The 144,179-nt window shown below is 39.9% G+C and overlaps 1 protein-coding gene across 2 annotated transcripts; it reads left to right on the plus strand.

Annotated features, from left to right (window-relative positions):
• The first annotated feature begins 4,504 nt into the window (after positions 1-4,504).
• ATP6V1H (ATPase H+ transporting V1 subunit H) lies at positions 4,505-118,501 on the plus strand. 2 transcript variants are annotated; one of them, XM_062189588.1, is made up of 14 exons: positions 4,506-4,781; positions 5,808-5,955; positions 9,091-9,193; positions 12,601-12,690; positions 20,778-20,891; positions 23,397-23,501; positions 27,105-27,158; positions 45,850-45,947; positions 56,365-56,557; positions 65,831-66,009; positions 68,769-68,894; positions 79,660-79,761; positions 92,041-92,154; positions 118,167-118,501. In XM_062189588.1, the coding sequence occupies exons 2-14, from the start codon at positions 5,843-5,845 to the stop codon at positions 118,225-118,227; spliced, it is 1,452 nt and encodes a 483-aa protein (XP_062045572.1). In that variant the 5' UTR covers positions 4,506-4,781; positions 5,808-5,842; the 3' UTR covers positions 118,228-118,501. The 2 variants fall into 2 exon arrangements, with proteins under 2 accessions (XP_062045573.1, XP_062045572.1); XM_062189589.1 differs by lacking the exon at positions 27,105-27,158 and having other exon boundaries at positions 4,505-4,781.
• Positions 118,502-144,179: the final 25,678 nt, after the last annotated feature.

A 144,179-nucleotide genomic window follows, 5' to 3' on the forward strand; every position in this document is an offset into this window, starting at 1 on the left:
ATGCTGGTATTGCAAGCAGCAGCTTAATGTCACAAGGTGGGCCTCCTCTTGTATACTTCACATCATCTCTGTATTATTCATAATATCTAATACAATATAAATGCTATGTAAATGGTTGTTATACAGTGTTGTTTAGGGAATAATGACAAGAAAAACAAGTCTGTATATGTTCAGTAATATTACTTTATAAAAATATTTTTGAACCATAGCTGTTTGAATCTACAGATGCAGAACTCATGAGTATGAAGGTCTGACTATATACGTGAATGTATATGTATGTATCATATATTTGCTCATGATATTTGTCTCCTAGGACCATGGACATATTTGCTGTGCCTTTCAGAATCATCTTTTGACAAAGGATATGCACGAAATGTTAACCTATTTTTAGCCAGATCCTTGCTGCCATCTGTTAATTTCAATCACTTTGGTAGGTGGCATTATTTTGCTGTTTTCATTCATCAGTTTCAGGAACAAATTATAACAGAATGAAGGACTTTGATTAGTAAACTGAGGGTCAATTAAGAATTAAAAAATATTATTTATTTATTTGAAAGGCAGAGAAACAGGGAGACAGAGGGAGAGCTCCTGTCCACTGGTTCACCCCTCAAATGCCCAGAGCAGCCAGGGCTAGGCCAAGACAAAAGTTAGGAGCCAGAAATATAGGCCAGGTGTCTCACATGGGTGGTTGGAGCCCAGTTACTGGAACCATCATCGCTATCTCAAAGGATCTATATTGGTGGGAAGCTAGAACCAGGAACTGGTATCAAACCCAGCTACTCTTGATATGGGACTCATGCTTCTTAATTGACTTCTTAACTCCTAGACATTCTCTTTTTAACAGCTAAAAGTAATACATGTTGATTAAATGGAATTATACTGATGTATTTAAAGCCAAATGTGAAAATAGACATATCACATCCCATTCCCCAGAATTACTCATTTTAAAAAACACTTTGTGGGGCTGGCACTGTAGCATAGCAGGCAAAGCTGCCACCTGCAGTGCCGGCATCCTACATGGGCACTGGTTTGAGTCCTGGCTGCTCCACTTCCAATCCAGCTCTCTGCTATGGACTAGGGAAGAAGCAGAAGATGGCCCACGCCTTGGGCCCCTATACCCAAATGGAAGACTAGGAAGAAGCTCTTGGCATCTGGCTCCGGATCAGCCCAGCTCTGACCATTGTGGCCATTTAGGGAGTGTACCAGCAGATGGAAGACCTTTCTCTCTCTCTGCCTCTGCCTCTCTCTAACTCTGCCTTTCAAATCAATCAATCAATCTTAAAAACAAAAAGCACTGCATGGGGATGGTATTGTGGTACAGAGAGTTTAAGCCCCTGCCTGCTACGCTAGCATCCCACACAGCCGGATTGGACTCTGGCTGCCCACCTCGTGGGCCAGCTCCCTGCTAACGGCCTGTGAAAGCAGTGGAAGATAGTCCAAGTACTTGGGCCTCTGCACCCAAGGGGAAGGTCTGGAAGAAGTTCCTGGCTCCTGGCTTCAGATCAGCCCAGCTCTAGCTGTTGCAGCCATTTGAGGAATGAACTAGCGGATCGAGGATCTTTATCTTTCTCTCCTTCTTTTCTCTCTGTAACTCTGCCTTTCAAATAAATAAATAAATAAATAAATAAATCTTACTTTGCTGGGGCCAGTGCTGTGGCAAAGTAGGTTAAGCCTCTGCCTGTGGCACTGGCATCCCATAAGTGCACAGGTTTGTGCCCTGGCTGCCTTTCTTCCAATCCAGCTCTCTGCTAATGGTGAGGGAAAGCAGTAGAAGATGACCCAAATGCTTGGGTCCCTGCACCCATGTGGGAGACCTAGAGGAGACCCCTTGCTTATGGATTCAGATTGGCCCAGCCCCTGGTCATTGTGTCCATTTGGGGAGTGAATTAGCAAATGGAAGACCTCTCTCTGTCTTGCCCTCTCTCTGTAACTCTGCCTCTCAAATAAATAATCTTACAAAAAATCACTTAGTTCCACTAAGATGCCATTCTGTAACAGTAGGGTCATGACTCCAGCACAGCCTAAAGTCTGCTTTTCTGTTTAGAGTGACAGTAGAAAACAGAACAGTTTTGTGAACTATAGGTTTGTTGTCAATGAGTTATTTTATTATGCTATCTTTGAAGTTAGTTGCTGCAGTCTTTTTACATTTGTTTTTTTTAAAAAAGATTTATTTATTTGAAAAATAGAGTTACAGAGAGAGGTAGAGACAGAGAGAGGTCTTCCATCCGCTGGTTCAATCCTCAGATGGCCGCAACGGCCGGAGCTGCGATGATACAAAGGCAGAAGCCAGGAGCTTCTTCCAGGTCTCCCATGTGGGTACAGGGGCCCAAGGACTTGGGCCATCTTCTGCTGCTTTCCCAGGCCATAGCAGAGAGCTGGATCGGAAGAGGAGCAGTCGGGACTAGAACCGGCACCCATATGGGATGCTGGCACTTCAGGCTAGGGCCTTAACCTGCTGCACCACAGCACCAGCCCCTACATTTGAATCCTAGTATTAAGCAGTCATTCATTGATTTAGGCTATAGTTACACATATAAATTGACTCTTTTTTAAAAACTAAAAATTTTAAATAAGAACTATGTATCTGCTACTCAGTTTTAAAAAGGTTAGCATTTTTGCCTTACAGCTAGAGTTCTTTTAAAAATGTAATTTTTGAAAAGCAACTGACATAACAAGTAGGGCTCCTTTGTATCTTTATTCAACCAACTACATTATATTGCTATGTATCATCCTGCTGCATTTGTGAGTTAAAATAATGATTCTCTAAAGATGTTCACATCCAACCTCCAAAGCCTACGAACATAACTATATTAACTTATATAGAAAATGGCAACTGCAGATGTGATTACCGTTAAGGGGAGAGAGAGGAAGAGAACTTTGAAGATGGAGAAAGTGGGTTATGAGCAGAGGAACACAGGCAGCCTCTAGAAACTGGAGAAGGCAAACAAATGAGTGCTCCTTGCCAGAAGAAATTTATTCCAACCAAAAAATTGTTAGCCTAGTAAAATTCATGTTGAACTTTTTAAAAAACATTTATGTATTTATTAATTTGAAAGGCAGAGTGATAGAGAGCTCTTCCATTTGCTGCTTCTTTTTCCAGGTGGCTGTAACAGCCAAGTCTAGACCAGGCAGAAGCCAAGAGCCAGGCACGCCATCTGGGTTTTCCATGTTAGTGGCAGGGACCCAAGTAATTGGGCCATCTTCAGCAGCTTTCACAAGCATATCAACAGGAAGCTGGAACAGAAGCTGAACTCTGATATGGGATGCCAGAAGCTTAAGCCGCTGCACCACGTCTGGGCCCCACACTAACACTGAACTTATATAAGATAATAAATTGGGGTGGGTGTTATAGCAAACGGTAAAGCAGCCACCTGCAGTGCAGGCACTGTTTCAAGTCCTGGCTGCTCCACTTCTGATCTAGCTCCTTGCTAATGCACCCTGGGAAAGCAGTGGATGATAGCCCAAGTGCTTGGGCCTCTGCACCCACATGGGAGACCCAGAAGAAGCTCTTGACTCCTGGCTTCAGATCGGCTCAGCTTCAGCCTTTGCAGCCATTTGGTGAGTGAACCAGCGGACGGCAGACTTCTCTCTTGCTCTCTTTCTCTCTGCCTCTGCTTCTGCCTCTCTGCAACTCTTCAAATAAACAAACAAATCTTAAAACAAACAAACAAACAAACAAAAAAAACCAAAAAGGAAATTTATCTTGGTTTATGTCACTGAATTTGTGGTAATTTTTTATAGTTGTAAACATAAACAGTAAAGACACTGATACTGTGTGTTTCTTCATAATCAATGTATAATATTGATTTTAAAACTCGATCTTAATTTGGCACTTTTAGTAGAAATGTATTTGGTACATTTATAAATCTTTCAGTTTTAACAAAAACATGCTGTTGTATGTACATACCTGCCTAATAGCAGTGCAGTTGTATTCATTATTTTAAGAGAGAGGAGCTGAGTCCTTTCCTAAGGAAAACGGGCTGAAGATAGGGTTGTCCGTATAAAATACTGGTTGCCCAACTGAATCTAAAATGTAGATTAACAATGAGTAACTTTTTAGTATTAACTGCAAACATTGCATGGAACATACAGTATTTGTGGAATCTGTAACAGTATGACTCACTTCTCAGCCTCGGTTTATATTTAAAATAAGAATAACAATGCCTCCTTCACTGAGCTGTTAAATCCAGATAAAAACCAATCTATTTACTAAAGCTAACGTTTGAAAAGAATCACAGGGCTAAGGCTTGGGCCTTGCTCGCTGCCTCCAGGCGAAGCGCTGGGTTTGGGGGTCCTCGGTCCTAGGTCCGCGTTCCCGGCCTGCTGAGCCCCTCTCCTCCAGAGCGGGCCGCCCACAGAGCGAGCTACGCGTCCCTCCAGAGCCCACCTCGTGGTCGCTTGGTGTCCGGCTCCTGCCACGGAGCAAGCCCTCCTCAGCGCAACACTCCTCCCTAGGCTGTTTTGGCCCCTCCCGGCTTCCGCAGCGGTCACGTGCTTCTGATCACGTGACAGGCACTCCTGTCATTCTACTGCAGCGGCTCAGACTTCCTTCAGCCGGTGCGGTCCTCAACGTCTCTTTGGGTTGGGATCCCCTTCACTTTTTGGTTTCCGGGTGTCCCGCTGCTGCTCAGGTCTCAAGACCGGAAAGGAGACGCCGCTCGGCTTTGACTCGGTTCCCCAGCCCAGCTGTGGCCCCGCGTCCCGGACCGCCGCACCCTCCCTGCCACCTTTGGGTGCGTTGTGGGGGTCCCGGTGCTTGTTTTGTCTCCGGCACCGCCCAGGTGAGGCTACCCTTGCGGTTTCTCCAGCTTTGCTGGTGCGTGCGGCCTCTCGCTGCTTGTCCACGCCCGTCTTCCTCTGGCCGCGGAGTTCCTTTCCTTCCAGGCCTCAGGTTTGCGCAAACAGGCAGAGCCTTCCCTGCAGGTGGAATGACTGAGGGACACGGCTCCGGTGGTGGGGGATGGGTTTGGAAAGGCCGCTGGGGCCGAGTCTCCTCGGTTGCAGAGTTCCAGCTTGGCCCGGACGAGGCCTGTTCCTGCCCGATCAAGGCCTGGGTCTTGTTTAGGCAGCAGATCCTCAGATCTAGAGATTACGTTCCAAACTGACTAAGGTCGTTGGGAACCCGCAATAGAATTTTGAGTAATGAATTTAGCTTCTTGTGGCCAGACCCTGAATTTGTATTTTGCGAATGAGAGCCTATGTTTTGTGTTGTAATAAAAATCTGTGTCCTTATGAAAGGCCTGTTAATGTAGGATCTTGTCTTCAGTCTTGATTCTCTGTTGGTTGTACCTAAATTGTAACAGACGTTTGTTCAACATTTTTTCCAAAATTGATTTTGAAAATACTGTAAATTTTGATTAATAGGGAAACCATTGCATTCCGAGAAATTACTTTCCCACTTTTTATATTTGAACTTGAAGGAGCAATTTTAGAAAGAGCTTATAATTTTTATTATTTAAAATGTTGATTAGTAAACATTAATATAGTAATTGCACTTATCTGTCAGAAAACAAAAATTGTCTAAATTGTCTAAATTTAAAATAGTTTCCTATCTTGTGTGCCTAGTCTACTTAATCATGATTTCTGATGTCTGTATCTTAAGTGGTCACCTGACAAATCTCATTGCAATACTGATGACAATTTAAAAGAGCTTTCTTAGGAGAGAAAAAACCTCTAGGAAATGCTTTTATGAATTAGTGCATAATTGGCCAAGATTTGGAATATAATGAATGATAGTGCTTTCAGACAGGATAGTTGTGAAGTAATAATGCCTGGTATTCTGTTTTTGCATTGAATCTAAATTGAAGATCTGTTGAAAAACACTCAAGATTATAAAATTTAAATGACCAAAATGGATATCCGAGGTGCTGTGGATGCTGCTGTCCCAACCAATATTATTGCTGCCAAGGCTGCAGAAGTTCGTGCAAACAAAGTGAACTGGCAGTCCTATCTTCAGTGAGTACCAATTTGCTGTGAATCATGGATAATCATGTGCTTTTACATGGTCATGCTTCTATGAGAGAAATACTGGAAAAAGTACTGATAAATGTGGAAGAAACATTTCCTCAGAATAATTCCTTGTGTTAGGGAGAAAAGGTAGTGTGGTGGAAACAGCTTGGGCCTCTAGTGGGGAAGTGGAGCTGCTCATGGTACATTTGATCTCTGTCTGTTAAGAAGTACTTTTTGAATGAGTGGGAAACATGGGTGAAAGTTGATTGGCTGTGGAGGGAGGAGGGGGATAATGAGTAAATTCAGCCAGACTCTTCTAGTGTATCATGATGGGTTAATGTGGGGACCAGTGGTGTTGCAGAGTGGCTCACATGACAAATTAATTGAGTGTTGAATTTGTGAGACTGGGTTTGAATTCTGGTTCTCTAGTAATAGAGTGATTTAAGGCAAATTGCTTACCTTCCTTGAGGTTCAATAAAGTAAATGTGAAATAGGAATAACTATCCTACAGACTTGTTGCAAAAATGAAGCATTTAAAGTATTAGCACAATTGAATATGATCATTAATACATTGACTCCACATTTTGATTCTTCTTCCTGGTATGTAGATTTAGTTTAAAGATAAGGAAATGGAAAGGCTGATTGCCTGGTATGGTTGGTTTAAGTTATGTAGATATATTGGAAAGCTACATTCTACCCCTAAAAAGTGTGCAAGCATTACATGTTAATCCAAAATTGAAAAAAAAAAAAAGGTTTAGTGTGATGGTGTTTCAGTATCCTGTAAAATGAGCATTCATTTGTTTTTGACCATATTTTATCCTGACTTAATTTAATATTTATTTGTTATATTTGTAACAGAATGAGTTACTAAGGAAATTCAGCTCAGATTTGCATGTGTGTTTTGAAAAACAAATTGGGGAATCTGATTTTGATACTTAACTGTTTGTTTTGCTGTAGAAGGGATATGCATTATATGAAAGCAATCCTTTTATTTCTGTTAATTTAGTCACTTATCATTTATCGACTACCTCACAATTCTGAAGCATTTTCCCAGTATTTGGGGCTACAAAAAAAGATAAAGAGTACTGTCCCTAAAGGAACTTATACATTTGCAAGGAAATCAGATTTACAAACAACATTTTAATTCAGTTCAGATAATGAAAGGATGCACAGGATCTGAAGATAGAAGACCAGAAGATCAGGAAGATTTCCTAAAGGGGGTGGTCCCTGAACTGAGATTTGAAGAATGAGTGTGTATTTAGCTGTGTGACTACAAGGAACAGTCTTCTAAGTAGACTAGACAATATGACAAAGGCAGGGAAGCAAAAAGTGGGAGTCACTCATGTTTTAGAGGCAGTTGGTGGGGAAGCAGTGAGAAGGCCAGAGAGGGTCTGATTGTGCCAGGGTCTGATTGGGAAGGTCCTGTGTGTTACTAGAAGTAATTTGGATTTGATACTATCAGTTAGTACTTTTCAAGGTGAATTTTTTTTTTCTTTTTAGAGATTATTTATTTAAGAGGCAGAGTTAGCGAGAGAGAATGGGAGAGACTCTGAGAGATGTCTTCCATCTTCTGGCTCAATCCCCAAATGGCCACAGTGGCCTGAGCTGGGCAGATCTGAAACCAGGAACCAGGAGCTTCTTCCCAGTCTCCTACATGGGTAGAGGGGCCCAAGCACTTGGGCCATCTTCCATTGCTTTCCCAGGCTATCAGCAGGGAGCTGGATTGGAAGTTAGCAGCTGGGACTTGAACCAGAGCCCATACTGGATGCTGACGCTGCAGGTGGAGGCTTAACCTATTAGGCTACAGTGCCGGCTTCTCAAGGTGATTCTTAAGCTGTGGTTTAAAGAGTAATAATAAGGAAGCTTGTCATGTAAAGCAGATGAAAATGCTTACTGAGTTGTGGTCATTCACCATCTTCAGCAGGGCTTCAAGGAGTATGGTTTTAGTCACTGACATTTACAGCTGACAGTCAGATGATCAGATTTGCCTCTTGCATGGATTGTTCTGCTTTCAGTGTAAAGATAGGAAGAGGCTATAGGTTGAGATAGGTAGAATTTGTATGGATTTGAGAACATCTTAGCAGCAGGTAAGAGAACTCTGGGATGACTACTGGATTCCCATGTTAAGAAAATGGATTATCAGGACAAGGAAAGGATGAGTAGAGACTTTCTAATTTTTGTTCATTGCTATCTGTGTAATTGTTTAATTCCCCTGTGAAGTTAAGAGGTCTGAGCTCTGTTCCCTATTTTCTTCAGCTCGAGTGCATTTAGACTAGAGGACACAGCATTTAGACTAGAGGACACGGAGTTTGATGTTTATAAAGCCTGAGTCTGTTTGTAACCTAAATAGAATGATATTGTTGATCATAAAGCAGTGGCTGACTGGCAGAGTGTTCTATTTGGAACACTTTTAGTTACAAGGAGTTTTTCAATTGCTTTCTCTTTGGTTTCTTTTGTCCCATGGGCCTCTGTGCTACATATGTCTTATTTCCTCTTTTTCTTATTTCTGTTCTTTATTCTATTGTCTAGCTCACAATTTCCTATATAAAACTCCTCCACTCTATGTGTCTGTGTGCTGTGTGTGCCTGCTGTTCAGCGTGTTGAGTTGGGACACTAGGGTATGAAATGGACCTCTGTTAAAAGAGCTTACAGATTGTTTGGGTTGGAACTGACACACAAGTCATCACTTCAGCATAACCTGCCAGTCATGTGAATGGGTCAATAATAACAAATATAAAAGGACTGAAGAAAGCAGAAACAAAGGACAAAAAGTGCAGTGGTAATTTCAAAGTTACTTTTCTTGTAAGGCAGGAGCAGGGAGACATTAGAAAAATAACCAGTGAACTTTTGGTTTCATTTTTTGGTAAGGATTTAAGCAATGGAGACATTGACTGCTTTCTCTCCTGATTTCTCAAGGAAGAATATTCTCAATTTAGTTTCTGTTTGGTCATGAGTGACTCTCCTTTGGTTTTTATTTAGTCTGTTGGGGCCAAGTATGGCAGTTTTGTCCAAAACAGTAGCCCCTTCTAACTTTATTTAACACTACCAAGGAGAGAGGAGAAAGGTAGGGAATTCTCTGTTATTTGCTCACTGTGGCTATTCAACTCTTATTGAACAAAATAACTTATTCTTGCTTTCTAGGGGGCAGATGATTTCTGCTGAAGATTGTGAGTTTATCCAAAGATTTGAGATGAAAAGAAGTCCTGAAGAGAAGCAAGAAATGCTTCAAACTGAAGGCAGTCAGGTGATCTCATATGAGCACATCCCCATGTCACTATGAATTCTAGAAAAATCTTAGTTGTTGTATGATATTGCATTGTAGGTCTGGATCATAATTTAACTAAAATCCCTTTGCTGGAAAATATTTAAGTGATTTCCAATTTTCTTTGTTAATTTTGAAAGGAATGTTGTACTGAGTATGTTTAGACTACCTTCTCCACATTTCTGAATACCTTTTTAGAATGGCTTTCCAGAAGCAAAGTGATTGTTTCAAAGCATGTGAAATTTTAAAATTGTTTGACTTTTTTTAAGGAATTTTTTTTCTATTTTAGTTCTTACTACTTAAAGGAACAAAACTATGTACACATATCATTCAATTTTTGCAAAAACAAAGTTCATTTTTGCATTAGTAAATGTGTAAATCATATATGCATTGCAAAATATTTAGAGAAGTATATACTGACATGTTGACACAGGAAGAAATAATGTTGCTTTGCTTTTTTTTTTCTTTAATAGTACTTCCCCATTTTTCTGTAACAAACATGTGTCTCAAAAAAAAGGTAAAACTTCTACTTTAGTTCTTGTTACTTACTACTTTCGAACTTTAGTTCTTATTGTTTTATGGTTCTTTTCATTATAATTCATAAGGTTTTTGGTACTTTTTGATTGATTTAGAAATCCTTTTACATAGAAAAATTATTAACATTTGCCATATTTGTGGCAAACATGGATACTGTTTATCTTTTAATTTTTTTAGACTTTTTCATATACAGTTTAAAATGTTTACGGAGTTACATATGTTGAAGTTTTACTGTTTTTTTTTTTAAAAGACCTATTTATTTATTTTAAAGTCAGAGTTAGAGAGACAAGAGGCAGAGAGAGAGAAGTCTTCCATCCACTGGTTCACTCCCCAGATGGCCACAATGGCCAGAGTTGAGCTGATCCAAAGCCAGGAGCCAGGAGATTCTTCTGGGTCTTCTACATGGTGCAGGGGCCCAAGGACTTGGGCCATATTCTACTGTTTTCCCAGGCTATAGCAGAGAGCTAGATTGGAAGTGGAACAGCTGAGACTCAAACTGGTGCCCATATGGGGTCCCAGAACTGCAGGTGGCAGCTTTACCTGCTATGGCACAGTGCCAGCCCTGAAGTTTTACCTGTTTTTGAGAATGCAGAAAAATGGGGAAGTATTATTAAGGAAAAAAAAAAACCCAGCAATATTTCTTCCTGAAAATACTCTATTCAGAATTTCCTGTGTCAGCACGTCAGTGTATACTTCTCTAGATATTTTGTTACGCATATATAATCTACACATTTAATAATGCAAAAATGAACTTTGTTTTTGCAAAAATGGAGTGATATGTGTACATAGTTTTGTTCCTTTAAGTTATTATATTTCCTATCACCCCATATAAAGATATTTCTGTGGCTTTTAGAAACAATTGTGGCATTTTCCATTTATTGTTTTAGTTTAATGTTTTAGTTATTGCCATTTTTCCCTGTTATAAGCAGTCTTGTATTAAACATTCTTTTTTCTTCACAGTAGATTCTAGAAATATAATTACAGATTCTAGAAATGTAATTATTGATCAATTTGAGCATTGTGAAAGTTTTGACATATGCCATGAACATGCCTGCGTGTTAGCTTGTACCAATTATAAGCCTGCCAGCAATATAGGAGAGTGCCCATGTTCTTGTATGCACTCTGGGTCTAACCAATCATTTTTGTGTTTTTGTCATTTTGATAGGTGAAAAATAGGATCTTAATGTAATAGTAGTGTTGCACTTTTAAGAATGATTTTTTGACCTCTGCTGAATCCATAGTGACTACTTCTATTTATTTTTATGTGTCTACTTTTCAATGGAGGTGTTTATACTATTCTTACTGATTTGTTAGGTTTCCATTATGTGTTACTTATGCATAAGGTTCTGTATATGTGTTATTTCTCTAGCCTGTTGGCTGAGTTTTAAACTTCATTTATGGTACCCTTTGCCATATTGAAGTTTAAATTGTACAATCAGATCTATTCCCTTCTTTCCTTTGTGATGTCTGTTGTTGGTGTCATCCTTTGAAAATGCTTCCTTACCCAAAGTGCATATGCACTGGAAGGAACATCTCGTTCAGTTGTTTATGCAACCAAGGCATAAATGAGTCTGTATCATGTGCACAGTAAGACTGGGAGAATGGTGTTAATAAGTCAAGACAGTTCCCTTAAGAAGTTAAAACCATTCTTTCTTAATTGCAATATCTGGTATTTTACGGGTTGTTGCCAGGAAGTGTCTGCTTTTGTCCATACAAAACAGCAGTATATCTGAAAAGAAGAATTGTGACAGAAATGTCACAGGCAATTTATTTTATTTTATTTTGGCTAAAAGAGGTTAAAGAGTTTCCCCTTTAATATTTTGACTAAAAATACCCAATTATTTATTACTGTTAACTTTTTAAATGATGTTACAGGTATTAATTTTGTAATCTTTTCAGTTCTGTTATTCCTTATGGTAAGTAGATTTTCTGTTCATGGAGGATATGGTTCATAAGTATGGGATAAGCTCTGGAATGAGTATGATTTTGATAAGGTATGATTTCATTGTAACATGACCTTTATTACATTCTGTTTGTTACATTGAGGATTTATTGAGTGAATGAACACTGAATGAAATGTACTTGAATTTATACATCCTTAAGAAAACTGAAAGTTTGTCAAAGTATGACTCAAGACCTATGCGTGAATGGTGCTGCATACATAAAGCCATGTTGAAGGGGGAGCATTGTATTCCATTTTATTTATATGCTGAGTTTAGAACCTGGTTTTTCCTTCCCCTCTTCTCCCCCCTGCATTGGAAAAGCAGAATGAAAAAGAAAGAGGGAGAGAGAGAGGACTTCTATCTGCTGGTTCACTCCCAAATACAAATGCCAGCAACCAAGAATTACATTCCAGTCTCTCACATGGGTGGCAGGGGCCCAAGTACTTGGGCCATCTTCTGCTGCTTTCCTGGGCACATTAGCAGAGAACTTGATCAGAAGCTGAGCAGCTTGGATTTGAACAAGTGCTCTAATGTACTAATGATAGAAAATACATGAAAGGAATTTCAAAAGAGGTCATGGAGAATGTGCATTTTTTTAAAAGATTTATTTATCTACTTGAAAGGCAGAGTTAGAGAGAGGGAGACACAGAGAAAGAGGGAGAGATTTTCCACCCACTGGTTCATTCCTCAAATGGACGTGACCCTGGGACTGGGTCAGCTGGAAGCCAAGAGCCTGGATCTCCATCTACCAGTGGATGGAAGATCTCTTTCTTTCTGTGTCTCTGCCATTAGTATCTAAAACTTAATATATTTATATCAAAATTTATGAAAGCAATGATTTACTAAAGGTACATTAAAATGTTGTGTTTGCAAATGAAAACAATAATTGGAATTAATTTTTTTCTCTAGTGTGCCAAGACATTTATAAATTTGATGACTCACATCTCCAAGGAACAGACAGTGCAGTATATACTGACTATGGTGGATGATATGCTGCAGGTAGGCAAATCTTTCCTTACCATTGGTGATGTCATCTATTGATGTGTTTCACAAAAACAACATTTTTTTTTAAGGCTTTACTTGTAGCATTGGTTCTTTAATAGAGTGTAATAATATATTTTTCTTAATTATGTGAATATAATTTGCTAATAGTACTAAAGGTGGAAATGCTCACACATTAGCATTTTTTGTTGTTTTTCAGGATATCATTTTTTAGGATATCAAGTAATCAAAGTGTACTTTTCCTTGAGATACCCATTTTTTGTTGAACACCAGCAAAGTTTCATGAATCACTTGAGACTTTGGATGCTCTATGTACTTTCATATATGGTTCCTTTTCTTTCAGTCAGTCAACAAACTTTGATAGCTTTATATTTCAGGCTAATACCAGGCTATGGGGGTTTGACACTTTTGTTTCTTTTAAGAACAGTTTTGCTTATTATCTGAAACATTTCCATTTGTGTCAAATTTCTGTTTACTGCCTTACTGCCCATGAATGCAGAGGGGCCTCCTTTATTCATAATTTTGTGTTTTAGACTAGAGTTGAGTCTAGGCTTAGAGGTGTGCAGAGCAGTTCCTATGAGATAACCCCTCCAGCTGGTGAATCTAGTTGCTGTCTGCTTGTCTCAAGGGACTTGAAGAGACCTGCGAGTATATGTGCCCATGGAGTATTATTCTCCTACTTTACAAGAAAAAACATATAGTAATGGATTACTGTGTTCTTAGTGGGGATTCAAAGATTAAGAAGAATGATGTCTGCCTGGGGACCATCACGTTCTTTAACAGGAACGAAGCAATTTTATTTTGTGAGGAAGGAACAACCTAAGCCTGGGCTGATGCAGGCCTGTCTGAGAATGACCTTGCTCTGTCTCAGCACTTTTTCCTTTAAAATAGTAATTAAGAAAAATGAGAGTGTTAAGTTTGGCCTTGGCTGTCTTGATTATTGTATGGGGCTGCACCTTGGAATTCAGGAGCTGTTAGTTGGCATGTAGACAGAAGTTTTATAAAAGTATGCAACCATACTGGTAGACAATTCTTTCTTTTTTCTTTCTGTTTGCTCTTTAAATTTTAACTCCTACATATAAGGGAGAACATGCAATATTTGTCTTCCTGGGTCTGCCTTATTTCACTCAATATGATGTCTTCCAGTTGCATCCATTTTGCTGCAAATACTAGAATTTCATTTTTTTATAGCTGAATAACATTTCATTGTGTATATATACCACATTTTCTTCATTCATTTGGAGATGGACACCTTGGTTGATTCCAATTTTGGCTGTTGTGAATAGTGCTGCTATGAACGTGGTTGTCGTTGGTACATTGTGTTCAAGTATTTTGAGTATATTTCTAGTAATGGGATTGCACTACTGGGAAGCAGTTTTGAGTGGCAGGGGTTGTGCTTCTAAAAGGGTGTGTTTAGAGAGACTAGAGATGTTTCCTTGTATGATTGCATATCCTGCCACATAGGGCGATGTCTTTTGGGAACTGTCATTGATGAAACAATGAGGGATGTGGGGGTCTTGGAGAGGCTTGTCAGTGATATGGGAAAAGGAGTGAGGAATCGGCTTTGCATTTTGAAGTGGGCCCAGGAGGGAAAGAGGAGGAACAGAGAAGGAGTTCATAGGAGGAAAAGTGAGGAATGTCTGTAGGTATGGGGGGAGAAACTGGTCCTGCATAGTTGGAAATGGGGAGTGAGAGAATAGAGGGAGGAGAGAACCTCAGACTACTTGCCATTCTGTTTGAAGATGTTGCATAGGTCCATAAATAAAGGACATTTTGATTAGAAGTGCTGAATTCTGGCCAGCAGTTGTGGTTATCTAATTTGTATTGAGGCCAAATTTGTAAGTAAAGATGTTTCATTTTGCGAACTTGGAGGTCTGTCAGTTCCAGAGGTTTAAGATTTTTTAACATGCAGGCCAATGTAGTTCTTTAGGAATTGAAATACTGGACCCCCGGTGTGAAGCAAAGGACTCCTGCCTGTGGGCCAAGTTGTCACTTGACATAGAGACTGGAGAAATGGAGGCGCAGCAGTGAAATTGGGTGTCCCCTCCATTCACTGTGGGTCAGGCTGAAGCTGGAGCCAGTAGGTAGAGTGTGTACAGCAGTGAACTTAGTCCCCTTGTTCACTGGTGGGTGTGACCAAAGCCAGAGCCTAAAGGATCTGGGTCCCCGGGACCTGAGGACAATATCCTAAGGTGCCTCTTGAATATGTCCTGAAAAAGGAGTCTTACCTTACCTCTCAAGGGGCTGAGGCCAGTGTTTGGATGTGATTTTGGTTGAATGACAAGAAGCCTCTGCTCTGGAGGTCAGCTTACTCGAAAAGGAAGGGAGAGAAGATGAAAATCTGGTCAGCAGATAGTGAATGCCTCAGCAGGAGGGGGCTGGACAGGCTAAAGGTGAGACAAACACTTAGGACCAAAGCAACTCTGGGCTCCTGATCCCAATCAGGTCAGAAATGAAAGTAAAATAGAGGTGCAAGGAAAATAGAGGTGATAGGAAAGAGCAAGTAAGAGGTGGGCAGGGATTAGGGAAGAGAAAAGTTCAGGACCTGATTTCTGGAGCAGTATTGTGTTCTTCTGGAGGTGTCATGTTACCTTGCTTCTTCTTGCTCCCATGTCCCTATGTTGACTTCTGCTCATCTGGGGTATTCATCTCTTCTTTATGGAGAGGTTTTATTGTAAAAGAGTTTATGGTTTAGCTGGCCTGCAGGTATCACTTGGCTTGTTGCTTTGCTTTGGTTCTAGTTGAGCCCAGGAGTGTAGTCTCTGAGTGCTTTCTTTTGTCTTAATCTGTGTCAGCTGTGTCTAAAAGTGACACAGTAGACTAGTTTGCTGCAGATTGTAGGGATAGAATTGTGGCTTTGAGAAAGAGTAAGGGTTTCCTTGGTGTGTATCTTTGGTCCACAGAGAGTTCAGGGTCCCCCTGGTGGATGTACTAGCCAAGGCCTTGTTCTTGGTGCTGAAGGAGACAGGGATGGTAGCCCCTTTGTCCTACTGGCAAGCCTAAGTGATGCTGGGGTTTGTGGCACCAATTGCTGTGGCTCTAGGACTGTGTGATACAGATTGACCCTTGCTAAGGTAAAGCCAGGAGAGTCTAAGTGATGCTGTGGCTTATAATGCCAACAGCCCTAGTGCTAAGACTAGAGGATGTGAACTGAACCCTATTCCAGTCCTATAGGGTGACTTCAAGGTATACAGGAGATTTTACTCTGGAGGATAGATATAAGTCCAGAGAGGTGGAATGCAGGTAGGTTCTTCCCTATGTCCACCAGGTAGATTGCAGTGGCACTGAGAAATTTAGAATGAATTGTTAACAGTCTTGCTGTTGCAGGGTATAGTGGGGTCATTTCCCGGATTTCCCAAGGTGGAACCAGATTCTTTTTCTTAAGGATTGCTTCTGGTGTTAGCCCCCAGAAGCTAAGGTGAACCTCTCTTGCTGATACAGTGTGTGTGAGTGTAGCTCTGGGACTAATGCGCCACAACTCCCACCATTGCAGGATGCAGGGGATCTGTTCTTTGCTCTACATGTTGCCCTGACTCTTGCTATGAAGCTGGTAGAGCAGATGGGTGCTGCGTGACATGACTTTTTGCTGCCGAGTTTTGTGCTTCGTGGGAGTGGAGGAGGGGAAGGAAGCAAGTCGGCCTCCCTGCTGCATGCCAGGCAGTTGCTCAGATCTCTGTCAGCTCTCCAGGCTGAAGTAAAAGTAAGAGAGTGACTGTAGCTAAAACTGTGAGTAGTAGGGTGCACAGCGATTTCTTCCTGCATTGAGGTGGTAAAATGGCGGCTCATAGCCAGTAGCTGGCTGCGGTGCAGGGCTGGCCGAGGCAGTGTCTCTGGCTTCTCTTCTCTTGTCCTACAGAGTCTTTGTTGTTTTCTTTTCACTTCTTTGCTGAAAATTTCTGACAGACACCCGGTAATGTGGTCCTTCTTTTCTTATCCCAGAGCAAATTAAATTAATGTGACTATACCCTATTCAGCCATATTGGATCAGTGGTTATTTTTTATTTTTTTAAATCCTGTTATAGTCATTTGTTTCTGTTTGCATTATACTTTAGTTTTTTTTCTCCTTCATCCTTTTGCATGCTTTATTATTTTTGAGTGTGTAAAACATTAGCATGCTCCCAGAAGTCAAAGTTATGCAGAAATTTATGTTAAGAGAAATATCATGAACACCATTCCATCTCTTGCACCTCATTTCCACCTATTTCTTATCAGTGATCAACAACATTGGTTTCTGCTTTATCTTGTTTTTCTTCTTTTTGTAAAAACAGGCAGATACAGTATTTTTCTTATCTCCCTCCCTTTGTTATGTAAAGATACTATAAGCTCTTGTTATTTTCTTGTTTCCCTTAACAAAATACTTTCTAAATCATTCCATATCAGTTTATAAGATATTCCTTTTAAAAATTACTTTTTAGAAAGCTTTTATTTAGTAAATACAAATTTCATAGGTACAGCTTTTGGAATATAGCAGTTCTTCCCCCCATAGCCACGCTCCCACCCCCAAACCATCCCACCTCCTTAGTCCCTCTCCCATACCATTCTTCATTAAGATTAATTTTTAATTATCTAAAAAATTATTTATGTTCATTTTATTTGAAAGGCAGAGACAGTGTCAGACAGATGCAGAGAGATCTTCTAACCTTTGGTTCACTGCTGAAATGCCTGCAGCAGCCAGGACTGGGTCAGGCCTAGGCAAGAGGCCCAAAACTCTGTGTCACCCATTTAGGTGGCAGGGATCCAAATACTTGAGCTGTCACCTGCTGCTTCCCAGGGTGTGCATTAGCAAGAAGCTGAATAGGAAGTGGAGTTGCCAGGATTTGAACCAGATGCTCTGATGTGGCATGTTGGCACCCAAGTGGCTATTTAACCACTGGGCCAATTGTCTACCCTCCCTTGCCTGTATTTTGTTTGATAGCTACATAGTACTCCATTAGTGGATCCATCATAGTTTTTTTTTTTTTTTTGCCTATGATTAAGTGGCATTGAGATCGGTTCATATATAATGTGTATATATATTTTAAATTTTTATTTATTTGAGGTTAGAGAGAGTCAGAGAAAAATGGACAGATGGACAGAGAGCATCCATCTGTTGGTTTTTTTTTTTTTTTCCCCAAATGCCTGCAGTGGTCAGGGCTAGACTAGGATACAGCAAGGAGCTGAGAATACAATCTGGATCTCCTATCTGGGTGGCAGGATCCCAGTTACTTCAGCCATCACTCTTGCTTTTCAGGGTCAGCATAGGCAGGAAGTTGCAGCCAAGATCTGGGGCTGGGCGTCAAACCCAAGCACTGGGCATCTTAACCACTATGCCAAACACCTGTTCTCAGTATTTTGTCACTGGAAATGATGAAGCAAAGAGTAGCCTTGTGCAAATGTATTTTCATATTGTTGGGCACATACTTCATGATAAATTATTATAAACCAGGTTGATGGGTGAAAGGGAACTACATTATGTAGCTTTGTTAAGATGCTGACCATGTTTCATTCTGCATTCCTATCATGCATGGGTGAGTACATTTCCTTTCAACTATGCCAACCAAGGGAGTTGTCAAGCTGTTATATTTTTGCAGTTGTAGTGGTGTCTGAAGTTGCCCATCTTCAGAGATTCTTAAATATCACAAATACACACATATACACACATGTACTCCATGGGTATTTGCTCATGTTTTTGCCCATTTTATTTTTTCTATCAGACTGTAGGTCTTTTTTTCCCTTGCATTTTTTTTTTTGACAGGCAGAGTGGACAGTGAGAGAGAGAGACAGAGAGAAAGGTCTTCCTTTTTGCCGTTGGTTCACCCTCCAATGGCCGCCGCGGCTGGCGCGCTGTGGCCGGCACACCGCGCTGATCCGATGGCAGGAGCCAGGTGCTTCTCCTGGTCTCCCATGGGGTGCAGGGTCCAAGCACTTGGACCATCCTCCACTGCACTCCCTGGCCACAGCAGAGAGCTGGCCTGGAAGAGGAGCAACCGGGACAGAATCAGTGCCCCGACCGGGACTAGAACCTGGTGTGCCGGCGCCGTAAGGCGGAGGATTAGCCTGTTGAGCCACGGCTCCGGCCCCCTTGCAATTTTTTTTAAAGATTTATTTATTTATTTGAAAGAGTTACACAGAGAGGAAGAGAGAGGGAGAGGGAGAGGGAGAGGGAGAGGGAAAGAAAGAGAGAGAGAGAGAGAGAGAAAATCTTCCATCTGTTGGATCATTCCCCAATTGGCTGCAATGGCCAGAGCTGTGCTGATCAGAAGCCAGGAGCCAGGAGCTTCTTCTGGGTCTCTCACACAGGTGCAGGGACTCAAGGACTTTGACCATCTTCTACTGCTTTGCCAGGGCATAGCAGAGAGCTAGATCAGAAGTAGAGCAGCCAGGACTCGAACCAGCATCCATATGGGATGCTGGCACTGCAGGCAGTGGCCCCACCCACGACGCCACAGCACTGGCCCCTCCTCTTAATTTTTTTTAAAAAAGATTTGTTTTATTTATTTGAAAGAGTTGCAGAGAGAGGTAGAGAGAGCAAGCGAGGTCTTCCATCCGCTGGTTCACTCCCCAGATGGCCACAATGGCTGGAACTGCACCGATCCGAAGGCAGGAGCAAGGAGCTTCTTCCGGGTCTCCCATGTGAGTGCAGGGGCTCAAGGACTTGGGCCATCTTCTGCTGCTATCCCAGACCATAGCAGAGAGCTAGATCGGAAGAGGAGCGGCCAGGACTAGAGCCAGCACCTATATGGGATGCCAGCGCTTCAGGCCAGGGCTTTAACCTGCTGCATCACAGCACTGGCCCCCTTCCTCTCAATTTTTAAGCATTCTTTACATACAAGGATATGTCTGTTAGTACGTAGTACAGTTTGTCCCCGTTTGTCAGTTACATTTTAAAATTTTTAAAAAAGAATTTATTTGAAAGGCATAGTAGAAAATAGGGAGAAAGAGATGTTCCATCTGCTGGTGCAATCTCTAGATTATCATATTAGCCAGTGCTGGACCATCCCAAAACCAGCAGGCAGAACTAGATTTGGATGTCTCAGGGACCTAGCTACTTGAACAATCACCTCTGCCACCCCAGGTGGACATAAGCAGGAAGCTGGAGTTAGAAATGGAGCCTGGCACCTAGACACTCCAATATGGGACACTTGTGTCTTCACTGCTTTGCCAAATACCCATCCTGTGGTCTACCTTTTTTTTTTTTTTTTTTTTTTAAGATTTATTTGAAAAGCAGAATTACAAAGAGATATCTTCCGTCTGCTGGTTCACTTCCCAATTGGCCACAATTGCTAGGGCTGGGGCAAGTCAAATCTAGGAGTCAGGAACTCTATCCACATGGGTGGCAGGGGCCCAAGGATTTGAGCCACCTTATGTTGCTTTCCCATGTGCATAAGTAGGGTACTGATTTGGAAATGGAACAGCCAGCACTAGAACCAGTGTCCATATTGGATTCTGGTGTTGTAGATGGCTAGCCCACTATGCTACAACACTGGCCCTGGTGCTGATTTTTTTAATGGTTAATTTAAACATATGTTCTCTGTCCTCTTGTTATTCTGAGGGCATTGGTTTTGTGTGGTTTTATTTGGCCTTTTTGTTGATCTCTCTTTATGAAGGATCAATGGTGAGATTCAGAGATTCAGATTTAGGTGGCTGACATTATCTTGAGCTACCAATTCTGTATATCTATGTGTGTGTGTGTTTGTGTGTATTTGAGTGAGAGAGGTGAGGGAGGGGGAAGTACAGAGCATGTGTGAGTGCTCCTATCTGGGTTCACTGCCCAAATGGCTGCAATGATCAGGGCTGGGCCAGGCCAAACCTGGAGCCAGGAACTCTATCCATGTTGCCATTGAGGGTGGCAGTGACCCAGCCACTTGATCCACCACTGCTACCTCCTAGGGTCCACATTAGCAGGAAGCTAGATCATGACTGAACCCAGGTGCTCCAATATGGGATGCATGCCTCTCAAATAGCATCTTTATTGCAAGGCCAGATACCAGTGTGGAAGAACACACAGTGATGTGACATAAAATGAAAGATTGAGAAGCAGTACAGACTTGATATGTTTTTTTAGTAAAATTCATTCTGATTAATTATATTTCTTTCTTTTTTAGGAAAATCATCAACGTGTTAGCATTTTCTTTGACTATGCAAAACGTAGCAAGAACACTGCCTGGCCCTACTTTCTGCCAATGTTGAATCGCCAAGATCCCTTTACTGTTCATATGGTAAATTTTGAGTTGGTTACATTCTTAATTTTTTTTAACTGCAGTGTAAGAAGGGAATATATTTTTTAAACATTTGTTTTTTTTCATAAGTTGACAGCTAGAATTGTGATCACATTCTGATTTAAGCAAGAAACAAATCTCTTTTATGAGCAGGTAACTTGCCTGCTCCCAGAGGAGTGGCTGCTGTTATTAGCTTCTCTTTTTAGTGTTCAGTAAAGATGAGTCATTGAGAGATAAGAAGGAGAAGGTTTCCTCAAATGGAGTTAAAATTTTTTAGACTATAATGATGATTTCATTAGCATCAAAATCTGTGGTGAATTTACCATACCAACAGCTCTAGCTTGTCTATAGCAGGATTGACCATGTTACTATGGAAAAATTTTGCTTTGAAACAGTGACTGCATTTTACTTTTATTTTAATTAAATGATTAAAATTACTTTTTAATATTTTAAATACTATGTTTGGCAGCCCTAACACTGAAGAATCTTTTATGGTGTTTGGAGAAGGGATGAGAAAAAGGTTGAGAGAATAAACCTTTGCACAGCCATGCCTTCTAAAATCCCATCATGGAGTAGGCTGTGTGTGTACAGCCAAGAGACCTGAGCATTGTCTCATAGATGCCTTTTTTTTTTTTTTTTTAAGATTTATTTATTTTACCTGAAAGTCAGAGTTACACAGAGAGAGAGGGGTAGAGAGAGAGAGAGAGAGAGGTAGAGAGACGTAGAGAGACGTAGAGAGAGTTCTTCCATCCATTGGTTCACTCCCCAGATGGCCAGAACGATAGGAGCTGCACCGATCCAAAGCCAGGAGCCAGGCACTTCTTCCAGGTCTCCCATGTGGGTGCAGGGGCCCAAGGACTTGGGCCATCTTCTACTGCTTTCCCAGGCCATAGCAGAGAGCTGGATTGGAAGTGAAGCAGCTGGTACTTGAACCAGCGTCCATGTGGGAATCCGGCACTGCAGGCGGCAGCTTTACCTGAGATACCACAGTGCCAGCCGCTCATAGATGCCTTTAAAAGTTTTCAATTCAAGGACCAATGCCAGTGAAGCATTTTTGAGCATGTGTGTTCTCTCCATCTCTCTTTGTCCTTTACTTCCCCTCCACATGTATCTATATTCATTTATATGCCAGTGTATTTGCATTTGTCTACATTATAAAACATTGATAAAAAGAGAAAAAAGAGAACTCATGAAATAAGCAATACATTAAAGGATATTTTAAAAAACTTGCTAGCATATTCTTTCAAAAAGTAGGAGCATGTTTTTATTGTAGAGATAACTCATTTAAAAATCTCCCTAATATTGTAATATAATTGACAAGTTATAGAGCAAGTATACACCAAGGGCACAATTCACCATTAATTGTGTAGCTAAATCCATGTTAACTTCTTGATGATAAAAATTTCTTTTGGCCAATCTTATAAATTTTGAGGGTCAGATTGTCATTGGTATGCTATGTACCAATGAAGAGCTTAAGCTAAGGAGTGGACATACCAGGTTTCATGTTCCTTGGTCTTTTCCTCTGTATTTGTATACCCACTGCTACTGGTAATATTTTTAGTTTCTGGGTTCCAAACAGGAATCTTATGAAGTCAGCTGTATATATACTATATTTGTATATATGCAGTTTGTCTATATACAAACTGTATATATACAGTTTGTCATATACTGTATTTGTAAAGTCACTTATCTGAGCCTGTGAAAACTTCAGCATGTCACCAATCAGTAGTGAGGGAGTGAAGGTGCTCTGGTTATAGCCCCTGTGTGCAGAATTCTACATAAACCAGGGCACTCAAGCAAGTGTGTCTAATCTTACCTTTGGAGCTCAAAATAATACAAGGCTCCCTTAAATGTAGATTCTGGAAATTCAAGGTGATCTCATAGAATTTAGAAATATAATTGTGGTTACCAGAGGCTGGAGAGGGAAGGGTGAAGCGAAGGTCAGGGAAAGGTTGATTAGTGGGTGCTAGGTTATTGCTAGATGAGAATGAGTTCTGAGGTTCTATTACATAGTAGGGTGGCTACAGATAATATACTGCATATTTTGCTATGAAGAAACAAACTAACAGGATTTTTGGATGTTTTCATTTTTAAATAAATGCTACAAGTTTGAATAAATAAATGATATGTTTACTTGATTGGCCATTACATAATGTATACATGTACCAAAACATCACATTATACCCCATTATTATGTACAATTTTTTACATGTCAATTTTTTTAAAAAATAAAAAATATTAAAGTGGGAAAAATATGGGGAATGCTACAAAATTCATAAAATACAACCAATTTTGGTTCACTTTAATGGAAATATTAAAATGTATATTTTGAATGTTTATATTTCAAGCTGTTTTTAAAAATGAATTGTAAACAATGGTTTTGGGCAAGAGGTGAGTGTTAGAAAAATCATGTAGCAAAATGGTTACAATCCTGGACTTGTTAGGAACATGGTGAGATTTTTAGAATCATTATAGTATTCAAATGTTTTTCTCTTTTGTTTTTAGGCAGCAAGAATTATTGCCAAGTTAGCAGCTTGGGGAAAAGAATTGATGGAGGGCAGTGACTTAAATTACTATTTCAATTGGATAAAAACTCAGCTGAGCTCACAGGTAAAAGAAATTCCTTCTAGTATCTTTGAGTGGAATGTAACATCCATGTTCTCTTAAGTTCTTATGGTAAATATGTTACAATTTTTTTTTAAAATAATGCCCTTTGAACTTGGTACATTCACCACACTCCTCTTAAGTACAATAGAATGCTTTGCTTTCTTTGTTTGGCTGCAATTCAAACCTTTCTGTCTTTTCTGCCACTCTGCATTTTCCACTCCTGCTTTTCAGAGGTCCGGGAGTATCTGTCTTCCAGGTGGCTGCCAAGATTCCAGGACTCTAGGTTGAAGAATTTGGTTTTTCTTCAAGATTGATTTACTTATTTGAAAGAGTTACACACACACACACACACTCATGCATGCACACACACATACATACAGATTGATTGATCGTTCATCTGTTGGTTCACTCCCCAAATGGATACAATGGCCCAGGTTGGGTCTCGCCAAAGCCAGGGTCCCAAGTGCTTGAGCCATCTTCAGCTGTTTTTCCAGGAGCATTAGTAGAGAGCTTGATTGGAAGTGGAGCAGCCTGGTGCTTATATGGGATGTCGGTGTTGGAGGCAGCAGCTTAACCTGCTGCACCACAATGCTGGCTGCGTAGGTTGAATAATTGAAATGACCTGCACAACTCCACAAATACCCACATGAGACTTTTGACAAAGGAAGAGAAGTGGTACAGCAGGAGAGAGCATGCAGATGAATTTTGGGGTTGAGAGACTACAGGCATAGCTTCCATTTCTGCCTTAGGGTTGTGAACCACTAAGATTTGTGCAAACTTTTGTTTTGGGAGACTTCTCTGAAAGTTTCTAAATGGAGTTTTTAAGTCCTTTTGGTAACATAACCAGACCAAACTGTCTAACCAGTGATACCAGAAAACAAAGTGCCCTGGGTGCTGCCAGGGGAGTGCAGACTGAAAACAGCACATTATAGATCAGCCTGCATGGTGTCCCTAAGTAAGCCTGGAGCTGCCGAAATGACTCTGTCTCATACAGGGGCTCCTTCTCATGATTTCACAGCTTCACAGTAGGATTGAATAGTGAGACTGAAAATTAAGACATGGCTTCTGCTTATTGGTTGTCTTAGTTGCTGCTGGGCCTCTCTAGCTCACTTTTCCATGGAGGAAAAGAGCTTGCTGGTGTGATAGCCCAGAAAATGACAAGTTTTCTGTTTTTATCTTCATGATTCTTCAGGATGGGGCAAAGACAGGACACTTAGCATGGCTCTGAGGAGGTTTTCTGTTAGGCTTCCAGTAACTAAATGCTGTGTGAGAGGTCTGATGTGATTGATGCTCAGAAAAGAAATGAAATGAGGGTGGGGTGAGCACTATCTGGAGAAGAAAAGACAGAAGAGTGTGTTGAGATTTTGGTGTGGGGTTGGACAATATGAAAGAAGGAGACCAAGAGGAATACTTTTGCTGGTTGTGTTGCCAACAATTAAAAATATGTCTATTTGAAATAGACTCTTAGTAAGTTATAATGTAGATTTCAGGTGACTTTGCTAGTGTTATTTTTACAGGTTTTAATTTGAGGCATGAGAGAGAAATGTCTTGACAGTTGGTTAGATTCACTATTGATCTTACGATTGTCTACCTTTGTGAGAGAGCCTAATTGCCTTTTGTATTTGAATAATTTTTTTAAAGATGTATTTATTTATTTGAAAATCAGAGAGAGAGAGACAGAGAAAGAGACAGAGATCTTCCATCTGCTGGTTCACGCCTAGATGACTGTAACTGCCAAGGCTGGGCCAGGCCAAAGCCAAGAGGTTCATCAGGGTCTCCCACTGGAGTGCAGGGACCCTAGTACTTGGGCCATCCTCCCCTGCTTTCCTAGGCCACTAGCAGTGAGTTGGATCGTAAGTGGAGCAGCTGGGACACAAAGTGGTGCCCATAAGGATGCTGGCATCGCAGTCAGTGGCTTTACCCACTGTGCCACAACACTGGACCCTGGATGGCTATTTCAGTGTCTTGAACAAAAATAAATCTTTTAAATGTCAGTAGTATCAATTTTAGCCTCTTTCTGGACTTAATTTTAAAAGATATTTTTAATAAGAACCACCAATTTCTATATTTTACTTTTTGTGAGGTATTTCAAAAAACAAGTTTTTAAAACATGAAAAATCGGTATCTGAAAATGAGGTTTCAAATTTCAAAATGTTTGTTACTTTGACTTCAGAATGCTTAACTAGGAAACACTGCTCTGCCCCTCTCCCCCATTTTCTACTTTGAAATTCTCTCTCCCTTTATATAAACTTCACCCTGCTTTAATGTTAGCTTTCTGATACTAAGGGCCTCTGGTACCTGAGGTCATGAAATAAAATTGGTGGAGAAGAATCTCTATACTACTGCAGCATGCTGCTGGCTTTGTGGGCCCTTTCACCTTCGACTTCTCGTAGAAGTCACATTCATTTCTTGCCTCACAGATGATTTGCCTTTCCTTGAATGGTTGACTGGTTGTAACCATGGTGGGGGGAGGCATTTCTGTCGTCACTAGTGAAAGATAAAACAGATATCTCTGTGTCTAGAACACTTCTAATTAGAATTGAGCTACTTGATATTAGATAAATGCTCTTTAAGACCTCTTCTTGTCTCTTGAGTGCACTCTTTATCAGTCTTTGTCTTTAACTCATGTTCTGGCCTTTCTGCTCTGTAAGCCCTTCTGCTATTGGGCCCCTCAGCAGGGCACCTCGTGCCTCTGGCTTTGCTCTTCAGAGTCTGGTCATGCTTCAGCCTGCCTGTTACCCACTCTCTTTGGCTGTGGGCAGACACATCATGTGCAGAGCCTTTGATCAGAATTAAATTATAGACTCCTTTATGAAAGTTGTGTAGCTACTTTGTTCAAATGTCATATATCTGGTTTCTCTGGAAGGTCTCTTTTTCTCTATCATGTGTGTTTTCTCCCTTATAAGAAGGACCACAACTTCATGATTCCAATAGAAATAAACGTACAAAAACGTACAAAAACCAAATTAGTTGCAACTTTGGATATTTTTTTCCTCTGACTTTATGTGACATTTGGAAGCCTCCTTTTGGTAGTTTTATGCTTTGTTATGGAGGCTTGTGCCTGACACTTACTGAATCAAACAAAACTTTTCTTTCAGGAGTTCATTATCACTTTTCTCTTGCACTTTTCAACTTCTGACTTTCTGCTTTAAAATTTCTTTGGTCATTTCTATGTACAACCTGAGATTTTGTTTGTTGCTTTAACTTGATAGTACTGCTCTAGATAACCTCATTTGAAATACTATATCATCTCTTCCTGTCGTTAGACACCTATTTTGAAAACCTTTGCCCCAGAATATAGTGCAAATAGTTCAGTTTAAAGCAGTCATCTTGCTGAGTGTCATTCAACAGGTAAATCCTAAGACTTAGAAATTTGCACTAGCCTCACAGAATTTAACTGGAGCTTAATATTCAGTTTGTTAGTAATTTATTAAGAAACTATCTGGAAGACTGTAATGAAATTCAGAGTATTTTATCATCCTCATGCTTTCTTCAAGTAGAATTAGGGAAATAATTATAAAATTCATCCAGCTCCCTTCTGTAAGATGTTAAGTTAGGATAAAATTAAAAACAAAACTAAGTAATAAGTTATTTATTTTGTAATAGAAACTGCGTGGTAGCGGTGTTGCTGTTGAAACAGGAACAGTCTCTTCAAATGATGTAAGTATATTCATTCTTAATTCACTATCTCTTAACATCTTAAAAATACATTATTTTGAGTCACAGACATTTAGAATTCTTAAAAGTGTTTACTAGTTACCAAACACTTAATTTCATGGATTTGTTTTATCACCTCCAATTAGGTTAATTGTGTTGCAAAACTGTATGTAAGTGTTTATGGTCCATAGTGGTCCCAAAAGGGAAAAATCTGTGACAGACATGAGACTTGTTTTTCCCTGTTGCTCTTCTTTTTCCAGATCACTTTATTTCAGACCTGAGAGTCAAAGCAAGAGCCTAAATTCAGATATATAACTGGTGAATAATCATGAAATCACTCTCTTCAAACTTCAGTTGTCTGATAAACAGTCTAATGACCTAATTGACAGGAGAACAGTGCAGCAGTTGCTGGGAACTGAGTTAAATGATGGCACTGAAACTTGCAGCTGCACCATGCTGCTCAGAGCTTTAAGTGAGACTGTGTGAGGGCCAAACTTGTTCCCTACCTTTTTCATGATCTCTCCATACATTTTTGTAGAGCCAGAAGATTAAAGGTTAAAAACCATCCTATCTCCCAATGGTCCATTCTTGACGTAAATTACCTTTCCTACTTGGGAATGAGTTAACTTTGCTGTATCCCAGGAATAGCTTAAGATAGCAATAAGTTTGGACTAGTCAGGTTTGGCATGATGGGAGCCAGTCTAGAGAAAGAGAAAGAAGAGAAATGTAGGTGAGGTGCATATGATTTCATTTGTTGGAAATATCTCGGAAACTGGGAAGTGTCTTTAGAGGGTGTTGTCTCTAACCTGCCTGTAATTGACCTAAGTGAAGCTCTGTAGATACCATTTAATTAATGCCTATATTGATTACTGAGGCTTCTGTAATTACCTGTATGTGTGTCCTAAGACTGTAGCTGGCAGCATAATCCAATTCTGTCTTTAATTTACTCATTTTCACTTTATTTGAAAGAGAGACAGAGGGACAGACAGAAATCCTCCGTCTGCTACTTTACTGCTGAAATGTTCACAACAGCCAGGGCTGAGTAAGGCAAATCTGGGAACTCAATCTTGGTCTTCCACATGGGTGGCAGGGACCCAACTACTTGAGCTATCACCCAGGGTGCACATTAACAGGAAGCTGAATTGGAAATGGAGGAGCTATATCTGACACTCTGATGTGGGATACAGGCATCCCAAGCAGCCTCATAGCTGCTGCACCAAATGCATGCCCTAAGAATCTGTTTTCAGGGCTAACAGCTGGGATTGTCTTGGGGTGTAGGTTGATAGAAATGGAAATGAATCTTCGAAAGTGGAATCAGAGGAAGCTGTTAACTAAAGAAGCCATCTTAGAGCCAGAGTGGGGAGAAGTAGTAGGTAGGGAGTCTAATTATTTGGTCATAGGCGGGGTTTCACTTGGGAATCTTTATCTCATGTGCCTTGAATTATTACCAGTTTGAAATTTTTGAAAAATTGTTCAATTTTTGTATTTTATACATATTGGTGGATTTTTAAAAACAGATACTTTCAGGATTGTCTTACAAACTTGCCTAGGTGGTTGTTACAGTGTTGGTAAGTTATTAGAGCTTAAGATGAGAAGGTATAAGCTCTGCAGATAGTACATTCTGATTTTGCTCTTCTTTCTCCAGTGTACTGACAAAACAAAACTGATAAGCTGGACTGGCAATGCGTTAGTCAAAGTGCTTTATCAGTAGATTCATACACATATGTCCCAAATGGAATTAGTGGGTATAATTGTGAGAATGGAAAAAACGGCTTTTGATTTCTCTCTTCTCTTGAGTACCCTTCAAACCTGAACATTTTCTGACGCTTCCTGAAGACTCTCACTTTTTCAAATGACTGTCACTTGGAAAGAAGGCCTCAATAAGTGGACTGAGAAAGGTGTCACCTCTTCCTTTGATACCTGTGTTTTAAAAGGGGACTCTTAGTCTAGTAGGTACTACTTATTGAGCACCTACTATATACATGGCTCTGTTTTACTTATTTGACATTTACATACCCTTGAAGATCCACTTGCTGTCTTTTTCGTTGGTCATACTATTAGCCACACTTTGTGGCTGAGCCATGGGGCCAAGCAGAAAAGCGTACCAGTGTGCCTAAGTCATATAACAAATGAATGGCAGAACTGCAACGAAATGGGTTCCTCCCTAAGAGAACTACTTTCAAAGCAACTGGACTGGAATTGGGTCTTTAATGCATCTCTCAAATCAGAATGTCCACTCAGATTTTTTAATGTATCCATATCATATCTTAAAATCCCCTCAGGTTTTCAGAATGGAGACAAACACAAACTGCATTCCATAATATTGCCACTTGATGGCAGTATAGAACAAAATTTTGCATTATGAACTGCAAAATGAACACAGTTCAGTCTTTTTAAAATAGTCACAGAAGTATTATCATGATTTATCAGTGGATCATTACAAACATTTTTATTTAAATGACATTACATAAATGGGACTTCCTCAAAATGCATTGTCTTTATCTAGTTGTGAAAATAATAGATAACATCAAATTACAGGTAGTTACCTTAAACAGCCTGTTCAGTTCTTTACTGGCTCTTGAAAGTGAATTATAAATCATCTCTTCTGAGGGAGCAGCCCTGCCTGGGAAGTAGATTGTTGTGCTGATGTCCTGATAAGAGGATGCTGTGATCTCTGACCTTTGGAAAATTTAGAAAGGATCTGGGAATTTTTTTGCTTGTTTCTTTGTTTCCCTTTTTCCTGTGCCCACCTTCATTTATAGGTGTTTGGAGGAGAGCAAGGTGACCTCTTGCTCCTTAATTTGACTGTAACCTGTTCTCTAGCTCCTGTTGTTACAGATCCCAGTCTAGCATTTAGTATTGCGTGATGGACATTGTTTCACAGGTAATAAGTGACTCGATGAAGTTGTATGTTCTCCTTTGATCTTGCCTCTTAATGTTTCTGGAGCAGCTCTGTTCTTTAGACTTGTGATGATAGAAAGGTTCTGTGTATCCACATTATCCTCTATGGTAGCCTCGTATGTCTCTGGAGCACTTGGAAATGTGGCTAGTGAGAGCAAGAAAGTAAATTTTCAATTTTAGTTAAGGATTTTTAAAAGCAGCTTTATTGAAGTAGATTTTACATACCATGAAATTCATCGATTTGCAGGTAGGTGGACCTTAGTGTATCTGTGGAGCTGTGCAACCATTGCCATAGTCTAACTTTGTAACATTTTTAGCACTTCAAAAAAAAAAAAAAAAAAGAAACCAAATCCTGTACACATGAATAGTCTTTCCCATTTCTACTCTCCTCCCAACCCCTGGCAACCACATATCTACTTTCTGTCTTGGGATTTGCCTTTTTCATGTAAACAAAATCATATACAGGGCCTTGTGTGCCTGATTTCTTTTGCTTAACATAATGGTTTTTTTTTTTTTTTTTGAGATTCATCCATGTTTTAGCAAAGCTAAACCTAACAGCATTTTAAATGAGGAGAAAATATTTGTTTTTGACTTTTGACCAGATTCCTTAAAGTTGTTTTCTGTGGCAGTTCTAATGTCCTTGCTAGTAGAGGTGTGTGTGTTTTTTTTTTTTTTTTTGGTCTTGTCACTTTGGCTTTGTTTTTAATTGAATGCTGCACTGATGTGACATTTGGCCATTTTGCAGAAGAGGGGAGTACTCCCTGGGTTTAGTGCTTACTGTTTGTTGATAAATCCATCAAAAGTGCTACCCAGGAACCAGAGTTGTGTTGCATTGGGATAAATACCCTCTTGCAATGCCAGCATCCCATATGGCCACCAGTGATTCTAAGCTGTTCCACTTCCAATCCAGCTCCCTGCTAATTTACCTGGGAAAGCAGCTGAGGATGGCCCAAATGCGTGGGAACCTGCACTTACAAGGGAGACCTGGATGAAGCTCCTGGCTCCTGGCTTTGGCCTGGGCCAACCCCAACCATTGTGGCCATTTAGGGAGTGAACCAGTGGATAGACTATCTCTCTTGCTCTGTGTATCTCTCCCTCTCCTTCTGTAACTTCTTCAATAAAATAAGTCTTAAAAAGAAAGTGATACCTAGCAGCAGAAATCAACTGGCTGTGAGAAACTCACGTAACACAGAAGACCTGTTGCTTAATGGTAGTGTGCTGTAGCTGTGAGTTGTGAAGTGTGTGGGGACTCAGTGTAACTCAGTCAGTTACAGTCGTTCCCCTCTGCTTATTCATGGTTTTACCTTCCATGATTTCATTTACCCATAGTCTACTGAGATCCCAAAACATTACATGGAAAATACCAGAAATAACTCATAAAATTTAAAAATAGATTTAATTATAGCCTATTATTATAATTGTTCTATTTTATGATTTGTTATAGTTGTCCATGATTTGGTGTGCCTAGTTTATAAACTATATAGATATGTATACACACAAGGGAAAAAATAAGACATTTAGTGTTCAGTACTATTCTACAGTTTCTAGAATTCAGTGGCGGTCTTGGAATGTATTCATGGCAGATAAGTATTGGGAAGAATCACCTGTACATGTCTTTTTGTGTGTATTTCAGGAGCATTGTTACTCACCTAAAGCAGTTTTTGATGGTTTTTCATTGTCTTTTTATCACAAAGTTAATATTTTTCATATATTATGAATCTTTAAAATATGTGCATGGGAGAATGTTAAGAGACCGCAGGAAAGATAAGAATCTATGAGTTTGGTTTTTCTGATCAGATTTTGGAAGGATTGCCTGGAGGTATATTTTAGCAACTCAAAATAAAGTTAAATGATTAAGTATTTGAGTATCAGAGTTTCTTTTTACATGCCATTTTCAAATACAGCACCATAAACAATAGTAGTAATACTATATCTTAAGTATGTTCTTGGAAGTTGTACACACAGCAATAATTTATATAGTAAATCATGTTTTCTTAGTTACATTGATAATCCCTGAGCTGGCATTGTGACATAATGGGTAGGGCCACTGCCTGTGATGCCGGCATCCCAGGTGTGCACAGCTTCCAGTCCAAACTGTGCCACTTGTGATCCAGCTATGTGCTAGTGCACCTGGACGAGCAGTGGGGGATGGCTCAGGTGCTTGAGCCCCTTCCACCCATGTCAGAGACCTAGTTGGGGCTCCTGACTCCTGGCTTTGGCCTGGCCCAGCCCTTGCCATTGCAGCCGTTTGGGGAGTGAATCAGCCAATGGAAGACCTTTTTATATGTCTCTCCCTCTCACTCTAACCTGCCTTTCAAACACATGAAATGAATCTTAAAAAACAAAATGAGAAAAAAAAAAAACCACAAAAAATCATTTTACCTATAGTAAGGTCCCAAATAAGATTAAGAGTGTAGTTGAAGATTTATTTATAAACTTGTAAATAGTGAAATATCTCTTTATGAGACTACCTTAATTTAATCTAAGTATTTTATGCTTATTGACTAGAGGGTTTTTATTTTAAAGATTTACTTATTTACTTGAAAGTCAGAGTTACACTGAGAGGCAGAGAGAGAGAGAGAGATACCGAACTTCCATCTGCTGGTTCACTTCCCAATTGGAGGTGCTGATCTGAAGCCAGGAGCCAGGAGCATCTTTCAGGTCTCCCACATGGGTGCAGAGACCTAAGGACTTGGGCCATCTTCTACTGCTTTCCCAGGCCATAGCAGAGAGCTGGATTGGAAGTGGAGCAGCCGGGCCTTGAACCGGCACCCATATGGGATGCCGGCACTGCAGGTGATGGCTTTACCTGCTAAGGCACAACGCCGGCCCCAACTGGAGGGGGTTTTAGTAAGTCAACTTTAACATCATTCTTGCTATGTACATTTTAGTACCTGAATATCAGATAATAATAGTTTACTTTACAATTATTTAATGTTTTATAGTAACTGATTTTGATTTCATAGCAGATTTTCTAAAAGAAATTTTAGGTTGATTGGGTGGAAATTATTTTCCTTTTTTGATGAATCAACAACTTTGAAGGGTTTAAATGATTTGTTCAAGATAATGTGGCAGAACTTCTGATTGCTGGTTCTAGTGTTCTGTCCTTCCCCTCCTCTTCTTTCTCTTGTCTTCCTTTTTTTCGTATTATGTCGTAACCTACATAAAGAAAAATGCACACATGTTAAATGTTCACCAAGATGAATTTATCCCTTATGGTTCATCTTACTTGATCCTTTTTTTTTCATTTCAGCATTTATAAATGTTTCATTATTATGAACTCTAATAGTGTTATCTACAGTATCAATCTGTAAACTCTGTATTAATGGAATCATATACAGTATGAATTCTTAATGTTTCTTGATTTGTTTGCTTGCTATTTTATCTATGATGTTAACTCATTTTATATTCAGTGGTAATTCTTTTTCATTGATGTGTGTTATTCTACTATAAATGAATACAGGTATAATCCATTCTCTTACTGGGTTCTAGTTTTTGGCTATTGTGAATAACACTGCTCTGAACATTCTTGTGCATGTCTTTTGGGGCAGTGGTATACAGTTATGTGTGGAATGCATAATTCTAGAGTGGAATTGCTGGGTAATAGGATATATGTAAGTTTAGTTTTAATAGATATTGGCAGTTATTTTTCTAAACCAATTTATGTTGCTCTTAACAAAGTATGAGAATCCCGTTTGTTCTATGTCCTTATTGACACCTGATTTTGTCCTGTGTTATTTTTTTAAGTAAATGATTCTGTAGTATAAGAAGAATTACACATATACATGTATACAGATTCACTTGTTCTACAGATGAATCTTTTCATAGGCATGAAACCTACTTGATATTTCTGGGACCATTAACAATTTCCTACCATTTTATCTAAAACTAGTTTCTCAAACTTATTTTCACTTAATGTGTTTTACAAAAAAGTTCATGTTTGTGCTCCACTGATAGCAGAGTATTGCAATTTTCACTGTAAAACAGATATTTTTTATGCAGTAGCTTGTTTTCTCAAGTGCTTACAACTCCAAAATGTAGATGTGAAGACCATCTTTGCTTTTTAAATGTATTTTGCACATTCTACCATACAAATATAAAGAAAAATATGAAATAGTGTGAACATTCTTATAACATTAAATTTACTTTGGTACAATATCACTCATGCTTCATGTTTATCTTTTGTTGCATACTTATTTTTTAATTTCTCATTTATGAATTGCTCTATAATTCTTCAGATTATGGCTTTTAAAGATGATATTCACCAGACAGGTGAATCCTGTCAGTTGCTATTTCCCCTATGATATTATCATGTAATATAGTTACAGTTAAGTGTGCTCACAGGTAAAAATAGGGTTTTTCTTTGCCATTGAAGTTTGCTGCATAGAAAGTGCATTTTTTGGCAAGTGCTTAGGATGTGCCAGGATATTGGCACAGTACAAAGAGCACTAGCTCAAACATAGAGCTGACTTCTATTACAACCCCAAGATTATGATAATGCTACATTGTTTATTATTTCTGTGCTATTAATTATTCCAAGTATAGAAATTTTGGTCAAATTTTTAAACTTTTAGACCTTTAAACTGTATGTATTAGAATATTGTTCATTTGGAATTAGTGTAAGATATAGAGTTAATTTGCACTTTTGCTTGTTCATTCAAGAAATAATTATTGAGTGTCTTCTAGTTACAGTGCATCATGCTGAAAGATTAACACTGATCTCAGCAGGCGTGAGTCCTGCTTCAGAGGGTTGTATTCTCTCTGAGAGAACAGCATGAACAAGTAATTGTGGAATGTATTCTTTCAGTAAATATGTGGCATTGTGTATAAGGAAGAAGCATGGAGTCCAAGAGTCCAATTAATGGTCTCATCTAGGGATTCAGATTTGCTTAGGCTATCTATCCTAGGAAGTGTAAGGGATGAAAAGTGTGAGCCTGGGGAGAGGGGCCAATTGTGTTGTGTGGGTGTAAGGGGGCACAGACCCTGCTATGGGTCTGGGTTTTGGGACAGGAGGAAGGTCAACTGTCTCTCCTAGGTGACAGGCAGGTAAGAGTGGCTGGAAAGGTAGATCAGGTTGAGGGTGAGGTAATGGTAGTTGAGTGAACCACTAGCAAGTAGGCTGTTTTTCTCTTACCTGCTGAGAGTGAGAGAAAGCAGCAGGACAGGAGAAGAGTAGTGAATGTGTGCAAGGATTCTGGGAACTGGAAGAAACAGCAGAGACCCAGGTGTTTGTGGCTTTGCATGGTTTTATGAGTTTTCTCCAGAGCTATTGAATTTTCCCTGTGTAGCATTAGAGATGGTGACTGGTTGGATTGATCCAAAGTTGATTATTTTCTTTGAAAAAAAATTGAATAATTTTTACAAGAGTAGTGAGAGAATTTAAGTGATGACAAATGATGCATTCTATTTTGTTCAATTGAAAGCAAGAATTCAGTCATTTAGCAGTGCTGTTGTCACTCTGTACTTTGAAAAGCATATCTGGAATGATGTGGGAACTGCCTTGTAGTGTTCGACAGGACAGGGTACTGCCTGGCCTGGGACCAGCACCTTTTATATGCTTGTTTATAATGTGAATGCTCAAGCCATAAATAACGAAAAATCTGTATTTGTAGTGTGTTATGTATTTCCATATAATATGGTGAATGGACACAAGAAAGAAGGAGAAAGAACAAATTTTGTGTTGAGAAGGAATTGATGCTAAGTGGAAGATGAGGGAATGCCCAGGTTGCCTTTATCAAATTCATTCAGTCTAGAAACTTTGCTTAGGTTATCTCTCTAGATAAGAAAGTTGAAATTCATCTCCTTCAGTCAAGGTTGCTACCTGCTGATGTAATTGGAAAAATAAATTTTTTCCCATTATGAAATATTATTTTAAAACTCAAAATATTCTTTTTTGTTGTTAATTTCTGTTAATGTTTTGAGTTGTCAGGAAAATTATGTTCCTGGATATATTGTATAAACTGTGTTCACTACTTTCTAGGTGGAACATAAGATAATCTTTTCTTTATCTTTTATTTTTATTTTTTATTTTTGACAGGCAGAGTTAGACAGTGAGAGAGAGAGAGAGAGAGAGACAGAAAGAAAGGTCTTCCTTCCGTTGGTTCACCCCCCAAATGGCCAGTATGGGCAGGACACTGCGCTGATCCAAAGCCAGGAGCCAGGTGCCTCCTCCTGGTCTCCCATGCGGGTGCAGGGCCCAAGCACTTGGGCCATCCTCCACTGCCCTCCTGGGCCACAGCAGAGAGCTGGACTGGAAGAGGAGCAACTGGGACAGAATCCGGTGCCCCAACCGGGACTAGAACCCAGTGTGCCAGCGCTGCAGGCGGAGGATTAGCCAAGTGAACCGTGGCGCTGGCCAAGATAATCTTTTCTTAATAATGTCTGTCACAACAGGTGCATTTGTATTATTCTGTTTCTATGTTTCAGTGCTTGCAGTTTCTTTGAAGTTTTAAATTTTATATGTTATTTAAATTAGAACACAAGATAGGTGTTATAGTGAATTGAGTTGCTACTTTGTATGCCTGCAACCCATATTAGAGTGCTGGTGTTGAGTTCTGGCTATTCCACTTTCAATTCAACATTTCTGCGAATGCATGCCCTGGAAGATAGTAGGTGATGGCTCACGGACATGGGCCCTGTCACTCATGGGGGAGACCCAGATGGAGTTCCCAGCTTGTGGCTTAACCTGGCTCAGTCCTGGCTGTTGAGGGCATTTGGTGAGTGAACAGTGGATGGAAGATCAATCTCTTTCTCTCTCTGTGCTTTTGAATAGATGATAATAAATAAATTAACATTAACAAAAATTAGAACACAGTTTAGTGGCATCATATATATTAGCTTTCTGATTTTATGTAACATCTGTGATTCTTTTTTCTAAAAAAAATTTCTTTTTTTAACAGCCTGTTCCTTATGAAGTTTAGGGTCTGAAGTTTCCTTTTGTCTCTCTACTTACTAAAGATAGAAAGCTCACTGTAAATATTTAGAAAAGTGGATGCAGACTGGAAACTTCCTAGGTATGATTTCTTATTTATTTATTTTCTTTTTTTTTTTAAAAAAAAGATATTATTTACTTATTTGAGAGGAAGAGTTACAGACAGGGAGAGGGAGAGGGAGAGGGAGAGGGAGAGGGAGAGGGAGAGGGAGAGAGAGAGAGAGAGAGAGAGAGAGAGAGAGAAAGGTTTTCCATCCGCTGGTTCATTCTCCAAATGGCCACAATGGCCATAGCCGCACTGATCCAAAGCCAGGATCCAGGAGCTTCCTCTGGGTCTCCCACTTGGGTGCAGGGGACCAAGCACTTGGGCCATCTTCTACTGCCCTCTCAGGTCCCAGTAGAGAGCTGGATTGGAAGAGGACCAGCAGAGACTAGAACTGGCGCTCATTAGTGGTGCCAGTGGCACAGGCGGAGGATTAACTCACTGTGCCATAGCACCAGCCCCTGCTTTTTTTCTTTTTTCTTTTCTTTTTTATTAAAAACTTTTATTTAATGAATATAAATTTCCAATGTACAGCTTATGAATTACATTGGCTCCCCCCTCCCATAACTTCCCTCCCACCCACAACCCTCCCCTTTCCCGCTCCCTCTTCCCTTCCATTCACATCAAGATTCATTTTCAATTCTCTTTATATACCGAAGATCAGTTCAGTATATATTAAGTAAAGATTTCAACAGTTTGCCCCCACATAGCAACACAAAGTGAAAAAATACTGTTGGAGTACTAGTTATAGCATTAAATAACAGTGTACAGAATATTAAAAACAGAGATCCTACATGATATTTTTTAAAAATTAATTTTCTTTTTTTTCATTTTCAATTCTCTTTATATACAGAAGATCAATTTAGTATAAAGATTGCAACAGTTTGCACCCACATAGAAACACAAAGTGAAACATACTGTTTGAGTACTAGTTATAGCATTAAATCACAATGTACAGCACATTAAGGACAGAGATCCCGCATGAGGAGCAACTGCACATTGGCTCCTGTTGTTGACCCAACAAATTGACACTCTAGTTTATGGCACCAGTAACCATCCTAGGCTGTCGTCATGAGTTGCCAAGGCTATGGAAGCCTTCCAAGTTTACCGACAATGATCATATTTAGACAAGGTCATAAAAGACAGAGTGAGGATAGTAACCAATGATCCTAAGAGTGGCATTTACCAGGTTTGAACAATTATACAGCATTAAGTGGGGAAGAGGACCATCAGTACACACAGGTTGGGAGTAGAGCCATTGGTGGTAGAGTAGAGGTTATGATTACAAAGGAATGAGGCCCAAGTGCGCTAGACAGGGCCTAGAACAAAGGACAGAGTCATTATTAGAGGAGCTAAGAAAGGTGCTGTCTAAGCTACAAGTAATTTTTCTGATTGAGAGGCAAATAGAACCTGATAGAAGGGGCTTGATAATAATCTGGTGGGCTTTAGGCCTTGTAAGTTAAGAGGCCCAGACCTATCTATCTCTTCACATGGGGTATATCCTAAGGGAGGTGTGAACCTCCTAGGGGAAGGCACTCTGTTGACTTTCATTACTTGGCTGGCCTGGGAGGAGAGCTGGCCAGGTAAAGGCAGGTGGCATCTCTAACAAGAAATTTACAGTTCTGCCTGCAATGTTGCTGACCCTACTTGACCATCCCCTCAGCTGCAGTGGTCACTTTGGAAGTTGGGCTGAGTGAAGGGCTTTTCAGCTTAGAGCCAATAAGATCTGTGGCTCTGACCTGGGCATCCTTCGACTCCAGGGCAGGTCCATTTCCAGTGATCCAACTCTTGGCAGAGCTGCCAGGGCTCTTCACAAGCTGACTTCTGCTGAAGCCCAGGCTTACCACACTGAAAGCCACTGCAGTGGACTGGCCTGTTGGGTCTCCTTGAGGGCAGATCACTGTACAGATCAGCCATTAATAGGCCTGCCACCCATTGCTTCTGATGCCTAGATTTCTTTTCCTCCTGGTTTGTGTTAAAGCAGACCAGAGGATGCAAGTCAAGGGAGTGCCCAAGTCCCATCTCTAATCTTCGGTGGCCTGAACTACAAGTCTATAGTCACAGGCATGTTCTGTAGTAGTTTTTCTAAGGTAGACAATGCCCATGAGGAAAATTATATTCTCACTTTAAAACTTTCTTTCCCTTTGGTCTGAAAGGGAGGTTTTTTCTACTTACTGTATACTTCGCTGATGGACAAGTGAATCTAGCTATGAGATTATTATTTAAGTTCTTATTTTGGCTATGCTATTACAGAAAAATGTTAGCCATCTCTTTTATAAGGTCTAAAGATTAAATTGTGTGTCCTACAGATTCCTTCATAATAGAATTAGTTTCCTACCTTGAAGAGAATAGAGAAATGAAAGAACAAGTTGGGCTTAGAATAGAGAAATGAGGGAGCAAGTCCTAGATCGCTTGCTGACAATAGCAATATTACATGAATACTTAGCAAACCGTTTCAACCATTAGATAACAACTTAAGAAAACATTTACCGGAAGGTCCAATGCCTTCTATAAATTTTAAGAATCATGTATTTGAAAACACCTCTTAAATATCTAACATGGTATAGTTTGTTTAACCAGTAAACTTAAGCACAACCATCTAAAATGTTTTTAGTTTCTTTCTATCAACACGTTTAAAACATATGATACACAGATTCAGGTCACACAAATTAAAATGTATCTTTGATTGATTTTAGCAGCTTAAATTTATGGACAATCTTATCTATAAGCCATTTAAAATAAAACTCTTAATAAAATTTCCCCATGTGGACATACAATATGTACACACATATAACATAGCATAATAGACCAATATAGCAATTTTAATAATAGCTTTTAAAATCTTTAACTCTTTTTGTAGATTGCCAATTGATTTGAGTTGCTTTTTGTTTTTAGTAACCTCAGTTAACCATACTTTCTCTCAGTTGGTACTGTTAATACATTATTGGTTTCATCTGTTTACAGAGCCATCCCAAAGTACTGAATACAATAGTAGTGGCTGGAAAAAGTCCATAGGAACCTATAGGAGGACAGCTAAACACAGAACCAACAACACTTTAGTTTTATGAGCAGCACATCATATATAACTGTGGATGACAAAAGACTTTAAGTTGCCATGTTTAAAATTATAAACTCATCAACCAACAAGAGGCACTTGCTTACTTCACAGTATTTTTGAAAGCACCTGTAGGATTTTACAAGTATTTAACCCTTTAGACCTCTGGGGCTTTCTCATTAAGATAACTATCATGTCTAGTAACACAAAATCATTTAATTCTCAAACATTTGTATTAATAGCATTTTCCATTATAGAAACATAAAGTTTGGTACCACATCACATCTTGACAGTACTTCTAATATAATCCAAATAGCCTGATTGGTTGGTGTCTCTATAAGATGAGAGACATAGGTCCTTCGATTTTTTTCAGTTGGGCCCAAACTGGAAAAACCAAAGTCCAAGATTTACTGGAAATTTTAGAGTCCAGATTGTTTGACACTTTGATTTTTTGAATGCCTGTCAAGAATGCCAAGAAGGCTCAAAATCCAAAATATCTGGTTGAAATAAGATTTCTTAAAATCATGACATAACATAGACCCAATTTGATCATTATTATAAGGTGATTATTCAAATCTTTGAAAATAAGCACATATTTAAATAACCCATAGCTCTTAATAAAAATTCAGCTGTTTTTGAACAATTAGAATTTAACAGACATCAAGAGAACATAATAGATTACTTTAACACATTGCTTTAACAGAGCATCAGAGTTTAATTCTATGTCAAAGAGAAATTGAGCTTCCTGTGATCTTTTTGCTGTGAGGTTTCCTTCCTTTACCTTCTTTCATATTGGTGACCATGTTTCATGTTTCTGTGTTTCTGTGTGTAACACATCTTTAAGCATCTTTTGCAGGGCAGGATGAGTGGCAACAAATTCTTTCAGTTTCTGTTTGCTATGAAAAGTCTTAATTTCACCTTCATTCACAAATGAGAGCTTTGCAGGATATAATATTCTGGGCTGGCTTTTTTTCTCTCTTAGTGCCTGGGCTATGTCTCGCCATTCCCTTCTAGCTTGTATGGTTTCTGATGAGAAGTCTGCTGTGAATCTAATTGGAGATCCTCTAAGAGTAATCTGACGTTTCTCTCTTGCACCTTTTAGAATCTTTTCTTTATGTTTCACTGTGGTGAGTTTGATTACAACGTGTCGTGGTGAGGATCTCTTTTGGTCATGTTTATTAGGGGTTCTGTAAGCTTCCTGTACTAGGATGTCTCTGTCCTTCTCCAAACCTGGGAAATTTTCTGCTAGTATCTCACTGAACATGCCTTCTAATCCTTTCTCCCTCTCCATGCCTTCAGGAACTCCAAGAACCCGAATGTTAGGTTTTTTAATAGTATCCTGTAGATTCCTGACAATATTTTTTAGATTTCTAATTTCTTCTTCTTTTCTTTTGTTTGCCTGTTTCCTTTCCTGTTCTCTATCTTCTAAGTCTGATATTCTCTCTTCTGCTTCGCCCATTCTTTTTTTTTTTTTTTTTTTTTGACAGGCAGAGTGGACAGTGAGAGAGAGAGACAGAGAGAAAGGTCTTCCTTTTGCCGTTGGTTCACCCTCCAATGGCCGCCGCGGTAGCGCGCTGCGGCCGGCGCACCGCGCTGTTCCGATGGCAGGAGCCAGGTGCTTCTCCTGGTCTCCCATGGGGTGCAGGACCCAAGGACCTGGGCCATCCTCCACTGCACTCCCTGGCCACGCAGAGAGCTGGCCTGGAAGAGGGGCAACCGGGACAGGATCGGTGCCCCGACCGGGACTAGAACCCGGTGTGCCGGCGCCGCAAGGCGGAGGATTAGCCTGTTGAGCTACGGCGCCGGCGCCCATTCTGTTTTTAAGGCTCTCTAATGTGTTTGTCATTTGATCTGTTTTATTCTTCATTTCATTGTGGTTTCCTGTCACTATCACAGTTTCTTGTTCTACTAGTTGTTTCATTTCATTTTGATTCCTCCTTAATATTTCATTTTCATGAGAGAGATTTTCTATCTTGTCCATGAAGGATTTCTGTAGTTCAAGAATTTGTTTTTGAGAACTTCTTAATGTTCTTATCAGTTTTTTGAGATCTGCTTCTTGCATTTCTTCAATCTCATCATCTTCATAATCTTGAATTGGGGTGTCTTTTTCATTTGGGGGCGTCATAGTGTCTTCCTTGTTCTTGTTACCTCGGTTTTTGCGTTTGTTGTGTGGCATGTTGGAGATATTTGGTTTCTTCACGGTGGTGTTTTTTCTTGTTACACTATGACTGTATTAAGTGGACTGTCTGCTTTAAGTGGAGCCTTAGAGGCTTGAGATGAGTGTGGACTGAGAGCTGTGTTTGGTTCCTCAGGGTTGAGGGTGTGTCAAAGATGACACTCCCAGGTTAGGCGTGGTAAATCTCTCTCTTTTTTATTTTTATTTTTGATTCAAAAGTGAAGTAATTCCACACAGCTGAACGTAATTGGAGGTAGTTAGCAGGCGAATGATATACCCACAGGAGCCAGAGATCGGAAGCTCTTTCCCAAGGACCACACAGGGAATCTGTGCTGCCCTCAATGTGGGCTCCAATTCTCCTGCAGTCTCCCACTGGGTTGCCAAGTTAGATCCTAATCTCCAGTTATTTCACCCCTCCCCTCAGAGTCAGGTTTTTCTGCTAGGCTCAGGGCCGGTGCAGACCTGAGGTCACCCTGCTTATGACGTATGTCCAAAATGGCGCCTGATCTTTGTCTTGCTCGCCATTGAGGGGTGAGCGGAGAGAGAGAAACTCGTGTCCGTATCGGTCACTTTTTTTTTTTTTTTCCTCTCTCTCTTCTTGTTAGCCTGGTGAACTTTTCCCCACGGAGTTTCAAGCCTCGTTCCCTCTAGTCTCCTCTTTCCGCTTGCCCGCTGGTGTCTCGGGCTATTGAGGTTCGGCTCACCTCGCATTTCAGCGCTGGTGCGTTGAGTCTGCCGCTGGTGTCCCGAACTTGGGCTCCCACGCTCTCCACGCAGGTCCACTGTGAATCACTAGTTCCAGAAGAGTTTCCTCTGCTGTTTCTTCCCCTACTCTTCCTTGACCCTGCAGTATCTTCTCTTTTATTAACCAGTGTCTTGCCAAACTATGAATGTGCTCCCTTCCTATTCCACCATCTTGCCGCTATAAAAATTAATTTTCTATGCCATTTCCAATTTAACACCAGGTTTTTTTTTTTTCATTTCCAATTATCTTTATATACAGAAGATCGATTCTGCATATACTTAGTAAAGATTTCATCAGTTTGCACCCACACAGAAACACAAAGTGTAAAAATACTGTTTCAGGCCGGCGCTGCGGCTCACTAGGCTAATCCTCCGCCTTGCGGCGCTGGCACACCGGGTTCTAGTCCCGGTCAGGGCACCAATCCTGTCCCGGTTGCCCCTCTTCCAGGCCAGCTCTCTGCTGTGGCCAGGGAGTACATTGAAGGATGGCCCAAGTCCTTGGGCCCTGCACCCCATGGGAGACCAGGAAAAGCACCTGGCTCCTGCCTTCGGATCAGCGCGCCGGCCGCAGCGCGCCAACCGCAGCGGCCATTGGAGGGTGAACCAACGGCAAAAGGAAGACCTTTCTCTCTGTCTCTCTCTCTCACTGTCCACTCTGCCTGTCAAAAAAAAAAAATACTGTTTCAGTACTAGTTATAGCATCACTGCACATTAGACAACACATTAAGGACAGATCCCACATGAGATATAAGTACACAGTGACTCCTGTTGCTGACTTAACAATTTGACACTCTTGTTTATGGCATCAGTGATCTCCCTAGGCTCTAGTCATGAGTTGCCAAGGCTATGAAAGCCTTTAGAGTTCGCCAACTTTGATCTTATTCCGATAGGGTCATAGTCAAAGTGGAAGTTCTCTCCTCCCTTCGGACAAAGGTACCTCCATCTTTGATGGCCCCATTCTTCCCACTGGGATCTCACTCGCAGAGATCTTTCATTTAGGTCTTCTTCTTCTTTTTTTTTTTTCTTTTCCATGGTGTCTTGGCTTTCCATGCCTACAATACTCTCATGGGCTCTTCAGCCAGACCTGAATGCCTTAAGGGCTGATTCTGAGGCCAGAGTGTTGTTTAGGACGTCTGCCATTCTATGCGTCTGCTGTGTATCCCGCTTCCCATGTTGGATCGTTCTCTCCCTTTTTGATTCTATCAGTTAGTATTAGCAGACACTAGTCTTGTTTGTGTGATCCCTTTGACTCTTAGACCTATCAGAGTCATCAATTGTGAACTGAAATTGATCACTTGGACTAGTGAGATGGCATTGGTACATGCCACCTTGATGGGATTGTATTGGAATCCCCTAGCACATTTCTAACTCCGCCATTTGGGGCAAGTCCAATTGCCCGCTTTTTTTCTTAAAAGATTAATTTATTATTTATTTGAAAGGCAGAGTTATAGTGAAAGCAGGAGAAAGAGAGAGAGATCTATTTCCATCAGCTGGTTTAATCCCTAAATGACTGTAATGGCTGGGGCTGGGTCAGGTTGAAACCAGGAACTTCTTCCAGGTCTCCCACATGGGTACAGGCCCCCAGCACTAGGGCCGTCCTCTGCTGCTTTCCCAGGTACATTATCAGGGAGCTGTATTGGAAGTGGAGTAGCTGGAATTTGAATCAGCACCCATATGGGATGCTGGCGTCTCAGGTGGCAGCTTACCCCACTGGGCCACAAAGCTGTCCCTGAATCCTGTTTATTTTAATAAATTTCAGATTTAAACCACAAAGCTGTCCCTGAATCCTGTTTATTTTAATAAATTTCAGATTTAAACATGGTTTTTATGAGATGGTGCCATTGAACTTATAGTTTTAAAAATCATAGGCTATCTTTTACAAGTATTTAACTTTTTATATGCCATATAGATTTTTCTTTCTGTTTACTTGAGAGGCAGAGAGCAGGGATGGGGGTGAGGGGGAGGAGAGAGAGAGACAGAGAAAGAAAGAGTTCCTATCTATTGGTTCAGTTTCCAAATGCCCAAAGAGCCAGGCTGGGTCAGGTCAAAGCTGAGAACCAAGAACTCAATTCAGGTCTCCCATATGAATGAGAGAGACCCAAATGCCTGAACCATTATCTGCTGCCTCCCAGGTTGTACATTAGCAGGAAGCTGGAATTGGGATCAGAGCCAGGACTCTGCTAGGGTTTATGGGTGTCCCAACAAGTTATTTAACCAGTTGGCCCAACACTGACTTCCCAGGTCTTTTTTTTTTTTTTTTTTTTTTTAAAGTTCAACCATTTATCGAGTTTTTCTAATATATCTATCTGTGTGCTAAATAGAATCATTTCCCTTCAACCCAATGATGTCCTCCAGGGTGCTTGACATTGTGGTCCTCATGAAGGAAGAAGAAACTGAATATTAGATCCAGTCGGAGATCATACAAATATAGGCCTGTCTCAAAACAGACACTGTCAGGGTTTTTTGTTCTTTAATATTTGTGTTTTTATGTCAAGTGGTATTCTTTCTATATACTGCCTCTATTCAGAGGTACGTGAAATGTTGCAAGGCAGAATGCTTATTTATCAAACTATACCAAAGTTATAACTATCCATGCCTTTCCTAACTATGTGTGTTAAGTAGTCTTGATTTGTGTTGATTTAATTTAGGAGACAAAATCATCTTCATTTTTAAGAGGCGGAGGAAAAAGCAAACATGAAGATCAGCCTTTGAAAAGATAGGGGGTTTTGGATGTTCTCATGCTAACAAATTCTAGTAAAATACCAGACCTTTCATTTAGACATTTGTGTGCGTGACTTTTTAAATGCTTTCCAAGTTTAAAAGTGTGCACTTCTTCTTGCATAGAGTTCTCAATACGTGCAGTGCGTTGCTGGGTGTCTGCAGCTGATGCTCCGGGTCAATGAGTACCGCTTTGCCTGGGTGGAAGCAGATGGGGTAAACTGGTGAGTGCCCTTTACTTTTAATGTAGAATAACATTGAAAAGTATTTCCCCTTGACATTTTCAAAGAAATTAATACATTTAATCATCTCAGTAAAGTACTATTTTTTTCATGTCTGTTTAACAATGGACTGTGCTAACCTTCTTAGAAGTCAGTAACTATCAATCTGAATGTTTCCCTTCCCTTGCTTGGTCTATGCTTTTATAAGAGGTTATAGCTTCCTAAGAACTTACTGCTGGTCAGAACAAATTCCAGGTATTTAGATAAAGAAATTACATAAGTATTTTGTGGTTAATGCAGGCAAAATCCATGAGGAAAGGTTGTACCCAGAAAAGAAGTGAGAATAAATCATTATTTCTTTTTCTTTGTTATCTTTTATTTAATGAATATAAATTTCCAAAGTACAGCTTATGGATCGCAATGGCTTCCCCCCCATAACTTCCCTCCCACCTGCAACCCTCCCCTTTCCCACTCGCTCTCCCCTTCCATTCACATCAAGATTCATTTTCAATTCTCTTTATATACAGAAAATCAGTTTAGTATATATAAACATTTCAACAGATAAACCATTATTTCTAATGCCATATGATTTAGCTCATTCTTTGTGGAGTTTTCATTTGCAGGTATAGAGACTTTGAGGATATGCCTCTGCCTATTCAGGTTTAACAAACTGACCGAAATAAACAACCTAACACTGTCCTCACCTAAATAAATACTGGAAATCCTATTTTACTACCTGAAAGCCAACTTATTTCCTAATGAGAGATATAACTGCTTTTAACCCAAATACCATTTAGTGAGGGCATTATTTTTCTGTTGGCAAATTTGTACAGGAAGCTAGGTTAAGAACGCATTGCTTAGTGAATGAGAATTTAGAACAAGAGTTGATTGAATGATCTCATACTATTGTCGCTAGACTCCGTCAGACTCCTATAGTACTACTCTAGTGTAGGGATATCCCTGTGAAAGGGACCCAAAGATTCTGAATGTCTCAGTGGACCTTTGCATGAACTATTCTGGGGTAGGTTACTTTTGCAAATGGCTGCTATTAGGAATTGGACTTAATTGTCACAAACTATTCAATAGTTATCAACTTAGTAAGGTAGTAATTGTTCTCGTATTTATCTGAAATATTTCAGTCTATTACTGCTTAGTCTTCAATATTCCAGGAGAAATGGGCATCTTAGTTTTCTATCTGGGTCCAGCAGACCCTTTTATATATAGTCATTTCATGAAAAATTAAAAGAATTAGATAATAGACTAATTTTGTAATAAGTAAATTTTGAGGCCAGTATTGTGGCATAGTGGGTAAAGCCAGTGCCTACAATGCCAGCATCTTATATGGGTGCTGGTTCAACTCCTGGCTGCTCTACTTCTGATCCAGCTCTCTGCTAATGGCCTGGGAAAAGCAGCAGAATATGGCCCGAGTGCTTGGGCCCCTGCTATCCATCTGGGAGACCTGGAAGAAGCTCCTGGCTTCACCATTGCAGCCATCAGGGGGTGTGAACCAGTGGATGGAAAAGTCTCCTTCAGTAACTCTGACTTTCAAATATATAAATAAATCTTAAAGTAAATTTTGATGTACACATATCATAAAATGTTAAAGAAAATCATGTCCTTGATCAAAATAGTGCAGCTTCCTTGTTGCAAAGTATTTTCTCACAGTCTCTCATGTTGAATGGCTCACTTGGTGAGAATGCTCTATTTTCTCCCTGTCCTTAGAAATACATTGTTCATTCTTCAGTTCTTGATTTTGAGAGAAGTCATTCATGATATAGTCATCTAAAGGCTCAGAGTTGAAGATTTTACTTTAAAATGGCCATTTTCACCATCATTATAAGAAAAGAGAGTGCTATTTATTACTTTCCTCTTCTGATTAATAACTATGAAATGCCTTCCTTTGTTGGTTGCCATTATGAATGGGCAATAAAAAATTCTGGATTCTTAGCTGTGTTCATACTATGTTAGGAGATTTATTAGAAAGACTCATGGGACTCAGCTGAGAGTGATGCTCATGGCTGAGAGTTATTATAAAGAAATAGGATGCACAGCAGGATTGTAAGGGATAAAGACACAGGCTAAATCTGGAAGAATTCATCTGGAGGCTTCTTTATACCCCCTCCCTCCCGTGAGATGGGTCATACAGATTGCATGTTCCCCCAGCAATTTAAATGTGGCAACATTTGTGTGAGGTTCCTGTCCAGCAAACTCATTAGAGACTCAGCTCCTGGGTATTTCACTGGTGGTTACTCAGGTAGGCACACACTGCCTGTAACATACCAAAATATCAGAGTCCTGAAAAGAAAATAAGTGTTTATAACAGATTTCTGTAGACTGGGAGGCTTATAAGCAGTGGGAATTTATCTCACGGTTCTGGAGGCTGGGACATCCAAGATCAAGGCAGTAGCAGATTTGCTGTCTGTTGAGGGCTTGCTTTCTGGTCCATAGATGGCCATATTTTCACATAATGACAAGTGATAGAAAAACGAGGGGTCTATCTTGGGCCTCTTCATAAGGACACTAATCTCAGTCATGAAGACTGTACCCTTATGATGTGATCACCTCCCAAAGGCTCCACCCTCTCATGCTATCACAATAGAGGTTAGGATTTCATTGTGGGAATTTTGAAGGAACATAAACATCCAAACGATAGCAGTAGGCATTTAGCATAAACCATGTTGTACAAACTGTTCAGGTACAGTGAGCTGCCTTTATCATTTAGGGAACAGTTTGTATCAGTATAGGAAACCACTTACCACTGAAGTTGTCAGAAGCCAATCAAGAGCCAACCTTGCAAGCCTCTCTTTCTTTTTTTTTTTTTAAATTTTATTTAGTTATACAACTTTCATATATTTCACATATACAGATGCTTTTGAAATATTTATTTTATTTATTTGAAGATTATTTGAAAGACTGAGTTAAAGAGAGAGGTAGAGACAGAGAAAGAGGTCTTCCATCTGCTGGTTCACCCCAGATGGCTGCAATGTCCAGAGCTGCGCTGATCTGAAGCCAGGAGCCAGAAGCTTCCTCCAGTTCCTCAATGTGGGTTCAGGGGCCCAAGGACCTGGACCACCTTTCACTGCTTTCCCAGGCCACAACAGAGACCTGGATCAGAAGAAGAGCAGCTGGGACTAGAACCGGTGCCTATATGGGATGCCAGCGCTTCAGGCCAGGGCTTTAACCCACTGTGCCACAGCGCTTGCCCCTCATATACACAGATTTAGGAACATAGTGAGACATCCCCTCCCTCCCGCCCACATTCCAACCCTCCCCACCACGGCCTCATTCCCATTTTTAATTTTTAAAGTGATCTCTTATCAGTATACTTAGTCATCCTAACCCTGCTCTAAAAGGTAAAGAAGTTCAGCAAATAGTGTGAAGAGAAAGGAAACAAAAGATTATTCCTCAGTGGAAGAGACAAAGGCTATAAACAATCATCCATTCTCAAAATGTCTATTTTGCTGCAATATATTACATTTCAGGTATTCTGTTAGTTGCATCAGATCAGGGAAAACATGATATTTGTCTTTTTGGGACTGGCTTATTTCACTAAGTATAATGGTTTCCAGTTGTGAGCATCCTGTTGCAAGACAGAATTTTTTTGTTTTTTTTACAGCTGAGTAATATTTCATAGTGTATATATACCATAATTTCTTTATGCAATCAATTGTGATAGACATCTGGGTTGATTCCATATCTTAGCTATTGTGAATTGTGCTGCAATGAATGCGGGAGTACAGATAACTCTTTCATATACTTATTTCTTTTGGTTTGGGTAAATTCCCAGGAGTGAGATCATACAGCTATCACCGGCCGTGGCTCAATAGGCTAATCCTCTGCCTGTGGCGCTGGCACACCAGGTTCTAGTCCCGGTTGGGGTGCCAGATTCTGTCCCAGTTGCTCCTCTTCCAGTCCAGCTCTCTGCTGCGGCCCGGGAGTACAGTGGAGGATGGCCCAAGTCCTTAGGCCCTGCACCTGCATGGGAGACCAGGAGAAACACCTGGCTCCTGGCTTCAGATCAGTGCGGTGCGCCGGCCGCAGTGCGCCGGCCGCAGCGGCCATTGCGGGGTGAACTAACAGAAAAGGAAGACCTTTCTCCCTGTCTTTCTCTCTCACTGTCCACTCTGCCTGTCAAAAAAAAAAAAAAAGATTTCTGAGATATCTCAGTACTGTCTTCCACAGTGGTTGTACCAGTTTACATTCCCACCAGCAGTGGATCAGGATTCTTCCCCACCCCCATCCTCACCAGCATTTATTGTTTGTTGATTTCTGTATGAAAGCCATTCTAACTGGAGTGAGGTCAAATCTCATTGTGGTTTTGATTTGCATTTCCCTGATGGCTAGTAATCCTGAGCATTTTCACAAGTGTCTGTTGGCCATTTGAGTTTCCTCCTTGAAAAATGCCTGTTTAAGTCCTTCGCCCATTTCTTTACTGGATTATTTGTTTTGTTGTTGTTGAATTTCTAGAGCTGTTTATATGTTCTGGAGATTAATCTTTTATCAGTTGCATAGTTTGAAAATATTTTCTCTCATTCTGTTGCCTCTTCATTTTGCTGAGTGTTTCTTTTGCAGTGCAGAACCTTCTCTGTTTGATGTAATCTCATTTGTCAATTTTGGCTTTGATTGCTTATGCTTCTGGAGTCTTTTCCAAGAAGTCTTTGCCTATGCCAATGTCTTGAAGTGTTTCCTCTTTTCTAATTTGTATCTCTTTCATTTCTTTTTCTTGCCTAATGGCTCTAGCTAAAATTTCCAGGACTATATTAAATAGCAATGGTGAGAGTGGGCATCCTTGTCTAGTTCCGGAGAGGGAATGCTTCCAGCTTTCCTTATTCAATAGGATGCTTGCCATGAGTTTGTCATGTATTGCCTTAGTTGTATTGAGGAATGTTCCTTGCAGACCCATTTTGCTTAAGGCTTTCCTTATTATAGAATGTTGTAATTTATATCAAATGCTTTCTCTGCATCTATTGAGATAATCATATGATTTTTGTTCTTCAGTTTGTTAATGTGGTGTATCACATTGATTGCAAGCCTCTCTAAAGTCTACCGGTGTCAAGATTATGTTAACTCTTTTCTATGCAGTTCCCAGTTATTTTTTCTTAAAAAAGCCTCCTAGCAAGCCGGCATCGTGGCTCACTAGGCTAATCTTCCGCCTGCAGTGCCAGCATCCCGAGTTCTAGTCCTGGCTGGGGTGCTGGATTCTGTCCCAGTTGCTCCTCTTCCAGTCCAGCTCTCTGCTGTGGCCTGGAAGGCAGTAGAAGATGGCCCAAGTTCTTGGGCCCTGCACCCGCATGGGAGACCAGGAGGAAGCACTTGGCTCCTGGCTTTGGATCGGCGAAGTGCGCAGGCTGTAGCAGCCATTTGGGGGGGTGAACCAACAGAAGGAAGACCTTTCTTTATGTCTCTCTCTCTCTCTCTCTCACTTTCTAACTCTGCCAGTCCAAAAAAAAAAAAAAAAAAAAGCCTCCTATTGTATTACCTTTCTAGATGACTCATAAGCATTCCATTTTTGTTATTTTAGTCTTTATTTTCTTTTAATATAATTAGCTATAATGAATGACTAATGATGAAATATTTAGGTTGATGGAATCATATAAAATCACTGAGATTTCAAATATTAGGCTTATGGAAAGGTAATTGCAAGATAAGATGGATTTCATTCTTCTGAGGAAAAATTAGAGTTTGTTTACTTCTTTGGAAGGCCTGTAAGAAAGAATAAATCATAAAATAGCAATCTCTATTAATTGTAATTCAAAAAATAAACTGAAATATCAAAATTTGATTCAGTGAATCCCCATAGAATACTAAGGTTGACCAGCTGGGGCTTTTCCTATTACTAGACTTAGTATTTTGGAGAATGGTCAGAAACACTAACTATTTAGCTTGGGGACCAGAGCAGGGATACATGTCATATTCCGTGTTCAACTTATGTATATTGATGTGTTTATCACCACTAAGGAAATTAACAGTTATCAGATAAATGTTTAGTATTATTGTCCACCTTTTTTCTTTTTTAATCCCTAGTATCTTACATGGTACTTCCACTTATATTCTCCACAAATATTTGCTAAATCACTATATTTATCTTGACATTTCTGTCCTTTATGTGTCCTTAGCATGCTCTTCTTCATATTTTGGTAAATATGACTTTTATTTTGCTCTATTAGAATATTTCTTGTGTTTAATATTTGAGTTTGGTAAATTTACCTTTTCAGTAGTCATTTACAATGTCTATAAGTACTGTTAAATTTTTTTAAGGTTTATTCAAAAGGTGGAGCGACAGAGAAAGTAAGAGAGAGAGGTGGATTAATTTTATATCTTCTGGTTTATTCCCCAAATGGCCACTAGAGCTGGGGTAGGCCTGGCTAAAACTAGAAGTCAGGGACTCCATCTGTGCCTCTTGTGAGGGTGGTAGGGACTCACTACTTGAGCCATTATCTGCTGCTTCCCAAGCTCATTAGTAGGGAGTTGGATGGGAAGCATAATAGCCAGTACTTAAACCAGTATTTTTATATGGGATGCGGGCATGCCAAGTGGCAGCTTAACCCTCTGCATCATAACACTTCCCCGATGTCTATAAATTTTAAACTCCCTTAAACTTCTCTGCAGAGTTCATCACTGTAGACAATCCCCAATCTACGCACCTCCCCAAAAACAAACAAACAAACAAACAAAAAACACCTTACGACTTTTGGTTTCTTCATTTGTATACTGTCTCTGAGCTTCCCTCAACCCCTCTGGCCATTTAAACTTTTTAAGTTTTAACAGATAACTTGGCAGAATTATTAACTAGGTATAAATTTGCTAGCTTACTTGCTTTATTCTGAAAATATAACAAAAAATGACTGTTGCATCAGAGAGGCAGCAAGTGCAGACAGATAACACTACTGAAGAGGTTGGATCATGGAAATTAAAAAAAATTATGTATTTATTTGAAAGGCACAGTTATGGAGAGAGAGGGAGATGGAGAGGGAGAGGGAGAGGGAGAGAGATATAAGTCTTTCTATCTGCTCTTTTGTTCCCCAAATGACTGCAGTAGCTGAGGTAGGGCCAGGCTGAAACCAGGAGCCTAGAATTCCACCTGGGTCTCCCAAATGGGTGGCAGTGGTTTGATCCCTTGGACCGTCTTCTGTTGCTTTCCCAGGCACATTAGCAGAGAGCTGGATCAACCTACTATGTCACAGTGCTGACACCAAGGATCACTGAAATTTGCATGTTTGAAAGGGTGGCTGAATGAAGCTGAAATTTAATTTTATTATTTATTTGAGACACAGATAGAAAGAGTGACAGAGATAGAGGGAACTTCTGTCTGCTTGTTTACTCACAAATGCCCACAATGGCTGGGCCTGGGCCAGGTGGAATTCAGGAGCTGAGAACTCAGTCTGGGTCTCCTAGGTGGGTTGTAGGGACCAAGCTATTTGAGCCACCATGTGCTGTCTCCCAGGGTGTGCACCAGCAGGAAGCTTGAATCCAGAATAGAACTGAGACTGAAACCCAGGTACCCTGATATGAATTGCAGGCTAAAAGGCTAATGATTTGCCAAACACCTGCCCCTGAAGTGAAATTTAGAACTTTGGGGAGGTCTGATGTTGGTGTCTCTTAACTCTGAGGAAGAAGCAAGGAGAGGAAGGGCCCAGTTTGCTGGCTCTGGTATCTCTGAGGGTGTGCGATAAGGCTTGTTCTGCTAGAGCTGGAAAAACTGCAAACTACACTTAGCTGCTGCCACGGGAAAGAACTGCTGCCAGAGTGAATAAGTGTTGCTGGGGTGATGATCACAAGAGCCGGAAGCAGATGGAAGAAAGTTTCTTCTTCCATCCTTGTCGTCAGCCTCTAGTTCCTGCATTTGGTGGAGCCTAATGGGGAGCCAGCTGGTAAAGCAGAATTGTGGCTTCCAGGGTCTAAGCCACAGCATCACAAAGTGTGAAGGCTGAGTTTGATAACTGGATCAATCAGAGAGCTAAGGAAACCAGAACAGAAACTAGGAGTGTTTATAATATAAAAGCATTTGAAATATTGATGTCATTACTAAATAAAAGCAAGCTTTACATAACAACCATAAATAGAGACTCAAAGAAACCATGCATGAGAAAATAAGGAAAATTTAGCAAATTTAGAACTCTATACAAATCACAGAAATGGAGAAACAGAGCAGATTCAAGTCTTCCACTAAGTTAATAGTAGGTTTAGATTGTAAAATTGGATTTAAGTTTACTAAATTTTTATTAACAGAGCAGCTTTAGGTTTACAGAAAAATATACAAGGACAGAGTGTTCCCATATATGTCCTCCTCTTTCTCTCCAACATTGCACATTATTGTATTACAGTTGTCTCAATTGGTGAATCAATCTTGTTGCAATAACTTAGATCCATTTTATATATATATATATATTTATTTATGTGTGTGTGTGTATATATATATATATATATATATATGGTGTGTGTGTGTGTGTGTTTGTGTGTTCACTCTTTCTGTTGGACATCTGTGGATTTTGAGTTCACTTAACCCTTCTGGCCATTTATTATTGGTTTTATTTGATTATATGTGTCCTTCATTGTTTGCATGTAAGCATTCCCTGGGAAATTTCCTTAGCTTTCTTTTCTTATGTTTGTTCTCTCTCCTCTTTTGCTGCCCCATAGCTTTTCCAATTTTCTTTCTTCCTTTCTTCTTTCTTTCTTTTGTCTTTTTTTATTTTTAAAGATTTATTTATTTATTTGAAAGGTAGAGAGTTAGAGAGAGCAGAGACAGAGAGAGAGAGAGGTCTTCTATCTGCTGGTTCACTCCCCAGATGGCTGCAATAGCCAGAGCTGGGCTGATATAAAGTCAGCAGCCAAGAACTTCTTCCAGGTCTCCCACATGGGTGCAGGGGCCCAAGGACTTGAGCCATCTTCTACTGCTTTGCCAGGCCATAGCAGAGAGCTGGATCAGAAGTGGAGCAGCTGGGACTTGAACTGGTGCTCATATGGGATGCCAGCACTGCAGGCAGTGGCTTTACCTGCTACACCATAGCGCCAGCCCCTCTGTTGCCTTTATTAAAAGATTTATTTATTTTATGTGAAAGAGAGAGAGGCAGAGAGAGAGAGAGAGAGAGAGAGAGAGAGATCTTCCATCTGCTGGTTCACTCCACAAATGGCTGCAACAGTCAGTACTGGACCAGGTCAAAGCCAGGAGCCAAGAACTTCATCTGGGTCTCCCATGTGCAGGAACCCAGGGACTTGAGATATCTTCTGTTGCTTCCTCAGGCACATTTGCAGGGAGCTGGATTGGTAGTAGAGTAGCCAGGAATCAAACTGGCACCCCATATGGGATGCTGTTGTCCCAGGCAGTGGCTTAAGCCTCTATGCCACAATACTAGCCCTCCAGTTTTCTTACCAGTAAAATAAGAGATCAGACTAGAAGCCTCCATGCTTTTTCTGATTTCCCCAAAATCAGTGATTGGCTGTGTCAAATTTGGACTCGTCACAGATTTCCTCCAAGCTCATCCTGTTTTCTGTACATTTTATTTTTTATTTTTTAAATATTTATTTATTTATTTGAAAGTCAGAGTTACACAGAGAAGAGAGGCAGAGAGGCAGAGAGAGAGAGAGAGAGAGAGAGAGAGAGAGAGAGAGATCTTCCATCCGATTGTTCATTCCCCAGTTGGCTGCAATGGCCAGAGCTGTGCCAATCCGAAGCTAAAAAATGATCCTTTTGGTTGCCCAGGCTTAAAGTATTGATATATCCATTTTGTCACTGCAGCCTGCTGATTTGGGCTTCCTATTGTCTGTTAGATTAATTTTTTTTTAAGATTTATTTATTTGAAAGGCAGAGTTACAGAGAGACAGAGGTGAAGAGAGAGAGAGAGAGAGAGAGAGAGAGAGAAGTCTCCTAGCTGCTGTTTCATTCCCCAAATGGCTGCTAGGGCTGGAGCTGGGCCGATTTGAAGCCAGGAGCCAGGAGCTTCTTCCGGGTCTCCTAAACGGGTGCAGGGGCTGAAGCACTGGGGCCATCTCCTACTACTTTCCCAGGCCATAACAGAGAGCTGAATCGGAAGAGGAGCAGCCAGGACTGAATTTGGTGCCCATATGGGATGCTGGCACTATAGGGGCAGCTTTACCCACTACACCACAGGGTTGGCCCCCTGTTAGATTCTTGTCCCCATTCCCTCTGCCATGTTCTAAGTTTTTGCCATCTTTCTTCTTGTTGCTTCTTTGTAGCAAGCATTCCTGCTTCCTGAGGTCCTGTGACTTCTGGAGAGAGGAACTGTGCTGGAAATGGCCCTCTGTGAGTAGCAATCTAGCTGCATATTGCTACCAGCAGAAACAGAGGACATAATTCAGAGAAACTTGTTTCATTAATGCAAAAAGCGAGTAATTTCTTCCTTCTTGTGCCATCATATTAAATGTTTTCTAAATGTGTGTGCCTTTTTTTTTTTTTTTTTAGCATAATGGGAGTTTTGAGTAACAAGTGTGGTTTTCAACTCCAGTATCAAATGATTTTTTCAATATGGCTCCTGGCATTCAGTCCTCAAATGTGTGAACACCTGCGGCGCTACAATATCATTCCTGTTCTGTCCGATATCCTTCAAGAATCCGTCAAAGAGAAAGTAACAAGAATCATTCTTGCAGCATTCCGTGTAAGTGGTTTGTATTTGATATGTAAGTGTCTGGCATTTTCCACTGTGCTATATTTTTGAGTTTTTAGCAGGTTGGAAAATGTTGCTTGTTTTCCCTGTTATTATCAAAAAAGTTGCTTGTTTTCCATGTGGTTATGAAACTATAGAGCCATGGTGAACATAGAGTGAAATACCACTAGTTTGTATTTCTGACATGGGACAATGGGACAAGTGGGAGGAGACCATCTAGATGAATGAAGTGTGTTCGTTTAAGGAAATGTCAGAGGGAGAGAGGTTCCTTTTTGCAATAGTGCAAAAAGTGAGACTGTTGAAATTTTTCTCTTCTTGTGCTCCTATTTTAGTTATAGAGTTTTCTGGCTTAGGATAAAATCAACATAGTTGAGAACAGAGTAAATAACATCTATTTGTGGCTACGCAGGATTGTAGTCTGGAAGACAGATTCAAGCAGTCTTGAAAGCGTGCTCCAAGATTTTACATGATGATAGCTGTATTTGAAGCTTAAGATCACAAAGCAGTGGTGGTGGTTACATTATTTGCTTATTAGGAATTGTGCATGGTCGGCCGGTGCCGTGGCTCAATAGGCTAATCCTCCTACTGCGGCACTGGCACACCGGGTTCTAGTCCTGGTCGGGGTGCCAGATTCTGTCCCGGTTGCCCCTCTTCCAGGCCAGCTCTCTGCTGTGGCCCGGGAGTGCAGTGGAGGATGACCCAAGTCCTTGGGCCCTGCACCCCATGGGAGACCAGGAGAAGCACCTGGCTCTTGCCTTCGGATCAGCGCGGTGTGCCACGGCGGCCATTGGAGGGTGAACCAATGGCAAAGGAAGACCTTTCTCCCTGTATCTCTCTCTCTCTCATTGTCCACTCTGCCTATAAAAAAAAAAAAAAAAAAAAAAAGTGCATGGTGCTGTTAAGAATCAAGCTGTCCTATAATTCAGGAGAGGAAGGGGGTTTTACAAATGGTTAACATAAGCTACTGAATTTCAGTTTGGTCTAGTCCAGTGAACAGTATGCACCTGGTTGCACACTCATTTAAAGGTTTAGCTGCAAGTGTGTCTAGCTGAAATCTGGTTTAATAGTGGCTTCCCAACTCATTGTAAGTGCCCCAAACCAATGTTATTCCATTTTTTTTCCTTCCTTGACCAACTGTGTTTTTGATTCTAGATCTATTGATTAGCACTATATTTCTGAGACACTATGCAGGTTTTATTTATTTATTTTATTTTATTTTTTTTTTAGATATTAAATCTATCAGTTATCTAAGTCAGCTTCCTCCCTTGAATAGGTGAGAAAGTTGAGCACCAGAGAGGAGCTGAGGTAGAATATGAAGCCCAGGTTTCTAGGCTGTTGTAACATACAAAGGAAGTACTGCTAATTGGTTACCATGAGACAAAGTATTCACTCTAGCAGTTGTCTTGATGATTTTGTTGTTTGCCTTGGGTGTTAGAGGGCTTCTGAGAAAATGGCTTGGTTGACATGTGTCTCTATTTTTTTTTTTTTAAAGATTTATTTTATTTGAAAGGCCAGCGGTGTTGCAGAGAGGTTTCTTCCATTCTCTGGTCATCCCCAAATGGCTACAATGATCAGGGTTAGGCCAGGCCAAAGCCAGGAGCTGGGAGCTTCTTCCAGCTCTCCTACATGGGTGCAGGAGCTCAAGTACTCGGACTGTCCTCTGCTGCTTTCCCAGGCACATTAGCAGGGAACTAGATTAGAAGTCAAGCGGCTGGAACTCAAATTGGTGCTGGTATGGGATGCAGGTGTCACAGGAGGCAACTTTATCTACTATGCCACAACGTTGGCTCTGACCTAGGTCTCTTAAGAACACTACTCAACAGTGATAATAGTAAACCAATCTAGTGCTTGCTCTCTGCCTTCCACTCTCTCCAAGAGGGCTTTACATTTGTTAACTCATTTAATGCTCACCAAAGTATATGGGTATGATGGGTATTTATGTTGGTCTTCACTTTATAGATAGGGATAGTGAGGCAAAGGGATCACACTGTTGGTAGTTGATAGACATTCAATTATAGGTTATTGTCTTCAGAATCTTCTGTTTTATTAAGATTTATTTATTTATTTGAAAGGCAGAGTTACACAGAGAAATGAAGAGATAGAGACGGAGAATCTTTCTTCTGCACAGTCAGGGCTGGGTCAGGCCAAAGCCAGGAGCCTGGAACTCCATCTGGGTCTCCTACATGGGTGCAGGGGCCCATGCACTTGGCTATCCTACACGGCCTTCCCAGGGAGCTGGATTGGACATGGAGCAGTCAGGACTGGAACTAGTGCGCACGTTAGGATGTTGGCATCACAAGTATTGACTTTAGCCTTCTTTAACACCAGCCCCCAAATTTGTGTTCTTACCTACTGTTTGTTCTTGTGCTTTCTTTAAATAAACAACAAGTCAAAAATAAAAAGTAGTAAAGCTATATTGCAAAAATATTAATAGTTTAGACAACACATTTGCCAAATAGCAACTAACATATTTCAGATATTTCTAAGCAGGTAGAGAGAAATATGTAAATAGATGTATGGTTTATTTGTATGTAAAAATAAAACAGTATTTTATTTTAAATACTGTTCTGCAACTTTTTAAAAACAGCAAAGAATAAATATATTTTCGTTTCTATATAAACAGATCTTTAGTATTCTTTTTAATGGCTATATTTATTCCATTGTGTTGTTGTAAAGTGATTTATTTTACTAGTGTCCTGCTGCTGGTTATGTCAAGTATTTCCATTTTCTGTTACATGTGTTTCCCCACTTTGATGACTATTTCATTTGAATATAGTCAAGAGATGGAATTACTGAGTCAGAGAGATATGCTTTTTTACTCTTTTGATAAGTAATTCCAAATACCTTTTTTCCCCCCAAAGAAACCTTTTATTTAATAAGTACAGAATTCTTAAGTACAACTTTAGGAATATAGTGATTCTTTCCACCATACCCACCCTCCCAACCCTACTCCCACCTCACTACCTCCTCCCTCTGCCATTCCCAGTTCCATTCTCCATTAAGATTCATTTAAATTAACTTTATACACAGGAGAACAATTCTATATTAAGTACAGATTTCAGCAATTTGCGCACACACACTCACACACACACACACCCACACCCACAAACTGAGAACAAGTTTTACAGTTAATTCTCATAATACAACTCATTGAGGATAGAAGTCCTGCATGGAAAGTGAGTGCACAGTGATTCCTGTTGTTAATATAACAAGTAACACTCTTATTTGACATCAGTGATTATCTGAAGCTCTTGACATGAGCTGCCAAGGCTGTGGAAGCATTTTGAATCCACAATCTCTTTTGGTATTTAGATAAGATCATAAGGAAAATGGAAGTTCTGTTCTCCCTTCAGAGAAAAGTACATCCTTCTTTGATGGCCACTTCTTTCCGTAGGGATCTCACTCACAAAAGATCCTTTATGTAGAACATTTTTTTGCCACAATGTCTTGACTTCCCATGCCTGAAATGCTTTCAAGGGCGTTTCAGCCAGACTTTGAAGTCTTATGGGCTGATTCTGAGGTGAGAGTGCTATTTAAAGTGATTGTCATTCTCTGAGTCTGCTGTGTGGACTGCTTCCCATGTTGAACATTCTCTCCTTTTTAATTCTATCTTTTATTATTATTACCAGACACTTGGTCTTATGTATGTGATCCCTTTAACACTTAATCATATCTATATGATCATTTTAACACTTAATATGGTCACTTTAACACTTAAGATGGCATTTTTTAACAGCCAGCTCAATGGGATTTGGGGTCCCATGGCAAGTTTTTAAACTGTACCCTTAGAAGTAAGTCCATAAGAATGTATTCAGAACTATACAGCTTGACAGTTACAAACTTCCTCCTCCCTCTCTTATTCCTACTCTTATTTTTTACTGAGATCTATTTTCAGTTGACTTTATTTTTTTTTTAATTTTTAAAGATTTATTTTATTCTTTATTTGAAAGTCAGAGTTACACAGAGATGGAGAGGCAGAGAGAGAGAGAGAGAGAGAGAGAGACCTTCCATCTGCTGGTTCACTCCCCAATTGGCCGCTGATCCGAAGCCAGGAGCCAGGAGTTTCTTCCAGATTTCCCATGTGGGTGCAGGGGCTCAGGGACTTGGGCCATCTTCCACTGCTTTCCCAGTCCATAGCAGAGAGCTGGATCAGAAGTGGATTAGCTGGACTTGAACCAGCACCTATATGGGATGCCGACACTGCAGGAGGCAGCTTTACCCTCTATGCCACAGCACTGGACCCTTCAGTTGACTTTATACACATATGTTTAACTGTATGTTAAGTAAAGAGTTCATCAATTATTATGAAGAAGAGAAAAAAACAAAACAAAACTGTTCCTCAACAGTCAAGACCAAGGCTGTTCAAGTCATTGCTTTTCAAAGTGCCAATTTCACTTCTATAGATTTCCTTTTAGGTACTCTATAGTTATTGCAGATCATGAACATATGGTATTTGTCCCTTTAGGATTGGCTTATTTCACTAAGTATGATGTTTTCCAGATTCATCTATTTTGTTGCAAAAGACCGATTTCATTTTTGTTTTTTACCGCTATGTAGTATTCTGTAGAGTACATATCCCACAATAATTTCTTTATCCAATCTTCAGTTGTTGGGCATTTAAGTTGATTCTATGTCTTAGCTCTTGTGAACTGAATTGCAGTAAACATGGGGATGCAGATAACTGTTTTTTGCTGATTTAATTTCCCTTCGGTAAATTCCCAGGAGTGGGATAGCTGGGACATATGGTAGATCTATATTCAGATTTCTGAACATCCAAACTGTCTTCTATAGTGGTTTTATCAGTTTACATTCCTACCAATAGTGGATTAGGGTACCTTTTTTCCCACATCCTCGTCAGAATTTGTTGTTTGTTGATTTCTATATGAAAGCCATTCTAACTGGGGTGAGGTGAAACCTCATTGTGGTTTTGATTTGCATTTGCATTTCCCTGACAGCATTTCCTGAACATTTTTTCATGTGTCTGTTAGCCATTTGGATTTCCTCTTTTGAAAAATATCTGTTTAAGTCCTTTGCCCTTTTCTTAACTGGGTTGTTTTGTTGTTTTTGAGTTTCTTGATCTCTTTATATATTCTGGTTATTAATTCTTTATCAGTTGGCATAGTTTGCAGATAATTGCTCTCATTCTATGGATTGGCTCTTCACTTCCCTGAGTGTTTTTTTTGCAGTACTTTATTTGTATATTCTTCTGTTTCTTTCTTTAAAGCTTTGTAATTCTCATCATAGCAATCTTTAACATCCTTGGTTAAATTTATTCCAAGGTATTTGATTTTTTTTATAGCTATTATGAATGGGATTGATTTTAGAATTTCTTTCTCAGCTGTAGCAATGTCTGTGTATACAAAGGCTATTGATTTTAATGTATTGCTTTTGTATCCTGGAACTTTAAAAAACTCTTCTATGAGTTCCAATAGTCTCTTTGTGGAGTCTTTTGAATCCGCTATATATAGAATCATGTCATCTGCAAATAGGGATAGTTTGATTTCCTCCTTCCCAATTTTTATCCCTTTGATACCTTTTTTTTTTTTTTTTTTTCCCAATGGCTCTGACTAAAACTTCCAGGACATATTGAATAGCAATTGTGAGAGTTGACATCCTTGTCTGGTTTCGGATCTCAATGGAATGTTTCCAACTTTTCCCCATTCAATATGATGCTGGCCATGGGTTTGTCATAAATTTCCTTGATTGTGTTGAGGAATGTTCCTTCTATACCCAATTTGCTTAGAGTTTCCATCCTGAAAGGGTATTGTGTTTTATCCAATGCTTTCTCTGCATCTATTGAGATAATCATATGGTTTTTGTTCTGCAGTTTGTTAATGTAATGTATCACATTGATTGATTCGCAAATGTTGAACCATCCCTGCAAACCAGGGCTAAATCCCACTTGGTCCGGGTGAATGATGTTTCTGATATGTTGTTGGATTTGATTGACTAGAATTTTGTTGAGGATTTTTGCATCTATGTTCATCAGGGAGATTGGTCTATAATTCTGTTTCTCTGTTGCATCTTTTCCAGGTTTCTAGAAAAAAATGGACTTCTAATAAGTTATAGTGCAGATTGAGTATTTCTTATCTGAAATGCTTGGGAGTAGAACTGTATCAGATTTCACAGTTTTTCAGATTTGAGGATATTTGGAAAGACTCTACTGATTGATCATCCCTGTTCCAAAAATCAAAGCTCTGAAATGCCTGGCCAGAATGTTTTGGATTTTGGAACATTTTGAACTTTGAATTTTTGGGTCAGTGTAAACTACTTTAAACATCATAAGATAGCCATTATATCTGAGCTTCTGACAAAGTCTTTAGTTTTTTGTCCTCACTAGTTCTTCCTTCTCTCTATTGTTTTTCATTTTGGATCATTACTATGTAAAGTAAATGGGTCATTGGAAATAGGTCTTTCTTCTTTCCTCCTTTCCTTCTGTCTCATGCATTATTCACCTATCTAAGAATGCATTAGAAGTTTATTGAAGACGAAATATATGAAGGTAATGTATTAGTTCTAAGGATGTGCAAAGATGAAAAAGACTCTTTGTCTTGATGGAATAACTAGATGAAGTCACTATGTTTACAATACGCAAGCCCAATAATTCATAAAAGCATAGAGTGGACCCAAAATCTTAGCCATTCTTTTGACCTGATTTGGGAGCTCTCTGGATCTGTGATGTACTTTTCATTGAAATTTGAGAAGTGGGGGCCAGCGCTGTGGCATAATGGGTAAAGCCGCCACCTCCAGTGCCAGCATTCTGTTTGGGCACTCATTCAAGTCCAAGCTGCTCCAGTTCTGATCCAGCTCCTTGCTGGTATGCCTGGCAAAGCAGTAGAAGATGGCCTATGTCCTTAGGCCCCTGCACCTGTGTGGGAGACTTGGATGAAGCTACTGGCTCCTGGCTTTGGATTGACACAGCTCCGGCTGTTGTGACCATTTGGGGAGTGAACCAACAGATGGAAGACCTCTCTCTCTGCTTCTCTCTAACCTTTCCATTCAAATAAATGAATAAATAAAAATAAATAAATAAATTTTTTAAAAAAAGAAATTTGAGAAGTGAAATAGTGTAACTCCTCATTTTCAGAATGGTATGATAGAATGACAATCTGGAGTAGATAGAACTTGGAAGGTGATTAATAACACTTAACTCTTTTCAATACTGCGTAGGGACTTAATGAGGTGACAAATGAAGTGCCTAGAAATAGTTACATACAATATTTGTTTCCCTGCTTTTTCTCTCTACAGCTTGCCTCTTTAGACCTTTTCTCTCCACAACTTGGAGTTGTGCTGAATTGATGTTGAGCCAGACAAAAATCTAGTGCAGTTTTGTTTGATTTAGAAAAGGCAGCATGAATATTTTACAAATATTTAGCAATATTTAAAAATCTTACTTTAAGCTGTATTTATAGTTGCTATATTTTTAAAAACCAAAATGCCTAGAACTTAATAGGATATCTTCTGAGCTTTCATTGTCTGATTTTGGATATCAGTTTATAGACCCAATCCACTGGCAGACATACTAGTTTTTTTATTTTTGTGGCTCTGCTATGCTAAATTGAGTTAATACGGTCACCATGCTAATATGCTGAAGACTGAAAGAAGAATGCTTTAGACATCCATACAACTGAATTAAAATTGAGCTATTATTAAGGCATACTATTTGGTGAACTCTTTAGCGTAGGGTTAAACCTTATGAGTGTAAAGTATACTGAAAATAGATCTTTATAAAAATTAGAGTGGAAATAGGAGAGGAAGGATGAATAGGTTGGAGCATGGGTGGGAAAGAGGGTGGGGTGGGAAGTATCACTGTGTCCTAAATCTGTATATATGAAATACATAAAACTTATATATCTTAAATAAATTTTAAAGGAAATAAATAAACCTGTCATCATTGTGAAATAATGGATTGAAGACAGTAGCTTTGCAAGCTTCCTAAAGTCTTAAGCACAAAAACTTCAGGATATAGGAAAGAAATATGTGACCAGAATGTCTTCAAACAATCTCATCAGTGAAATCCTTTTTTAAGGACTGTAGGAACTTGAGAATGATTTTTTTCCAAAAATCATTTTCCTCACTTGTTCAATGGCCTAAAAAATGGCTTTGAAGTAGTTCTAGAAGCACATTAACTTGGTTTTTGTGTTGCTGCTCTACTTGTTATCTGTAATAGTTTTTAGAAAAGGATTACTAGAAATATTGACATTTATAGATATAAACACTGAGGGGGTAATTTTAGGTTTACACATATTTTATTGACTCTCAACTGTAAACCAAATACTGTGCCAAGCTCTGTGATGCAAAGAAAAATGAGACACACTACTCTAAAGGTACTTAAAATCTGGTGGAAACCATAAAGGGAGGTTGATCTCACTAACTTCCACATGTTAAGCTGAATTTCTTTCTGCATTTTTTAGCATGATTATTAAAGGTATAACTTGCTTATAATAAGACAATAATTTTACAATTGTAATTTTAATTACAATAATTTTAAAATTATAATTTGGCAACAATTAATTTGGAGTTAATAGTTACTAAGTGATGATGATGATGATGATGATGATGATGATGATTATTTTAGCATTTGACAGGTTGTCTTTGCCAGAGTGGTGAAATAACTTTCTTGATTGGAAGGGCCCTAGTTTGTTTGTCCTTGGGTTGAGCATGATCCTTACTCAGAAGTAATGGTTAATTTAATGAACAATTTTAAGTTCATGAGTTCCTTTGCTATTTTTGTAAGTACTCTTGAAAGCCGAAAATTGCAGAAGGCTATGGAATTTTCTGGAAAGTCAGAACACTTTTCTAATAATTGTTCAAGCAGGAGAGTTTTTTACTTTTCCCTGTTCTTTGATTAGCCATTGGGGAGATGACTGAGTGGAAACTAGAGAGATATTTGAAGAAACCTTTTTTCTAAGTACTTTAGGTGGGCAATGAACATGTTCACTGCAGTATGCTCAGGAGCAACATTGCAAGGAGGAAGGATTGCAATGGATTTCATAGTTAATATGTTCAATATTATCAGATTCATGTGGATCAATAATTAAGGATGTTTAGTAAGCCAGTAATTGTATAAGTAATCAGAAATAGGTTTCTGATAAAGGATGGGGCTCAGGAAATAAGTTAGGATTTGAGATAAAGTCATCCACTTAAGGTGATGGTTAAACCTGAGATTAGGCAGAAGAGAGAAAGGTAAAAGAAAATGTAGAAGTCTTAGAACAGCACATGATAAATTATGTAGCTTCTCATTATCTGTTTGTCTTAACCCAGAACTTTTTAGAAAAATCAACTGAAAGAGAAACTCGCCAAGAATATGCTTTGGCAATGATTCAGTGCAAAGTTCTGAAGCAGTTGGAGAACTTGGAACAGCAGAAATATGATGACGAAGATATCAGTGAAGATATCAAATTTCTTCTGGAAAAACTTGGTGAGAGTGTCCAGGATCTTAGGTGTGTTGTTCTTTTTGAATTTGCACATGCTAGATCTGTTGGGCTTTGTTTCACTTGCATAGTTTTTTAAGAAAATCTGAATTTTTTTTTAGATTTTTTAAAAAATTTTATTTAATGAATATAAATTTCCAGTGTACAGCTTATAGATTACAATGGCTTCCCTCTCCCATAACTTCCCTCCCACCCGCAACCCTCCCCTCTCCCGCTCCCTCTCCCCTTCCATTTGCATCAAGATTCCTTTTCAATTCTCTTTATATACAGAATATCAATTTAGTATAAAGATTTCAACAGTTTGCACCCACATAGATACACAAAGTGAAACATACTGTTGGAGTACTAGTTATAGCATTAAATCAAAATGTACAGCACATTAAGGACAGAGATTCCACATGAGGAGCAACTGCACAGTGGCTCCTGTTGTTGACCCAACAAATTGACACTCTAGTTTATGGTGCCAGTAACCACCCTAGGCTGTCGTCATGAGTTGCCAAGGCTATGGAAGCCTTCCAAGTTTGCCGACTCTGATCATATTTAGACAAGGTCATAAAAGACAGAGTGAGGATAGTAAAATCTGAATTTTTACCAACTATTAGAATCAAGTGAGGCATCTTGTGTTAAGACGCCACACTTACATGGCGGTGTTTGGTCAGAGCTGTGTGTGATCTCTTCGTTTTCTGTTTAGAGCCTGAGTGCCTTACTCTCACAGGATGTTGGCCTTAACCTGGAACTCCTTGGGAGTCTTTTTAGGTAGCAATGGGACTTGGTTAGTTTGTCAATGTTTGTTCATATTTAGAAAGTATTTTTTTCTACTTTTGAATGTTCTATTGGCATATTTTATTTTTTATATTAGAAATCATAGAAATGTTATACATAAAATAAAGAGGCCTCTTGCATAGTATGTACTGAAGGGTCTCATTGCACCTGCCATCTTCTCCACTCAATATCCCTCCTCTGGATTTCTTTATTTGCTTCCAGAAGCCTCCTAGTCCCTTTTCTTTCCCCTCTTTCCCCATACCTGGGATTTTATATAGCCTTCTGCATCTTGTTTTGTTTAGTAATATCTTGATGATTTTCCCCATTAACAAGTATATTCTTTGTTTTTAAACTATTGACATATTTTTGAAAGAGAGTTACTCTCTGGAAATAGAACCCTTCCTGTAGGTGGATTGGGTTTGGGAGCCAAAGCTGACTTGGACTTGAATTGTTTGACTATTTTCTCCATATGCATGGGAAAACCATTCTCAATTTTTCTTTTGATTTCATAGTCATCAAAATGCTAATTTTTCATGATTTATTGTGAGGTTCCTACTGCCCAGCAATCCCTTCAGTGCAGTTCTGAGGGACCTTAAAAAAGTTCATAGAAAACACATAAATATGCACTATAAACATAACTATGAAACTTTTCGATACCAAAATAAACTTACCTGTTAATTCCAGTTTTCATGAACTCTTTGAAGTGCCTCCATATATGCTATATAAATGTGTTTACTGGATAATTCAGTGAAGCCATAATGCCAGAGGATTTCATAGAAGTGGGAGCTGCTCTCTAAATCAGTGATTTGTAATAATTTTTACATGGAGGGATGCAATTATTGCATTTTATAATTTCAAATAGGGATAAGTTAATTATGATAGGTCAGCAATAGGCTTCACAATTATAAAATTTATTATTATGTCTATTTTAAGAAATATGGTCAATTCTGTAATCATCAAGGCTTGCTTTTAAAAATAATATTAATGATAGCTTTCTAAATTATTTAATTCATATAGGCCAATTATTACTACTTACTGCTATTTCATCTTGAATTTCATAATTTGAAAAATACTATTTTTGATGTGAAGGTAATAGGATAATGGATGCAGCTGAAAGAAGTGTCTCTGTTTTTCTTTAGGTTTGGATATGAATGTTAAAAATACTGACCTACTTTTTATAATAACTGACCTTACATTAAATTACTACCTTATTCAAGCTGGTCAACTTACCTAGAATATCCCAGTTATGTGGAATTATCAGTCGATGCTGAGATGCTATATTTCTTTTTAAAATTTTTTGCTTGAAAGAAAGTCTAGCATATTCTGATACTATGTTTGCCAACTAGCCTACCTCATTAAAAATGTTCATATTGTAAAGCTTCAAATAACAAACTAACAAATGGTGAATAGTTTCTGAATCAAGGTGATTATAGTTTGTTGTATACAGAAGTTTTGTATTAAATTCATCTATAATGGATTCATTTAATGAATATGTCACCTCTATATTGTTGATAATCATTTTATAAAATGTACTGATACATTTGTGATCTTGCTTTTGTGATATATTATGGTGGTTTATGATATTTATACTTTCTATTTAGCATTTACTATATTATTTTGTGTACAAGGACTATGATTTTACATAATTTGCATTAATATCTCTAGTAGTCTGCAAATTTTAAGTGCATAGTGATAGGAATTCTGGTAGATCATCTTTTTTTTTTACTGATATACATTCATGTGTATATTGAGGTAAGGATTTTTGAAGGCAAGAGCTCATTTCAGTGTTGCCTGCCAAGCATTCAAATTTAACAGGAGTGTTGCATTTTAATACCTTAAGTAAAATTTTACGTGATTTGTTAGATATTTTAAAAGTTGTTTACACTTTGTTTGATGGCACTGTTAATATATAAAGGATGGTTAGTTTTGTAAGTAAGTCATCAGTGAAGATGTTGCATTTTGCTCCAGATTTGTATAAACTTTGAATTCTATGGAAATTTTTATAGCTCATTTGATGAGTACAGTTCGGAACTTAAATCTGGAAGGTTGGAATGGAGTCCTGTGCACAAATCTGAGAAATTTTGGAGAGAGAATGCAGTGAGGTTAAATGAGAAGAATTATGAACTCTTAAAGTAAGTTTTTTATTCCTCTTTTCAAATATTCACTGGCACGTTTTTGTCACTCTTTAAATTTAGTAGTCTAAAAGTTGTGTGGATGTGGTTTTTTCCTCTCCCTTTCTAGTTCTCTCAAAACATCTTACTGTACTGTACTCATTCTTTTTGTGATGATATGAGGTGATACATTGCTTACGTGATGAGATGGAGCGAGGTGAGTGACACAGGCATTGACATTGAGGATTAGGCTACGAGGTGTGTGTTATTTGAATACAAGTGCTGCAGGACCTCCTACAGTTGGTCTGATAACCAGATGGCCCCTAAGTGACTGACAAACAGGTAATGTACAATGTGAATATACAAGACAAAGCAATGGCTCATTACTTGGTGGGATGGTGTGACATATAAGATCTCATTGTGCTACACAGAACAACATGCAACTTAAAACTTTTGAATTGTTTGTTTCTGGAATTTTTCATTTAATATTTTCACACTACAATTGGCTGTGGATAACCAAAACCACAAGAAGGAAAACCATGGGTAAGGAGGGACTATTTTATTTATTGCAATTTTTTATCCCTCTCTGTTGTATGCTGTGTCACTCTTTCATGTTTTGATGAACAGGAGCTCTGTCTATATTTTAATGTTGCTAAAGTTATCTTTCCTTGTATGGCTAGTACTTTTTGTGTGTCCTGGTTCAGAAGTTATGCCTACCTAATGTCATGAAAATATCGTTCTGGGTTATTCTCTAGAAGCTATATTGTTAATCTCTCACATTTAGATCTCCAGTTCATTTGGGATTGATTTGTGGATAAGGGATAAAGTAAGAGTCCAGATTATTTTGTATTCCTTATATGGATATCTAATTGAATCAGCACTGTTTGCTAAAAATAACATCTCCTCTAGTGCTTTGTAGGTTAGGTTTGCCTTTGTCATAATAAGATGGCCAAGTATGTGTAAGTATCTTTCCTTTTTAGTGAGATACAATTCACATATCATACAATTCATCTGCTAGAAGTGTACAGTTCAGTGGTTTTCATATATACACAGATATGTACAGCTGTCAACACTGTCCATTGTAGAGCATTTTCATCACTTCAGAAAGAAACCTTATATTCTGTAGCTGTAAGATCTCTATCCACCCATTTGTCTACCCTTAAGTGACCACAAATCTGTGTTCTGAAGATTTTCCTACTATAGAAATTTTATACAAGTGGAATAATTTAGTATTTGTCCTTTTGTGACTGGCTTCTTTTGCTTACCATAATGTATTGAAGCTTCACCCATGTTTTTATTCCTTTTTATGGTTGAACAATATTTGTTTTGGTCAGTGTTTCATTACTACAATGAAAGTACTGGAGGCAGCCTAACTTTATGAAGAAGAGGTTTATTTGGCCCACAGTTCTAGAGTTTCACAGTTCAGTTCAGTGGACTCTCTTGGTTCAGCTTCTGGTGATGGCAGTTTTTCTTTCTGGCAGAATCCGTGAGGTGCACAGGACATCACGTGGCAAGAAACAGGAGGCATGAGTGTGTACACTGGTCTCTCTTTCTTATAAAGCCACCATTGTTCAATCATGGGGGCTCTACCCTGTTGACGTGATTCTACCTGATCACTTCCCAAAGGTTCTACCTCAAAACAGCATAGTTGCATTAGGTTTTTAGCCTCTTTAGTTCCATTAACATAAATAAGACTTTGGGAACTTAACCCCTAAGTTTGGTGGGACAAACATTCAAACCATAGCAATATTCCATTGTATGGCTAAGAACACATTTTATTTATTCACTTATCAGTTCATGGATGTTTGAGTTATTTCCACCTTTTTTTTTTTAAGATTTATTTATTTACTCTAAAGAGTTAAACAGAGGAGAGGTAGAGGTAGAGAAAGAGGTATGGGTAGGGGTAGGGGTAGAGGTAGAGGTAGAGGTAGAGGTAGAGGTAGAGGTAGGTAGAGGGAGGCCCTCCATCCACTGGCTCACTCCCCAGTTGGCCACAATGGCCAGAGCTGTGCCAATCCAAAGCCAGGAGCCAGGAGCTTCTTCCTGGCCTCTCACGTGGGTGCAGGGGCCCAAGGACCTGGGCCATCTTCCACTGTTTTCCCAGGCCACAGCAGAGAGCAGGATCAGAAATGGAGCAGTTGGGATGCCACAGGAGATGCCGGCACAGCAGGTGGCAGCCCCACCGGCTATGCCACAGCTAAGGCCCCTCTACCTTTTTGTTATTATGAATAATGCTGCCAGTAATACTTGCAATACAAATCGTTGTGTAGAATTGTATTTTTGTTACCTTTGCCTGGTTAGGTACCTGGAAGTATAATTGCAGAGTCATGTAGTAGCTCTGTTTAGCCATTTGATGAACTACCAAAGTGCTTTCCAGCACTTTGTAGTGGTAGAAGCAATATATGAGGGATTTTTCCACCTCTTTGCCAAGACTTGTTAGTATATGACCTTTTGATTCTACAATCTTAGTGGGTTTGCAGCTGTATCTCATTGTAGTTTCTGTTTGTATTTCTTGATGGCAAATGTTCTCAAGCTTCTTTTCATGTGTTTATTGTATACTTGTATATCTTTGGCGAAGTTTGTATTCAGATTCTTTTTTTTTGAAAAAAGTTTATTTATTTATTTGAAAGGCAGAGTTACAGAGAGAGAGAGGGAGGGAGAGAGAGAGACAGATAGAGACAGAGAGACAGAGAGAGGTCCTCCATCTGCTGGTTCACTCCCCAAATGGCCATAGTGGCTGGGCTGTGCCAGCCCGAAACCAGTAGCCAGCAGCTTCTTCTGGGTCTCCCGTGCTGGTGCAGGGCCCCAACGACTTGGACATCCTCTGCTGCTTTCCCAGGCACATTAGCAGGGAGCTGGATCAGAAGTGGAGCAGCTGGGACTCCAACTGGCACTCATATGGAATGCCAGTGCAACCAGCGGCAGCTAACTCTCTACACCACAATGTTGGCCCCACTTACTCATTTTTTTTTTAAAGATTTGTTTATTTGAAAGGCAGGATGTAGGTAATGAAAAGGAGAGAAGAAGAGAAAGAAAAGCAGGAGAAAGGGAGGAAGTGGTGGTAGAGGGAGAGAATCATCCATCTGCTGGTTAACTCCTTAAATGCCTACAGTGGTGAGGCTGGGCCAAGCTGAAGTCAGGAGCCAGGAACTCTGAGTTTTCTATATGGGTAGCAGGAACCCAAGTACTTGGGCCATCATCTGCTGCCTTCCCAGGTATACTGACAGGAAGCTGGATCAAAAGCAGAGAAGCCGGGACTCAAACTAGTACTCAGATATGAGATGAGGGTATCCCAACCAGTGGCTTAACTAATGTGCCACATGCTTGCCCTATCTTTGCTCAGCTTTCAGTTGAGTTGCCATTTTTTTCTTTAGTTGTAAAGGTTCTTTATACAATGCTTCTCAATTTACAATGGGGTTACATCCTGATAAATGTTGTAAGTCAAAAATTCATTTAATTTCCATTCTACTGAACACAATAGCTTAGCAACACAGTATAGTATAGGGGATCAGTGGTTTGCACTCAGTATATCATGGCAGACTGAGAGCTGATTTTGCTGCTGCTGACCATTATCCAAGGATCACACTACATATTGCTAGCCTGGCAAAATAAAATTTGAATCATAGTTTCTGCTGTTTGCCTATCAAACTTTTGTTCCATCATAAAGTTGAAAAATCATAAATCAAACTGTTGTAACCTGAGGATTACATATACTGGATATAAGTCCCTCATTTGAAATGTGACTTGCAAATATTTTTCCCATTTTGTGAGTGTCTTTTCTCTTTCTTGATAGTATCCTTCAAAACATAAATGTTTTAAACTTTTGGTCCGGTTCATTTTGTTTTTTCTTTGGCTCCTCTTGCCAAAAATAAATTGACTCTAGACACATTTATTTGTTTCTTGACTCTCCATTGGTCTGATGTCTGTCCTGATACAGCACCACACTGTTTTGATTACTATTGCTTTATATTAGGTTTCAAAAAGAGAAAGTGTGAGTCCTCTCCCTTTCTTCCCCAATCCCCTCCCCTTCCTTCCTGTTTCTCACTTTATTTAATCAGTCTCCAATTGATGGATATTTAAGATTATTTCCAGATTTTCCTGTTAATTCATTGCAAGAATTACTATATACAAACCTTATTATAACTTTTTTTATCAACTTTAATTTTTAGAACAATTTTAGACCGATAGAAAAGTTGAGCAGAAAGTACTTGTGTAATCATATATTCTCTGGGGCTGGCGCTGTGGCACAGTGGGTTAATGCCCTGGCCTGAAGTGCTGGCATCCCATGTAGGCGCCGGTTCGAGACCCAGCTCTACACTTCCAATCCAGCTCTCTGTGGTGACCTGGGAAAGCAGTGGAAGATGGCCCAAGTCTTTGGGCCTCTGCACCTGTATGGGAGACTGGGAAGAAGTTCCTGGCTTCGGATTGGCGTAGCTCCGGCCATTGTGGTCAACTGGGGAGTGAACCATCAGATGGAAGACCTCTCTCTCTCTCTGCCTCTCCTCTCTCTGTGTAACTCTGACTTTCAAATGAATAAATAAATCATTAAAAAAAATCATATATTCCCTCTATCTCCAGCAGCAGAGTTTCCTTGTTTTTAACATCTTGTATTAGGGTGTGGCACCCTTTTTTACAGTTGATAAACCAATATTGATACTTTTTAAACTGAAGTCCATAATTTACATTAGGGTTCACTTTTTTTATTGTATAGTTTACTCTCTGTGTTTTATGGTTCTATTGGTTTTGACAAGATTATCTTTCCTCCTTAGTTGGAGACAGTTGACTATAGTTGTGTGGTTCTGTCTCTGGGCTGTCTATTCTATTTTATTTGTTCTTTTGCCAAAATCACACTGCCTTGATTATTGTAGTTTTACAGTAAGTTATCAAGCTGGTAGTGCTAGTCCTCTGACTGTTGTTCTTCTTCAGTGTTTTAATGGCCATTCTGAGCTTTTTGGTTTTCCATAACTTGAAATATAAGGAAATAAACTTTAGTTTGTTTGCCAGTATTTGTATAATAAGTTGCTAGAATTTCGATTGGGATTGCATTGAATCTATAGATTGAACAGTGAAGAATTGATAGCTTGAAACTATGGAGTCTTCCTACCTATGAACATGGAATATCTTTCCACTTGGATTTTATTTTATTTCTTTCATTTCTCTCCTATCTTCCTCATAAAGATCTTGTACTTGTTTTATTATATCTATACCTAGGTATTTTGGTGTTTAATCTCAAATTACAATTGTTCATTAAGGTGTATAGGAAATAATTGACTGTTAATTAACCTTGTATTCCACAACTTTGCTGTAATTGCTTATTTATTTTATCCCTTCTCGTTTTGTCTTTAAACTAGCTAGTACCTCCAGTGAATGAATCTATAGTGAGTGGGGATGTGCTTGCTTTGTTTCCAGTCTTAAGGGAAGGATCTTGTTTCTTACTATTCAGTCTGATTTTGGTTGTAGATTTTCTTCCTTATCAAGTTGAAAGAATTCCCTTATATTCCTAATTTGCTGAGATTTTTTTATCATGGATGGATATTGAATTTTGTCAAGTGATTTTTTTTCTACATATATTGGTGTGATCATGTTTTTTTTTATTCTTTAGTCTGTTGATGTGATGGAGTACATTAATTGGTTCTCAAATATTGAACTAGTCTTGCATACTTGGAATCAGTGCTGACTATGGTATGTCATTCTTTTTATATATTGTTGGATTTGATTTGCTATTTTTTGAGGATTTTTTCATGTATGTTTATGATGTCTTTGATTTGGGGATTATGGTAATGTTGGTCTAATAGGATGAGTCAAGAAGTGTTCCCTCTTCTTCTATTTTTTTGAAGAGATTATAGAGAATTGGTGCCATTTGCTTTTTCAGTGTTTGATAGAATTCACCAGTGAGACTATCTGGGACTCTTGCTTTCTCTTTTGGGAGGTTATACATTTTTGATTTAATATCTTTAGTAGATGCAGACCAATTCAGATTATTTGTTGGGTCTCTAGGAATTTTTCTTTCTTCTTCTTCTTCTTTATAGACAGTGAGAGAGAGACAGAGAGAAAGGTCTTCCTTCTGTTGGTTCACTCCCCTTATGGCTGCTACGGCTGGCGCTGCGCCGTCGATGCGAAGCCAGGAGGCGGGTAATTCCTCCCCGTCTCCCATGTGGGTGCAGGGACCCAAGCACTTGGGCCATCCTCTGCTGCCTTCCCGGGCCACAGCAGAGAGCTGGACTGGAAGAGGAGCAACCGGGACTAGTACCCGGCGCCCCAACTGGGACTAGAACCCCGGGTGCCGACGCTGCAGGTAGAGGATTAGCCAAGTAAGCCATGGCACTGGCCCTTTTTATTGAGAGGTAGAGTTACAGACAGTGAGAGGGAGAGACAGAGAGAAAGGTTTTCCGTCTGATGGTTCACTCCCCAAATGGCCGCAACGTCCGGAGCTGCACCATCCGGAGCCAGGAGCCAGGTGCCTCTTCCCAGACTCCCACATGGGTGCAGGGGCCCAAGGACTTGAGCCATATTCTATTGCTTTCCCAGGCCATAGCAGAGAGCTGGATTGGAAGAGGAGCAGCCAGGACTAGAACCAGCACCCATATGGGATGCCAGTGCCACAGGCAGAGGATTAACCTGCTGCGCCACAGCGCTGGCCCTGAATTTTTCTTTCAAAATAGTCCTTGCTTAATCTTTAGGAGTTAATCAATTACCCTTTAAGTATTCCTGACAACTGATGGATCCAATAGCAGTTTTTGCTCCCAGCAAGCTTTGACTCTCTGTATTCACCTCTCTAACTTGTGGGAGAAGTTTTCCCTGGGACCTCAATTTTCTGATTCCTGGATCTATAATGAGTTATTGATTTTTAGTTTGACTAGGGTTTTGCTCGTGGATATGGAATGATGAGTTCTATGCTGTTTACATGTTGAACGGGAAGTCAGTTCTTTTTTATGATAGTTTTGGCTATTGTGGGTCCCATTGCTAGTTCAGGTGAATTTTAGAATCACCTTGTTAATTTCTCCAAAAAACTAGTTGGGAATCTATTGAGGATTTTTTGAAACTTTCAATTTGGGAAATATTGGCATTTTAACAGCGTTTACTATTCATATTTATAAGCAATATGTTTCTCCACTTATTTAGGTTATTTAAAGTTACTTCTAATTTTTTTTCCTTTTGATGCTATTGTAAACTGGAATTTTTTTAAACATTTATTTATTTGAAAGTCACAGTTACATAGAGAAGGAGAGGCAGTGAGAGAGAGAGAGAGAGAGAGGTCTTTCATCTGCTGGTTCACTCCCCAATTGGCTGTAATGGCTAGAGCTGTGCCGATCCAAATCCAGGAGCTCCTTCTGGGTCTCCAGCGTGTGTACAGGGGCCGAAGGACTTGTGCAATTCTCCACTGCTTTCCCAGGCCATAGCAGAGAACTGGGGATTCCAGTGGAGCAGCTGGGACTTGAACTGGTGCCCATATGGGATGCCAGAGCTGCAGGCTGGGGTTTAACTTGCTGCGTTGCAGCATCAGCCCCACCATTTTTGTTTTTAACAACAAAAAAAGAGCTTGGATATTGTTTTTTAAATGTAATGTTTGGAAAAGCTTAATATAATGGAGGGAAGCTTTTAGCAAATGATTACTAAAGCATTATGTATGTCTTCATTATGATACACATAATAAGAGCCTTTTAGAGTCTGTGTTCTGTTTTCTTGCGTTAGCTTTTAATTTTTATTGCTCCTTCAGATTACTTCTTTTACCTTTGTTATTTTTCTGTGTCACTGAAAACACTGATATGTGGTATTTTGTTTTATTTTTATGTGATGATGAGAAATTTGGAATCAATGTTTGTCTTTAATTTTCATTCCAATAAATTATCTGTGTGAAATCATGAAATGATTGATGGAATGGTTAGATGATTGACAGGAAAAGCATAGCAGGGCTGCCTTCAAATTAGTTGATAAAATTGATGCTAATGAATTCTTTATTTGATTTTACTATTTAAAAAAACCAAGTACTTCTGGGTTTTCCTCCCCTCCCCCCCAATCTGTGGAAAACCACACTTACATTAGATTATGACCTATTTTCTGTCCATTCCAAACTTAGCAAGTATATAAGTTTATTTTTCCTTCTATCACTTTGAGCATAATAATATTTAGAAAATAATTTTCTTAAAACAAAAATTTAAATACCAAGAAATCTCGGAAGATAAGAGGCTGTATTGCGATGTTACAGATGCTCATCAAAATAAAGGAGTAGTCCTTGGACAGTTTCCCTTGGCCACTAGCAGCGGCATTTGGAAAAATGTCCATGGACTCTAAAAAGGCAGGACATTTTATAGGTAAAACTGAAGAAGAAAAAAATGTAAGTCACTTATATTGAACCTACACTATCTATAAATAAGAGGGGTAGAACAATAGCCAGTGAACTAAGTCCTGTGATAGAGGATAGTCCATGAAGAAAAGTGGTTGCTGCTTGTTGGCTGGTTAGTTGTGTTGCCTTTTTGTCTTATTTTCTCATGGAGGAAAGGAATGTGAAATAATTTCTTTTTGTCTTGTCTTTATTGGTTTAACCCAAAGCTGTCAGTTTAATATAATCCTCTCTGAACTCTTTCTTCTGTCTTCTACCTTGTAACTTATTTTAGGACATCTCAGAATTCTTACCACCTTGTAGTTTGTAACTCATAATTTTGAACTAAGTATATATTTTTTGAAAAGGGAGATATTCTGAAATAGAAGAAAACATGGAGATGATAGAGGAAAAAGCAAAGGATAAGAGAGCACAAACAGATTTATGAACTTGGGGAAAATATTGTGAAAGAGGCCAACAGTAAATTTATTGAGTGATTAAGTAGGATAATAATGTAAATTTTGTTTAGATTTGAATAGACCTTTTTAAAAAGTATGTTTCCAGCAAATGTCAGAGTTGGAATTCACATTTAGTCCAAATACGAAGCTGCAATATGTTGCTATCTGGACACCATGGGAGAATATGACAAAATTAGGGCTTGTGGTTGATGTGGTGATAGGAATTTGGATTAGAACTGACGAATCTATTGTTGACTTAACAACAGTAGTAAGAGACAACTTGGAGGGAGCTCTCTTTTTTCTTACCACAAGAATCCTTTTCTTTGAACCTGTTCTTTGAACATTTTTATAGATGATTTGAGTATAGAAATAGCATGCTCAGCATATTTACAGATAATAATACTTTCACTGTTGCTGAAGATATTCAGTGGACCAAATGGCCCTACAGGATAACCATAAAAATCATTTCTGTGTTTCATAGATAACATGAGAAATCTGATTGCTTCCAATTCTAAGAATCTTTAAGTCAAAGACAGTGCTTTACAAATGTTTATGGATCCTGTTAAAATGCAGGTTCCCCAGTAGGTCTAGAGTAGGGCCTGTGAGTTAGTATTTCTAGGAAGTGTCCAGATGATACAGTTGCTAGTGTATATGCCATATCTTGAATGACAGGGGTGTCAGCTCTATGGAGACGCTTAAGTCACTGGTTTAAGGCAGGAATTGGCAAATACTTTCTGTTAAGGCCCAGACAGAAAATATTTTAGGGTTTGTGAGTTGTGAGTGTAGCTGTGTTCCATTAAAATTTTATTTAAAAGAAGAGAAAGCAGCCATGTTTGTACTTGAGATGTGGTTTTTCTGACTTATGGTTTGAGGTATTCAGAGCAAATGATATGTTATGCATTTGAGGAATTTTATGTTAGGGTAATTTGATTATGATTTCATAAAATGATTTCTTAATACTAAATTTCAATAAAAATATCAAAGACACTTAATTCTTTGAAATTATTAAGCTGTCTCAGTTGAATTAAATTTAATTTTTAAATAATTTGCAAGCTAACCTTTTGGAAAGAGCATCCATAGTTTGATGTGTTAAAAATATAAATGTGTGAAGAGTTTCTATGAGAGAGAACTCAGAAATAAAACTTAGCTCAAAGTGCATTTCTTCATTTTCCCTAGCAATTTGTTACTCCATTTATGCTCTGCTTGAAGGATGACTTGAGAACATCGGGAATTATCTATGTATTGAATGGTCTCCATTTGCATGCATGAAGGGCAGTCCTTTCCCAGCTCCTTGGGTTCTGAGCAGCATCAGTGTCCACCCCCTTCACTCCCTAGGATCTGTGCACCCCTGGGTATATGGTGGTCCTTGAGGAGGGAGACCAGAACTATGGCAGAGGAAGCCTTCTCTGATGTTAGTCCTTGGCTCCTGTTCTTAGAAGTCCCTTTTGAGTTCCAATAGAAATTTTAGTTGGTATGGTTGCTTTGTAGAGAGTATGAGGGGGACATAGGAGTTAGGATAGTGGTTGTGGGTTGCTGTATTCTAAGAAACATTTGCTGTTGGGGATTTAATTCTGTTTGTGACGTACATTTTATGTGTGCTCAGGGCTCAACCTACCATCTTGATCATAGGATGCCGAAAGGAATTTTCTCCGCTACTAATAGTAGGGCCTGTGGTTTACAGTGATTCATCAAAAAAATATAATTAGCAAAGATCCACTTGTAGTCTTACTGAAATAACTTTAACTGATATTCTAGTTGTCTCTCTTGAGAGAGGGAGTAGGAGTCCTTGATGTTTAGAAAACTGTGCATCATAAACGTTGTGAATCTGAAAGTAATCATGTATGTATAAAGATTTTAAAACTGCTAACTTATACGAAATAGTGAAATCCTTGGCAAAATGTATTTATAGATGACTATTTTTAGGATGATACCTGTGTTATAGCTACACTGTGTAGTAATTCATAGAAAAATCAGAACTTGATCTCTCTTTGTATTAAATTTATTTCAGAATCTTGACAAAACTTCTAGAGGTGTCAGATGACCCCCAAGTCTTAGCTGTGGCTGCTCACGATGTTGGAGAATATGTGCGGCATTATCCACGGGGCAAACGGTAAGACAAAACCATTGTTCTCATTTGGATTTGTTGAAATCTTCAACACAGGCTCCTAGATCATGAACATATCTGAAATAGGGCAGTTTAGTGAAAGAACTAGTGGAGTAAATGAAATAAAAATCACCATAGTAGTGGGTATTATGTCAAACTCAGTTAAAAATTGGATAGTATAAAAACATGACTACACTTGCTTACTATTCTATAGTAGCCATCAGAGATCACATTAAAAATTTTATGTTAGATATTTTCTTTGATTTGTATAATTAATTCACTCATTATTATTTGAGCACTGTTATTTTTTTAACTACCCTTTGTAACCACAGAGCTGAATTAGACATTGTTTTTGACTTTAGTAAGGTTCAAAGTATAAAAGGAAAGCATTTGTAAAGAAAAGTTACAGTAGGTGCATGATAATAGAATTATATATTTCAAAGTATTGAAGCATAGGAAGAGACAGGTAAGGTTTCATAGAGGAGGTGATACTGTCACATCATTTAAATTTTCTTAAATGTTCATACATTACCTACAAAAATGGGTGGATTTATTTTGGAAAATTGGGAAATCAAAGGGTGAGTATTATAAAGGAGAAAACATTAAATGGGGCAAAAAGCCTTTTTTATTTTGTTGGAAAAATAGTAATCTGTAGTGCCTTGGTTTGCATTACTAGTATTTCATTTGCTAATTAGTTCCCTACTGTATAAATTTGGGTTGATAATAATAATGCTTTTTCGTGAGATTGATGTGAGGATTTAATTCAAGTACAACACTTAGTGCTGATATATGCATAGTAAATATTATGTGTTAGCTGTACTTATTACTAATATTAATAGTTTACTTTCATTTGGCTATATGAGAATACTTCAAAAAGCTCATGGAAAGTAGAAGAGTAAGTTTACTTTGGTTGGTGCAAAAGAAATTTATATCCCTGTGTAATTTTTTATAATATGTTTTCCATAAACTTTTAGAAGATCTCTTATGTATAGATTTCAGTGTTTTGTTTGCACCAAAACAACTTATCTTTTAATTTCATTTTTCATAAACATTTTGGAGTATCCTCAAAGATGAAGAAGACATATAACAGTATTTGTCTTTTTTTTTTTTTTTTTTGGACAGGCAGAGTGGACAGTGAGAGAGAGAGAAACAGAGAGAAAGGTCTTCCTTTGCCATTGGTTCACCCTCTAATGGCCGCCGCGATAGCGCGCTGCGGCCGGCGCACCGCGCTGATCCGATGGCAGGAGCCAGGTGCTTCTCCTGGTCTCCCATGGGGTGCAGGGCCCAAGCACTTGGGCCATCCTCCACTGCACTCCCTGGCCACAGCAGAGAGCTGGCCTGGAAGAGGGGCAACCGGGACAGGATGGGTGCCCCGACCGGGACTAGAACCTGGTGTGCCGGCATCACAAGGCGGAGGATTAGCCTAGTGAGCCGTGGCGCCGGCCCAGTATTTGTCTTATTTATCAAGAAATTGTGTCAAAGTGAATAAATCCAAACCTCTTAGAATATCAGAAAAAATTGTAGGCCAAATTTGTAACTGCATACTGTAACATTCCCCAATTACTGTGCTACAGGAGTTCTTTGTCCATACTGTATATAAATATGTAAATATCATGAAACATTGTGTCAGTGACTTAGATGGAGATATATCCCTTTAAGGATGATGCTTTTTCCCCAAGTGCCAATGGAATATGTCATTTTTTGCCTTTATCTTATTTTTTTTTTTTAAGATTTTTATTTATTTATTTGAGAGGTAGAGTTACAGACAGTGAGAGGGAGAGACAGAGAGAAAGGTCTTTCTTCTGTTGGTTCACTCCCCAAATGGCCGCAACGGCCGGAGCTGTGCCCATCCAAAGCCAGGAGCCAGGTGCCTATTCCTGGTCTCCCATGCGGGTGCAGGGGCCCAAGCACTTGGGCCGTGTCCTACTGCTTTTCCAGGCCATAGCAGAGAGCTGGATTGGAAGAGGAGCAGCCGGGACTAGAACCGGTGCTCGTATGGGTTGCCTGCACCACAGGCGGAGGATTAACCTACTGTGCCACGGCGCCAGCCCCTATCTTATTTCTATATTTTATAGCTCAGGCTGCTTTGCATTGTTGCATCTTGGTAACCCTAACTCCAAAATTATGACAGTTTCATCTGAAACAGAATTTGTTGTTACTGCAGAATGTAGCAACATTTGGGTCCCATACTAAGCTGTCAGGATTGACACTATTATATGGAGAACTTGGCTTAGAATAGGTAAGATACAGGTTCAGATAAGCAAAGGCAAGGTTGTAGTTCAGATCCTTTTGGAATGAGGGGACTGTCTTTGACATTTTAGATTGGAATAATATGGAAACAATGGATAATTTTGCAAAATACAGCATGATAACCTCATGGGTGTCCTGCAAGTGGAGCTTTTCTTGAGGATAAATAAGAAAAGAAACAGTAGGCGAGTGACACATGGGACATTATTCAGGATATTTGGTAAATACTTTAGGGAAAGTGGGAACTACTTTAGTGTAGCTAGTGAATCACTCAGTGTTTATCTGGTGTTCATTTTCATTCTGATTCACTAGTGCAAAACTTTGTTACTGGGTCTTGTGTAGAACTTTAATCTGGGTACACCTCAGAAAGCAAGTGGCACAGGTACAAATAGGCATATAAATGTGTGTGTGTGTGTGTGTGTTAAAGAGCTTAGTGCATTACAAGAAGCTTCAAAAACAAATGGAGGGGCAGATGTTTGGTTTAGTGATTAGGATACCTACATCCTAAGTTTAGGTGCCTGGTTTCAGTTACCTCCTCTGGCTCCGAATTCCAGATTCCTGCTAATGAGAACCCTAGGAGGCAGTAGTGATGGCTCGAATAGTTGGGTTCTTGCCACTCACATGGGAGACCTAGATAGAGTTCCTGGCTCCTGGTGTTGCCCTTGGCCCAGCCCCAGTCATTGAAGGTTTTTGGGGGAGTGAAATTGTAGATGTGAGCTCTCTGTCGTTCTGTCCCTCTGCCTCTCAAATAAATTAAGAAAACAAGAGGAATTGAACTGGAGATGAAACACGACATTATCAGTATGATCCTGAAGACAAAGCACAAAGCAAGGGCTACCAAGATGTAGAAGTGGTCCAGTCAAAACAAAAGCAACCTGCTCAAGAGCAGTGGTTTTAACAAGCATTTTTTAAGATGCTTAAGTCATTTTGCTTTTTGACTTTCTGGAAGGCTGAAGAATAATAACATCTGCTTACTATGAGAGTATTTTGCTTTAGCAGAAAAACACCCAGCAAAGCTTTTTCAGGAGTCCTTGTCCATTATACAAGTGAGTTATTGCACATTCCTTGCAATGACCAAGGGCAATTTTGTGAGCTTTGATGAGAAACCAAAGAACGTGCACCTTACACTTATATTTGACTCATCTGACTTCTTTTTGTTTCCTAATGTTTAAAAAAAATTCTTTCAAGGGCACCCATTTTTTTTAAATTAGTAACTTAAAAAAGACTGCATTACCATGATTAAATTTCCAGGACCCTCAATTCCTTACAGATGGACTAAATAGCTGGTATTATGACAGCTTATTTTAAGAAATAAGATTGCTATGCTGTATCTTTTATTCCATTTTCCATGAATCTTTTGAAGTTCCCTCACAGATTTATTACTGCTAAAAAGTAAATCAAGTTAAAATATCACAAAGTTCCAAAATTGTAAAAGTGAAAACCTTATTGAAGAACTTAACATCCCTGCCTTGATTCACTACTGACATCACTAACCAGCTGATGTTTCAAATGTTTCTTCTGGTTTTACCCTGTACACCTGATCTGCCTGATGAGAAGCCTCTTCTGCCTTCATAACATCCAGTTCTACTGCCCCACTCCTTTCTTCCTCCCTTCTGTACCATCTTCCCCTACATGGGATTATCTCTCCCCCGACCATTACCTTCTCTGGCTACCTACTGCTTGCATCATCGCTGCAGTTGGTCCTCAGTGCTCTTGTTTTGGCCCAAAACTCAGGTCATGCTACTTTGTCTTATGTTTCCATTGTGGACAAATATTCATCCTTACTCTGGAACCCCTCACCACTGTGTCTTGGGCATCTTATTTCCTATGTAATGTCCTGCTCCTTTGTTTCTTATTATGTAGCACCTTGAAGACTGTCCTCTTTGAATCTTCTTGAAAAAAGCTACTGTTGATTGTTTTCTTTCTGAGTTAAAGGTTCTTTTGTGGTTAGATTTAATAGGTGGGTGTTCAGTGGATTTATAGATGAACAATTTTGAAATTGCTGGAAAAGAGTAATCGTAGCACTAAATTTTGACAATTACTTAATTATGCTTTAAATTATGGATAACTATTTCATGACAATTATAGAATTGTTGGTGATCATCTACAAAAAAGTGTCTAGACAGATATTTTTGAATTGTGATCGATGTTTATACTCAGGTATTTGATTTTGTTTTTTTTTGCTGTTTCTTTGCTTTCTTGCTACTGAATTAAGAAAATGCTCAGTAACTGGTATCAGCAGGAATGATTGCAAGAATTTGAGCCTCTGCCAGAGAGTTTGGGATGTTCAGGTCCTGTGTGGACCCAGGAGACTTTTCACTAGAGTTTTCTTTACGACCCTATCAGACCTCCATTGATTAACCCATTCTGAATAAGAGTGAGAACACAGGGCTGCTACCTGTTTTGAGGTGTCAGCCTGTTCTTTGGTTGTAGTTAGTAGTATGAAGACAGTTCTTTATATTTGGTTGTGGCTTTTGGATACTGTTTTTCACTATAGACCTTGTTAATTATTTTCCTCATGAATAAAAGAAAAACTTCCTGACTTCAAAAATAAAAACTCTCCATGATATATCCCTTTTCACTACAAGTCAGTTGAATTTGATACTGACATTTGGAACTTAAGTGATTGGTTTAAACTATGACCATCACTGAAATATGCCACTTAAGTCATTTAAAGCAATACAAATGATCTTTCCTAACATTATTGGTAAAAGTGCTGTCTCATGCATCATACACTCATAGAGCCAACAGTGACATTTTTTTTTTTTGACTGGCAGAGTGGACAGTGAGAGAGAGAGAGATACAGGGAGAAAGGTCTTCCTTTACTGTTGGTTCATCCTCCAGTGGCCGCTGCGGCCAGCGCACCACACTGATCCGAAGCCAGGAGCCAGGTGCTTCTCCTGGTCTCCCATGTGGGTGCAGGGCCCAAGGGCTTGGGCCATCCTCTACTGCACTCCCGGGCCACAGCAGAGAGCTGGCCTGGAAGAGGGACAACCGGGACAGAATCCGGTGCCCCGACTGGGACTAGAACCCGGTGTGCTGGCGCCGCAGGCGGAGGATTAGCCTATTGAGCTGCAGCTCCGGCCCAGCAGTGACATTTTTTATAACATGGTAAAAAAATTATGTAATTGAAGAACTTTAATTTCAAGCTGCTACTCAAGACTGACACATTTAATTGGAAAGGAAGAGTTTTATATTCTCTATGCCTTTGTTCCACTAGTATTATGATTATATTTTTGCCCTATTTCAACACTTAATGAGATTAGTAGGCACATTGTGAATTTCCAATTCAGTTGGTTGTATACAGTCTTTATCTACACAGCAATAACTGTTTGCTGCACGTAATTGGTTTCTGTCAGCTCTCAGTGCAACAAACTGCTTCCAGTACAAATAATGCCCCCCTGAGATATCAAGAGTATGATCTTCATATATGCACAGTACATGTGCTGATAGCTAATTGGTACCACATACATCAGTATAGAATCACCCAGTGATTTAAATACACAGATTAAACCAGGCTGTTAGGTTGAAATCCCAACCCTGCCGCCTAGTAATTATGTGACCTTGTGCATGTCATCTAATCTCTATGCAGAAGATATTAGATACCATATTTCCTATCCATCATTTTCCTTCATCACTCAGGTTTGTCTCATAATGCAGGTTTACATTTGATGCATTTGAAGCCCTGTTCATGCTTGATTTACATATTTCTTAAAGTACTTATTTATTTGAGAGAAGCAGATAGACAGATCTGGTTGACTCCGCAAATACTGATAATGACAGGGACTCTGATGGGCTGAAGCTAGGATCTGGAAACTCAGTCCAGGGCTCCCAAATGGATGGCAGGAACTCAGTTACCTGAGTCATCACCACTTTCTCCCATGATCTGGAGTTGAGTGTTAAACCCAGATACAGTATGGGATCATCTTAACTGGTATTTTAACCACTAGGCTATGTGTTTGTTGTTATTTTCATGCCTGCTTTTGTAGTTCAAAGAAATGCTTTTTATCCAATAATATATTTTTGTAAAATCATGTGAAAATGTAACACAACAGTTAATTGCTCCCAAGCTGCAAATTTAATAATTGTCCATAATAAACACAAATAACACAGAAGTAAACAACAAACACATTTAACCAATCAATTGTACTTGCCAATTCAGTCCTTATAAAGCACTTATAACCTTTGTAACATGAGTCTAAGAAGTAAATAAATTCATAATTAATGTTTCCATGCTGTAGAGAACACAGCTGTGCCATTTCTTTTCTTTTCTTCTTTAAAGATTTATTTATTTATTTGAAGGTCAGAGTTACACAGAGAGAGGAGAGGCAGAGAGAGAGAGAGGTCTTACATCCGTTGGTTCACTCTCCAGATGGCTACAATGGCCAGAGCTGTGCCGATCTGAAGCCAGGAGCCTGGAGCTTCTTCCAGGTCTCCCATGTGGGTGCAAGGGCCCAAGGACTTGAGCCATCCTCTACTGTTTTCCCAGACCATAGCAGAGAGCTGGATCAGAAGTGGAGCAGCCAGAACTTGAACTGGAGCCCATATAGGATGCCAGCACTGCAGGCTGCGGCTTTACCTGCTACGCCACAGAGCTGGCCCTGTCATTACTTTTTTTTTAGGAAGCAAACATTGCCTGAGGCCTCAGAGGCTCCACACTTCGAAGACCAGTGCCTGACAGTTCTCTACTGCAGATGTACACCCCCCCTTTGCCTATCTGACTAAATAGCAAGAATCCAGTGTAGTAAATATTGTTCCAACCATTAAAACATTGTGACAATACCAGAGCCATGTTGAACTCTCTTATGGAGATTTTTCAGCCCTCTTTCTGCCATGGCTTGAGTTCAGCAAATCAGGTGTAGTTTCCCCAGACTTCCAGCAGGAGTGAGTGAAGGAGGAAAGCAGGGTGAGCAGTCTTGAGAGGAGGAGTGATAGTATTCTGATGCCTGCGTGCAAGAAGAGTAAACTTCAAGGTCAGGTGGCCAGCCAGAACAGCACCCTTACTGGATAAATCAATTGCCATTCAGCCTGGATAGCTTGGCTTCCTTTTAAAAAAAGTTTATGTTTTATTAATATAAAGAGAACAGATTGCATGTAGTTCATAGGTCTAATTGTAAGAATGTAATGATACTTCTCCCCCTCCCTTCTACATCCCTTCCCCTTTCTTTTTTTAAATTTTTGTGATGACATTTTTAATTTACTTTATAGTCAAAGGCTTTATGCTCCATTAACAACAAAAAAGAAAGAGCACTGTTCTACAGGAATATAGGCAAGGACTTATAAATAATAAATCCTAAATGTCGATTTTACTCATACACATTAAAATTTTTCAGACTCTGTATATTAGTTGCCATAAATCAGAGAAACATCTGATATTTGTCTCTTTGGATCTGACTTATTTCAAGCTGCTGAATCAAGCTGAGTCAGGTTTCTGTTACTTGCATAAAAGTACTGACTGTGACACAAGACTCTCCTTTTTTTTTAAGGCAAACCTTTGATGACACAAATGTCCAATTTCTGTGTGAAAGCACAATATTCTATATATATCTGTCTCCACTACATTGTACTTCTCAAGTTATACAATAATAACCTGATTATGTCTCTTTCCCATACTAGATTGTAAACTTCTGAAAAAAGAACAGCTAAATGTGACCTCTATAGCATTCACTACACAGTGGGACATGAGAGCTACCAAAGAACTCATGCTTGTTCTCTTCAAATATAGGCTTTTATATCCCATTAATGTTTCTCCTTTACACAAACCTAGAACAGCACATACAAATAAAAATCATTTTATCCATAAAACCTAATTAATTTTTTATACATTCATAGTTAAGTAACAATTACTCATTATAGAAAACTTGAAAAATGCAGAAAAGAATAATGAAGGAAAAACACTTTTTTTTTTTTTAGATTTATTTATTTGAAAGTCAGAGTTACACAGAGAGAGGAAAAGTAGAGAGGTCTTCCATCGATGGTTCACTCCCCAATTGGCTGGAATGGCTGGAGCTGCGCCGATCCGAAGCCAGGAGCCAGGGGCTTCTGCGTCTCCCACACGGGTGCAGGGACCCAAGGACTTGGACCATCTTCCACTGCTTTCCGAGGCCATAGCAGAGAGTTGGATTGGAAGTGGAGCAGACGGGACTCAAACTGACACCCATATGGAATGCTGGTGCTTCAGGCCAGGGTGTTAACCCACTGCGCCACAGTTCTGGCCCTGGAAAAACACTTTTAATACTATAAACTCTGAGATGAAAGTTTATAAAAATCAATTTTTCTCTTCTATGTATTTATTTTTTTTCCAGAACTGTGATAACTCTATCTTCTCTCCTACTTTTACTTGTTTATGTGAATATTCCCCACATAATTTTAAAAACATTCTGCGTAAAATTTTTAAAACATAGCTAACTTGGGCAAGTGTTTGTTTAGTGGTTGGGATACCATATTGGAGTGCCTGGGCTTGAGTCCTATCTCTATTCTCCAGCTATCTCCTAGTATGCACCATTGGAGGCTTCAGGCAATGACTCGATTAGTTGGGTTCCTGCACCCATGTGAGAGACCCTGATTGAGTTCCTGAATCCTGATGTTGGCCTGTCCCAATATTGATTGTTGGAGGCATTTAGGAAGTGAACTAACCAGCAGTTGGGAAATCTCTTACTGTTTGTCTCTCCCTTTTTCTCTACCTTTCAAACAAATAAAAATAAATAAATTTTAAAAGCAAGACTGATAAAAACAGAAGATCACACACCATTTACAGTAATACTTTTATTAGCATTTTTTCTATGTGTTGGGCACTGTGCTAAATGCGAAGTGCTTTGTATTTTGTATCTCATGTAATTTTCAAAACAAGTGTACTTACTGCCGTGGACTCTGTAGAAAAGTGTTTCTGACACTTGAAAACTTACTTTTTTATACTATCTTTTCATCGTACTTCCAGCCAAGAAGTTTTGGAGAGCTGTGCTTTTAACAATTGATAGTACGCTGCTTATTTATTAAGCATTCACTTTCCAACTATATGTTGTTGCTCTCCAACCAAGAGAGTCTGGCTGTCTCGCCAACAGTGGATAGTCTCACCCCACCGAAATTCACTGCTATGATACAAGTGAAGAACTGGTTACTTTCATATTATAAAAATGTTTTATATCGTGGATGTTTGAATAAATGGTAAAAAAAGAATCTTTCAGTTGGCAGATTATAAAAAGACTATTTAAAAGACAGGATATTTGTTGATTTAATGTAGAACTAAATTAGAATTCTTCACTTACAAGCTAGTTGCAAAACCTTGCTAACTATACTTCATTTTTTTCCAGAAAAGATTTATTTATACTTATTTGAAAGGCAGAGTTACAGAAAGAGAGAGAGAGAGGAAGAGAGAGGGAGAGAGAGAGAGGAAGAGAGAGAGAGAGAGAGAGAGAGAGGAAGAGAGACAGAAGTCTTCCATCTGTTGGTTCGCTCCCCAAATGGCCACAACAGCCAGGGCTGGCCCATGTGGAAACCAGGAGCCAGGAGCTTCTTCCTGGTCTCTCATGTGGGTGCAAGGGTTCAACTTGGGCCATCTTCTACTGCTTTCATAGGTACATTAGCAGGTAGCTATATCAAAAACAGAGCAGCTGGGGCACAAACCAGTGCCCATGTTAGATGCCAGCATAGCAGATGGCAGCTTAACCTGCTATGCCACAACACTGGCCCCTTGCTAACTGTATTTCAAAACCATTGGAGTCAATAGTGTCTTGAGTTTTAAAGACTTGGAATATTATCATATACCATTAACAAGCTCCACACTGGCAAGAACATTTAAGGAATGCACCAGCTGGTGAAAACAGAGAAATATATTTTTAGAATAAACCATAAGTATCCTAAAAAGCACAGAACTATTTTCATTTGTTCCAAAGGTCTTTTCCCTATTAATGTAGTTTAAAAATTCAGACAAATTTCTCTAAAATATGCTGATAAGGATTCTATTGTTTAATATTCTGTTTATGGTTGTTAGTGCATAATATAATTATATCACATGATATTATGATTACACACATATTGATAAAATAGTTATATTTGTTATGATAATTATGATAAAATAGTTATGATAAAAATAGTTATGTTTACATGAAAGCAAATGTTTTTATATCCATGTAGCAAAATACCGTCTATATTATAAGTTTCATGAGCACAGAAACAATGTGACCTTCAACTTCATTGTGGTGGAAAATTTGAGTCATCATTAGCAAATTCCAAGCTAATGTAGAACAAGATGATGTGTTTGTTCTTGGACTATAAACACTTGTCCTTTACAGGATCTATTTAGTGGCACATCGTTTGAACTTCTGTGCTTGCTTTTGACAGTTTTGCTGTTCAAAATGGCTCTGAAATGTAGTGCCGAAGTATCACAAATGCTCCTAAGCCCAGGAGGCAGTGATGTATGCACCTGTGGAGAAAATGTGTGGGTCAGGCCCATGTCCTTCAGGTGGAAGTTACAGTGCTACTGGCCCCCAGCCTGATGTGCAGAGCAAGCCCAGGAACTAAGAATGCTCTGTGGAGTGAGGCAGGTTCGCTATAGCAGCTGGTGAAAGGCCTTGTTGATCATTGTAAAGATTTTGATCCTTTTGTTAAAAGCAGTGGGAGTCATGGAATTGTTTGAAGCGGGGGAAATGATATTGAGAGTTTTGCGAAAGACCAATTTTTTTTCTAGGGAAAAACCCTCTAGATTAAATGACCTGCTTCATGTAAATAATCCAGTTAATGTGTTAGGTAAGATGACATTTCAAAACATAGTGCCTTGCACATGACAGGCCCTCTGTTAGTATTTGGTTATGCTCATGTTGTGCTCTAAAAAATTATTGAATTTAAGAGAAAAAAAGATACTTAAAACATAAAGTATAAGAAGATATACAGGTGAAAGCCTCCCTTTCATCTCTGACCTCCATCCATGTACTTCTTATCTATTCTAGAAGCTTACTGATCTATGAGGTTGTCTTAAATCATGAAATGCCTTATTGTGTTAAGGTGTCAACCACCTGACAGTACTAGGTGGATAGAGAAATCCACACTGTTGTGTTGGAGTCAAGAAATTAAACAACTCCACTATTGCAAAGGAACAAAGAACCATTTTCTATTCATGAAGCATATAGCCATTTTCACTTCTTTTTGTGTCTGTAGAAAATAGATTTTCTGGGTGCTGGGGTACAATGGTAGGAGGTCAGTGTAGGTTGTTATCTTGTCCTGCTCTTGAAGATACAAATTTTTTCTGTCTCACTGCCAGAGATCACATGGGATATCCCATTGATCCTCTGACCCCTATTCTCTACATCTAAAACCCATGCCTATGACACAGCACAATAACTGGTGACTTAATGTTGGTCTTATATTGTTATGAATGTTAGATTGTATTCAGTTTTGATTTCAAGCAAGTCAGAAATACTGGTAATAAGTCAATACTCAGTTATGTTGAAAACTATAATCTGGAATGCCATAGACTGTGAGGTATCCAAGTAGATGATATTTTCCTGGACTAAAAAATGAAAGTAACAGGGGCCAGTGTTATGGCAAAGTGAGTTCAGCTGATGCTTGTGATACCAGCATCCCAAAGTGAAGTGCTAGTGTTCCACTTCCAGCTGCTGCACTCTGGATCCAGTTCCCTGCTGATGCACAGTAGATGGTGGGCCAAGTGCTTGTGCCCTTGCCAGAGTTCCTCACTCTTGATTGCAGCCTGGCTTAGCCTCAGTTGTAGCTGTTTGGGGAGTGAACAACAGATGAAGATATTTCTCTCTATGTTTCTGTCTTCCCATCATAATTAAATACATCTTAATTATAATAATTGAGAATAATAGTTGGATTTGTCCTTAGGAATTCTAAAGAGAAAATACTTGATTAAATCTATGATTCAGAGTATGATATAATTAAGACATGTGTTGACTTACTTACATATATTGTGACTTTTCTTTTTAAAATCTCTTAGCATTAGGTCCATGAACTTTCTGCTCATGAACAGAATAAGTTTGAAAATAATTGCAGCATCTTCACCGAGTCTCTTGCTTTGTGCAGGGTTATTGAACAGCTTGGTGGGAAGCAGCTGGTGATGAACCACATGCATCACGAAGACCAACAGGTCCGCTACAATGCTCTGCTGGCCGTTCAGAAGCTCATGGTGCACAACTGGTATGTCACAGCTTTTTGTTCACACTTCTGGATTGGTCTTCAGGCTCTTGTTTGGGCCATTTGTAAAGTTGTTATGTAAAATGTGCCCATGAATTGTTTTTAAAGTTGGTAATTTTCATTAGAAACTGAGAAATGTACTTTAGTAATTCAGAGCATAAATGATGTGATAATTTTAGAGAGATGAACTGTGCTAATGGTCTCACAAAATGTACATTTGAAGTATTACTATCAAAAACTACTCCAGAGGTTTCTGAGAGGGCCCTTGTGGTATAAGTGAATACATGTTCTCTGGAGTTAATGTAATATATTTACATTACTGATTCTTCTACAGTTTTGCAAGTTTTAACTGTTAAGCATACAGTTAAACTGAATGGATTTTACCAGCTCGTATAAAAACACTGAAAACTGATCAACTCAGTTTCAACTCTCGCATCTTATTTATTATATCTTTTTGCTTTTGAAGCAACCGAAGTCATGCTTTTCAAGAGTGTTGAGCTTTTCTGTATCCACTTAAAATAAAATAGAGGATAACTGCTCATAGCGGGGAGCCCTTTGTGTACGTGATGGAACCAATGAAGATTCCTTTTGGCATGGCTGTCCTTAGCTGTGTGTTGGCTGTTCAGTACTTTCAGTTGTCTTGTGGAAAGTTCAGATGCTTCTTAATTCTCCACTTCGCAGAAGGATGCTCTGGTTTTGGACTATCCTTGTCAAGGCCCAATAAACAAATATGCACTGCCTCTAACTGATGACAATGCTACTAGTGCTTCCAAAGGAAAGAGTTAATCGTGCACTAGAAGGAGTACATTTGAAGATGCAAGCCAGTGCAGGTTAGGGGAATACCCAGGAGTGCTACTGTGATATCATATGTTAAAGGTTATGATTCTGTCACCTGAATGCTTTTCTCATAAATACTGACTTTTATGCCTTCTTACAGCAGCTACTTTTTGAACATTTGCTTTGTATCATGTTATGTTAAAAGCTGGGCTATAGATTTGATGATGATAAATGAAACTTTTTATAGAGGATGATTAAGAAAAGAACAATTAAGCTGAGATAATAAATAAGGAACCAGCCATATGGTTCAGTTATTGGGCTTAATTAAGCATTTCAGGTAGAGTGAATAAGAGCAGGAAAACCATGGAGTAAGAATGAGCATGGCTTGTTCAAAGCAATGTATGGAGACACATTTAGTTGTGACGTTTGGGGGATTGTTGCCACTTTCACCTGAGGGGTAGACACTGGGGATGTTGCTAAATATTCTGCGTTGCACTGGAAGTCTGCTGCATGAGACAATTCTCTGGCCTTCTGTGTCAGCGCTCAGGCAGAGAAACTCATTCAAAGGAAGATGCATCGGTCAGCTTTGAAAAATATGGATGAGGCGAGTTAGGCAGGGATTTAGTTATGTGGATTCCTGTAGACTCTTGTTTGATTCTTGCTGTTGTACAAAGAGGTGAAAGCTGTTGGAAGGTTTTCAGGCAAGGCAAAGACAAGATTTGTTTATGTTATAAAGAACACTGTAGGCTGGCGCTGTGGCTCACTTGGCTAATCCTCCATCTGTGGCGCCGGCACCCCAGGTTCTAGTCCTGGTTGGGGCGCCGGATTCTATCCTGGTTGCTCCTCTTCCAGTCTAGCTCTCTGCTGTGGCCCGGGAGGGCAGTGGAGGATGGCCCAAGTGCTTGGGTCCCTGCACCTGCATGGGAGACCAAGAGGAAGAACCTGGCTCCTGTCTTCGGATCAGCGCAGCGCTCTAGCCGTAGCAGCCATTTGTGGGGTGAACCAACGGAAGGAAGACCTTTCTCTCTGTCTCTCTCTCTCACTGTCTAACTCTGCTTGTCAAAAAAAGAAGAAAAAAAAACAGAATAGGGTAAATATGAAAACAAGACTGTTTTAATTGATTCTCATGGTGGTCTAGTATAGAGTTGGTTGGTGATTTGGCTAGATGACAAAAACTGAGATGAGAAATAGATAGACTTGAAGAAAATTTCAGAGCTTGTGCTAACCACACTTGATGATCTGAAAGTATTTTTACTTTCTGGATGTCCTTAGTACAAGAGGAATGGAATTAAAGCATAGAGTATGCTAAACTGTTTTTCATCTATTTAGTGGGAGGAAAGAACTTCAAGCCTGTCAGTAAAAGATGGAAATAAAAATTATATTTTAGCAACCCTATTTTCAGCAAAGAGGAAAAATAAAACTGACTTTCACAGAATCTTTAGGTTGAATTTCTCTTGTGTCACTTTACTCCAAAATAGAATTTTCAACATAAATGATTTGTTTCATAATTTGATATTTCTCAGTTTATTTATATATCTTTTGTGGAATTAAAGAATGTTGATATTTAATCGTGTTCAATGCTATTCCAGCCAATAAACACAATATTTGCCAGATGTTTTTCTAAAGATTCTGTGAAATGTTTTCTGAAGATTTTTTCTTTTTGTTGAAATTAGGGTTGCTAAAATGTAATTTTCATTTTTATTAATAAAGTTTTTTTCATTCTGATAGTTCTTTTAAAAAATTGCTCTAGGGTTTAATGTTATTCTTATTTTTTATTTTATGTAGTGTTTGCTATTATGTACTGTTTTTCTTGTTTGTATTTTGTATGAAATAGAATGTTGATTTTTTTCCCTTTCCCAGTGGAGAAAAATTTTTGGTTGAGAATTTTTGTTGTTCAAAGATCACACATGAAAGATGAAAATTTTAAAATTAGATTTTTCCCCTTGAATTTAGGAACTTGCCTCAGTCTCTCAGTACATTTTTCCATGTGTGATTATGTGTGTATCTTTATAAACAGGGTATTTGTTCTTCATTATTGACTAGAAGTTTCCCTTTTCCTTCCTGTCTCTAATTATGTTCCAGAGTATTGAGTATTTTATTATGACATATCTCTTTTGCATTTAATGGAGCAGCTTAGTTGCAGTTTTTTCTACATATTTCCTTATGAAGACTTTTTCCTATGAAGGAAGATTAGAATTCACATATGACCCCTGTACTTCCTTGTGATTTAGTCTTTGGCTCTTTGTGCCAGAGAATGAAAATTGCTCTAGTAGTAGCAATTTAGTTTAATATCAGCTTACTATGAGACCAAATAGAATATCATTTGGGAAAGTAAATTTGCAAAATATTTAAAAGGGGTTTCAATCAATGCTTTTGTGTAAGTATCCTACTTGCTTTTATTAAACTATACTAGTAAAGTCTGTCTTTCTGCTTACCTAAAATATGGACTTTTGGGCCTGAAATATGCTACCATATTCTGAAGATACTGATTGAATCTTATAAAATTCTTTTGGAGTTCACTTTCATGCTACATGAAAATTTGAAAACACATTGATTTTTCTTTTTTTTTGTAATGTTTGTTTTGATTTAGATTAGAATGAGTTATTGTAATGTTCCAAGTGGAATAAACTATTTGAAAGTAATTAAAATACAGTCATGGCTGAAATGAGAGTAGAAGTCTGTGTGGCAGCAGATTCGGCTTCTCCTGACCCCTGGGATGGTCTTTAAGCCTGGTTTGCGGAGGCTGTGCTTTCAGATTTCCAGTACAACTTTGGTGTTTTTACTGTTCTCCCCTAAAGGAGTTTGATATTTTTTGATATTAGGTTACTCTGGAAGTTTCTATTAGACTAAATCATAAATTTGGATACAGTAAAGTTAACCTTTCTTTCTGCAGGGAATTTAAAAATAATGAGTATAATATTAAAATTACATTTTTAAGTTTAAATTAGATACTTAGAGCATGATGGAACTGGCTAGCTATCTACTTTGGTTTTGATTCTGGTTTTAGGAGATAAATATTAGGTTTCTTGATAATATAGAGAAAGATTTGAGTTTATATATGGCATGGAATATAGAGTTATATAACATGTTAAAATAATTCTTTTTCATGATTTTATGATTAATTCAAAACTATTTTCATGAATTATAGGTCTTAGAATAGCCAGTGTTTTTTCCATTTCTACTTGACATCTGTATTGACATTAAAAAATGGATTATAATAACCCTGAGTGGGGGTGGGGAATACAGTGGAGGAGTAGAGTTGCTGGGAGGGGACAGTTGGCACACACTGGGACCCCTCAACTCAGGAGGTCAGGTAGGGTGATCCAACTCACAGGTGTCCCTCCAAATGATGCATGCAGATCTCTGATCTTGTCATACCCATTGTGGCATTCCTGGTGCATCTCTTGTTCTTTTCAGCAGTACTGGATTTTTATACACATAAATTTGACAAGATTTATAAGCAATGACAACTTAACTTACTCTGAAGATCTTTTGTATTTACTCCTAGTTCAAACTTTATAATTTAACATCATAAAATGTCATCATTTTTCTCCTACAGAATGATTTTAAATGTAATCAACCTCTAATTCAGAAGCAGCAATGTGTGCATATGGACAGCTCAGGACTTCAGGAAAGACACACTGAATTTTGTAGGTAGAGGATCTTGTGTAGAACTTCTTGTTTGTGTTTCTAGATTTGTTTTCAACCTTTTCTCAAACAGAATAATGAACTATATGAGTGTTACCCATTCTATATCTTTTATACATAGGTAAATTAATACAACAAAGAAATTCACCAAGCCTCAGATATAGGTAATGCTACTTTGTTCTGTGATGTTTCCATATGCCTACAATATTTTTGTTTGTCTTTAAGGATGTAGCCATGCATAGTGATTAAAATAGTAGCTTACGGGGCTAAGCCTCCGTCTGCAGCACCAGCATCCCATATGGATGCCGGTTCTAGTCCTGGCTGTTCCTCTTCCAATCTTGCCTGGCCTGGGAAAGCAGTAGAAGATAGCCCAAGTCCTTGGGACCCTGGACCCGCGTGGGAGACCCAGAAGAAGCTCCTGGCTCCTGGTTTTGGATTGGCTCAGCTCTTGCCATTGCAGCCATTTGAGGAGTGAACCAGCAGATGAAAGATCTTTCTCTCTGTCTCCCTCTATCTGTAACTCTACCTCTCAAATAAATAAACAAAATCTTAAAGAAAAAAAAAAAAGAGTAACTTATTTGAATTGAAGAAGAAAACCTTTTAACATTAATAATTATGTTACTAAGATATTCCGTATGAATTTAAAAAACTCATATGTCCAGATTTAATATTTTTCCAGAATTAATTTAGAAAATTATAGTCTCTTTCTGGCTACCTGGGATTTTTCACATTATTCTTAAGACATTTTTAATGGGGAACTCTTTCCAAATATCTGTAGCATCCTAGGTTTTGTGTATTTTAAAAATACAAATACAACCAGGTTTAAAACAATGTCACAACCCATTTCAAGGAGAGAGGAATTCTTTTTTTTTTTTTTTTTTTTTGACAGGCAGAGTGGACAGTGAGAGAGAGAGAGACAGAGAGAAAGGTCTTCCTTTTGCCGTTGGTTCACCCTCCAATGGCCGCCGCGGTAGCGCGCTGCGGCCGGCGCACCGCGCTGTTCCGATGGCAGGAGCCAGGTGCTTCTCCTGGTCTCCCATGGGGTGCAGGACCCAAGGACTTGGGCCATCCTCCACTGCACTCCCTAGCCACAGCAGAGAGCTGGCCTGGAAGAGGGGCAACCGGGACAGGTTCGGTGCCCCGACCGGGACTAGAACCCGGTGTGCCGGCGCCGCAAGGCGGAGGATTAGCCTAGTGAGCCGCGGCGCCGGCAGGAGAGAGGAATTCTTTGGAGCCATTTTCTCACCATCAGTTGATGATTCAATTTTCTAGTCTCAAGTTGCTTCTGCTTTGCTAGTTAAGAGATGCTTCTTGGGGCCAGCGCCGTGGCACAGTAGGTTAATCCTCTGCCTGTGGCGCCGGCATTCCATAATGGCACTGGTTCTAGTCCTGGCTGCTCCTCTGCTGTGGCCTGGGGTAGCAGTAGAAGATGGCCCAAATCCTTGGGCCCCTGCACTCTCATGGAAGACTGGGAAGAAGCACCTGGCTCCTGGCTCCAGATCGGCACAGCTACAGCCGTTGCGGCCATTTAGGGAGTGAACCAATGGAAGGAAGACCTTTCTCTCTGTCTCCCCCTCTCACTGTCTGTAACTCTACCTCTCAAGTAAATAAATAAAAATATTTTAAAAAAAATTTAAAAAAAGAGATGCTTCTTGAGACTGTACTTTTTATTTCCCTGGATACTATGTACCCTACACTTAATTACAGTCACTTTAGAAATACCAGTGTAATACAAATTTTAGATTGTTGCAAAGCACCAACCTAAATTACCATTTGGAAGAGATGGATAATAGCCACTTGACAGTAAAGAAAATAAAATACCTGATGGGTAATGGAGTCTGTGTACTTTATCAATAATTATGAAACCAGCTCAGATTTTGCACATGTGCATGTGACTGAGTTGTATGGATCTGTGTATTGAGTTCATGTTTTTGTTTGAATAAGACCAGTCAGTTAGACAAGTAAATATCTGAACTGGGTTTTGAAGGATTAGTAAAGCAGTGACAGAAACATAGGCTGTCCAGTAAGAAGCAACAGAGAAAACAAATGAGTTAACTTGCTTTGCTTTTAAATGTTTTCTCTCTTTTTTTCTTTCTGTGGGTGGGGCAGTTACATTGTGGTCACTGGCCTATTTTATCTGGGCTTTGTGTGTGTGTATGTTTTATTATTTTATTTTTTTTATTTTTTAAAGATTTATTTATTTATTTGAAAGTCAGAATTACACAGAGAAAGAGAAGCAGAGAAAGTTCATTCTGACTCCACTGTTTCACTTCCTATTGGCCACAACAGCCAGGGCTGGGCCAGTCTGAAGCCAGGAGCCAGGAACTTCCTCCAAGTCTTCCCATGCTGGTGCAGGGGCCCAAGGACTCAGGCTATCTTCTACTGCTTTCCCAGGCCATAGTAGAGAGCTGGATGGGAAGCAGAGCAGCTGTAACTTGAACCGGCGCCCACATGTGATGCTGGCACTGTGTGTGACGACTTTACCCGCTACGCCATAGCGCTGGCCCCATGTGTATATTTTAAATAATCAAACAGCAGTAGAATGGCTTGTAGATAATGCTAAAAATGAAAACTGAAGTAAACTTTGTATTTATTCCTTAAGAAGTTTAATTACATTTTTATAATTATTTTCCCAGTTTTCTTTTATGTGTGTCACGCAGTTGTTACATCTTGATGGAGACAACATAAACTCATGTATAATGGAAATGAATTGACAGGTTTTTGTCACTATTAAAAATCTGAGGAATTGCCCAAACAAATGGTTGTTAAGTCTGTTATCTTGATGTAAATATCCTTAAATTGAAGTTTTATGAAATTTACATTTAATAAGAATTATATAGCAATACAATAACTTTTTATATCATAATTTATTATTATTTGCTTATTTTTATTTATATGAGAAGTAGAGAAATACAGTCAGATGGAATGCCCATCTCCTGCTTCACTTCTTAAATGCCTGTAACAGATGAGGCTGGACCACCTCAAAGCCGGGAGCAGGGAACTCAGCCTAAATTTCCTATGTGGTTAGCAGGAACCCAAGTGTCTGAGCCATTACCACTGCCTCCCACGGTGTACAGCAGCAGGGAGCTGGAATCGGGAGTGGAACCAGAATTTGAATCCAGGCACTCTGATATGGAATACAGATGTCTCAAGAGGCATCTTCACTTCTAGCCTACATGTCTTGTTTTCCACAAACTTTTTGAAGTCACCTCATATTTTTTGTCCAATCTAGAACCCCACATTGCATTTTGTTGTTATTGTCTCTTTAGTCTGTTTTAAATATAACAATTTTTTGGTCTTTCTTATCATTGCTACCTTAGAAGACTATGGGGCAGCTACTTTTTAGAATGTCTCTCTGATGCTTCCTTATGACTAGATTGAGGCTGTGCATTTTGTGCAGGAACACCACAAGGGCTATGCGATGTGCTTCTCAGTGTTTCTGTCAGGAAGCTCCTGAGTCAGTTTGTCCAACAAACTGGGGGCAATTGCTACCTGGAAGAAGCTCCTGGCTTCTTGCTTTGGATCAGCCCAGCTCCAGCCATTCCAGCTCCAGCCTTTGTGGGCATTTGGGGAGTGAACCAGCAGATAGAAGATCTCTCTCTGTCTGTACCTCTCTCTCTCTCTCTCTCTCTAACTCTGACTTTCAAATAAAATAAATAAATCTTATTTATAAAATAAACAAAAGCAAACAACATAACTCCTAAGGAATTTAGATTACTTCAGCCGTTTGTTTTCTTTAGTTACTTGTTCAGTTACTGTGAGTGAGATGTAGCACATTGTAAGATTCCTATGTTTATGGCTAGTGTGTTAGATATGTTACAAGAACATTAAACATGATAATTTTGAGACTGTTCTTTTTTTATATCTAATTTTGCTTCGCCTACATAACAGAACTGTGTTGTTGTGCCTGTGCAGGCATGCACACATTTCCTGTTTACAAGATGTCTCTTGCATATTGTGTGTTTAAAGTCAGATATGTACAATTTATTATTTCTTGACAACCTACACTTTTGTCAAAAATTTTTGTACTAAGAAGTGCAAGTTATTAAGAAAATGTGTCCAGATTTATTACATTTTTGCTAAAATTTAAGTGATGTTAAAGTTGACCCTTCAAGATAATCTAAAAAAATGCACTCTTTTCATAGATTGTCAGAAGAAGCTGTACATTTAGCTAAGAAATAATGTAAATGATAACTTCTTAAAGATTTATTTTATTTATTTGAAAGGCAAAGTTACAGAGGGACAGAGGGAGAGACAGAGAGCTTCCATTTGCTGATTCACGCCCCAAATGGCTGCAACTAGGCTGTAGCCAGGAGCTCTGCTGCTTTCCCACCACACTAGCAGGGAGCTGGATCAGAAGTGGAGCAGGTAGGGCTCAAACCTGCTCCTATATGGGGTGCTGGTGCTGCAGGTGGTGGCTTAACCCAGCCTACAAATAATATTTTAGAAAAAAGTTAGCTACTAGAGTTTCTACCAGAGCAAAACAGAATTGTAGTTGGTTCTACTGGTGAAAAGAATATCTTAGTAAATTAAAGTCTAAACATATTTTGCTTGTTCTTATCTTCACCAGGATTGGTTTGTTTGTACGAAACAAAAGCCTACTCCAGTTAGCTTAAATACAGGAAGATCAATTCATTAGCTTAAATATAGGTAGCACACAAGATCTGATGGTGGGTAAAGTCAAGCTGTCTCCTCATACTGAGAACCAGAAAGCTGACAAGAAGCAAGCAGTAATTTTTTTCCATCTCCCTTTCCCTGTGAGCCACATGGTTTCTGACATCTCCAGCCTGTCTGTTTTACCAGGCAGATGGCTCTGCTTTGGAGCTTGTCTTTTCTGTTTTCGCTGTTGATGTCTGTTGCTATTGCCTTATCCACCGTCTCCCCAGCCCTCGCCATTTCTGTCTCCATTGCAGCTGCTTTGCCAACGCTTTATGGAATGATTTAAATGTTTCTTGTTGGTCTCTTCTTTTGTTTCTCCCACACTCTGGCTTTTGTGCAGGAGATCTGACTATATGCAGGTCTTCCCTAGCAATCAGATTCTCCTTTCCTATGCCCAGGGACTGGGTCTGCCCCAGTAGGTTGACTGGCTGGCGTTAAGCACTGCATGCTGCTCCTGGCTGGCTGTTGGTGGAAAGAGATGCCTTTTCACCCCTGTTTCTCCTTTAGGTTTGGGATAATGATTCTGTTGCCAGTAAAAGGAAAAGTGACTAGACTTCCTTGGTGTTAAGAAAATGACTCCTTAGAAAAATAGAATTCCACCTGACTCCTAAGCCCTAAATTAATCATCTTCCCAGATCATTTTAGGAGTGGACAGAATATGAGTTACAGGTATTTTAATCAAGTAAATATGGCTATTATCTTTGCCTTCAGATTTTACAGATTAAGTAAATAGTATTTGCTTCTCTCTCTCTTTTGATTTCTTGGTTTTTTAACTCATGAGAATGATTTCTATCTCATGTAATCACTTTGCTTGTTATGCTCATTTTAGTATAGAATCAAATAAATAAATTAGATAACTTATGTTAAATTAGTATTTTAAAATATTAAAGGACTGAGGCAGGCATTTAGCCTAGCAGTTAAGATGACTGCATCTTACATCAGAGTACCTGGGTATGATGCCTGCCTCCAGCTTCCTGTTAATGCAGACTCTGGGAGGCTGCAGTGATGACTCCTTCCTGATACCTTGGGAGACCTAGATTGAGTTCTCAACTCCTAACTTCAGCCTCAGCCCAGCGCCAGCTGTTGTGGGCATTTGGGAGGTGAACTGGTGGATAGAAGCTTTTTTCTCTCTGTTGTCCTCTTGGTCTTTCGAAGGAAAAAAAGTTATAAAATCTGTGCCTATATTAAATATTCACTTGAGACTTTTTAAAAGTAGTGATTTTTAATCCAGCAATCTTAGAACCTGTTTTTTTCTTGTCCAAGACCCCATACTGTGAAATTTCTGTATTATCATATATTTTTAAGAAAGCACTTCTTTATCATTTTGTAATCTCGTTGGAGTACTATTTTTATGTTTCTCTTATGGTTTGCCTTTTTACATTTTAGAGTTTCAAATATACAGAAGTTGTTTGCTGGTAATAGAATATTTTAATTGTTGGGGGGCTCTTGTTTTTATGCTTTCAAAGAGAAATCATGAAGTCTTTTCAAGTATATATATATTTATTTGAAAGTTAGAATTACAGAGAGAGAGAGAGAGAGAGAGAGAGAGAATTCTTTCATCAGCTGTTTCACTCCTCAGATGGCCACAGTGGTGAACCCAGCCAAAACTAGGAGCTCTATTCAGGTCTCCCACGTGGATGGCAGGGGCCGAGTACTTGGACTATCCTCCACTGCTTTTCCCAGGTCATTAGCAGGGAGCTGGATTGAAAGTAGAGCAGCCAGTGCCCAAATGTGTTGCTGGCATCATGGGTGGCAGCTTTACCTGTTATGATACAACGCTGGCTCTGAGTGTCTTCTTTAAATAGTATTCTGAAGTTCCTCTTGGTAGCATGGTACAGTAGTGTCTATTTAGAGTCTCTTAGCTTTGATTTATTTTAATGCTGCTCACTTGTCTCTATGGAAATTAAAAATTTTTGATGCCTTAAACTTGAATAATTAAAAACATACCTTTTAAAATTATGACTATATTGAAAGGCCAGCACAAAACTCACCAAACACTGGTGTAAGGGAAAAGGTTTATTGCCGGGAGGGGGTGGGGGTGAGGAACCCGACAGGTCGGATGGAGAGAGCAAGAGAGAGGAGAGATGTTGTGTGGGAAAGCAGTCCTTGTTATAGCCTTGCAGAGATGAGGGAGTGGGAGCAGTGAATCTCGTTAGAATGGGTGGAGTTGATGCTTGTGGTTGGGCCATTTGGTCACCTGACTCCTAGTAAGCCAGGCTGGATTCTGGAGAGGCCAAACTTATTGTGCAAGGTGGCGACTGGGTCATAGCCTAAGATGGCATCTGGGGCTGAAGATGGTGCCTTAGATAAGATGGCAGCATTTCACTAACATTCCTCCCTTTTATTTTATATAAAGCAAGTATTATGTGGGATTACATTGGCCCCAAGAGCCCAGGATGGGTGGTGGGACGATGATCTACCTTCTAGAACCACTTCCTGCTGACATGGGGTGATGAGTTACTCTCTGTGGCATGGGGCGATGTCTGAAGCCACAATCTCCTGGGTAAAGAGCCGAGTATACCCCTGTAGCAGTATTTGGTTGACTGCCTGGTTGGTGAAGGCTCGTTCCTTCCATTATCACTCCCTGTATAAGCATTTCAACAAACAAGGTAATATAAAGGCCAGGGTGAGAATAGCAGTCAGTGGTCCTAGGAGTGGCATTAATAAAGTAATTTAAATTTTGTTTTACCTGGCCCAATTGATTAATAGCAACGTTGTTTTCCCAGAAAAATACAAATTTTCCCTTTTTAGCTGTCATAGGATTTAAGGTCCAGCTGTTCTATAGGACCACACCTGTTAGTGAGGTGATTTGGCTTTGGAGACCTCAGATGGCATCAGCTGAGGTCTCAGTGGACCTAGTGACCTCCTCTTGTAACTTTTGGAGTTTTTGGAGTCGGTTTGTGGAGATACCGTTGTGGTCCAAAGCTGTTCCTGAGATCACTACTGAGGAGAGGAAGGCTGTGAAGTTGATCCCAACCAAAACCAGGAGAAAGACCATTCATCTCTTGTGGGTAGAGGGGTTTGTCTGTAGAAAAATTCTGCTACCTTCACAATCACCCTGGGCTCCCGTGGGATGATGGTTGTAGTTGGGTGGTGGAGTCTGGGCTCTTTTAATCCTTGGTTGCCAGTCCTAGAAGGTCAACTCAGGCATGGGTGGATTGGAAGGCCATTGACCTGATAGACAAGAGGACAATCCACACCCAAATGGCCATTCTGGTGACAATTAGGATAAGGACTCAGTGGGTCCCTAGGGTCAGGACATGTTGTGGCCCAGTGGCCCATTTGGCCACATTTAAAGCACAGACCCAGAGGACCCCTGCGGTCAGTGGGGCTACTGGAGGCAGCAGGTTGTTGAAAGGCCTTGGCCAGCATTTGAAATTTGGCCTTTTGAGCTCTCTTCCCACCTCTAGCATTTTTACCTGTGGAGTTAGTAGGCCCCTCTTGAGCCACTTATTTATTTTTATTTATTTATTTATTTATTTTTATGATTATTTAATAAATGTGAATTTACAAAGTGTAACTTTTGTATTGTTGTTGCTTCTCCCCCAACCTCCCTCCCTCCCGCAGCCCTCCCCTCTCCCACTCCCTCTCCCATCCCGCCCTTCATCGAGTTTCATTTTCAATTACCTTCATATACAGAAGATCAACTTAGTATATACTAAGCAAGGATTCAAAAGGCTACACTCACACAACCGCACAAGGTATAGGGTATTGTTCAACTAGTAGTGTTGTTTTTAAGTTTCATAGTAAAACACATTAAGGACAGAGATCCTACATGGGGAGCCTGTACCCAGTGACTCCCTTTGTTGATTTAACAATTGGCACTCTTATTTATGGCATCAGCAATCACCCGAGGCTCTTGCTATGAGCTGTCTAGGCTATGGAAGCTCCTTGAGTTCACCAACTCTGAACTTGTTTAGTCAAGGCCATATCACAGTGGAGGTTCCTTCCTCCCTTCGGAGAAAGGCGCCTTCCTCCTTGATGGCCTGTTCCTTCCACTGGGGTCTTGTTCACCAGGATCTTTCATTTAGATTGTTTTTGCCACCATGTCGTGGCTTTCCATGCCTGTGAGACTCTCATGGGCCTTTTAGCCAGATCCGAATGCCCCAGGGGTTGATTCTGAGGCCAGAGTGCTGTTTTGGGTGTTTGCCATTCTATGAGTCTGCTGTGTGTCCTGCTTCTCCCGCAGGATCATTCTCTCCCTTTTAATTCTATCCTTCATTATTTGCTTACACTGGTCTTGTTTGTAAAATCTCTTCGACACTTACCCTATCTTTTTGATCGGTTATGTACTTATACTTATCACTTTACCAAGTGTGCTGGCATTGGTACATGCCTCCTTGATAAGATTGAGTTGAAATCCCCTGGCACATTTCTAGTTCCACCATTGGAGGTGAGTCCGAGTGAGCCTGTGCCGAGCTATATATCTCCTCCCTCTCTTATTCCCACTCCCATATTTAACAGAGATCACTTTTCTGTTAATTTTTAAAGGCCTAAGAATGATTGTGTATTGATTACAGAGTTCAACCAGTGGTATTAAGTAGAACAAACCGAGCAACAACAACAACAACAGCAACAAAATACTAAAAGGAATAAAATAGTAAGTTGTTCCTCAACAGTCTAGACAAGGGCTGATTATGTCATTGTCTCTGATAGTGTCCATTTCACTTCAATGGGTATCATTTTAGATGCTCGTTTAGTTGCCATCAATCTGGGAGAACATATGATATTTGTCCCTTTTAGACTGGCTTATTTCACTCAGCATGATATTTTCCAGCTTCCTCCGTTTTGTTGTAAATTCCTGGATTTCACTGTTTTTTACTGCTGTATAGTGTTCCATAGAGTACATATCCCATAGTTTCTTTATCCAGTCATCCGTTGATAGACATTTAGGTTGCTTCCATGTCTTAGGTATTGTGAATTGAGCTGCAACAAATATTGAGGTGCAAATGGCTCTTTTTTTCTCCCCTTTAATTCCATTTGGGTAAATTCCAAGGAGTGGGATGGCTGGGTCCTGTGGTAGTGCTATATTCAGGTTTCTGAGGACTCTCCAAACTGTCTTCCATAGTGGCTTTACCAGTTTGCATTCCCACCAACAGTGGATTGGTGTCCCTTTTTCCCCATATCCTCGCCAGCATCTGTTGTTGATTGATTTCTGTATGTAAGCCAGTCTAACCGGGGTGAGGTGAAACCTCATTGTGGTTTTGATCTGCATTTCCCTGATGGCTAGGGATCCTGAGCATTTTTTCATGTGTTTGTTGGCCATTTGGATTTCCCCTTTTGAAAAATGTCTGTTAAGGTCCTTGGCCCATTTTTTTATTGGGTTGTTTGTTTTGATTCTGTGGTATTTTTTGATCATTTTGTAGATTCTAGTTGTTAATCCTTTCTCTGTTGTGTAGTTTGCGAATAACGTCTCCCATTCTGTTGGTTGCCTCTTCACTTTCCTGACTGTTTCCTTTGCTGTAAAGAAACTTTTCAATTTGAGGTAATCCCATTTGTTTATTTTATCTCTGATTACCCATGCCTCTGGAGTCTTCTCCAGGAATTCTTCGCCTGTTCCAATATCTTGGAGGGTTTCCCCTATGCTCTCAATTAGTTTCATGGTGTCACGGTGCATCTCTAGTTCTTTGATCCATGTTGAGTGGATTTTTTTATAAGGTGTAAGATAGGAGTCTTGCTTCATACTTCGACATGTGGACATCCAGTTTTCCCAGCACCATTTGTTGAACAGGCTGTCTTTGTTCCAGGGGTTGGTTTTAGGTCCTTTGTCGAATATGAGTTGGTTATAGATGTTTGGATTGATCTCCGGTGTTTCTATTCTGTTCCATTGGTCTATCCATCTGTTTTTGTACCAGTACCAGGCTGTTTTGATTATAACTGCCCTGTAGTATGTCTTGAAGTCTGGAATTGTGATGCCTCCAGCTTTGTTTTTATTATAAAGGATTGCTTTAGCTATTCTCGGTCTCCTGTTTCTCCATATGAATTTCAGCATTGTTTTTTCTAGGTCTTTGAAGAATGACTTTGGTATTTTGATTGGTATTGCATTGAACTTGTAAATTGCTTTTGGAAGAATGGACATTTTGATGATATTGATTTTTCCAATCCATGAGCATGGCAGGTTTTCCATTTTTTTGTGTCATCTTCTATTTCTTTCTTTAGTGTTTTGTAATTTTCATTATAGAGGTCTTTGACATCCTTGGTTAAATTTATTCCAAGGTACTTTATTGTTTTTGTGGCTATTGTGAATGGGATTGATCTTAGAAGTTCTTCCTCAGCCCTGGCATTATCTGTGTATACAAAGGCTATTGATTTCTGATCATTGACTTTGTATCCTGCTACTTTACCAAACTCTTCTATGAGTTCCAATAGTCTCTTATAGGATTTATTGGGTCGCCTATATATAGTATCATGTCATCTGCAAATAGGGATAGTTTAACTTCCTCCTTTCCCATTTGTATCCCTTTAATTTCTTTTTCTTGCCTGATGGTCCTGGCTGATATTTCTAGGACTATATTGAATAGCAATGGTGAGAGTGGGCATCCCTGTATGGTGCCAGTTTTCAATGGAAATGCCTCCAACTTTTCCCCATTCAGTATGATGCTGGCCATTGGTTTATCATAAATTGCCTTAATTGTGTTGAGGAATGTTCCTTCTAACCCCAATTTGCTTAGGGTTTTCATCATGAAAGGGTATTGTATTTTGTCAAATGCATTCTCTGCATCTAATAATATGATTTTTGTTTCTCAATTTGTTAATGTGATGTATTACATTGATTGACTTTCTAATATTGAACCATCCCTGCATACCAGGGATAAATCCCACTTGGTCCGGGTGAATGATCTTTCTGATGTGCAGTTGGATTCAGTTTGCCAGATTTTGTTGAGTATTTTTGCATCTATGTTCATCAGGGAGATAGGTCTGTAGTTTTCTTTCTCTGTTGTGTCTTTTCTGGGCTTAGGAATTAAGGTGATATTGGCTTCATAGAAAGAATTTGGGAAGATTCCCTCCCTTTCAATTGTTTTGAATAATTTGAGAAGAACTGGGGTTAGTTGTTCTTTAAATGTCTGGTAAAATTCAGCGGTGAAGCCATCCAGTCCTGGGCTCTTCTTTTTTGGTAGTGCGTTTATAACTGATTCAATTTCTTCCATGGTTATGGATCTGTTTAGATTTTCTGTATCTTCATGGCTCAGTTTAGGAAGGTTGTATGTGTCCATGAATCTATCCATTTCTTTCAGGTTCCCCAATTTGTTAGCATACTTCTCTTTGTAGTGGTTTCTGATGATTCTTTTTATTTCTGTTGTGTCTGTTGTTACATTTCCATTACTATCTTTGATTTTACAGATTTGGGTCTTCTCTCTCCTTTTTTTGGTTAGTTGGGCCAATGATGTGTCGATTTTGTTTATTTTTTCAAAGAACCAGCTCCTGGTTTTGTTGATCTTTTGTATTGTTTTTTTTTTTGTTTCTTTTTTTTTTAATTTTTTCAACTTTTATTTAATAAATATACATTTCCAAAGTACAACTTTTGAATTATAGCAGCTCTTCTCCCCATAACCACCCTAACACCCACAACCATCCCATCTCCCACTCCCTCTCCCATCCCACTCTTCATCAAGATTCATTTTCAATTATCTTTATATACAGAAGATCAACTTAGTATATACTAAGTAAAGATTTCAACAGACTGCACCCACAAAGACACACAAAGTATAGAGTACTGTTTGAGTAGTAGTTTTACCATTAATTTGCATAGTACAACACATTAAGGACAGAGATTCTACTTCGGGAGTAGGTGCATAGTGACTCCTGTTGTTGATTTAACAATTGACACTCTTATTTATGACATCAGTAATCACCCGAGGCTCTTGTCATGAGCTGCCAAGGCTATAGAATCCACTTGAGTTCACAAACTCTGATCTTATTTAGACAAGGCCATAGTCAAAGTGGAAGTTCTCTCCTCCCTTCAGAGAAAGGTGCCATCTTTGATGGCCCATTCCTTCTGCTGGAATCTCACTCAGAGATATTTCATTTAGGTTTTTTTTTTTTTTTTTTTTTTTTTTTTTTTTTTTTTTGCCACAGTGTCTTGGCTTTTCATGCTTGAGAAACTCTCATGAGCTTTTTAGCCATATCCGAATGACTTAAGGGGTGATTCTGAGGCCTGAGTACTGTTTAGGACATCTACCATTCTATGAGTATGCTGTGTATCCCGCTTCCCATGTTGGATTGTTTTCTCCTTTAATTCTATCAGTTAGTATTAGCAGACACTAGTCTTGTTTATGTGATCCCTTTGACTCTTAGTCCTATCATTATGATCAATTATGAACTGAAACTGATCACTTGGACTAGTGAGATGGCGTTGGTACATGCCACCTTATGGGATTGAATTGGAATCCCCTCGCACATTTCTAGCTCTACCATTAGGGGTAAGTCTGAGTGAGCATGTGCCGAACTGTACATCTCCTCCCTCTCTTATTCCCACTCTTATATTTAACAGGAATCACTTTTCAGTTAAATTTAAATGCCTAAGAATAATTGTGTGTTAATTAAAGAGTTCAACCAATAGTATTAAGTAGAACAACAACAACAACAAAAAACACTAAAAGGGATAAAATAATAAGTTGTTCCTTGACAATCAGGACAAAGACTGATCAAGTCATTGTTTCTCATAGTGTCCACTTCACTTCTACAGGTTTCCTTTTATGTGCTCAGTTAGTTGTCATCGATCAGGGAGAACATATGATATTTGTCCTTTTGGGACTAGCTTATTTCACTCAGCATGATGTTTTCCAGATTCCTCCATCTTGTTGCAAATGACCAGATTTCATTTTTTTACTGCTGTATAGTATTCTTTAGAGTACATATCCCATCATTTCTTTTTTTTTTAACTTTTATTTAATGAATATAAATTTCCAAAGTACAGCTTATGGATTACAATGGCTCCCCCGCCCCCACAACTTCCCTCCCACCCACAACCCTCCCCTTTCCTGCTCCCTCTCCCCTTCCATTCACATCAAGATTCATTTTCAATTCTCTTTATATACAGATAATCAGTTTAGCACATATCAAGCAAAGATTTCAACAGTTTGCCCCCACATAGCAACACAAAGTGAAAAAATACTGTTGGAGTACTAGTTATAGCATTAAATAACAGTGTACAGCACATTAATGACAGAGATCCTGCATGATATTTTTTTTAAAAAAATTGATTAATTTTCTATGTAATTTCCAATTTAACACCAAGGTTTTTTTTTTCATTTTCAATTATCTTTATATACAGGAGATCAATTCAGTATATACTAAGTAAAGATTTCATCAGTTTGCACCCACACATAAACACAAAGTGTGAAAATACTGTTTCAGTACTAGCTATATCATTACTTCACATTGGACAGCCCATTAAGGACAGATCCCACATGGGACGTAAGTACACAGTGACTCTTGATGTTGATTTAACAATTTAACACTCTTGTTTATGGCGTCAGTAATCTCCCTAGGCTCTAGTCATGAGTTGCTGAGGCTATGGAAGCGTTTAGGGTTCGCCGACTTCGATCTTATTCAGACAGGGTCATAGTCAAAGTGGAAGTTCTCTCCTCCCTTCAGAGAAAGGTACCTCCTACCTTGATGGCCCCATTCTTTCCACTGGGATAACGCTCGCTGAGATCCTTCATTTAGGTCTTCTTCTCCTTCTCCTTCTTCTTTTTCTTCCTTCTTCTTTCTTCTTCTTCTTCTTCTTCTTCTTCTTCTTCTTCTTCTTCTTCTTCTTCTTCTTCTTCTTCTTCTTTTTTTTTTTGACTGTCTTGGCTTTCCATGCCTAAAATACTCTCATAGGCTCTTCAGCCAGATCCGAATGCCTTAAGGGCTGATTCTGAGGCCAGAGTGCTATTTAGGACAACTGCCATTCTATGAGTCTGCTGTGTCTCCCCCTTCCCATGTTGGATCCTTCTCTCCCTTTTTTGTTTTATCAGTTAGTATTAGCAGACATTAGTCTTGTTTGTGTGATCCCTTTGACTCTTAGATCTATCAGTGTGATCAATTGTGAACTGAAATTGATCACTTGGACTAGTGAGATGGCATTGGTATATGCAACCTTGATGGGATTGTATTGGAATCCCCTGGCACGTTTCTAAGTCCATCATTTGGGGCAAGTCCGATTGAGCATGTCCCCAATTGTACATATCCTCCCTCTCTTTTTCTCATTCTTATATTTAACAGGGATCACTTTTCAGTTAAGATTTAAACACCTAAGAATAATTGTGTGTTAATTACAGAGTTCAACCACCAGTACTAGAACAAAAAAAATACAAAAATGGATAAAGTATTACATTGTACATCAACAGTCAGGACAAGAGCTGACCAGGTCATTGTTTCTCATAGTGTCCATTTCACTTCAACAGGTTTCCCCTTTGGTGCTCAGTTAGTTGTCACCTATCAGGGAAAACAAATGATATTTGTCTCTTTGGGACTGGCTTAATTCACTCAGCATGATGTTTTCCAGATTGCTCCATTTTGTTGCTAATTGTTTTTAAAGATTTTATTTTATTTATTTATTTATTTAAGAGGAAAAGTTGTAGACAGAGAGAGGGAGAGGCAGAGAGACAAGTCTTACATCCATTGGTTCATTCCCCCAAATGGCTGCAATGGCCAGAGCTGGGTTGATCCTAAGCCAGGAGCTAGGAGCTTCTTCTTGGTCTCCTATGTGGATGCAGGGACCCAAGCACTTTGTCCAGCTTCTGCTGCTTTCCCAGGCCATTAGCAAAGAGCTGGATCCGAAGAGGAGCAGCTAGGACATGAACCCGTGCCGTGAAGGGATGCCAGTACTGCAGACAGAGTCTTAGCCTACTATGCCACAGTGCTGGCCTCAGGATCACTGACTGTTTAAAAAATTCCATGAATCACCTATTTAGGAATTTTGCTAATCTGTCAATCTTTGAATCTTGATGCTATTAGAAAATAAAATGGCCAGTGATTACAAAAATATACTTGAGAATATAAATTGAGGGTTCTTGTTGAAATGTTCTTGAGCTTACTCTACTTAAATCTACACAATAATAGCTCTACAGCCAGTGGGAAGTAGAATAATGTACTAGGAGGCAGTAGTGTGTAGTGATTAAAACTGTGAATTTTAAAGTCAAGCAAAATTGAGCAGATATGCTATCTGCTAATAATTGGTTTTCCTAACTTTACATGTCATTTATCATTGCTAAACTCTAGTTATTTATTTATGAAATGGGATTCATTTATATTTATGGATATTATTGTAAAGAAAATGTATATCAAGCAAGTAGCACAGTGTTTAAGTAAATAGTAAACACTAAGGAATAGTTTGTATTGTGATGTTAAATACTATACTACTGAGTTTAACATATTATGGAAACTGGCTATACAATACTTACTTTTGGAATTTAAATGTTTCTATAAATTAGATGCAAATAATTTTTATGTGCTCACTTGTTACATAGGAAAAGCTAATTTTTTTTCAGTTCATAAAAACAAAATTTGCTTTATGTTTAATATTCAAAATCCAGATAAAGCAGGGGGAATTACTAAATTCATTAACTAAACTATATTGAATTAGCATTAAAACAGCAATGTATAAAATTGTTTACACTATTTTTCTCTTTACCAAATATAAATTTAAATTATAAAAAACTACAAAGTTCATATTTTCTAAGATAAATTGTTTTTATACATTTGGAAGCAATACTTTATTAATGCTTTGTATTATACTAACTTGTTTCCAAAGCAGAATAGGTAAAAGTTATGACAAATATGACTCAGTGGTACTTTTATTTATTTATTTATTTTTATTTTTTGACAGGCAGAGTGGACAGTGAGAGAGAGAGACAGAGAGAAAGGTCTTCCTTTTGCAGTTGGTTCACCCTCCGAAGGCCGCCGCGGCCGGCGCGCTGCGGCCGGCGCACCGTGCTGATCTGAAGGCAGGAGCCAAGTGCTTCTCCTGGTCTCCCCTGGGGTGCAGGGCCCAAGCACTTGGGCCATCCTCCACTGCACTCCCTGGCCACAGCAGAGAGCTGGCCTGGAAGAGGGGCAACCGGGACAGAATCCGGTGCCCTGACCAGGACCAGAACCCGGTGTGCCGGCGCCGCAGGCAGAGGATTAGCCTATTGAGCCACGGCGCCGGCTCAGTGGTACTTTTATTAATTATTATGATAAACATACAGAAAGAACTGGGGTTTAGAATTCTGGGAACACTATGATTTTTGTTATGAAAAATTTACATGCTGAAAGAAAACTAGGGAAAATAGTACAAAAATACTATTAATAGTGGGTTTTCTATTGAACTTTTGTGGGAGTCAAGGCAAAAGAAAAATAAGACTTTGTTTTTTTTTGCCTGATATGTTTGTTAATCAAAAATTCATTTTTTTTTCATGCCACTAAATTTTATAGGTAAACTTACCAAGTGGTTTCTAGCACTAAACTTTATAGCTGAAGTTACCATGTGCAGGTGAAGTTAGCAGGTCGCATTCTATCAGTCAGTATCTGCAAGTACAGTTTTAAAGAAAGAACAGCATTTGAGTTTTGAAACAAGTAAGGAACTGTGACAATATGGCTTACCTGTACATAACACATTGAAGGCCTTTCTGATATTCTAAGAGTTAATGTAGCTCAGGTAGATGCTTCCTGGTGCCTTAGCTTCTAGAAATTAGAATGGAAGCCAGATAGCAAACATTATCTTCAGCCTCTGTCCCGTCTCAGCTGCCTCATGGTGCCTTATAGGACTGGCAAGCAGCTTTTCTATATTTCTGAGGGAGATGCAGACACTTTGGCACCAGATGGTGTGATCTCTTTGTGAACTGTTTTTGGGTTCTTAACAAAGCGAGTTGATGTTTAGACTACTCCTTTTTTCAGTTTCAGAGATGTTGCGATTCCAAAATATTTCAGTTAGGGATGAAATCAAAGAGAAACATTTATACTTCTCAGATTATGCTTGGTAGGTAGTAGAAGTGAAGATTTGACTTCTGAAGATTGCTGATATAAGTTAAGCTCCTTTTGAGTGAATTATAAGTGGATTTTTTTTGTTGGTCATCTTCACATGTATAAAGAAAGATCAACTCAGTACTCAGATAATTCTTTTAAAACATCTCTTCCTGAGTCCTTTGTTATAATTATAACCCCCTAAAGTAAAATCCATACTCATTTTTTCCTTTTGTCTTAACAGTAATGTAACTTTAATCTGAAGAAATATTCACACCCTCTAGTTGTCTTCCAATCTGAAAAATAGAAAACAGCATCTATTTTCTGCACCTTTCCAGGCTCTTTTTGGAGGCTGGCAGCTGTCCTAGGGAAGGGAGCACAGGGGCATAAAACAATGAAAGGGGATAATGTGCGGGTGTCCTGAAGTAAATGTTCTGTGAGAGCTTGTGATTCAGTGGGAATGGTGGTAGCCAGTCTGTATTCTCAATCCTCAGTTCGTGTTGTTAAACTTCACTGTACCTGGGGTCACTGGGATTCAGAGGCAAGTTTGTGTCCCTTCATCTTGGGAATGTTATCATTGATGATAGGTAGCCATTTGGGCCCAGGGGGGCAGATTATGACACTTTATAAGCCAAGTTCAAAGGAGTCAGTTTCCTTCCAACCCTTGTGTATATTATTAGGTCCTTTGCTTGCTTGCTTTTTTTTTTTTTTTTTAACTTAGATTTATTTGAAAGGTAGAGTGACAAGAAGAGACATAGAGCAAAAAGATCTATAAATCCACTGGTTTACTCCCTAGATGACCCCAACAGCCTAAGTCAGGAGCCTGGAACTCCATCTGAGTCTGCTACATGGGTGGCAGGGGTCCTATGAATCGGGCCATCATCTGCTTTCCCAGGCACGTTAGCAAGTAGCTGGATTGGAAATGAAGCTGCTAGGATTTTGACATGGGATGGTGTAGGCTGTGGCTTAAGTTTCTACACCACAACAGCAGTTCCAGTCCTTTTCCATAGTACAGGATCTTTTCCACGTGAGTGCTAGTCAGCTCCCTCCAGTATTTTAACAACCCACACACCACAACAAACATGGTGATTTCAAGAAACCTTCAGGAGATTTGATTATTTTCTCTATGCTTACTGTCTGGGTTCTTCTTTTGATTGGCCTTTGTCATTTTGTGACCTATATTTCCACAAGTTCAGCTCACAAAGTTCCATGTGGGGCCCTTGGCTTCTAAGTTGTCAGTTGCATCATTTATGTCTATCTATGTCCCTGTCTTTCCCCCAAATGCTAAATTATATAGACTCCTTGGCAGACAGAGGAAAGGAGACTGATTTTTCCACAGGTTATGAAGAAGGAGATGCCTCCGGTATGCACCTGTATATATGGAAAAAATGAGAGTGTAGGAGGGGCTGTTGTCTATTATGTATACTTTTGGCCAGGAGAACAAATGGAAGAAGATGAACAAGAAAGGAGCCGTGATTTGCTTTATCTCTAAATTCTCTGCTAGAACAACTTACCTCCTTGTTGTTGAAATACCCTCCTGCCTTGACCCTCCTTCAGTAATGCCCTGTTTGGGAATCAGTGATTTTCCCCGGCTCCAAGAATTCACTCTTGTTTCCTAAATATTGGTTCAGTCTGGTAGGGGAATGAGCCAGGCTTTAAGTATCTGGAGGCCTCTGTGTGTGACGAGACCCACGAGGACCTTTGTGTCACTTAGCAGTTCATAGTGTGAGCTTCTAGAGGCATTGCTAGGTCCTCTTGCCAGGTGTCTTGGAAACTTACATCTTAGGACAAGGTCCTTGACCTTGATCCGTTATGGCAAGAACCATGGCTGAGGAATTGAAGGCAGCACAGTTTTTAAGTTCCCTTTTTACATTTTTTTTTCTAAGAAACTACACTAAACAGAGGAGCATTCAAAGTCAGAATATTTGAAGATCCCCTTGAAGTGCACATATCTAAATTCAGGCTTAATTACTTATGCACATTTAGAAAAAGCTAATGCAAGATCTGGAAATTGTGTGGTAAATGTCATCACCCCACCCTGCAGCCACCCACCCTAAGAACACCAACCCTGGCAGCACAGATATGTCTTAGTTTCAGGCCTTCCCAGAGGAGCAGCATTAACAGTTGTCATAAACTCTTGCAATTTTCCTTCTAATGAAGTTTATAGGATGGCTTTCCTTTTAATCTTTACATAAATTAGACATTGCTATTTACAGAATAATTTACAGAATTAAGATTCCATTGCCTAATTATGTCGGGTAGTTGCTAGTAACATGAGACTATTATACACTTTGATGTGACACCCCAAATTAGAGAGTCGGTCATCAGAACTTTCCTGTAAGGATAAAAAAAGATCATAAACCATTTCCATGTCAGCCTCCCAGCATCTGCAACCACCATTCACTTTCTTCAGCCTTTGGAAGGGATCTGGGACATCTCACACGTAGGGATTTCCTTCTTCCTTCGCCTATACCACTGCGGGTCATTTTCCCCTTTCCTATTGTGTGGGCTTCTTGCTTTTCTCAGTCTTGTTTCATATCTTAGTGCTTTGAACTAGGCTGTGACAGCAGAGTACAGTGCATAGCAGGTGGAACACACAGGTTACTCCTTTTTCCTTATTCAGGCCTCTCTGGAGAAAGGAAGAGTAGCAATTTTCACTAGACGCTGATGGCGCCCAAAGTTTCCTAGTGGGGCACAAACAAGAAGAGGTGTGGCATGGCAGGTTAAGCTGCTGTCTGTGGTGCCAGCATCCCATATGAGTGCAAGTTCAAGTCCCAGCTGCTCCACTTCCTACCCAGGTCCCCATTAATGCACCTGGGGAAACAGCAGAAGGTGTGTGGGGACCTTGTACCCAAGTAGGAGACCTGGATAAAGCTCTTGGCTTCCACCTGGCCCAGCCCAGGCCATTGCAGCCATTTTGGGGATGAACCAATAGGATCTGTGTGTGTGTGTGTGTCTCCTCTGCTTTTCAAATAAGTAAATCCATAAATAAATAGACGCGATGGAATGGCTGGTTGATAAGGCAGGAGGGGATGGTGCTGACTCATGCTGCCTGCTGCTTATCCTGGGCCATCACAAGCAGTACCTCCTGAAACCTTGCAGGGACATCGTGACCCCTGGGGCTAGAATGTCTATGAAGTGAAGGAGCTGGAATGCAAGCCTAGGTCTCCGAAACATGTTTTCTTCTTTTTATAAAAGGGAATATTTTTCATAGTCTTAAAAAAAATATTTTTCTGGGTTCTTGTTAGTTCTGTAGAGAAGTTTGGGCAACTCCTTCACAGGCTAGGGGAAAAGATTATTTTTTGTCCTGGACTGAATAGAAGCTGTGGGTACATAGTCAGTTTTTTTCTCTGAAGGAGATTGCTCCAAGGTGCTGTTGCTCCATGTGTAGAGTGGGCATTCCATCACTCAGCGCTTGTGATGGTTCTGGGGGTTCAGTGCAGTCGGCTTTGTGCAGGTGTTCGGCCATGCCACGCACAATGAGTGCACCTCACAGTTTCTGTTAGAGCTGTGATCCCGACATTACTCTCAGGCTTCCACTTCCTGTGCTTGCGGATTCCTCCAAGGGTGCAGATGGGTGTGTTCTCTAGCATCAGGAAACGTGCTTTCCACGTAGGAGGCCACTTGGAATCATAATTCAGTTGATTTTTTTGAACTTCTAAAATTGCGGAAGTGGCTGGCAGTGGTAATAAACAAAACTTTTATCTGAGCAGGAAAGTAGACTTTCCTCGGGAAATCTGCTCACATTGCCTTGTGATCATTCATGTTTGCAGAATTACTAGTTGTGTGTCATGACTTACTTTGTATAGGGTACAAAGAGTAGAGTCCATATAGTACAAGTACTTTTGAAATGTGGAAAATTTGGTTTGCTAGGACTATTTTATTACTAACTTGCAGATGTTAAAATAAGTCTGTAATGACAGTGTATTTGTGTTTCAATTTTGAAAGTGATTGTTCCTTAAATTCTAATTTGCTTCTGTCATTTCATTCTTATTTTTTAGGGAATATCTCGGCAAACAGCTTCAATCAGAGCAGCCTCAAACTACTGCTGCACGGAGTTGAGCACTGCCTCTCAGCCCCCTTATCTGTGGCGGAGCACCTGGAGTGGGGACCTCAGTGTTTAGGGTTGAGAATGAATCACTTTTCATTTTGCTAGTACTTTTCTTCCATCGTGTGGCTTTTCCCAGTGCTATTTTCAAAAACAAGTGTTTGGTCTTTAAGTTGTAAAAAAGTTGCTGCTTTCTGTATCTAAAGAAAATACTACTGTTATATATACTGCTTGCAATTCCTGTATTTATTGTTCTCTGGAAATGAATATAGTTATTAAAGGATTCTCACTCCAGACGTGTCATTTTATGTTACTTCTTCCTGACTTGGAACAAAAGTCACCTGTTGTCCTTTTTCAAAGCAAATTGAAAGAATTTTTCTTGCAAGGTATTTAATGGTAAGTAAATGTTTTGAAGTTCTCTATCATCCAACTATCCATTATCTGAAAACATATGTCCATCTATCTGTCCACCTGTCAGTCATCCATCCCTCATCTCTGACGTCTGTTTCTTCATGTGTACCCTATCAGCTATCTGTACACACACTGTAACTGTTACTTAGATTAGCAATGTTTAGAGAGCCTTAAAATCTCAAATTAATTTTTAACATGATGTTATGGTGTGAAAGTTTTGTTTTTGAGCTCAATGAAAAGTTTTAGCTTTAGATTAATTTCATTGATTTTCTATATATCTTTAAAAAGATTTATTTATTTGAAAGGCAGAATTACAGAGGGGGAGAGAAAGAGAGATCTTTCCTCCACTGGTTTACTCCCCAAATGGCCACAATAGCCAAATCTGGGCCATCCTTCAGCAAGGAGCCAGAAACTCCAACCTGGTCTCCCACAAGCACTTGGACCATCATCCACTACCTTCTCAGGCACATTAGTAGGAAGCTGGGTTAGAAGCAGGTAGCTGGGGCCCAAACCAGCATTTCAATATGGGATCCTGGTGTCACAACCAGCAGTTTAACCTGCTGTGCTGTAGTGCCAGTCCTGACTTTCTGTATTTTTATCCTTGGCTTTTAATGCCTAAAGTTTGTTCTGTTGCTATAGTTTTTGACTTAACTATTGCCAATAAATGTTTTATTTTTCCCCTTCCCCTTTTTTCTAGAGCTCCAGTCCTTCAACAGGGCATCCATGGCATGCATGAAAACTTTTCATTCCTAGCAGTTTTGTGAGTTTTCAGTCATTGGGCAAATATGTTAGGATACATTTATTTATTTTGATAGTTTTTTTTTTCATATAAAAAGACATTCAGAGGCTTCATATCTTGCTTATGTTAAAACTGAAACAATCTCCTTAGAGATCCTATAAGAAAAAATAGTTACAATGATGGATGTTTTTGGTTTGGCAGTGTGTTTATGTGACTGGGTGGTTTATATTTGCTAGAATATAAGTAGTGTGATCAAATTAACATTTTTTTGACTGAATGTTTAAAATTTTAAAAATTGCTTAGCTTTGACCGGTGCTGTTCATAATAGGTTAAGGCTCTGCCTGCAGGTGCCTGCATCCCATATGGGCACCAGTTCTAGTCCTGGCTGCTCCACTTGCAATCCAGCTCCCTAGTGGTGGCCTGGGAAAGCAGTAGAAGATGGCCCAAATACTTGGGCCTCTGCACCCACATTGGAGACCTGGCTTCTGGCTTTGGATCTGCCTAGCTCTACCATTGTGGCCAATGGGGAATGAACCAGCGAGGTCTCTCTCTCTCTGTCTCTCCCTCTCTGTAACTCTGTCTCTCAAATAAATAAATCAATCTTTAAAAAAAATTTGTTTAAACCTAGATATTTTTACTCTCTGAAAAATGCACAAATACCAGAATGAGCTTTTTTTCAGTGGTGATTGCAGATTTTATATTAGCAAAAGATCAATTTTCATGTTAATGTATTAATGGTCGCTAAAGCTATTAGACTTTAAGTTAGTCAATCTCTTGAAATTCTTATATCCAGAGACACTGGAATCATCTGCATTTCACAAGGACACATTGATTCTTTGATGTTGTGGATTCTGATCTTAATTTCATTTTGTATAACCCTGTAGTCCTAAAAGTAGAGATCAGTGACAGTCATTCTGTTATGGAAGTCTGGTCCTTGTCAGTCATGCCAAATCAGAATAATGAGGACAAGGTTTGAGGATAAAGGAAAGAGAAAGCTTAACGATCCCTCAGTGAATAAGAAGGGTGGTAGATTAATGTTTCAAGAACTACCATCCTCATCAGTGAGGGTCGTCTGGGGTTTTTAAGGAGTGAAAAAGAAGTTAGGCTGCTGAGAATGGCTAATGGCATGTCAGAAGTAGACAGGTGGGGCCAGTATTGTGGCGTAGTGGGTAAAGCCAATGCCTGCGATGCTGGCATCCCATATGGGTGCCAGTTCGAGACCCGGCTGTTCCACTTCCAATCCAGCTCTCTGCTATGGCCTGGGAAGTCAGAAGATGGCCCAAGTCCTTGGACCCCTGACCTGCATGGAAGACTTGGAAGAAGCTCCTGGCTCCTGGCTTCAGATCAGCAAAGCTCTCGCCATTGCTGCCAGCTGGGGAGTGAACCAGCGATGGAAGATCTCTCTCTCTCTCTCTGCCTCTCCTTTTCTCACTGTGTAACTTTTCCTTTCAAATAAATAAATCTTAAAAAATAAAAAAAGAAGTAGAGAGGCACTGAAACCAGTGTTGCTCTGATAATGGTGTTTTATCAATCTTGAATGTCAACACAGCTCCTTGAGAAACTTGCTGATGACTTGACATTATCATGCAGAAGGCAAAACTGGATGGTCTGCACAAGGAAGCAGCTGCAGAGTATTATTTGGCTACTGTATGAAAGAGCCCAAGTATTGAGTTAAGTGTTTGACTAACCCTGATGAGGCCCACTCAGCCTAGGGCCCAAGCTTATTATGCCCTTAGTTATTTGTATCCCTTTTCATTCTGTTGCAAAACACCCAATCCTGTGGTCATGCTGACCGGGGAGGGCCAGATTGCTTTGCAACTTCAGCTGACTTTCCCAAGGCTGGATTCTGGAATTCACAAACAAGCATTGTGTGTTGAATTGAACAGACACTAATAAGTTGCAAGCTCAGTAGTTAATCAGAACATGAAAAGAAGGATGTTTTTGGTACAGTTACAATTCCAGTGGAAATTGTTAGTGCTTTAGTTCCCAAGAAGTGCTTTTGTACATGAGAAGCGGTACTCCCATGTTGTGTTCTGATTATTACCCTGTATATTAAAATTAAGCATCTCTAGGTATCTTTTCCCCTTTAAACATTTACTCTCAGCTTACAGAATGTATAGAATTCACAAAAATACTTTCAATTTTTCTTTGTATAATATTTTTGATTAGTAGTGATTAAATCCTCCTTAAAATTTAATCCTAGTTACATGTTCAATTAAACTGTGAACATCTAACAGAGTAGCTATATAAATCTGGCAAAATCTAAGGAGTAAATACTTATGAATCTAATCAGGCATACATATAGTAGAACAAGTTCTATTAAGCATTTTTTTTTTTAATTTTTGACAGAGTGGATAGTGAGAGAGAGAGAGACAGAGAGAAAGGTCTTCCTTTTCCATTGGTTCACCCCTCAATGGCCGCTGTGGCTGGCGCACAGCGCTGATCCGAAGCCAGGAGCCAGGTGCTTCCTCCTGGTATCCCATGCGGGTGCAGGGCCCAAGCACTTGGGCCATCATCCACTGCATTCCAGGGCCACAGCAGAGAGCTGGACTGGAAGAGGAGCGACTGGGACAGAATCCGGCACCCCGACCGGGACTAGAACCCTGGGTGCTGGCGCCGCTTAGACAAATGAGCTGTGGCGCCGGCCAACCAATAAACCTTGATAGAGATTTGGGGACTGGAAGTGCTGTCCCAGACAATCCAACTGCTGATGGGGCACATTTTGTACTGTGAAGTGGTCAGCTTTTTCTTCCATTAGAGTTTTTAAAACAGGCTCTTCAGGTGGTCTAATCAATTATGTAAATTTCCCTTCTTTTTGCAACAGGGTAATGTATACAACCTGAGTTCAGTGTTGCCTGTTAGGAGCACTTTCTCTCTTAAAAATCCTTTTGTGTTTCATTGGCCATCAGTCTGTTCTTAACTTATCAAAAACAATTTCACTAACAGTTAAAAAAAAAAAAAAAACAGAGAAAAGGAAAGGTGGCCAGCTGAGATCAGATGCACCTGTTTTCAGATGCCTGACTGTTCTTGTTCTAATCAGGAAGCTACCCAGCCTGATGCAATTCTTTCCAATAAAAAGCTCCTGAGGGCTTTTAATCTGCTTGTTTGTCTTGAACCAGATCTACCCTTCTTAAGTGGACTTAACTCCAATGATTTAAGTTACGAGTTAGAAACAAGTGATTTATTATTATCTGCTTGCCTACCCAAAACTTAGTTGGATTGGGTCTCGGTTCCATAATGTTCAGAACTTGAAGGTTCTTGTCACATTTGATGTTTCATGTGGTTGAAAAATCAGAAGTGTGCATAACTGCATTTCTCTAATGGATATTGACTAATACCTGATATTATTTAAAACATTACTGGATGAATTATTTCCAATTCTACAGATTTATCCTAAAAATTTGAAAGAAATTCTATCACATTAATAGGCCAGAAACTGAGAGCCAGCATTGTGGTTTAGTGGGTTAGGACACTGCCTGTGATGCCAGCGTCACATGTGAGCGCCAGTTTGATTCCCGGCTGCTCCACTTCTGATCCAGCTCCCTGCTGATGTGCCTGGGAAAGTATGAAGGATGGCCCAAGTGCTTGGGCCCCTGTACACAAATGGGGGACTAGAATGAAGCTCCTGGCTTTAGCCCTGCCCAGCCCTGGCCATTGTGCCCATTTAGGGAATGAACCAAGGATGAAAAATCCCTGTCTCTCTCTGTCTCTCCTTTTCTCTCTGTAATTGCCTTCCAAATGAATGAATCTTAAAAAAAAAAAAAAAAACCAGAAAGAGAGCAAAAACTTCTACCCAAAACACAGATATGTTTTATGTATCTAACATATAATATAGATATATGATAGACTACATTTAAAGTGTACATAATATATATGTATATAATATCCGTATAATTTACTATGACTAAAACAATAGGTTTAGGTATTTTGTATATTATTCTTTTTTAAAAAATATTAATTAATTTATTTGAAAGACAGATTTATAGAGAGAGGAAGAGGCAGAAAGAGACATCTTCCATCTACTTGTTCACTCCTTAAATGGCCACAATGACCACAGCTGGGCATGGCCAAAGCTAGAAGCCAGGAGGTTCATCCAGATCTCTCACGTGGATGCAGGGGCTCAAGCACTGGGACCATCTTCTGCTACTTTTCTAGACCATTAACAGGGAGCTGGATAGGAAACAGAGCACCCATATGGAATGTTGGTGTTGCAGGTGGCAGCTTAACCCGAAGCACCTTAACCCACTGTGCCACAATGCTGGCCCTCACATATTATTCTTTAATGGAATATATATATATATATATATATATATATAGTATATATATATACTATATTATGTATAATGTTTAGTTATATATTGACTTTTAAAGCAATAAAACTTTTATTACAAGATTAAAAAAAAAAAGAAATACACTGGAAAAGACTTAGTGTAGAATTTAGGTGTGTGTTTGGATTTCTTATAGGGCATAATAGGTCCTATAGAGTTTAACAAGAGACCCAACTAAGCAAACCAATTTCTAAAATATCATCCATTAATCGTTAGCCATCAGATTACCCTGAACATATGCATAGAAATTTGACAAAAAGAAAACTTCCAACATTTTCAGAAGCACACATTCACATTAAAGGAAGAATTAACTCATACCTTGTTTTCTTGTGGGTCTTACTCTGCTTTTTTTTAATTAATTAATTTATTTGAAAGAGTTACACAGAGAAGGAGAGGCAGAGAGAGAGAGGTCTTTCATCTGCTGGTTCACTCCACAGAAGGCCACAATGGCTGGAGCTGTGCCGATGAGGAGCCAGGAGCTTCTTCTGGGTCTCCCACGTGGATGCAGGGGTCCAGGGAGTTGGGCCATCTTCTACTGTTTTCCCAGGCCATAGCAGAGAGCTGGATTGGAAGTGGAACAGCCGGGACTCAAACCAGTGGCCATATGGGATGCTGGCACTGCAGGCAGTAGCTTTACCCACTATGCCACAGCAAGGGCCTCACCCTGCTTCTTTTAAGACACATCGGATGATCATACCTTTTGGCAGGTGGAGCTCATTCCCACACATTGCACCTGCCACGTACAAATATCAGAAGACTTCAGTTAAAAAAATCTATTTAGCCATATCAGAATAATGGGTTAATTTGCATATAATTAAAATTTAAATACTTTTGTAACTTCCAGTTGTCAAATCTGGGAAGCATGGTGTCAAGCTTGGTGCTTTTGATTTATTTGAACATTACTTAAAAGGTTCTCTGTTCTTGTTCTTTGCCTTTGATAATAAAAAATACATCAGATTAAATTTTGAAATCAGTCAAAGTTAGTAGGTGGCAAAGTTATTTTCCAAATCTGAACCTTGAGATGAAATCTCTTTTTAGTTTGAAGTTTTTCTCTTGTTTGCTATACAAAATATTCTGTTCTGGTTAAGAGATGTGGCTCCTTTAACCTCCTGAACAAGTTTCCAGTGGGAGAGTCAGTTGAAGGAAGGGCTCTGAACAATTTTAAGCTCCTTCAACATGGTGTGCAAATCTGACACTAAGCTCACATTCTTTTTTAGTTCTCCAAAGAGAAAATGCAATTCGTCTTCCAAAAATAGAATGAAAGTCGAAGAAAACACATGTATGATTGAAGGAAAACTGGTCTAAAATATTTTACTTTACAATAACTATTTATAAACCATTGTCATTTTTCCTTTTTAAAGAAAGAAAAATTTGGGCAGATGTGCTGCAGCAGGTAAAGCCACCACAAGTGATCCTAACCACATAATATAAACGGAATACATGGGGCCACAATGCCAGCATCCCATAGAGGAGCACCAATTTGAGTCCTAGCTGCTCCACTTCCAATCCAGCTCCCTGCTAATGTGTATGGGAAAGCAGCAGAAGATGGCCTGAGTGCCTGGGCCTCTGACACACACATGGGAGACCTAAGGAGTTCTAGGCTCCCAGTTTCAACCTGGCCCAGTCCTGGCTGTTGCTGCTATTTGGGGAGTTAACCAGAAGATGGGAGATAGATTTCTCTCTCTTTCTCTCCCCCTGCCCCACCCTCTGCCTTTCAAAAATAAATAAATCTTAAGGAAAGGATGGAGGAAATATCAAGAAACTTGGTTGAAACAGCCAATATACAGAGAGCATCAAATAAATGCATATAACTTTTCAAAATAAGATGTCTGTATCAATACCACAAATGTTGCAAATGGAATTGTTCTCTTATAAGTTTCTTCCATTATACATGGAGTGGTGTAGCATTAACATCAAATAGACTGTGATGAGTTAAAGATGCCTGGTAATTACCTAGAGCAATCACACGAACAATAAACAAAATAAGAGAGCTAAAGGGCCATTTGTAGAGATAAAATGGAATACTAAAAATACTTGATCAATCAAAAAGAGGGCAGGGAAAGAGGAGCAGAGAATGGGAAGAAAGTAAGCTTAACACTAATGGCAACAACAGGAGTCACTGTGCACTTACTCCCCATGTAGGATCTCTGTCCTTAATGTGTTATACTATGGGAATTAATGGAAAAACTACTACTCAAACAGTACTCTATACTTTGTGTGTCTGTGTGGGTGCAGTCTGTTGAAATCTTTACTTAGTATACACTAAGTTGATCTTCTGTATATAAAGATAATTGAAAATGAATCTTGATGAAGAATGGGATGGGAGAAGGAGTAGGAGATGGGATGGTTTGCAGGTGAGAGGAAAGTTATGGGGTGAAAAACCACTATAATCCAAAAGTTGTACTTTCAAAATTTATATTTATTAGATAAAAGTTTTCTAAAAAAAAAATCCACTAACGGTAACCGCAGTAGCAGGCGGAGATCTGGGAATCCCGCCAATATGCATTGTTTGTTCCATTGCTTCCAGTTCAGGATTTGGAGAGAGGGCTGTTCAGTGTGCCACGTGTCTGACTTCTGCTCCTGCTCCTTTGTAAGCTGTTAATACAATGGAAACAACAGAAATAATTTGTTCAATGAATCTTTGGCTGCTAAAACTTTCATGATAGTATTGCCTGCCATCTTTCCTTTTGTTCTCTGTGCCCATGTGCATTTATTCCTTTTGTTTTTTGCATATTCCACTTTTTAAAAAGATTTATTTGAAAGGCAGAGCAACAGAGAGAGAGAGAGGGAGAGAAAGACCTTCCATCCACAAGTTCACTCCCCAGATGGCCACAACAGCTGGGGACAGGCTAGGCTGAAGCCAGGGGACAGGCCAGGCTGAAGCCAGGAGCCAGGAACTCTACCTGGGTCTCCCACATGGATGGCAAGGGCCTAAGCACTTGACCCATCTGCTGCTGCTTTCCCAGGTTCATTGGCAGGGAGCTGGATAGGAAGTGGAGCAGCTGGGACTCAAATCAGTGCTGCTATATGGGATAACGGCATTGTGGCCCCAAGTATTTGAATAAAAAAAACAATTCTCTTAGTATCTCAAATAAGGTTGTGGTGAAAGCAGAAATAAATGTGTGTGTTTAGTTTGTCACATGAACCAAAGTCCAGAGGTGATACTTTTAATTCGTGTTGGCATGTGGACTCCATTTTAGAATAAGTTCCTTTTACATGTGGGAATACAGAGGGCAGGTATACCAGATTCTGGACTCATAGTTGAAACATTAGAGGCTGTCTATTCTAACAAATATTTATTAGCATCTGCAGTTGCTATCAATATGTGTTTCAATTAAAATCAGACTATAACCATTACATACAGTTAATATGATGATTATTTCATGTAACTTAACAGGTGAATATCCTGCCTGCACTTGAGTTATACTGTTGACAGGCAACATGTTTCATTACAAATAGCTCTACTTAGAATGTTATTGTTTTGATCAAGTACATGGGTACTTCAATTGTGGAAAGGAATTTGGTGCAAATAATTTGAAACTCATCCACAGGTTTTTGATAATATATATTTCTAACAAACTTTTAGAAGGTCATTCAGGAGAGCGGCAAGATGGCGGAATAGGCAGGGAGCACACAATTAGTCCGGGGGGAGAGAAAGCTTAATATAAGTGGAGATACTGCAGGGTCAAGGAAGAGTAGGGGATGAAACAGCAGAGGAAACTCTTCCGGAACTAGTGATTCACAGTGGACCTGCGTGGAGAGCGTGGGAGCCCAAGTTCGGGACACCAGCGGCAGACTCAACGCACCAGCGCTGGAACGCGAGGTGAGCCGAACCTCAATAGCCCGAGATACCAGCAGGCAAGCGGAAAGAGGAGGCTAGAGGGAACGAGGCTTGAAACTCCGTGGGGAAAAGTTCACCAGGCTAACTAGAAGAGAGATAGGAAAAAAATTAAAAAAGTGACCGATACGGACACAAGTTTCTCTCTCTCCACTCACCTCTCAAAGGCGAGCAAGACAGAGCAGGCGCCATTTTGGACATACATCATAAGCAGGGCGACCTCAGGTCTGCACCAGCCCTGAGCCTAGCAGAAAAACCTGACTCTGGGGGGAGGGGTGAAATAACAGGAGATTAGCATCTAACTTGGCAACCCAGTGGGAGACTGCAGGAGAATTGGAGCCCACACTGAGGGCAGCAGAGATTCCCTGTGTGGTCCTTGGGAAAGAGCTTCCGATCTCTGGCTCCTGTGGGTTTATCATTTGCCTGCTAACTAACTCCAATTACATTCAGCTGTGCGGAATTACTTCCCTTTTAAATCAAAAAAAGAAAGAGAGATTTATCACACCTAACCTTGGAGTGTCATCTTTGACACACCCTCAACCCTGAGGAACCAAACATAACTCTCAGTCCACACTCATCTCAAGCCTCTCAGGCTCCACTGAAAGCAGACAGTCCACTTAATATAGAGCCATAGTGTAACAAGAAAAAACACCACAGTGAAGAAACCAAATATCTCCAACATGCCAAACAACAAATGCAAAAACCAAGCTAACAAGAACAAGGAAGACACTATGATGCCCCCAAATGAAAAAGACACCCCAATTCAAGATTATGAAGATGATGAGATTGAAGAAATGCAAGAAGCGGATCTCAAAAAATTGATAAGAACATTAAGAAGTTCTCAAAAACAAATTCTTGAACTACAGAAATCCTTAATGGACAAGATAGAAAATCTCTCTCGTGAAAGTGAAATATTAAGGAGGAATCAAAATGAAATGAAACAACTAGTGGAACAAGAAACTGTGATAGTGACGAGAAATCATAATGAAATGAAGAATTCAATAGATCAAATGACAAACACATTAGAGAGCCTTAAAAACAGAATGAGCGAAGCAGAAGAGAGAATATCAGACTTAGAAGACAGAGAACAGGAAAGGAAACAGGCAAACCAAAGAAAAGAAGAAGAAATTAGAAATCTAAAAAATATTGTCGGGAATCTACAGGATACTATTAAAAAACCCAACATTCGGGTTCTAGGAGTTCCTGAAGGCATGGAGAGGGAGAAAGGATTAGAAGGCCTTTTTAGTGAGATACTAGCAGAAAATTTCCCAGGTTTGGAGAAGGACAGAGGCATCTTAGTACAGGAAGCTTATAGAACCCCTAATAAACATGACCAAAAGAGATCCTCACCACGACATGTTGTAATCAAACTCACCACAGTGAAACATAAAGAAAAGATCCTAAAATGTGCAAGAGAGAAACGTCAGATTACTCTTAGAGGATCTCCAATTAGACTCACAGCAGACTTCTCATCAGAAACCCTACAAGCTAGAAGGGAATGGCGAGACATAGCCCAGGTACTAAGAGAGAAAAACTGCCAGCCCAGAATACTATATCCTGCAAAGCTCTCATTTGTGAATGAAGGTGAAATTAAGACTTTTCATAGCAAACAGAAACTGAAAGAATTTGTTGCCACTCATCCTGCCCTGCAAAAGATGCTTAAAGATGTGTTACACACAGAAACACAGAAACATGGTCACCAATATGAAAGAAGGTAAAGGAAGGAAACCTCACAGCAAAAGATCACAGGAAGCTCAATTTCTCTTTGACATAGAATTAAACTCTGATGCTCTGTTAAATCAATGTGTTAAAGTAATCTATTATGTTCTCTTGATGTCTGTTAAATTCTAATTGTTCAAAAACAGCTGAATTTTTATTAAGAGCTATGGGTTATTTAAATATGTGCTTATTTTCAAAGATTTGAATAATCACCTTGTAACAATGATCAAATTTGGTCTATGTTATGTCATGATTTTAAGAAATCTTATTTCAACCAGATATTTTGGATTTTGAGCCTTCTTGGCATTCTTGACAGGCATTCAGAAAATCAAAGTTTCAAACAATCTGGTCTCTAAAATGTCCAGTAAATCCTGGACTTTGGTTTTTCCAGTTTGGGCCCAACTGAAAAAATCGAAGGACCTATGTCTCTCATCTTATAGAGACACCAACTAATCAGTCTATTTGGAGTATATTAGAAGGACTGTCAAGATGTGATGTGGTACCAGACTTTAAGTTTCTATAATGGAAAATGCTATTAATACAAATGTTTGAGAATTAAAAAGTCTAATGATCTTGTGTTACTAGACATGATAGTTATCTTAATGAGAAAGCCCCAGAGGCCTAAAGGGTTAAATACTTGTAAAATCCTACAGGTGCTTTCAAAAATACTGTGAAGTAAGCAAGTGCCTCTTGTTGGTTGATAAGTTTATAATTTTAAACATGGCGACTTAAAGTCTTTTGTCATCCACAGTTATATATGATGTGCTGCTCATAAAACTAAAGCGTTGTTGGTTCTGTGTTTAGCTGTCCTCCTATAGGTTCCTATGGACTTTTTCCAGCCACTTTTATTGTATTCAGTACTTTGGGATGGCTCTGTAAACAGATGAAGCCAATAATGTATTAACAGTACCAACTGAGAGAAAGTATGGTTAACTGAGGTTACTAAAAACAAAAAGCAATTCAAATCAATTGGCAATCTACAAAAAGAGTTAAAGATTTTAAAAGCTATTATTAAAATTGCTATATTGGTCTATTATGCTATATTATATGTGTGTACATATTGTATGTCCACATGGGGAAATTTTATTAAGAGTTTTATTTTAAATGGCTTATAGATAAGATTGTCCATAAATTTAAGCTGCTAAAATCAATCAAAGATACATTTTAATTTGTGGGACCTGAATCTGTGTATCATATGTTTTAGACTTGTTGGTAGAAAGAAACTAAAAACATTTTAGATGGTTGTGCTTAAGTTTACTGCCTAAACAAACTACACCATGTTAGATATTTAAGAGGTGTTTTCAAATACATGATTCTTAAAATTTATAGAAGGCATTGGACCTTTCGGTAAATGTTTTCGTAAGTTGTTATCTAGTGGTTGAAACTGTTTGCTAAGTATTCATGTGATATTGCTATTGTCAGCAAGCGATCTAGGACTTGCTCCCTCATTTCTCTATTCTAAGCCCAACTTGTTCTTTCATTTCTCTATTCTCTTCAAGGTAGGAAACTAATTCTATTATGAAGGAATCTGTAGGATGCACAATTTAATCTTTAGACCTTATAAAAGAGATGGCTAACATTTTTCTGTAATAGCATAGCCAAAATAAGAACTTAAATAATAATCTCATAGCTAGATTCACTTCGCCATCAGCGAAGTATACAGTAAGTAGAAAAAACCTCCCTTTCAGACCAAAGGGAAAGAAAGTTTTAAAGTGAGAATATAATTTTCCTCATGGGCATTGTCTACCTTAGAAAAACTACTACAGAACATGCCTTTGACTATAGACTTGTAGTTCAGGCCACTGAAGATTAGAGATGGGACTTGGGCACTCCCTTGACTTGCATCCTCTGGTCTGCTTTAACACAAACCAGGAGGAAAAGAAAGCTCGGCATCAGAAGCAATGGGTGGCAGGCCTATTAATGGCTGATCTGTACAGTGATCTGCCCTCAAGGAGACCCAACAGGCCAGTCCACTGCAGTGGCTTTCAGTGTGGTAAGCCTGGGCTTCAGCAGAAGTCAGCTTGTGAAGAGCCCTGGCAGCTCTGCCAAGAGTTGGATCACTGGAAATGGACCTGCCCTGGAGTCGAAGGAAGCCCAGGTCAGAGCCACAGATCTTATTGGCTCTAAGCTGAAAAGCCCTTCACTCAGCCCAACTTCCAAAGTGACCACTGCAGCTGAGGGGATGGTCAAGTAGGGTCAGCAACATTGCAGGCAGAACTGTAAATTTCTTGTTAGAGATGCCACCTGCCTTTACCTGGCCAGCTCTCCTCCCAGGCCAGCCAAGTAATGAAAGTCAACAGAGTGCCTTCCCCTAGGAGGTTCACACCTCCCTTAGGATATAACCCATGTGAAGAGATAGATAGGTCTGGGCCTCTTAACAAGGCCTAAAGCCCAACAGATTATTATCAAGCCCCTTCTATGAGGTTCTATTTGCCTCTCAATCAGAAAACTTAATTGTAGCTTAGACAGCACCTTTCTTAGCTCCTCCAATAATGACTCTGTCCTTTGTTCTAGGCCCTGTCTAGCGCACTTGGGCCTCATTCCTTTGTAATCATAACCTCTACTCTACCACCAATGGCTCTACTCCCAACCTGTGTGTACTGATGGTCCTCTTCCCCACTTAATGCTGTATAATTGTTCAAACCTGGTAAATGCCACTCTTAGGATCATTGGTTACTATCCTCACTCTGTCTTTTATGACCTTGTCTAAATATGATCATTGTCGGTAAACTTGGAAGGCTTCCATAGCCTTGGCAACTCATGATGACAGCCTAGGATGGTTACTGGTGCCATAAACTAGAGTGTCAATTTGTTGGGTCAACAACAGGAGCCATTGTGTACTTGCTCCTCATGTGGGATCTCTGTCCTTAATGTGCTGTACATTGTGATTTAATGCTATAACTAGTACTCAAACAGTATGTTTCACTTTGTGTTTCTATGTGGGTGCAAACTGTTGCAATCTTTATACTAAATTGATCTTCTGTATATAAAGAGAATTGAAAATGAATCTTGATGCAAATGGAAGGGGAGAGGGAGCGGGAGAGGGGAGGGTTGCGGGTGGGAGGGAAGTTATGGGAGGGGGAAGCCATTGTAAGCCATAAGCTGTACACTGGAAATTTATATTCATTAAATAAAAGTTAAAAAAAAGAAGGTCATTCATATCAGTTTCTTTTTATTTTCAATATTTGGGTAAAGTTCTACCTTTTACTTTTCGATGGACATTTGGTGTGGCAGTTAAGTTGCCACTTGGAATGGCTATATCTCATATAGGAGTGATTGTCTCAGCTCCTCTACTTCTGATCCACCTTCCTGCTAATGCCCTGCCAGGCAGCAGATGAAGGTTCTTGTACTCGGGTCCCTGCCACCAACATGGAAGACCTGGATTGAGTTCCAGGCTCTTGGGTTTGGTCTGGCCCAGCCCTGGAACTTGGAGAATGAACCAGTGATTGGAAAATCTCCCTCATTCTATGTTGCTATCCCTGCCTTTCAAATAATATGGAAAAAAAAATTTACTTTCTTTTTATTTATTTCAAAACATAAATTCATTATTTTTGTCATTTAAAATGTTATTGTTTTTATTTATTTGTTTAAAAAGACACATTTATTTATGTGAAAGTCAGGGTAACAGAGAGAGGGAGAGACAGAGAGAGAGAGAGAGGTCTTCCATCTGCTGGTTAACTTCCCAACTGACTGCATTGGCCAGAGCTCAGCCATGTGGAAACCAGGAGCCAGGAGCTTCATCCCAGTCTCCCACATGGGTGGTAGGGGCCCAAGTGCTTGGCCTATCTTCCCGCTGCTTTTCCCAGACCATTAGTAGGTAGCTGGATATGAAGTGGAACAGCTGGGACTTGAACCTACACCCATATGGGATGCTGGCCTTGCAAGTAGTATCTTAAAAATGTTTTTAACGCTAAATAATTTATGCCACATTTTGACATAAAAGATTAAGCAGGCCGGCGCCGTGGCTTAACAGGCTAATCCTCCGCCTTGCGGCGCCGGCACACCGGGTTCTAGTCCCGGTTGAGGTGCTGGATTCTATCCCGGTTGCCCCTCTTCCAGGCCAGCTCTCTGCTATGGCCCGGGAAGACAGTGGAGGATGGCCCAAATGCTTGGGCCCTGCACCCGCATGGGAGACCAGGAGAAGCACCTGGCTCCTGGCTTCGGATCAGCGAGATGCGCTGGCCGCAGCGGCCATTGGAGGGTGAACCAGCGGCAAAAAGGAAGACCTTTTTCTCTGTCTCTCTCTCACTATCCACTCTGCCTGTCAAAAAAAAAAAAAAAAAAACATTTAAAAAAAAAAGATTAAGCAAATGTATGTGTTGTATACTTGTAAACAGACCATGTGACTGTGACCCTCCTTGTAAATTTTTTTTATTTTTATTTTTTTTAACTTTTATTTAGTAGATATAAATTTCCAAAGTACAGTTTATGGATTACAATGGATTTTTCTCCCCTATAACTTCCCTCCCCCCCGCAACCCTCCCATCTCCTGCTGTAAATTTTTTAAAGAAATAATTGCAAAAGTGAGGTTTTGAATTGATAGATTGTTGCAAAACCATTTTTTTTTTTTTTTTGGACAGGCAGAGTGGACAGTGAGAAAGACAGAGATAAAGGTCTTCCTTTGCTGTTGGTTCACCCTCCAATGGCTGCTGCGGCCGGTGCACTGCGCTAATCCGAAGGCAGGAGCCAGGTGCTTCTCCTGGTCTCCCATGGGGTGCAGGGCCCAAGGACTTGGGCCATCCTCCACTGCACTCCCTGGCCACAGCAGAGAGCTGGCCTGGAAGAGGAGCAACCGGGACAGAATCCGGTGCCCCAACCGGGACTAGAACCCGGTGTGCCAGCGCCACAAGGTGGAGGATTAGCCTATTGAGCTGCGGTGCCGGCTAGCAAAACCATTTTATGACATTTGTGCTGGTGGGTGAAACCATCCAGTAGAGGGAGCAGCTGTGCCTTTCATCACCCTAAAACAAGTGTTCTTATCTGGGCCTCATGCAGGGTGGTTGGCTTAGTGGCCCTGTGACCCCCTGCATTAACACTTTTGACTGGGTTCAGGTCGAGTCCTGACCCACGGACAACAAACAGGACGTGTCTCACCTCTATCTTGAGTGTCCACTTCCAGGTGGACAGTCACAGCCTAGCCCACACCTGTCTTTTAAGGCATCAGCATGAGACATAGATGAAAGTAGCAGGGAAAGAGAGGTTGATGCAAATGGAAGAGATTAGAAAGAGGCAGTGAAAAACATAAGTAAAAGTCCACAAGGCTGAGGGGAGAGGGCTGGAGGGATGAGCTGGGTACCTGCTGAATGGGCATCACAGGGAGGCTGAGAGGTGCCGTGTGGTTAGCCTGATGGAAAGCTGGCGTGTCCCTGAGGACCAGGGCTCTTAGGGTCACCACATGGCTGTGTAGGGCCCTTATGGGCACCAGCTGCTTCTATAGCAGTTGTTTCCTGCCTTCCAGGCTGCTCAGGGGCCCTCTGACTGTTCCCACTGACCAGGAAATACTGGGTTTGCAGGAGAGAGAACTTTGCAAGGTCAGAGCAGGAAGGATTCAGAATCCCTCTGGGCCATCTTGGTGAGTTTATTCTGTTGTTAATCCATCTTTCTGTCTAGATGTCTGTCTGTGGGTACATTTGTTACTCATTCATCCTCCATCAATATTATCCTATCAAGATTCTGTTTTATTGCCCGGGAGACCCAAGTGCTTCAGAGGTATTTCAGGGATTGTAGAGATGGGCTGGTCTGCTGCTCTCAGGTTGAGGAGGTAGAGTTTTTTTTAGACAGACAAGGAGAGATCACATCCACTCATTCACTCTCCAAATGTCTGTGATGGCTAGGATTGGGCCAGGCCAAAGCCAGGAGCTGGGAACTCAAGCCCAGTCTCCCACGTGGATGACAAGGGACCCAAATACTTAAGCCAGCAGTTGCTGTCTCCTAGGGTGCACTTTAGAAGGAAGCTGCATTGAAAGTAGAAGAGCAAGAACTTGAACGAGGATTCCAATATTCCCATGTGGGCGTCCTAAAGTGGTGACTTAACTGCTGTGCCCAAAGCCTGCCTCCTTTGTGGTCTTAACTTTAGAGGGGGATTCTCCAGTGTTTCACCTTTAGGTACAAAATAAAGCTGTTGATCTGAGAAACATAGGTTAGGTTAAAAGGAATACACCTGCTCCTAGTCTACTCCAAGTTTCTTCCAATCAGTAATAGATGCTGAATTTTGTCAGTGCCCTTGTGGTTTCTATCAAATGATTCCATAGTAGTTCATATTTGACCTGTTTGTGTAATCTCCTAAAGTGACCCTCAATCTAAGGACTTCCTAAGGCTAAAATATCACTATAGTTCTGGAATCAATCACATTTGATCATGGTGAAGTATTCTAAGATAACAAATACATTTTGTACCTATTTTCAAATCTTTGATGTATTTTTAGTTTATTAGCAGTGTAACTCAGCTGTGGCCACCTGCAGATTTAATAATGAATTTTATGTGTTCATCCAAGGGGTTACTGAAAATGTTGACCATACCATAACCAGGTTTAAAACCCAGAAATACATTAAAGGAACTCAAAATTCCTATTAGAATCCCAGTTCTGCAATTCATTATACTTAAATTTGGTTTTTAATTTGGGAGGACAGGAGATAGAAAGCTCCCATCTGAGACCAGGAGGAAGCACCTGGCTCCTGGCGTCAGATCGGCGCAGCACCGGCCGTAGCGGCCTTTTGGGGGGGTGAACCAACGGAAGGAAGACCTTTATTTCTGTCTCTCTGTCTCTCTCACTGTCTAACTCTGCCTGTCAAAAAAAAAAAAAAAAAAAAAAAAAAGAAAGAAAGGTCCCATCTACTGGTTAACGTTGGCAGGTTGAAGGTGGGAACCAAGAACTCAATCCAGGTCTTCCACACTGGTGGCAGAGACCCAAATACTTGATCCATCATCTGCTGCCTTCCAGGATGTGCATAAGCAGGAATTTAGAGTCAGGGGCCAAAGTCAGGCACTGGAATCTAGGTATTCTAATATGGGACTTGGGCATCCTAATTAGTATCTTAACTGCTAAGGCTAAACATCCGCCCTTATTATAGTCTTCATTGTACAGTTCATTAACTGTGAGACTATAGCAAACAAAATTGGAAATTTTGGTTTGTTTAAAAAAATGTAGTCTGCAAGGTATTTAATTTTGAATAATAAGGGAGGTCTAATCCTCTGTCTTATACAGATGTGTTCTTTAGGATTGCTTTTAGCTGCAATTAATAGAAACTGACTCAAACTAGCTTGAAAAAAAAAAAAACAACTGAATCTTCTATGAGAAGCCCAGGGTCATTCTGCTTTCTGGGCTTTGAGCCTGGCCTCTGCAACTGTAGGCTGACTCCCCTCAGCCTGGACACCAAGCCCAGCCCCAGCCTTTCCTCACAAGTCTCTTTTCTTTGTCTAAAAGTTGCTACAGATACTTGTTCACTCCTCACTGGCCCAAAGCAGTGCACAGTGAACAGCGGAGCAATGTGGTTAAATGAGTTTACTTTGGTTGCTATGGTTTAAATATTATGTGGCTCCTGAAATCATGAAACACTTTAAATTAGTGGTACCTGGAGAGTGGGAACTTAAGCTAGTTATAGTGTTTAAGAGGTGGACAGAGTGGGAGGTCCTTAGACCACTGGGAGCATACCTTCAGAGGGTAATTCTCATGAGAGGGAGGGATGCTTATAATAGCTTGAGTTGGGCCCAGCTACTCTCTGCTTCCTAACTTGCTAACTTCTTCTGCATATACTCCACTATTGCTATCCACCCATCCACTGCCTGACCTTGGGCTTGAACCTCCAAAGCTCTGATGTAGACAGATTGCTCTTTCTTTCATACATAGTTTGTCTTGGTTATTTTATTGTAGTACGAACAACTGATTAATGCAGCATTGTTGTGTATGTTGCAAGTAAGGAGATAATCAAAGTTGGATTTCATAAATCACATGGTTTATTGCTGTATAAACAGTATTTCTATTAGTTCACAATGCTCAAAGAGAGAGTAAGAGGAACAAACCCCACAGGTAACATATCTATAGACAACCAGATGAATTAATCACACAAATTCTTTTTTATTTTATTTTATTTTATTTTATTTTATTTTATTTTTATTTTTTGACAGGCAGAGTGGACAGTGAGAGAGAGACAGAGAGAAAGGTCTTCCTTTTGCCATTGGTTCACCCTCCAATGGCCGCCACGGTACGCGCGCTGCGGCCAGCCCATCGCGCTGATCCAATGGCAGGAGCCAGGTGCTTATCCTGGTCTCCCATGGGGTGCAGGGCCCAAGCACTTGGGCCATCCTCCACTGCACTCCCTGGCCACAGCAGAGAGCTGGCCTGGAAGAGGGGCAACTGGGACAGGATGGGTGCCCCGACCGGGACTAGAACCCGGTGTGCCGGCATCACAAGGCGGAGGATTAGCCTAGTGAGCCGCGGCGCTGGCCTAATCACACAAATTCTAAAATGATTCAAGTCCAGTAAATTCGGAAGGAAGCTGGCTTCTGTGCAAAGGAAAGTCTAATTAAAGCTTGAAGTTGAACCTTTATATGAGAGCTTTTCTAGAAAACATGGCTTGACCATCACAGTGGAGGTCAGCAAAGATACATAAAATTCCTCAGTACTAGAAGACAGTGCCACTGTTGGTAGGTGAGAATTCAGTGCTCCAAGGCTAGCATACTGTTGCATTGTCACAGCCCAAGCTCTCAGTGTTTGGAGAAGCAGCTTACAGAGTTCAATCCTTTCCCAGCCTCAGCTCTCAAAGTGTTGGTCAATCTCTTGAGTTTATACATATGGTGAAGTCATGTAGTTGAGGTCAGTGTCTCACATGTGGGGGATCCTGATAGGATTTGAAGTAGCATTCCTGAGTGGAGGGGAGCTCACTGCAAGTTCTCACCTGTGGGGTCTGATAAGATGTTGCACTCTCAAAAAGAGAGGGGGGTTCACTCCAAACATGTACTATTTATGTAAATGTTTGGAATCATTTGAAAGCTATGTAACAAGCACCATCTGGTAGAGGAGGAGAAGTACCTGAACATAACAGGGTTCTGTTGGCAAAGCAGCAGCAGCTGGAAGTGGATGGATGTTGGTTGGGTGGGCAGTTGAGCACACTGTATCATGATCAGGTGAAGTGACACTTCCCATTGTGGGAAGTCAGAGGGGGCACCTCCCAGAGACTTTGCTGGGATGATTGGAAGGGAGCAGAACCCTTGGTAGAGCTTTGCATATAGGCTTAAATTTTAATTTACACCACTGCCAATGTAAGAACAAGTTGTCAGAAACAGGTATTACGTAACACGTGCTAAAGAGTTCTCCATCCTTTCCCAACAAGGCTATGTTGTCAGCAAGTCAGATATTTTGTAGTGTTATTTTGTATTAATATCTACTCAGGCTGCACAGTACTTATCTTGGGTAAATAGTCTCCCAGGACTTCCAGTATGAATCTGTCCATTTGGGTCAAGAGCTCATTGGTCTAGTGTGTCAGGCATTCCCAAGGTACTGTATGTCATCAATTTCTCTCTCAGGATGGCTTGTTATGGGAATCAGGAGGTAAGAAAGTGAAGTGGTGAGCTTGCAAGAAGTCTCTAGGAAGGATGACCCTAACATGGACATGAGTCTGACCAGAGGACTCGCTCTGAAGGTGACTGTAGTCATGCCGGGGCTGCCTTTTGGCAGATTGAGTCCTCTCCTGAGCATGGTACCGGTGTTTGGCATAGCAGTTAAGGTGCTTCTTAGGAAGCTCGCACCCCATATAGGCGTGCCTGGGTTTGGGTCCTGGCTCTGCTCCTGATTCCAGCACCCTGGTGGCTCAAGTGTTGGGTTCCCGCCATCCATATATGAGACTTAGACTAAATTCCTGGCTCCTAGCTTTGATTCTGCCCAGTGTCAGCTGTTGTAGGCATTTGGGAAATGAGTGAACAAATGGTAAAACTCTGTCTCTCCTCTGTCTTTCTCTCTGTCTCCTCTGTCTTTCAAATTAAAATAAAGAATTTGATGCTACAGTCCTGGGAGCAGATGGTTGGGCCCTGCTCTTCTTTTACTAACAGTCTCCCTCAGAAAAGGCCCTCCCTGCTGTGTACTCCAGAGGCACAGGCTTTGCATCTTTGAACACTGGCCCCCTCATGCACATCTCCTGAGGAAAATCTATTCGCAGCTTTGGGCGAAGGGATGCAGCAGGACATTTTGAGCCAGGGGAATATAATCCATAAACATTGACTTGCACTGGCTTTGGATGCTTAACATCTGTAAATATCCTCAGCAGGACACTTGATGTCCTCAGTAAGTCAGCTTTGATGGACTTCCTAGAAAACGATCTGTCCTCACACCTTAGCTTCCGTTGTGAAATCGTCCATGCCACAGTGAGCATGGAAAGGGGAAGTGCTGACTCCAGATGGGGGCAACACAGGGGGTCAGGGACTGTGTCCTCTTCCTTCTGAGGTTTTCACCTAAGACTGGAAAAATAGAAAATAGGCTTTAAAAGGTTATTGTCAAGGCTAGTGTTGTGGCATAGTGGGTTAAGCTGCCACCTGTGACCCCAGCATCCCACATGGGCTCTGGTTTGGTTCCCAGCTGCTCTACATCTGATCCAGCTCCCTGATAATGTGCCTTGGAAAGCAGAAGAAGATGGCCCAATTACTTGGGCCCCTGACACTCACATAGGAGACCTGGATGAAGCATGAAGCTCCTGGCTCCTTGCTTAGGCCTGGCTCAGCTCTGAGTAGTAAGGTTATTTGCGAAGTGAACCAGCAGAAGGAAGATCTCTGTCTCTCCCTCTCTGCCTGTAACTCTGCTTTTCAAATAAATAAATAAATCTCTTAAAATTATTATCCTAGAATGTAAACATTAGAGCCATACTTATATCTAAATATTCTATTTTACAACATATCATTTTAATAAAAATTTTTCTTAGAGAAAGATGTCAGAGTGACTCTGCATGTTAAAATGAATGCAGTTACTAAGCAGTTTTTATTGGGGTATGCACATTTAAAATATTTATTTGAAAGGCAGAGTGACAAAGAAATAGAGGGAGAGAAAGAGAAAGAGAGAGACTGATCTCTTCCATCTGCTGCTTCACTCCCCAGATACCTGCAACAGGGCTGGGCTGGGCTGAAGCTAGGAGCCTAGAACTCCATCTAGGACTCCCACGTGGGTGGCAGGGGCATAAGAACTGGAGACGTTATCTGCTGACTTCCCAGGCAAATTAGCAGGGGACTGGGTTGGAAGTAGAGCAATTGGGATTTGAAACAGCACTCGGATATCAGATGCTGGTGTTGCAAGTGGCAGCTTAACCAGGTGCGCCACAATGCCAGCCCTGGGGTATCTACATTTTGAAACTGATAAGCAAATATCCTAAACTATTTAGTTTGTATTTTCCTGCCACATTGCTGCTAAATATAAGTAATGATCACGGGATAAATAGGACATGCTAAGCACCACACTCAGCTTGCATGGTAAAAAACAAACGGGAATACCCATGACCCTAAACTGTGACCTGTTCAGCCTTGCAAATAACTCATATATATATATATATATATATATATATATAGCTATATATATATATATATATATATATATATATATATATATAGCTTTCCCTTAAAACATAAAAAAAGCAGAGCTTCATTCCCCAGCTAAGATGAGGAAGAAGGCAATTAAAGATGACTTTCCTGAGAATCTGTGAGTCCCTGAGTGGCTTCCTGCCAGAACTGCCTGTTCAGATAAGTTCAGGAGGTGTTTCAAGTTGACTCATGTGTTGCTGAGCTCAGACTGTCTAGGTGAGCCTGGGGCTATCTCGCACCAACCACCAGTGACTGAAGGTAGGCATGGGGTTAATGGACAGGTGATGACCTCTGGGGCCATTTCTGCCCTGCATTTTGATATTTGAGGCCAGCATCAGAAGTGGATTCCATGGATGAGCGCCCAGTGTCAGACACTCTCGCACCTCACTGTGTCAAGGGAAGTGTAAAGAATTTCCAAAAGCATAATCAATTCTTGTAAGCAAATCACAACCCCTTGTGGGGCAGGGAGGAGAAATGATAGCTGCAAGGCTGAGAACTCCACGCCTTGCCCCCCCGCCCCCAACACCAAAAAAGGCTGTGGTTATTGGCAGGATGAAGAGCCACAGGCTAACCTTACACATCCAGAACTGGGGACACCCATTCAGCTGAAGCTGTTGGGTTGGGCTCAGAAATAAAATCGTTGTGTTTCCCCCTACTATTCATGCAATATAATTGTTGCTTTTTCTCATTGTATGCTATAGACAGCAATGTCAAGGACGGTTTTGTCTGTCCTTGAACATCATGCTCCACTTTGAACTCTGTGGACTCCTTTGGCCTCACCACATAGAAGGTACCTGGACCAGGTGCTCACCTTTCTCCTGAAAGCATGGCCTTTCCCCTTGCCTCTCTAACAATCACCCCTCACATCCTCTCTTCTCTGAGTTTCTTCTTTGAAGCATCTCCACTGAATGCAGACAGCCAGACACAGGAACAGTGACAGAGCCAACTCCTCTGGGCTCCATTAACATTTGAGACAGAAGCACGTGCTAGGTGGGATGTGGGTGTAAATTGGGACTTTCTTAGTGGGGTTATCTCACTCACTACCAAAAAGCAAGAGCCACATTTCAGGGTGCTTTGGAGTTTTAGTGGATACAGCAAGCAAGACCCCATACGGTTGTTAAAATGTCGTGAAAGGGAAAGGGTAAACTCCTGCATCTGTCAAGGTAGAGTGTTCAGAGTGTAGAGTATTCTCTAGCCTAGCTCAGGAGAACACTTTAGGGCAGAATCCTCAGGCTATTCCCATAGGACTAGTGGGAATGGAGGTGTATAGATCTTGAACTGAGGTGCAGGAGCTGCTGGAAACCCCGGAGATTGATTGCAATCCACTAGGGAAGGGTTGGGACCATGGAAACTTTTCTAGTGCACATGTGTGAGGGCAAGTGGATGAGAAGGGACACATTTCAATTGCAGTGCTGTAGAAGGGACTGTCTCCCAGGACTGCAGCTTTGTATAGAACCCTTTGTTGCTGAAGATGTGAAATTCACAGGCACACAGGTGAGGAGGCACTGCAGGTAGTCTAGGTTCACCACACAAATGACTGACTCAGGGCAGAGATATGGGATTTGAGCTTCACCATGTGCCAGGGACCATGCTGCATCCGTTATATTTCTGACCTCTTTTCTTCTTCTCAAGAAGCCCAGAAGGTAGGGATTGTGGCCTCATTTTCTAGCTGAGGAAAGTAACAGATTTAATAACTCATCCAAGGTCTCTTCACTAGTGAAGGTCTGAGTCTGGACTCCACGTCTCTCTAAGTTATTTTAACCACTGTTTAGACCTCTTAGAAAGAAACAACAGGATTTGTAGACTGGCTGCTTTTGGGAAGGTGATGTAAGGCTTTGCGCCTGGTTTCCTGGGAACATCTATGAGAAATACTAGAATTAGGTGATGGAGGAGGCAGTGTTTTACTGGAGCTGGGACCAATGACCAGATGGAAATACAAGAACTGGGGGAACAGTGACCCAGAGCTGTCCTGAGCAGACTCAATCCAATCTTTTTTTTTTTTTTTTTTTTTTGACAGGCAGAGTGGACAGTGAGAGAGAGAGACAGAGAGAAAGGTCTTCCTTTTACCGTTGGTTCACCCTCCAATGGCCGCTGCGGCTGGCGCACTGCGGCCGGCGCATCTTGCTGACCCGAAGGCAGGAGCCAGGTGCTTCTCCTGGTCTCCCGTGGGGTGCAGGGCCCAAGCACTTGGGCCATCTTCCTCTGCACTCCCTGGCCACAGCAGAGAGCTGGCCTGGAAGAGGGGCAACTGGGAGAGAATCCAGCGCCCTGACCGGGACTAGAACCCGGTGTGCTGGCGCCGCAAGGTGGAGGATTAGCCTGTTGAGCCACGGCGCTGGCCTCAATCCAATCTTAGGGAAGGAAAGGTTCCCATAGAGCCAAGAGAGAGGGCTGAGAAATGACGGCTGAGTCCTCTAGCCTGTAAACCATAGGCAGAAGGAAAAGATGCTGACAGGAAACTGGAGCCAGCACAAAATTGATGGTTCATTAGTGTAAGCTTCAAATCCATACTTTCCTTTTCTTTCTTTCTTCTTTTTTTTTTTTTTTAAAGATTTATTTATTTGAAAGGCAGAGTTACAGAGATTCAGAGAGGGGAGGGGAGAGAGAGAGAGGTCTTCCACCTGCTGGTTCACTGCCTAAATGGCTGCAATGGCCGGAGCTGAGCTGATCTGAAGCCAGTAGCCAGGAGCTTCTTCTGGGTCTTCCATGCAGGTGCAGGGGCCCAAGGACTTGGGCCATCTTCTATTTCTTTCCCAGGCCGTTGCAGAGATCTGCAGTGGAAGTGGAGCCGCCGGGACTCGAACCGGCAGCCATATGGGATGCTGGCACTGAAGGCAGCGGCTTTACCCACTACGCCACAGCGCTGGCCCTGACACTTTCCTTTTCTTAAAGATTTACTTATTTATTTGAAAGAGTTATAGAAACAGAGGGAGAGACAGAGAGAGAGAGAGAGAGAGAGAGAGAGATCTTCCATTCACTGGTTCACTCCTCAAATGGCTGCAATGGTCAGCATTGGGCCAGGCTGAAGCCAGGAGTCAGGCTTCCCCTGTGAGTGCAGGAGCACAACTACTTGGACCATCTTCTGCATTTAGCAGGCCATTAGCAGGGAGCAGGATCAGAAGTGGAGCAGCAGGGACTCAAACTGGTGCCCATATGGGAGAACAGCTTCACCTGCTATGGAGTAGTGGGGCCCCACACACTTTCTTTAAGACAGATTTTTGTATCTGGTTGATAAGTCATGATAGCACATATTTATGGAATCAGGTGTGAAATCCACATTCTCCAGGCATCCTATTCATAGGGGATCATTGCTCCCCACCCTGCTGCCATTTCTCCACCCCCACCACTGTGTTGGGCTGATATTCATTCATAGTG

This window comes from Lepus europaeus, chromosome 4 (assembly GCF_033115175.1).
Source record: "Lepus europaeus isolate LE1 chromosome 4, mLepTim1.pri, whole genome shotgun sequence".
Classification (NCBI taxonomy): domain Eukaryota; kingdom Metazoa; phylum Chordata; class Mammalia; order Lagomorpha; family Leporidae; genus Lepus; species Lepus europaeus.

What these genes read in the sequence shown, in the direction of transcription:
- ATP6V1H (XM_062189588.1), top strand. Translation starts at nt 5,843, where the DNA reads ATGACCAAAATGGATATCCGAGGTGCTGTGGATGCTGCTGTCCCAACC. An exon ending in ATCCCTTTACTGTTCATATG is followed by an intron (nt 20,892 to 23,396) that starts GTAAATTTTGAG and finishes TTTTGTTTTTAG; the next exon opens with GCAGCAAGAATTATTGCCAA. An exon ending in CATTATCCACGGGGCAAACG is followed by an intron (nt 79,762 to 92,040) that starts GTAAGACAAAAC and finishes TGCTTTGTGCAG; the next exon opens with GGTTATTGAACAGCTTGGTG.